The sequence below is a fragment of the Prunus avium genome, chromosome 6 (assembly GCF_965620075.1).
Source record: "Prunus avium chromosome 6, drPruAviu1.hap1.1, whole genome shotgun sequence".
In the NCBI taxonomy this organism is placed as follows: Eukaryota; Viridiplantae; Streptophyta; class Magnoliopsida; order Rosales; family Rosaceae; genus Prunus; species Prunus avium.
In genome coordinates this window covers 24,924,253-25,058,741 of record NC_142289.1, presented here as the reverse complement: position 1 = coordinate 25,058,741, position 134,489 = coordinate 24,924,253, and the positions used below count along the sequence as shown (strand labels likewise).

Here is a 134,489-nt window from a genome sequence, read left to right as displayed (position 1 = left end):
CGGTTGCCGTTCGGCGCGAGATGTGAGTGAAAACTCATCGATGTGCACCTACCGTTCGGCACGAGAGGTGAGTGAGAACGCATGAATATGCGGCTGCCGTTCGGCGCGAGATGTGAGTGAAAACTCATCGATGTGCACCTACCGTTCGGCACGAGAGGTGAGTGAGAACTCATCAATGTGCGCCTGCCGTTCGGCACGAGAGGTGAGTGAGAACTCATCAATGTGCGCCTGCCGTTCGTTAGTGGAGTTGTGCTCGAAGGTGGCTAGATCTGCCACGTTCGGGAAGTTGAAGCGTCTCTGAGGATTGGAAGCGTTGCAACTGACGTTTGGTCTCCCCCATGCATGCGTGACACATGTCGGCATGGCTGTAAAGAGCCGCGTCGTTTCGTATCCCGATGCTAAATCGGCTTTATAAATGTGAGGAGGAGACGAGAGTTCAAATACTTGAAAATTTTGAGAGCAAAGAGAGCTTGTGAGAGGCGATTTCCGGCAACCGTGCGAAGGCTGAGCAGGCGATTTCCGGCGAGGTTGAACAAGGCGGAGGCGATTTCCGGCTAACTTGAGCCACCGTGTAAACAAGGTATGTTGCCGTGTTTTCACATTCCCTTATATCAAAGTGTTGAATTTCAAGAATTTTTGTTTGAACAATGTATGAACGAGCATGAACGCGTATGAACACGCATGAACATAGTGTTTTTAGGAGGTAGAATAGGATTTGGATTCTAGCATAGCCCTTAGTGTACGTTCGTGTGTTGTTTGTAGATGTCAGATACCGAATCCGAGCGTACGCGTAGTCCGAGGGCATTCGAGGATGAGTCGTCCTCGGGGAGCTCTGCCGAAGAGAGTGGGAGTTCTGATTCTGCGAGCTCTTCGAGCTGTGAGATAATGGAGGGGGCAGGAGAGCGTGCCGAGGCTGGGGGCACTTCAACGAGAGTGCCTGGGGGTGGTGAGCCTTCGACTTCGGGTCGTGAGGCCGATGGGGGTGGCGTCTCTGTTGCCGTTCCAGGGGAAGGGGTGCTGAGGGTCGTCAGGGGTAGGCAGCGGATCCCGATGGCGAAGTCCACGGAACCTGTGTTTGGAGTAGATGACTTAGAGCCGAACACACTGACCGAATCCGAGTTGGCAAAGATTCGGTCGGAGTACAATATTCCGGAATCGGTAGGGATGCGAATTCCGGAGCCCTTAGAGTCGCTTAGTGACAATGACAAGGGGGTGGTCTTCTTCACGAACGTGTTTAAGCATGGCCTTCGGCTGCCGTTAAGGCAATCGGTGCAGAAGATCCTGGCGGCGATCGGGTATGCACCAGGGCAGTATAACCCAAATTTTTGGATTACGCTGCTCGGGACGATCACGGCGTTCAGCTTGGCCGGTGAGGGGGAGCCAACCTACGAACAGTTCGCCCAGCTGTACAGTGTGACGAGGGCGAAGAGTGCCGATCATGGAGGGTGGGTTCAGTCCAACTGTCTCTCGGCAGGGCAGCGCGGGCACTTTGTGGTGGGGGTGCCGAGCTCTCAAAAGACGTGGCGTAAGCGTCGAGTGATTGTCTCCGGTGATTGGGAATCGGCACCCGGAGTTATCGTGGAGAGGAGGATCCCTACATCCTTCCAGACAGTCGGTAGGGTAGAACCTGCCGTTCGGCAGGGTTAATAGTTGGGTTTCAGTGTCCGGTTTTTTTTTTTTTTTTTTTTTTTTTTTTTTTTTTTTGGTACTGACTGTTTGTATTTTGGTTTCAGTGTCCTTGAAACGGCCGGCCGCACCGATCAGAGAGATTGAAGCAATCGAGAGGGTGAGAGCGAAGATTGCCGAAGAAGATCGGTTTTTTAAGGAGCTGCTCTACTTTCGGAATCTACTCAAGGCAGGCCTGATCGGGAGGGACGAACACGATCGGAGGGTGAAGGAGGAAGAAGAAGAAGAAAAAAGGCAGAGTAAGAGATGCCGTTCGGCAGGGTCGGTTTTTTTTTCGATTTTTCTATGCTGCCGTTTCCTTTCTGACTTCGTGTTTTTTTGTTTTGCAGTGGCAGGAGGGAGGCCTATGAGCGAGGCGACGAGGAGGCGTCTAGAGGGGCAAGGGACGCCGAAGGCGAAGAAGGTTCAGTCCCCTGGGCCGAAGAAGAAGAGGACGGCAGGGCCAGTGGGAGGGACGTCGGCTGATGAGCAGACGGTGGCTGATCGCCGAAGGGAGAAAAGGGCGGCGGAGGCAGAGGTCGTTCGGGAGGCCCACCTCCAAATGACGGGCAAACGGCAGATCGAGGGTCCCATCGATGTGACGCCATTGCCGAAACGGCCAAGGGGCCCGAACGATGGGACATCGGTGCTGATCCCTGATGATGAAGTGGAGGGCGAGGAGGGACCGGTTAACATCGCGTGTCCTCGGAAGGCGGTGCCGTTCATCAACTGTATGATTGACGGTGCCCAGATGGAGCTGGCTGAGCTGGAGCAACTGTCAACGAAGACGTTGCGTGAACAAACCGGTCGGGCCTTCCGTCTCCAGGCAGCGGTAAGTGTAGGATTTGTAGCTTCTCAAGGATACTTTGATTCGGCATGTATTAATGTGTCCGTTGGTGTGGCAGGTGATCGGTTCATAATTGTATATCATTTTGTACCCTTCTAGCTTATGATTTGGTTATGTTTTTGAGTTAAACTTGTGCTTTTAATCCTTTTTGTGTTTATCTTTCAGTTCATTGAGCTTTAGGTAATAATGATGGCTTTAGAGAGCATAATTCATGCAATTCAAGCATGTTAAGGCCTAATTTGGATGAATGGATGAAGAGCTTAAAGACAAACTCATTTTAGCTACAGCCCCCTGCCAGTCCAGTTCCGTAGGTCATATTGCAAGCTTTGTTTCAACAACCTACATAGCTCGAATGAGGCCACATTCTTCTTGAAAGTTGTTTCAATGGGTGTGTACTATAACATATCCAAAATTCAGCCCCATTGGATAAATATGGAGGCTGTTACCTAGCAAACACATAACCATGCTCAGGATGGATCTTATCAGCGCGGAAAATGAGTTAGCAATTTGTTTTGGCCTTAACTTCCTCCTCCGACCTTGGATTGGCCCAAATGATATATGGCTGGAAAGAAGACATTCTGAACTTCAAGTTTGAGTGCTTAAAGTCTTAATTTGCTTAAGGGAAGCCCAAGTTGTAAGCCCTTGAAGTTGCTGGTCATGCTGACCTCAGCATGTGCTGGTTGGATGCTTGGTCATGGTGAGCTAGGTATGAGCTATCATTTCTGGTTGGAAGCTTGGTCATGGTGACATGAAGATGAGCTAGGGCTGCTGGTGGGATCTATTGGTGAAGTGCATCAACCATTTCAGATTTTATAATGGAAGTGTTGTATGCATTAGTGAAGTGCATCAACCATTTCAGATTTTATAAAACAAAGTGTTGTATGCATTAGCCATACTTAATTCAGATTTTCAGCTTCCTTAGGCCTATATATAGTGAGGTTTCCCAAGCTTGTAAACACACCCCAAGGGGGGGAGCTCTCAAACACTTCTCTAGAGCTCCCTTCCCTTCTCTCCCTCAAATTCTCTTAATTTTGCTTTCTAGTTCTCAATTCTAGCTTTCCTTTTGCTTCTTAGTTGTAGTTTATTTTTCTTTGTAATGTAAATTCTTTTCTTAAGTTTTCAAGTTGAATTAGTTTCCAAGTTTCAATTATGGTTTTTGTTCTTATTCATTATGCTTATAAGTTAATATGCTAGTTTGAATGATTGATCACCATTTAGGCTTGCATGTTAGCTATCTTGGTTTGAATTAAGAGTAGACACCATGCTTTAATTCGAATTGAACTATGAATAGGAAGAGTATGTATGGACATTCGACAACAGGGATTAGATACATGCTTGGTTGTTTAAATTGTTCTTCTATGCTTAATGGGTTCCTAATGCTTAATTTTAGGTTAGACAACAAATGATCAAATTAGGGAATTAGGAACACAAGGTTATGACCAAACACCATGGCTTAATCATACTTTAGCTAGAATCAATCCGTTAATCTAATTGAACTTGGGAACTTATTTGCTTGAGTTATTTCTTCCTTGTTTTATTTATTTCCCTTCTTTTTCATTTCTGTTTTGTGTAGGGAAAATGAATTGAATCATTCAATCACCAATCCTCGTGGGATCGACCTCGCACTTACATACGCTATACTACCGAACGGCTCGTGCACTTGCGAGTATCACAAGTTGAGGATGCAGCTGAATCCATTTTGGTGCAGCTGTATCTACACAACAAGTTTTTGGCGCCGTTGCCGGGGATCGGTAACATTGTTTGATTCTATTTGGCTTTCCTACTTTAATTTTTTTTTCTTAACTGGACAATTTCAAGTTTTAAAGTTAATGGCGTTAATGGACAAGTTGTGTTTGTAGTCCAACAGAAAAGGACAATTGCCCAACAAGCAAGAGAACTGGGTTTAAGTCCCAGCTTACACAACCCATTGGTGCTTGTTGCTTTGAAGCATGGAATTGGATGTGTGTTGATTTTCCTTTTCATTTTAGTTTTTATTTCCTCATCCTTTTAATTCTATTTCAAGTTTTCTGTGTTTGTTTTAGCAATTTATTATAGCTCAATAATAAATGGAGAGAGATGGCAACCTCAATCATAAGAATGGGAAGTGTGGAGCAGTGGGAGAAGTCGCGACCTCCAAGTGCATCCATGCTCGACCTAATCGCTTCAAGGGGGAGCATTTCAATCCTTTCTTTTCTTTGAATTCTGTTTATTTTCGTAATAGTTTTTGCCTTTTGGTCCGCGTTGAGTTCTTTGTTTTTCTATGCTGAATCCATTTTGGTGCAGCTGTATCTACACAACAGCAGGCTAATATGGACATGTGGCTCTGCGCGAAGCGAGCTGTGAATGCTGCCGAACGGTACCAAAAGAGATTTGAAGAGGGCCGTTCGAAGATCGCTGATGCCGGAAAGATGCTGCAGGAGGCGGACCAGCGTGCCGAGGAGAATGCGGCCAAAATTGCTGAGCTGACGTCGAAGCTGGTGGCGACCGAGCTGGACGTGGTGGCTGCCCATGAGGCGAAGGCAGCGGTAGAGGTGGCGATGGATGCGGCCGAGCGGTCGCATGCCAGGGAGCTGGTAGAGGAGAAGGCGAAGGCCGTTGCTGACTACCGATCGTCGGAGGAGTTTACGCGTTTGGTGGATAGAGAGGTCATGGAGCAATGTGACGACTTTCTCTATCGAGTCAAACGGTACAATGCTGACAAGAAGCTGAACCTGAACTTCCTCCGGGATCCACCACCGCTGCCGGAAGGGGTGACCGAAGAGATGGTGGAGGCCTACAAGGGTGAGGATGCCGAGGCCGAGGAAACCGACGACACCGAATCCAGTAATGAGGAGGAAGGGAACCTCCCTGTGCCAAACGCAAGTAGTGCGCCGAATGCCGGAGCCTCGACCAATGCCGAGGATGCAAATGCCGGTCCTGGATGTGAAGGTGCAGCCGCTGATACCGAACCCCAAGCCCCTTAGACTTCTCAGTTGCTTGTAATTATTTTGAACATGCCGAAAGGCGGCGTGTAAAGACAAATGGCCCTTCTGTGGCCTTTTATTTATCAATGTTAAGTTTGCTTCGGGTTAATGTGCTATGTCCCTTAATTCTGTATGTGTGCATGTCGTATGTAGAATGTTTCCGATATAATATTGGTGGATGGTAATGCCGTATGTATAGAATAAGGAGTCCGATAATAAACCGATTACAAAAGTGGACGACCGAAGGTGACGACCAAAGGTACGACCTTTGTGTACAAAGGTGGTGACCGAAGGGGCGTTCACTTGTAGTAATATTTGAGATGTTCTACATTCCAAGGGTGGCCGAGGGTTTGACCATCGGTACCGCGCAAACGGTAAGTTCCTAGGCGGCAGATGGTGACAACTTCGTAGGGACCTTCCCAAGATGGACCTAGGGTGCCCTCTTGGTGGCGAGGGAGATTTTGCGTAAAACCCAGTCTCCCACTTTGAACGATCGGCGTCTGACACGCGAGTCGTAGTAGCGAGAGGTGCGCTGTTTGTAGGCAGCGTTCCGAAGCTGAGCCTGGGAACGGTGTTCCTCAATGAGGTCCAGGTTGAGAGTGAGCTGGGCTTCGTTCTGCTCTGGCTCGTAAGATGCCGTTCGGTACGAGGGTGCGTTGATCTCGACTGGAACAACGGTTTCGGAACCGAAGGCAAGGGAAAATGGCGTCTCGCCAGTCGACCGTCGGTAGGAGGTATTGATGGCCCATAGTGCTTCCGGAAGCAGATCGGGCCATGCTCCTTTAGCTGTCCCAAGCTTTTTCTTCAGCGTCTTCTTGATGATCTTGTTGATGGCTTCAACTTGGCCGTTCGACTGTGGATGTGCTGGGGAGGCGAAGAACAGGTTGATGCCAAATCGGTGGCATAGGTGCCGGAACTGAGAGGAGTCGAATTGTTTTCCGTTGTCGGTGATTATTGCGTTCGGGAGGCCGAATCGACAAATGATATTCTTCCATACGAAATGTTCAACCCTGGCTGCAGTGATTGTTGCCAAAGCTTCGGCTTCGGTCCACTTGGTAAAGTAGTCGACGGCGACGATGGCGAATTTGACCAGTCCCTTGCCCTGGGGCATAGGGCCGATGAGGTCTAAACCCCATTGGGCAAAGGGCCATGGGCTAACAATCGGAGAGAGTGGTTCGGCAGGCAGCTTTGGAACGGAGCCGAAACGCTGGCATTGATCGCACTTCTGGACCAGGGTGGTGGCATCGGCATGGAGTGTCGGCCAGTAGTACCCTTGCCGAATGGTCTTGAAAGCCAACGATCGGGCGCCTGAATGGTCCCCACAGGCTCCCTCGTGAATCTCTCGTAGGACGTAGTTTCCTTGCTGCGGGGTCATGCACCGAAGCAATGGTAAGGAGTGACCACACCGATAGAGAATCTGATTCAGAAGGAGGTATCGTGCCGATCGGCGGCGGATAGTCGTTGCTTCAGATTTGTTGTCAGGCAACGTGCCGTTGGCGAGGTAGGCGTGGATAGGATCCATCCAACTTGGATCCTGCCGAACGGCATGTACTTCGAGGTCGGTGGTACTGCGCCGAGTGAGGACCTCGATCGGCACATGGCGCCCTATGTTGTCGTCGATCGCCGATGCAAGGCGTGATAGAGCATCGGCGTGGCTGTTCTCGGATCTGGGGATCTGTTGAACTTGGTACGCAGTGAAGTGGTGTAGCAATCGGCGAGCGTGTGTCAAGTAGGCAACCATCGAAGTGTCCTTGGCTTCAAATTCAGTCAGTATCTGGTTCACGACAAGTTGTGAGTCGCTACAGATCCTGAGTTGCTGAGCGCCCATTTCTTTAGCGAGCCGAAGGCCTGCCAACATAGCTTCATATTCGGCTTCGTTGTTGGAAGTCCGGAATTGGAATCGGATGGCATATTCGATGGTTGTCTGGTCAGGGGCCTTGAGTACCAAGCCGGCTCCGCTGCCCTGTCGGTTGGACGAACCGTCCACGTAGAGAGTCCAAAGTGGAATCGACGGATTAAAGATTCCTTCGGTCGGGTGGGCGACTGGTACCGTCGAAGATGAATCGGAGGCGGCGTCCTTCGGAACTGGCCCCTCGGACGCGGCCTTCTCGGCAGGACGAGGGTGGTAGCGGATGTCGAATTCGCCGAGCTCGATGGCCCATTTGACTAGCCGACCGGATGTCTCCGGTCTCTGGAGTATCTGGCGCAGAGGCTGATTGGTGAGGACGGTAACACTGTGAGCCTGAAAGTATGGCCGAAGCTTGCGTGCTGAAAGGACGAGAGCGTAGGCGAGTTTTTCGAGCTCGGGGTACCGAATCTCAGCGTCTTGCAAGGCATGGCTAATGTAGAAAATGGGGAGTTCGATGCCGTTCGGCTTGCGAATGAGCACAGAGCTAAGTGCCGTTGCCGAAACCGAGAGGTAGAGGATGAGTTCTTCGCCGGGGAGAGGAGTGGATAATAGGGGTGCTCTGCTCATGTAGGCCTTAAGATCTTGGAAGGCGCGATCGCATTCGGCAGTCCAGACAATCTGCCGTTTGCTTCCTTTGAGGGCTTTGAAGAATGGAGCGCACCGATCGGTAGCCTTGGAGATGAACCGGGCTAGAGCGGCGACACGCCCAGTCAGACTCTGAATATCCTTCTGTGTCTTCGGGACCTGCATGTCGAGTAATGCCTTGATTTTTTCAGGGTTGGCCTCGATTCCTCGTTGGCTGATCATGAAGCTGAGAAATTTGCCCGAGGAAACGCCGAAGGCACACTTGCTCGGGTTGAGGCGCATGTTGTACTTTTTTAAGACGCCGAACATGAGCGAAAGGTTGTGGAGATGAGAATCGGCCATTCTGCTCTTGACCAGCATATCGTCCACATAGACTTCCATCGAGGTGCCAATGAGGTCGGAAAAAATTTTGTTGACCAATCGCTGGTATGTTGCCCCAGCGTTCTTCAGGCCGAACGGCATGAATTTGTAGCAGTAAAGTCCCTTGTCGGTGATGAATGCCGTGTGTTCGCGATCGGTAGGGCTCATGAATATTTGGTTGTAGCCTGAGTATGCATCCATGAAGCTGAGAAGTTCATGGCCTGCCGTGGCATCCACCATCTGATCGATCCGTGGCAGAGGAAAGCTGTCCTTTGGGCAAGCCTTGTTTAAATCGGTATAGTCTTGACACATTCTCCAGGCGCCGTTTGATTTTTTGACTAAAACCGAATTTGCCAGCCAAATTGGGTAGGTTACTTCCTGGATGAAGCCGATGGTCTTCAGTTTGTCTACTTCGAGCCTCATTGCCTCATACCGTTTGGCATCGTAGGCCCGCCGTTTCTGCCTGATGGGTTTGAAAGTGGAGCAGATGCTGAGCTTGTGGCTGATGACGCTTGGGGCGATGCCGGGCATATCGTCGTATGACCAGGCGAAGACTTCTGCATTGGTTTGCAGGAAGGTGATAAAATCGGCCCTCAGTGCCGGACTCAAGGTTGTACCGGTTCGAACTTGTCTGTCCGGTTGTGCTTCGGAGAGGGTGACTGATTCTAAATCTTCGGCGGGTTGCGCTTGTGGGGTTACAGCCTCATCTCGGGGGTCATCTGGTTTGTCCGTCCCCCTGCCGTTCGGTACGCCCAAGCTGGTGGCGACCGAGTATGTTTCGCGAAGCGCAGCCCTTGCCGATTCCTTGGTTGCCGAAACGTAACACGTCCGTGCATTCAATTGGTCCCCTCGCACTTGGCCGACGCCAGCGTGTGTGGGGAACTTGAGGAGGAGCATGTGTGGTGACAGCATGGCCTTCATTTTTGTGAGCGCCGTCCTGCCGATGATAGCGTTGTATGCCGTTGGGCAGTCGACCACTAGAAAATGAGTGTAGAGGACCGTTCGTCTGGGGATGGCACCGACGGCGAATGGGAGCTGGACACTGCCGATTGGTTCAACCACGTCGCCAGAGAAGCTCAGGAGAGGGGTGATATCCTTGTTCAGATGCCGAGGGTCCACGCCGAGGGCGTTGAAAGCGTCGGCGAATAGCACGTTGACCGAACTGCCGGTGTCGATGAGGATTCGGCTTACGTCGAAATCCGATATATCAGCCCGTATGATCATGGGATCGGAGTGGGGGAAGATGATGCCTCGCTCTTCTTCTTCAGAAAAGGTGATAGGTTCCCAACCGTTTCGTTGAATTTTGTCATTGCGTCCTCCCGCCACGCTGAGGATCTGTGGATGCCGTATGGCACGAATGTAGTTTTTTACGGATCGGTTGCTGGCTTCGGCAATGGGCGCTCCTCCACTGATCATATTGATCTGCCGATTCAATGATTTATCCGTTGCTGGCTTGGTGTTTAAATACTGATCCAGCTTTCCGTCATTGATGAGGCGTTCAACAATTTTGCGCAGCGCGATGCATGATTCCGTATCATGGCCGTTGTATTGGTGGTACTGACAGAAGACACCGGTGTCTTTTTCGCTATGGCGGGGGAGTTTCCGATTGTTCGGCTTCGGTATCATATCCCCTTCGGTCAGGAGAACATGCTCATAGGTGGTGTTGAGCAAAGTGAAGATTTCGTCTGGCCGATTCCCCTTGTGGTTGCCCTTCTTGTTGTTGTCCTGCCGATCCCGGAAGTTGTCCTTCCGCTTATTTCGCTGAGTGGAAAAAGCAGGGACAGGGGGTGCCGTTCGGTAGGGGGCCTGGTTTGCCGATCGGTCGACCGGGAATCGGTCGTAGTTTTGCGTTGGAGGCTGATCGGTCAACGCCGTTTTGTTTATTGGGGTCGAAGCCGATCCCTTGGCGTTGAAGTGCTCAGCCTTGGCGTGGATAGCCGCCTGTTTCATTAATTCGGAGTAGGTGGTCCAGTTGCTGCTGTGGACCAAATAACGAAACTGAGACGACCGAAGGCCGCTTTTGAAGGCACCGAAGGCCGCCCTGTCGTCAGTTTCCGGACATCTGGAGTACTCATGGCTGAACCTAGCCGCATATTCCCTCAACGGCTCATCGTCTTGCTGCCGAACGGTATGTAGATCATCGGCGGAATATAGGCGATCGGTTTGAATCATAAAATGGTTGAGGAAGGTTTGCTTCAACTGATTAAAATTGTCAACCGTGTCTGGCTCCATCCGATAGAACCAATTCAAAGCGGCTCCGGTCAGGGTGGAGGGGAATAGCAAACATTGGCCTTCGTCCGTCAGTCCTTTGCAACCCAGAGCTGATTGGAAGGTATGAATATGGGTAACGGGATCTTCCACCCCCGAATAGAACGATATGCGGAGTGCTTGGACCTCCTTCTCGTGTCTGAATGTCCGGATTCGATTGGTGAACGGCCCTGGCTGTACCGTTCCCCATGTTGGTGTGCGAGCCTGGTCTTGCTCCTTCTCAATGCGATTCATCTTCTGTAGGAGGAGACGAATAGTCGGATCGGTAGATGGAAGATCGTCACCAAAGGGCTCGACCGCTCGGTTGCCTGTGCGTTGGTCAGTATTGTGACCTCGCCTTCCTTGATCTGCCGTTCGGCTGGGGCTTCTCTCGTAATTTCCTTTTCGCCGAGCGTTGTCCTGGTTTGATCGGTGGCTGTGGCGTTGTGCAGGGGGCCCCGCTGATGAGATTGTGGTTCCTGGAGATGTTGGAACATAATCTGATTCGTCCGTCTCTTCCAGGCCGATCGCGCCGTACCTCTGGCGTAAGGGGGATTTTGGTCCAAGTACCTCCAGGCGCGGATCGTCTAGCTTCGCCCGGACCTGGATGGGCGATGACTGCCGTTCCCTGCGCCGATCGTTGATCCTCTCGCGGCAATCAGAATAAACGCGATATTCGGGATGGCGCTCCTTTGGAGTGGGCACGAACAGTCTTCGGGAGACAATCGGTCCGTTCGCGGCCTGCTGCTTCCCTCTATCCTGGAAAGTGGGCTTTCGTACGCTTTTAAACGATTTCTCCTGCCGAAGCTGTGTGGTTGGTTCCCGATCGTTCTGCAACTGGGCGGAGAGTGTTTGTTGTTGATGCAGCTGCCTCTGGGTGTCATCCAGTTTGGAGGCGAGAACATTGTTGTGCTCCTGCATTCTTGCCATATCCTGCTGTAGGGTCTCCATGCGAGCCTCCAGGGTGGTCGGTCGAGCAGGTGTCTGAAGCAAGGGAGTTGGACTTGGCTCGCCACCGAGGCCGAGGATGGGGCCATCGGTAGGGAGGGCCGAAGATGGATTCATTTTTTGGTCTCAGAGTTCTTTGTTTTGAGATATGGGTTGATCGATAAGCGATTCCCACAGACGGCGCCAATCTGTTGGCGCTAAATCTGAACAGATAGAGATGAGTGCAACTTACAAGTGGGATGGACGATCGAGAGATCGATTGGATGCCGATTCTTCCTGTCCTTGGATGCCGATCCTGAATAGAAAGAAGTCGAGACTCGTAAGGTCTATGGAACCGGTGTGGAACCAGCCTAAGACCCTCCGATGCTTAAGTAAGATTGTTGTTTTAAGAGCTCTTGCTGTTGACCATATAGAAGTATAAAAGTCAAGCTGAAAAGTCTTACCCCTGTATTGTAGTGGAAGGGGCATATTTATAGAGGGCATTTAGTATGCTCTTAGTGCTCATTTTCGATGTGGGACTCGTGGGAGGGCCCTATGAGGTTGACACGAGTCCTTAGATATTTCAGGCGGGTGCTTCGAGGTTGATTCTGCAGAATCGGTAGGGGATACCGATTGTAGGCTGTGTTGGGCTTGTAATGATCTTTTGCTGCTTTGAGACAATATCATCAGTAGCCTATGCCGATTGTCCGAGGCCTTGGGTGCTTGGGCGAGTTTATGAGATCCACGTGTCGTTGTACGAGTGGAGGGTCAGGTATGGTACAAACAAAGAATACAAACAAAATAATGGTGGGTAACCACAATAGAGATCGGGACTGTACTTTAGACAATCTCGATCTCTTGGACTACAGACGTCCAAGAGATTTGTGGTCACTCACTGTTAGATGTAAATTCAATGGTTCACTCACTCTTGCACTCCTTTTAAGAAACTTTTTTGAACCGTTGACCACAATCTCTTGGACCAAGGGTCTAAGAGATTTGTGGTCACTCACCATTAGATGTAAATTCAATGGTTCACTCACTCTTGCACTCCTTTTAAGAAACTTTTTTGAACCGTTGGATTAATATCCAACGGTGGATGACCACAATCTCTTGGACCCTATGGTCCAAGAGATCGAGATTGTTACTTTAGAATATTTGTGAGAAATAGGTACTTTTTATTAGGCCTGCAATAATGGCCCAAACCCACCCCTATTTTTTTTTGGGAAATAGCCCTATATGTCACCAATTTTATAATCTTAACTAAAAATACCACCCCTCCCCAATTTTTGTACAACTATCACCTATAAATATAAAATTATTGTCCACTTATTGCTGAATTTTCACAAGTTCAGAAAGTTTGTTCTCTCTTAGGTCACTCAGCTCTCTCTCTCTCTCCCTGGCACAGCTCTCTTTCTCTTTGGTTTCTGTCTAACGCAGCTCTCTGTGTCTCTCTTGGCTCTCTCTCTCTCTAGCGCAACTCTCTGTCTCTCTCTTTGCTCTCTTTCTCATAGCGCAGCTCTTTCTCTCTCTAGCTTCATTATGTCTTTTTCTCCCTCTATTCGGTCTCTTGCTCTCTGTTTGGAATCGCGAACCCCTCCCTTTAGGTATGTCTTCTGAATAGCTGCTTGCAACCTTGAAGCTTTAGTGGATCGCCGACCTCGAAAAGGTAGTGTTGATGGTTATTTTCTTAAAATCAGTGGGATTATGTGAAATGGGTTATATTTTGATTGTTTGGGTATGTGTTAAATTCGTTTTGGCTTTAATTGCTTTGGGTTAGGTTTTGTTGAATATTCATGCTCAGTCATCTGGGTTTGTACCAATTGCACTTAGATTGGTCTGGATATGTGAATCTTGAAACTTGGGATTTTCCATTTGATGTTGAAATTGGCACTTAGGTGATGAGGGGTAAATTAAATGACACAAACACAACCACAATGGGCTTCACACACTTTAGACCTTGACCAATACTAGTCATGAACAACCACAATCAAAAGAACACACGGAGCATGCCACAAAGTACCTGTAACCCTAGAAGATTACTAGTGACAACCTAGGCACTCAGAAGGACCCGTCAATCTAGGCATCCCCTGTGCTAGCAACAACTATGGTGAAAGTGTGTGAAATCATCATTATCAAGTAAACAGCAAACAACAGATAAAGATGACTAGTCAACCACCAAGAACACAAACCCAGAAAAATTTACAGATATGCAAAACAGATTTTGTTCACCCAGAAAGCCACCATTGGGAAAAACTGGAGGTCATCAACCGACCAGGCAATCCACTAAGTAGAAAAAGATTCTTACAAAGGAATACAACCAAGCTCAAGCAAAACCTAGATCTATTTAGGAAGATGAGCTATACCTCCTTTGTGCAATCTTCTTCTCCAACTTAGCAAAGCTTGAAGCTCAGTTCTTCATGGCAATGGCAGCTCCTTCTCCAGCTCGTTCATCCCATGGCACTAGCTTGCAAGCTCCAACTCAAATAGAAACCAAATTTGGATTCAAAGGAGAATGACCAATTTCTTCAATAAACCATAGTCTTGAAGAAATCAATCTTGAATCTTACCTAGATATATATATGAGAGAGTGTTTGATCTAGCAAGATGAGGTTTTCATATTTCAAATGCAGTTTTCGAAAAATCAATTTGGAAAACTCAAAGATGAAAAATATGAAGGTTTGCTCTTGAGGAAGAAGAGATAGTTTCCAAGGAAACTTTCCAAAACTTGCCTACAAAAGTGACGGCTCCCAAAAGAGTAATTGGTTTCTTTTTACACCAAAATTCCTAGGTTAGAATCGTACAATGACAGCTGGGAATTTTGCAGAATAAGACAAAAACATATGGGTAGGATCCAGCTGGAACAGTGAGCTGGAATTCCTACTGAGGCAGAGGTTGACTAGTCATAATCTTCAGAAGTTGGAAAATGCAATGTAATGCAATGCAAATTTACCTTTGTCAATTTGCTTGAACCTCCATAGGATAGTTGATAGTTAAGAACACCTAGAGAAGCTATTCTTAATCTAAACTTGAGCTTGATAAAAACAATAAAAATCCTATTGCAAAATTGTCAAGGGAAGCCAAAAGAAATACTCAAAATTCATACATTAACAGATGTAGTAGATCTGTATAGTGTGATTGTTGATGTGTTACTGGTGTACTGCTGTTGTGTTCCTCTTATTTTACTGTCGTATTGCTGTTATGTTGATGTTATATTGCTATTATATTGCTTTTATATTGTGGTTATATTGCAATTGTATTGTATGGTTATTGTGGTTATATTGTGTTAATGAAATGTTGTTTTGTCATGGTCAGAAATGGAGACAATTGTTATTCTCGTGTGCTACAATGGAAAATGGGTCACCTCGAAGAAGATGTGCAAATACGAAGGGGGTGAGTCAAAAGGCTTAATAGTTCCACAGACCATCAAAGGAAAAATTGAAATTGCCCATACCACTGCAATTATGGTATTCAAGGAATCAGAAGAAATGGCCAAGTTGAAGCAACAACAAGTGGAAAGGCGATTTGAACTATTTCGTAAGTTTGCAAAAATAGTGGGTCTGGCAGGAAACTGGGCCAACATCACTGTGGCCGGGGTCATGAATTTCATGGGTCGTGGTCGCCGCACTTGAAAAGTATGCAAACTTCGAATTTGTCAACAGCAGGGAAATGGAACTATGAGGTGGCCTCTTTTTGTATTATGTAACCATGGGGTGGCCTGTTGTTGTATTATGTAAGTTTGGAAATAGGATTTTATGGAATGATCATGCCTCTTTTTGTATTTGTGCGTATACAGTTTATCGGTGTCCAGTTGAGTGGCGATATAGCAGCAATAAATATTCAATAAACATGCGTATAATGGCAATATTATGTCAATAAGAGTACAATAGAGAGATGATAGAGTTACAATATGATCCTATTACAGTACGTACTGCATCAGAATGTTTTTAAAATTATTTGCTCCTCAAAAATTCAAGAAAAAAAAAAGTAATTACAACCTGGAAAAAGGATGAAGTATACATCCCTTAAAAGACAGATGGCCTACATTACAGACCTTCAAAATGAACTATATATATATAATGCATGCCTTGTAGCACCATCACATCCCCCCCTAAATTACAGAAACATGACACCCTAAAACCTCATGCTCCTTCCTCTTTCAACCCCTAAATTATCCATTGGATGCCCAATACTAGATGACTGCTTGGGGGTGGGATACCCTGCAACTCCATAACAGAATTGGTAGGGGAGAGTGGTTCCGAGAAGACGCAGCTTTGTCTCCAACTTACGGTACGAGCTCAGCTCCCACCCTCACATGGCGGACTAGGGGGCTCCTCCGTCTACATATTCACAGAATTTAGCTTCTCATTTCGTCGATTGCAACAACTAGGCAACCTTTATCATGCATCATACCCCAACTTAATAAGGTTGGAGCCATTGGAAGACATATATGTTCGTGGTGTTCATGTTGCTCAAGAACTCATCCATGTCCTTGGAGACATAGAAGCATTTATTGCCATTGATCACACCCGCCTACCTGTGAAACACCAGCAGATTTCAAACGGCGGTCTGAAATGTTCTTCAACATATCTGGGACATTGAAGGGTTTAGCAAATAAGTTTGGGTTGGCGGTGGTTGTCACCAACCAAGTGGTGGATTTTATTGGGCCACATGATGGAGTGAATGGGGTGAGGTTGGGAAACTTGGAGTCCCTAGACACATCAGGCAGATGGGTGAGTCCAGCTTTGGGACTGGCTTGGGCACATTGCATAAATTCAAGAGTGTTCTTGGCAAGACATGAGCAATCTATTGGGGTTAACATTCATAATGCTCCTTCAACAACTATATGTAGTCAAACACATAGGACATTTCACCTTGTATTTGCCCTACATCTGGCCTATGCATCGGCCGAATTTGTAATCAGAAAAGAAGGTTTAGTCGGAGTATCACGGTAACTGTGTAATAAAGGAATTCTAAGAACTTTAATGTTTTTTTATCCATTTGGAATTACATTCCAGGCCCTTTAATTTCGCACTCAATTATAATAGCAATCTGGAAGCAATACCAGTACAATAAAAGTACAATATAATAGCAATCTGGAAGCAATACAGCATGCTGTAGCAATGCAACCCAAATTATGCAAATTTAAAAGAATTCCCATTCAACATAACACGAAACCCACCACAAATAAAAGTAAAGTTTACATGACCTACCAAAGCAACACAAATCATATTGTCTAAGATACATTGCGCAATGGAATATTGTTTTTACAGGTGCTTTTATTGTGGCCTGCAGAACCACACCTTGAGCACTTTCTTCTAATGGTGCCCTCTCTGTGCGAGGGAATTCTTATCTTCTTTCGTCTGCCTGGCATGACCCTTGCCATGGGAGGCAGCACAACTTGACTTCGAACATCTTCAGGAATATCCCACATTCCGTGAGGCTGTACCGGGTAGATGCTATCCGAATAAGCAGCCATCCAAGTTTTCCGAGTGTAATACCGAGAAGCCTTTGAGTATACATTTACTTTCAAGAAGCGGCAAACTGCAACTACATGCTTGCAAGGTAGCTGTTCAAGCTGAAACTTTCTACAACTACAACTGTTGTTCGTCAAATCTACGAGCGCGTCCATATAACCGTCCAAAACATTATACTGTGCATTATTTACTTTAACCACATTCATCCTTGCAGCATCCTCCAACCTGTTCCTCAACTTCTTCTCTCCAAAATTGGGGCACAATGTTGTTGTGCAATTCAAAGCCAAGTCACGACGTTCGGTGAACCATTTCACAAGGAGATTAATAATTTCCCCTATCAAATGAACCACTGGCATCATCCTTGCAAACCTAAGGACTGAGTTGATTGACTCCGCAATATTTGTTGTCATTACATTGTAGCGGCGTCCATCCATGTAAGCTCCAGACCACTTATGTAACCCTGCCTCTTCAAGATATTGAGCAACATGTTCCTTTCGCTTGATCTTGCGAAAATGACAATCAAATTCAGCAATGGAATAAGATTTCGCAGCCTTCTCAAAGTGCATAAGTATGTGATCATGCTTTTTCAACTTGCAAGTGCGTTTCATGTTCCCCTTCATATGATAAAAGCATATGCCATGTTGCGCAGTTGGAAAAACTTTGTTCCACACATTCTCTGTGCTAACATTGCGATCAGAAATAATAACAAGATTGGGACACTCACCAATGGCTTCATGAAGTTTAGTGAAAAACCAATGCCATGATGCATCCGTCTCCAAATCCCCGATCCCAAAAGCAAGAGGATATATATTTCGATTACCATCGAATGCATTTGCTACAAACATAACACCCTTGTACTTGGATTTTAAATGAGTGGCATCCAAGGCTATCACTGGGCGCATGGAAGAACGAAACCCTCTAATACATGCGCCAACCGCTATAAAGAAATACACAAAGTGATTGTTCTCATCAGTTTGGATGTGTGTTTTTGTGCCGGGATTCATACGCTCCAATTCATAGCAATAAGCTGGAAGAATATAATATGCCTCCTCCGCTGATCCTCTAATGTGACAATAGAGCTAACTCCCTTGCTTTCCAAGCTTTCGAATAATGGATGCTGAAACCAAACTTGTGTTTCACATCTCTCATAATGTCACTTGCTGTGTATATTGTCCGAGAATCCTTAAACTTCCTTTTAAATGAAGTGGCTACAAGTGCTGCAGTTGCTTGACGATGGTTGTCACTTACAAACCTCAAATCACATCCATGGACAGTTGTACACCTCACAATCATGAAGCTGTATTCTCCAACTCTCGATGCTCGGACTCGCCATGGGCATGGACGTTGACAACAAACCACAAGCAACCTCTTAGTGCAAGACAATTGCACCTTAAATTCAAAGTGGCCTCTTAATGCCATCAACTGTAACTCCATCAACAATGCTTTCTTAGTAGAGAAAATTTGCCCAACTATAATTTTCGGATTTTTTTCACTTCGCGAAAACCCCCTATCCAAATATGCTTCTCCATCATTTACACCGGCTTCATTGTACCGGTTTTGTTCACCTATTTGATTCCAATAATGTTCACAAATGGGTTCAGATTCTCTTCCTAAACGCATTATTGGCAGTTGGGCAGATGTGTTCAAGCAGCCCAAAATAGGAGGGGCAGAGTACACTAACACTTCATTTCTTTCAGTACCATTATCACCACCATGCATCTGATCCACCTCGCTAAAATCAATCATATCCATAAAATATGTCCCTACTTCACCTCCAACATCAGTGCCATTTGTATTATTCCAAGTTACTTCACTGCTTTCAACAATGGCAACTGAAGAACGACCCATCTTACTACTATCTGTCGTGATATGCATACTATCAACTACATCATTTGTCAGTCCTTTATCTTCTATACTCACGAGTAAGGGAGCTAGTTTTGAAGGTGTTACCTCAGAATTGTACTTCATAAAAAATTTGACATCATCATCGTCCTCAATCTTTATGTGCTTCGACTCATTCGAGGCCACCAAAACTGAGAATTTTAAGCTAACCTTGTCTTCCCTGCTGTTTGTATTACCAATCTGATGCACACGGTCCAACAGTTCAGCAAATTTGATGGTCCGTGGAACTATTAAGCCTTTTGACTCACCCCCTTCGTATTTGCACATCTTCTTCGAGGTGACCCATTTTCCATTGTAGCACACGAGAATAACAATTGTCTCTATTTCTGACCATGACAAAATAACATTTCATTAACACAATATAACCACAATAACCATACAATACAATAGCAATATAACCACAATATAAAAGCAATATAATAGCAATATAACATCAACATAACAGCAATACGACAGTAAAATAAGAGGAACACAACAGCAGTACACCAGTAACACATCAGCAATCACACTATACAGATCTACTACATCAAATGGAAAATCCCAAGTTTCAAGATTCACATATCCAGACCAATCTAACCCAAAGCAATTAAAGCCAAAACGAATTTAACACAAACCCAAACAATCAAAATATAACCCATTTCACATAATCCCACTGATTTTAAGAAAATAACCATCAACACTACCTTTTCGAGGTCGGCGATCCACTAAAGCTTCAAGGTTGCAAGCAGCTATTCAGAAGACATACCTAAAGGGAGGGGTTCGCGATTCCAAACAGAGAGCAAGAGACCGAATAGAGGGAGAAAAAGACATAATGAAGCTAGAGAGAGAAAGAGATGCGCTATGAGAAAGAGAGCAAAGAGAGAGAGAGAGAGTTGCGCTAGAGAGAGAGAGAGCCAAGAGAGACACAAAGAGCTGCGTTAGACAGAAACCAAAGAGAAAGAGAGTTGTGCCAGAGAGAGAGAGAGAGAGAGCTGAGTGACCTAAGAGAGAACAAACTTTTCGAACTTGTGAAAATTCAGCAATAAGTGGACAATAATTTTATATTTATAGGTGATAGTTGTACAAAAATTGGGGAGGGTGGTATTTTTAGTTAAGATTATAAAATTGATGGCATATAGGGCTATTTCCCTTTTTTTTTTCATGGGCTAGCCCGACCCAATATTATGGGCGAGTTTAGCCCAATATATTCTATAAAGGCAAGGCATGTCCCTTAAATTTTAAGCCCATAGACAGCCCGTCTCAGCCCAATAATTAAGTTAATAAATAATATATTTAAAAAAATAATGGGGCTTAACTAAAAGAGTAATTAATATTAGCTTATTTTATTGATATATTATTTATTAACTTAATTATATGACCTGATGGGGCTGTCTTTGGGCTTAAAATTTAAGGCCCAGGCTCAACCCTTTGCACAACGGGTTAGGCTAAGTAGAAAAAACAGGGCCGCGCTTGGGCCATTTTTACAAGCTTGCTTTTTATGTAGACTAAGAGATAAGAAAATTGTAAAACAAAAAAGGAATGAGACGAGCATGTCATTGGTGGGGTTAGAGCATTTGGAATGGGTTCCCTAAACCACCTTTTTAGACAAAATTTAGTGAGGAATTGGAAAAATACAAGTCCAACCATGCTCCCTATCTATCTCCTAAAATAGGGAGACCTGTAGGAGCTCCTAAATCCGAGAAGAGAAAAAAAAACTCCTAGTGGCTTTCTATGTAGTGATGCTTTATTTAATATTATCTTCATAATTTATTTAATGTTAACTTATTTGTTGTTATTTTTTTTGCCTTCACTTGATTGAGAAGGCCATTGATGAGGCAATTGAGTGGCTTGATAGGAACCAGTTGGCTAAAGTGGAGGAATTTGAGAACAAGCAAAAGGAACTGTAGGGCTTGTGCAACCCAATTATTGCTAAAATATAACAAGGAGCTAAGGTGCTAGCGGGGATGTGTCGTTAGGCAGTGCAGGTGGTGCTTAGATGCGCATGGCGGATTTGGCAATGCTAGCTCTGGTGGAGCAGGAGCTGGGCCTAAGATTGAAGTGGTTGACTAAGCTTGAGTTTCTTTTTGGATCTTCTGCTTTTGAACTCTTCACTTGTTTTATTGTTTTCTCTTGAGTGAAATGCTGGAATAATAGATAAACGTAGGAACTATCCGAGGGTGTGATGTATTTAAAGGTTGAATTAAAAGATAATTGAACCATTTATAACTCCCTAAACTAAGGAGTATGGCTAGAGTTGAAATTTTATAGAGAGCTCCTAAAATAGATTTCTAGTATTTTTATCTAAATTTTAACCCAAAAAATAAGGAGCATAGATGATCTTAGATTATAATAATAATACCATATCTTCACACAAGTCAAAGTGTGTATAAATATAACAAGAATGGATGAATATGACAAGATAAACTGCAGCTTAGTTGGAAAAGGCTCTGGCAGCTTCAAAGTCCCGTTTGGTTCATGGGAAAGGAGGGTTGGGAATGGGAAATCAATTGCTTTCCCATGTTTGATAAGTCCATGCATGGGAAATCGTTGTCTTGCACATGGGAAAGTAGGGGGAAAGTGAAGCCCTCCTCCCCTCTTGGGTTTTGTTTTCCTTCTCATGGGAAAGTTTGGGAAAATGAGCTAACATTAAATACACATTTTTCATGACCATATTGTCCCCATTAACAATTTAGAATTACAATATAGCATTAAATGCATTCTTTTTTTATTTGATTTCATAAGGGTATAATTGGAAAATTAATCAAACTTTGTGTTACATGATATTTCTTGATTACTTTCCCACAATTACCAAACATGGGAAATAAATCTCTATTTCCCATCCCTTGGGAAATTACATGGGAAGTGATTTTCCCTCAAATCTGTTTCGTGAACCAAACGGGGCCCAAAGGGGGACAAGGGTATCAGGTAGTGAAATTTCCACAAAAATATAGAGGATATGTTCGAAAAAATGATGATACATAGATGGGACATTGGCAAATATTGCCAACACAAAAAAAAAAAAAAACTTATTGCCGAAAATATCAAAATTTGATACTATGATGGTGAATGAGCTCTCTAGTTTGTTATATGTGACCATATGGGTCACCATTTGGCCCGCGAGCCCATGGGCCGTTAGGGGCCCGACCAACCCATCGAGGAAAACCTCAACCCAACAAGTTGTTTAGTGGGCTAGGCCTAGGCTAGGGTGTTTAAAGCCTAGGGCTGCACACGGGTCGGGTCGGATCGGTTATGGGCCCAAATCGTACACCGAACCGGGCCATGTCGGCAGGCCCAAATGGCAAACCGCACACCTGTTTCTTAAGCCCATTTTTGAGTTAAATCGAAACCCGAATTAGGCGGGCCGGTTTGGTTCGGTTTGGATGTCTGCCGAGGCCCAACAAAAAGCAACAATTAAAGCTTCTTTTTTTTTAAGTTTTCCAGGCCCATTCTCCTTTTTTGTTAAGATTTCGAGGCCCATTCTCCTTTTTGGGTCAGATTTCCAGGCCCATTCTTCTTTTTTAGTCAGATTTCCAGGCCAATTCAAATTTTAGGGTTCCTTAAGTTTTTCCAGGTTGTTTAATTTTGCATATTTAAAGGACTTGGGAAAGCTAAGGATTGTGGGCTTTGTTGAATAGAGGAACATGCACTCATATTTGTTGGAGTGCCTGCAATTTCCATTGGAGATGGCTTGCATCCCTGTATCCAAAATAAAATAGACATTTAAAACAAAAAATTAAACAAGTAAAATATGAATGAAAAAAATGGATTAACATAAAGCTAAATAATAATAAAAAGTCTGCTTGGAAAATTAGGGTCTTTTGTTCAAATAACAATTGGATTTCAACAAATTAGTATTTGAAGCAGGGTAAAGTGATGACCTGCTGGATACAGATCTCACCCACAATTAAAAAAACAAAATTGCATGACCAAATCACAACCTTTTCATCCTTAACTATCAACAAATCATAACCTTTTTTTTTTAAGTAACAAAATCTAGTGAGAGACGAAAAGAGAAAAAACCGTTTCAATATAGTCCAGATCCTAGCTCATAGCAATACCAAAATAGAGAAACAGATATGCAACATGCATGTGCTATTATTCAATTACAGAGAAAACAAAAATAAAAGGGGGTTTTTGCATTTGTGGAACAGATTAATTTGGGAAAAAATATAAAAATCTTTCAAACAATTAAAATTTTCTACAATGATAATCCAAGATCAAAATCCAACAGGGATATAGCAAGAAGGCAAGGATTTACAGATTCAACATGATGTGCATGCAGATCTATGAACACGAAAAGCAAAGCCCAATCTAAAAAAGAGCTGATTCAGCTGAATCTGAATAACAAGGACACCAGAAATTACAATAATTTATGTCCCAAAATCAATTCTATAATCCTACATATTACCATAAATTACAACAACACCAAAAATAAATCAAACAAAAACAGAGTCAGATAAGAGAAATTACCTAGAGCAAGCCAATCGTTTCCTATGCTCCCAAAATCAATTATGTCCACCAAAAATCACAAGAGTCAGATTAGATAAATATAATTAACAAAATATTGTCAAATCCCTAAATTTTTAGGGTTTACACATATACCTCAAACTGAGAGAGAGAGCGAGAGAGACTCAGAGAGAGCGGGTGAGAGAGAGAGAGTGACAGAGAGATCGGGTGAGAAAAATCTGTAAAGAGAAAGAGAGAGAGCGGGTGAGACAGAGAGAGAGAGTGAGTGACTGAGAAAGAGCGGCTGAGACAGAGAGAGTGACTGAGAGAGATTGAGTGATGAATCTGGATGAGTTTCACGGGCAGAGGTGAGAGTGATTGTGAGAGGCAGAGGTGAGACTCGAGAGGGAGTCTGAGAGAAGAGAAGGGAGGAGGCGGAATGAAAAAATCGAACGAAGTTAAAACTTAGGGTTTCGCTCGATCTGGTGTAGCAAGAGCAGCGAAACCGGCTAAAACTCCACCAATCATAACTTGACACGTGTAATACTTATTATTTTAATAATATAATTTAAATATGCGGTTCGGTCCGGTTTTTGGCGGTTTTTGGACAATTAAAACCGGTCCAACCCGATTCAGGGGCGGTTCGGGCGGTTTTTTTTACTGGTTCTTCAATTTTACAGCTTAAAAACCGAACCAAACCACCTTAAATGGTCTGGTTCGGGCGGTTCGGTCGGGTTTTCGGTAATAATGTGCAGCCCTATTAAAGCCCAACCAGTTTCATAGGCCTGACTCGTTTGAGCCCACAAAGGCATAGCCCCACCCACCCATAAAAATCCCTACCGGGCCATGCATATGTTAAATATATGTCCTAAAAGCCAATATAAAATGGATAATTCTAAGGAAATAATATATAATAGTAAAGGGGCAAGAACATTGCTTTAGATACATAACGTACACAAAGTAACTCCATGGATTAAGATATAAATGGAAAGTGGTCTAAAGAAGTTAGATGCACGAGACCTTTCCATACATATAAATATTGTATCCTAAAATGTTCCTGGTCATAAGATCACCAATTGGACAATGGTGACCCGCAAAGACTAGTACACATTATGTCTACTCAATTGGGAGGATGACTAGTCTCAAGTCATTCGTGTAGAGACACTGAGACAAATGTGTAGGTGCTCTATAGAAGATGGAGTCCACTGAACGCGATCAACTCTAGAATTCTTGTATGGAAGTCTTGCTCACAAGTGTCAAACAAATAATTCTAAGTTGTGATAATGCAAATTAATCCTTAGACCTGAGACATCACAGTTGTCTTGAGTATATGTTGTTTCTATTTGAGAGCACTATACGGTCATATCAAAATGATGTGACTTAAAGGTGTTCCTCAGGATTCTCAGCGTGTACGCAGAGACAGGTGAATGTACAACAAGGAATCTCTGCTCTTACTAAGAAGAGATAATACTCTAAATATATGATTCATGAATCTTTTGCCAAAGTATTGGATGGAAATTGAAACAAGAACGTTTGCAATTTCATCAAATTTCATCATATAATCAAGAGATGTCATATTAGGGATTTTGACACAAGTTTACCATATCCCGAGAATATGACATAAAGTATTGAATTGCATTGTAAACACAAACTGACTAGGTTCTCTAAATGAATTATTTTTAGCTTGGGTAGCCATGCCATACTGATCGGTGCATAATTACATATCATTTTGTATCCTTCTAACTTATGATTTGGTTATGTTTTTGAGTTAAACTTGTGCTTTTCATAAGTTTTGTGTTTGTTTCAATGTAATAATCTTGAGACTCATTAAATGCATTTTGGAGACAAGTTAGTTCATCGGTGTCTGCAGATCAGTCAACTTCACGAATTGGAATGTACTTGCTCAAGAAGAACCAAATGCTGAGCCCTATATCATTGGAAAGATGCAGAAGTCTAGTTTCTGGATCATTTTACGGTTCATGATTCCAAGTCTCCTAGAGGAAGTTATGCAAGTTTTGGCAGCTTAAGGTCAAATTCGGCAGCATCTGCGTTACTGGGCCAAAAATGACATTTGAAGGTCTTTCCGATTTTTCTTGAGTTGGGCTGCATATGCTTGGAAATATAATTCAAAGGGTTTAAAGATCCAGATTTTTCCAGATTTTGTAGGAGGGAAGATCAAGCCCAAAAATAAAGGAAAGTAAAGATATGAAGTCAATTCCAGTCTATTTTCGGCAGTCAAATTGAAAGGCCCAAAACATACACTTGTACTACTCAGATGGGAATATATTCTTCATAAAAGTTGTTCCAATGGGTGTCTATTATGAAATATCCAAATTTGAGCCCCATTGGATACATATTGAAATCTCAGGCCTTCCTACACCAAGCCCGATTCAGAAGAATCGTTCCACATGGGTTGGCAGCAAAAGGCAGCCACAATTGAACACCTTTGAAATCCTATGTGAAGAAAGCTTGAGGTGCAGCAAAAAAAGTATGGAATGGAATTGATTCTAACCACACTAACATAGATAAGATGAAGTGAGAGTTATGGGTTGTATTAAAAGAGGAATGGTGGTGTTGGAATTCATCATGATGTTCCTCCCTCTTAGCCTTATAAATAGAGAAGTCTTCAAGCTTCAAAAAACACTCCCAAAGGGGGGAGCTCTCAAACACTTCTCTAGAGCTCCCCTCCCTTCTCTCTCTCAAATTCTCTTAGTTTCTCTTTCTAATTTTCAATTGTTGTAATGAAATCTTTGTGCTGAAATTCTCCTTAAGTTTTTCTTAGTTCCACTTTACTTTTCATTGTTATGTAAATTCTTTTCTTTAGTTTCAAGTTTGATTAGTTTCCAAGTTTCAATTATGGTTTTTGTTCTTATTCATTATGCTTACAAGTTAATATGCTAGTTTGAATGATTGATCACCATTTAGGCTTGCATGTTAGCTATCTTGGTTTGAATTAAGAGTAGACACCATGCTTTAATTCGAATTGAACTATGAATAGGAAGAGGGTGTATGGACATTCGACAACAGGGATTAGATACATACTTGGTTGTTTAAAATGTTCTTCTATGCTTAATGGATTCCTAATGCTTAGTTTAGGTTAGACAACAAATGATCAAATTAGGGAATTAGGAATACAAGGTTAGGACCAGACACCATGGCTTAATCATACTTTAGCTAGAATCAATCCGTTAATATAGTTGAACTTGGGAACTTATCTGCTTGAGTTATTTTCTTTTCTTTCTTTCTTGTTTTATTTTCTTTCTTGTTTTTCTGTTTTGTGTAGGAAAACTGAATTGGATTATTCAATCACCAATCCCTGTGGAATCGACCTCGCACTTACATATGCTATACTACCAAACGGCTCGTGCACTTGCAAGTATCACAAGTTGAGGATGCAGCTGAATCCATTTTGGTACAGCTGAATCGACGCAACAAGTTTTTGGGAATTGACTCATGGTGTGCATTTTGAAGGGCCCAACGGATTGGGCTTGGCTTCATCAATTGATACATTTGAGTAGTCCATCTTGCAGTTCAGAATCTCTTCTTTCTAACCACATATTAATTGGGCCAATACAAGTTGGGAGGAGGAAGTTAAGGCCGAAATAAATTACTAGCTCAGTCTGCTCGTTTTTGCACCATTTTGCATCTTTTCCTATCTAAAGCCACCATTGCTACCTAAGGCCCAATGAACTAAAAGATAAACACAAAAATGATTACAAGCACAAGTTTAACTCAAAAACATAACCAAATCATAAGCTAGAAGGGTACAAAATGATATACAATTATGAAAGGCTTCCACAAGTTTTTGTAATTATTTTATTTTTGTATTTTGTTATTTATATTTACTTTAGTACCTTTCATTTCTTGTTATGACATTGCTTGTTCCTAATTTTTAAACATTGAGGACAATGTTCATTTCTAGGTTTGGGGGTATTGGAGTTTAGCAAGTAAATTTGGTTTTTCTTAAAAAAAAATTTAATTAATTAATTTCTTGCTTGTTTTTATTTTTATTATTATTTTTTATTTTGAGTCTTGTTTTGTTTTGAGTCACTTTCCGAACACTTATGATGAGATTGTGATAAATGTTTGCATGACTTAAATGAAAATTGAATTTTATTTATTTTTATTTATTTTTTATTTTTTGTAAATTTTTATTGTAAAAAAAAAAAAACTTAAAAATTAAAATTAAAATGAATAAATAAATTTGGCATTGTTCTAGCATGATATGTTTGAAACCACCTTTGCACTTGCCATTTGTTTCATAATTTTCCAATTAAAGGATTTGCATGAACCAAAGAATTGTATCAAGCATAAATTAGACTTATATAACCATACAATGTGAGCTTTTGAGCCTTGTGCTTCATTTCATGAGTGTTATACACATACTCTTATTTTCTTGTCATCAAAGTTGTTGTTTGATCTCATTATTCATTGATTTGGTTGAACACTTAAAAGTCATTCATTCTTATGCAATTTGATTTCATGACATTTAAGAAGTGATATTAAGGCCCTCTTTGGATCGTTTGTGCCTTTCAAGCTAACCGTATGCATGCTTAAGCATGATTCTCCATTGTAACCACTTTGAGCCTACATGTAAACCTTTTCTTTCATTTACCAATTTTATTTCCTTGCCTTAGCCCGAAAAACAAATATTTACCTTTCTAAGGAACTCATGAGCATTAATTTGGATGTGTTTTTCATGCTAAGTTTGGGAAGGGATATTACATTTCAAACCAAAAAACAAAAAAACAAAAAAAAACAAAAAAAGAAGAAGAAGAAGAGAACTTCACTCAATTGGTGAAAGAAAAGAGAAAAGTTGTGATTATGTGGTGGTTGAATGAAATTTCATTTTTGGGTTTCTTTATTAGCCTCAAAATAAATTGGTGTTTGTTCAATTAAAGGAAAGGAGTATGAATCAATATAAATGCAGGTATACAGAGTTTTGATCATGTAAAAGAAAAAATCTAATCGTGATGATAAGAAGTCATGTAAACAATTTTTTTATGCTCTTACATTGTGAGTTCCTTGGACTTTGTATTATTCACACCTTTCATTTCTCAGTCACCTTACACCCTTGGCCCCATTACAACCTATAATAAAGACCTAAATTGATCTTAAATGTCATATGGTTGAATTGCATGCATTTTCTTACTTTTAAGTGTTTGGCATCCTTCTTGAGATCATATTAATGCAAGTTCTTCATCTTCCTATTTTGAGTTAAGTCCTTTATGATTTAACTCTAATCTCATGTTTATAACTGAGTGTTGCATTGTAGCCCTCTTCTGAGTGATTCATTTGTGAGAGGACAACTTTGGTGAGATTTGAAGTTGCATTTGTGCTTGGTATGATTTTTGAAATTGTGTGAAAACTAAGATTGGGGAATTTGTTGCATTTGGCTATCACACTACTACACTTTGAGCATGTTGTGTTTTGAACTTTGCCGCCTTGTAAATAATGTCTAAAATTGAGCTTTTAATTTTTGAGTCATGTGCATGAGTCATTTCTTTTCAAAAAATGTTCGGAAAGATTGTTTTGAGTTTTATTTTTCTTTTTTGTTTTTTGTTTTTGTTTTTGTAATTATTTTTGTTTTTGTGTTTCTTTTATTTTGCTTAAAGACTAATAAATCTAATAAGTTTTCTAACCACTTTGTTTTGTAGAGTTAGTAAAATGTTTGTGGGTATCGTTTCTGTTAAACCCTCAGGAGACACAACTCCTCCTACTAGGGATGCCTAGAGGTTTAAAGGCTTGTTGCATATGCTCAATGCAATCGAGTTACCTGCGGAAGTGGTTTAGTTAACTTCTTGTTTTATTTTTAACTTTGTTTTGTGTTGTTTTGCTCGAGGACTAGCAAAATCTAGGTTTGGGGGTATTTGATCGGTTCATAATTGTATATCATTTTGTACCCTTCTAGCTTATGATTTGGTTATGTTTTTGAGTTAAACTTGTGCTTGTAATCATTTTTGTGTTTATCTTTCAGTTCATTGAGCTTTATGTAACAATGATGGCATTGGATAGGAAATGATGCAATCCATGCATGTTAAGGCCTGATTTGGGGGAATGGAAGAAGAGCTTAAAGACAAACTAATTTTGGCTACAAACCCTTGCCAGCCCAGTTTCGTAGGTCAACTTCTTGGCCTTGGATCAGCAAGCTTTGGGGCTCGGATGAGGTGAAGATCTTCATGAAAGTTGTTCCAATGGGTGTGTACTATAACTTATCCACATTTCAGCCCAATTGAACATATCTAGAGTCCTTAGCCCGTCCAACACTGAACCCTGCTCAGGAGGATTTGCAGCTGCCAGCTTTTAGCCATGTGCCTCACCCCAACTATAACTGACTTTGTACCAAACATAATGAGTGAAGTAGGGAGGCATTCCAGCTATGAAAGTCTAAAGGAGCAAGTTGGTATATGCTGGAGCTATTAAAGAGAAGCATGTGCATGCATGTGAAGCAAAAAGAAAGAAATGAAATGAAATGAAGTCAATTCCAGTCTCTGTTCGGCAGCCAACTTGTAAGGCCCAAAACGCACACTTCTACTTCTCCGATGGGAATACTTTCTTCATAGAAGTTGTTCCAATGGGTGTCTAGTATAACATATCTAAATTTGAGCCCCATTGGATACGTTTTGAAACCTCTGGCCTTCCTACACCAAGCATGGTTCAGAAAACTCGTTTTTGTTCAGCACCCAAAAGAAGACCACATGGGTTGGAAGAAGACCACATGGGTTGGCAGCAAAAGGCAGCCACAACTGATCACCTTTGAACCCATGTGAAGAAAGCTTGAGGTGCAGTAGCAAAAGATGAAGGATGGTGTGGGAATTCATCATGATGTTCCTCCCTCTTGGCCCTATAAATAGAGAAGTCTTCAAGCTTCAAAACACACCCCAAGGGGAGGAGCTCTCAAACACTTCTCTAGAGCTCCCTTCCCTTCTCTCCCTCACATTCTCTTAGCTTCCTTTCAAGTTGTCAATTGTTGTAACAAAATGATTTTACTAAATTTTCCTTCAAGTTTTCAAGTTCTACTTTAATTTTATTTGTAATGTACATTCTTTCTTAAGTATTCAAGTTTAATTAGTTTACAAGTTTCAATTATGGTTTTTGTTCTTATTCATTATGCTTATAAGTTAATATGCTAGTTTGAATGATTGATCACCATTTAGGCTTGCATGTTAGCTATCTTGGTTTGAATTAAGAGTAGACACCATGCTTTAATTCGAATTGAACTATGGATAGGAAGAGTATGTATGGACATTCGACAACAAGGATTAGATACATACTTGGTTGTTTAAAATGTTCTTCTATGCTTAATGGGTTCCTAATGCTTAATTTTAGGTTAGACAACAAATGATCAAATTAGGGAATTAGGAACACAATGTTAGGACCAAATACCATGGCTTAATCATACTTTAGCTAGAATCAATCCGTTAATCTAATTGAACTTGGGAACTTATCTACTTGAGTTATTTTCTTTTCTTTCTTTCTTGTTTTATTTATTTTCTTTCTTATTTTTCTGTTTTGTGTAGGAAAACTGAATTGGATTATTCAATCACCAATCCCTGTGGAATCGACCTCGCACTTACATATGCTATACTACCGAACGGCTCGTGCACTTGCGAGTATAACAAGTTGAGGATGCAGCTGAATCGACGCAACAAGTTTTTGGCGCCGTTGCCGGGGATCGGTAACATTGTTTGATTCTATTTGGCTTTCCTACTTTATTTTATTTTTTTTCTTAACTGGACAATTTCTTGTTTTAAAGTTAATGACGTTAATGGACAAGTTGTGTTTGTAGTCCAACAGAAAAGGACAATTGCCCAACAAGCAAGAGAACTGGGTTTAAGTCCCAGCTTACACAACCCATTGGTGCTTGTTGCTTTGAAGCATGGAATTGGATGTGTGTTGATTTTCCTTTTCATTTTAGTTTTTATTTCCTAATCCTTTTAATTCCATTTCAAGTTTGTGTGTTTGGTTTAACAATTTATGACAGCTTAATAAAAATGGAGAGAGATGGCAACCTCAATCATAAGAATGGGAAGTGTGGAGCAGTGGGAGAAGTCGACCTCCAAGTGCATCCATGCTCGACCTAATCGCTTCAAGGGAGAGCATTTCAATCCTTTCTCTTCTTTGAATTTTGTTTATTTTTGTAATTGTATTTGCCTTTTGGTTTGCGCTGAGTTCTTTGTTTTTCTGTGCTGAATCCAACCATATAAAGAACGTGAAATTTGGACATACGGTTGGAAAGTTATAGATTAAAAACGGAACAGAGGTCGAAGCTGAAAAACACAAACAGCACTTTCGATCACCCTTTTATCACCATTTGGACAGATTCGTTTCTCTGTTTTTCAGCTTCGACCTCTATTCGGTTTTTAGCCTATAACTTTCCAACCGTAAGTCCAAATTTCACGTTCTTTATATGGTTGGATTCAGCACAGAAAAACAAAGACCTCAATGCGGACCAAAATTCAAAAACAATTACGGAAATAAACAGAATTCAAAGAAGAGAAAAGATTGAAATGCTCCCCCTTGAAGCGATTAGGTCGAGCATGGATGCACTTGGAGGTCGACTTCTCCCACTGCTCCACACTTCCCATTCTTATGATTGAGGTTACCATCTCTCTCCATTTTTATTAAGCTGTCATAAATTGTTAAAACAAACACACAAACTTGAAATGGAATTAAAAGGATTAGGAAATAAAAACTAAAATGAAAAGGAAAATCAACACACATCCAATTCCATGCTTCAAAGCAACAAGCACTAATGGGTTGTGTAAGCTGGGACTTAAACCCAGTTCTCTTGCTTGTTGGGCAATTGTCCTTTTCTGTTGGACTACAAACACAACTTGTCCATTAACGTCATTAACTTTAAAACAAGAAATTGTCCAGTTATGAAAAAAATAAAATAAAGTAGGAAAGCCAAATAGAATCAAACAATGTTACCGATCCCCGGCGACGGCGCCAAAAACTTGTTGCGTCGATTCAGCTGCATCCTCAACTTGTGATACTCGCAACTGCACGAGCCGTTCGGTTGTATAGCATATGTAAGCGCGAGGTCGATTCCACAGGGATTGGTGATTGAATAATCCAATTCAGTTTTCCTACACAAAACAGAAAAATAAGAAAGAAAATAAATAAAACAAGAAAGAAAGAAAAGAAAATAACTCAAGTAGATAAGTTCCCAAGTTCAATTAGATTAACGGATTGATTCTAGCTAAAGTATGATTAAGCCATGGTATTTGGTCCTAACCTTGTGTTCCTAATTCCCTAATTTGATCATTTGTTGTCTAACCTAAAATTAAGCATTAGGAACCCATTAAGCATAGAAGAACATTTTAAACAACCAAGTATGTATCTAATCCATGTTGTCAAATGTCCATACATACTCTTCCTATCCATAGTTCAATTCGAATTAAAGCATGGTGTCTACTCTTAATTCAAACCAAGATAGCTAACATGCAAGCCTAAATGGTGATCAATCATTCAAACTAGCATATTAACTTATAAGCATAATGAATAAGAACAAAAACCATAATTGAAACTTGGAAACTAATTAAACTTGAATACTTAAGAAAGCATGTACATTACAAATAAAATTAAAGTAGAACTTGAAAACTTGAAGGAAAATTTAGTAAAATCATTTTGTTACAACAATTGACAACTTGAAAGGAAACTAAGAGAATATGAGGGAGAGAAGGGAAGGGAGCTCAAGAGAAGTGTTTGAGAGCTCCCCCCCCCCTTGGGGTGTGTTTTGAAGCTTGAAGACTTCTCTATTTATAGGGCCAAGAGGGAGGAACATCATGATGAATTCCCACACCATCCTTCATCTTTTGCTGCTGCACCTCAAGCTTTCTTCACATGGGTTCAAAGGTGATCAGTTGTGGCTGCCTTTTGCTCCCAACCCATGTGGTCTTCTTCCAACCCATGTGGTCTTCTTTTGGGTGCTGAACAAAAACGAGTTTTCTGAACCAGGCTTGGTGTAGGAAGGCCGGAGATTTCAAAACGTATCCAATGGGGCTCAAATTTGGATATGTTATACTAGACACCCATTGGAGAAACTTCTATGAAGAAAGTATTCCCATCGGAGCAGTAGAAGTGTGCGTTTTGGGCCTTGAAAATTGGCTGCCGAACAGAGACTGGAATTGACTTCATTTCATTTCATTTCTTTCTTTTTGCTTCACATGCATGCACATGCTTCTCTTTAATAGCTCCAGCATGTACCAACTTTCTCCTTTAGACTTTCATAGCTGGAATGCATCCCTACTTCACTCATTATGTTTGGTACAAAGTCAGTTATAGCTGGGGTGAGGCACATGGCTAAAAGCTGGCAGCTGCAAATCCTCCTAAGCAGGGTTCAGTATTTGACGGGCTAAGGACTCTAGATATGTTCAATTGGGCTGAAATTTGGATATGTTATAGTACACACCCATTGGAACTACTTTCATGAAGATCTTCACCTCACCCGAGCCCCAAAGCATGCTGATCCAAGGCCAAGAAATTGACCTACGAAACTGGGCTGACAAGGGTTTGTAGCCAAAATTAGTTTGTCTTTAAGTTCTTCTTCCATTCACCCAAATCAGGCCTTAACATGCATGGATTGCATCATTTCCTATCCAAAGCCATCATTGTTACCTAAAGCTCAATGAACTGAAAGATAAACACAAATATGATTACAAGCACAAGTTTAACTCAAAAACATAACCAAATCATAAGCTAGAAGGGTACAAAATGATATACAATTATGAACCGATCAAATACCCCCAAACCTAGATTTTGCTAGTCCTCGAGCAAAACAATACAAAACAAAGTTAAAAACAAAACAAGAAGTTAACTAAACCACTTCCGCAGGTAACTCGATTGCATTGAGCATATGCAACAAGCCTTTAAACCTCTAGGCATCCCTAGTAGGAGGAGTTGTGTCTCCTGAGGGTTTAACAGAAACGATACCCACAAACATTTTACTAACTCTACAAAACAAAGTGGTTAGAAAACTTATTAGATTTGTTAGTCTTTAATCAAAATAAAAGAAACACAAAATCAAAAATAATTACAAAAACAAAAACAAAAAATTAAAAAGTAAAAATAAAACTCAAAACAATCTTTCCGAATATTTTCTGAAAAGAAATGACTCATACACATGACTCAAAAGTTAAAAGCTCAATTTTAGACATTATTTACAAGGCGGCAAAGTTCAAAACACAACATGCTCAAAGTGTAGTAGTGCGATAGCCAAATGCAACAAATTCCCCAATCTTAGTTTTCACACAATTTCAAAAATCATACCAAGCACAAATGCAACTTCAAATCTCACCAAAGTTGTCCTCTCACAAATGAATCACTCAGAAGAGGGCTACAATGCATCACTCAGTTATAAACATGAGATTAGAGTTAAATCATAAAGGACTTAACTCAAAATAGGAAGATGAAGAACTTGCATTAATATGATCTCAAGAAGGATGCCAAACACTTAAAAGTAAGAAAATGCATGCAATTCAACCATATGACATTTAAGATCAATTTAGGTCTTTAACATAGGTTGTAATGGGGCCAATGGTGTAAGGTGAGTAAGAAATGAAAGGTATGGATAATACAAAGTCCAAGGAACTCACAATGTAAGAGCATAAAATAATTGTTTACAAGACTTCGAATCATGATGATTAGATTTTTCTTTTTTCTTTTACATGATAAAAACTCCTTATACCTTCATTTACATTGATTCATACTCCTTTCCTTTAATTGAACAAACACCAATGAAACCCAAAAACGAAATTTCATTCAACTACCATTTAATCATAACTTTTTCTTTTTTTCTTTTTTTTCACCAATTGAGTGAAGTTTTTTTTTTTTTTTGGGTAATATCCCTTCCCAAACTTAGCATGAAAAACACATCCGAATTAGAGCTCATGAGTTCCTTAGAAAGGTACATATTTGTTCTTCGGGCTAAGGCTAGGAATTGCAATTGGTAAAATGAAAGAAAAGGTTTACATGTAGGCTCAAAATGGTTAACAATGGAAAATCATGCTTAAGACACAAACGATCCAAAGAGGGCCTAATATCATTTCTTAAATGTCATGAAATCAAATTGCAAAAGAATGAATGACTTTTAAGTATTCAACCAAATCAATGAATAATGAGATCAAACAACAACTTTGATGACAAGAAAATAAGAGTATGTGTATAACACTCATGAAATGAAGCACAAGGCTCAAAAGCTCCCATTATATGGTTATATAAGTCTAATTTATGCTTGATACAATTCTTTGGGTCATGCAAATCCTTTAATTGGAAAATTATGAAACAAATGGCAAGTGCAAAGGTGGTTTCAAACATTTCATGCTAGAACAATGCCAAATTTATTTATTCATTTTAATTTAAATTTTTAAGTTTTTAAGTTTTTTTTTTTTTTTTACAATAGAAATTTACAAAAAATAAATAAATAAATAAAATTCAATTTTCATTTAAGTCATGCAAACATTTATCACAATCTCATCATAAGTGTTCGGAAAGTGATACAAAACAAAACAAGAATAAAAACAAGGAAGAAATTAATTAATTAATTAATTAATTAATTTTATTTTTAAAAAAAATTTAAGAAAAACCAAATTTACTTGCTAAACTCCAATACCCCCAAACCTAGAAATGAACATTGTCCTCAATGCTTAAAAATTAGGAACAAACAATGTCATAACAAGAAATGAAAGGTACTAAAGTAAATATAAATAACCAACAGGAGTTGGTCCAAGTGGAAGGGGCTTGGATCCTTTAAACAAGAGGTCCTGGGTTCGATCCTAGGCGCTTGCGAATAGAGCAGACTTTGTTGGGAGAGGTCCCCGATTTGCGCCCGACAGTACCTCGAGGGTTAGTCTCCGCAATCGCGCGGGGGATACCTTGGTTTTCACCCAAAAAAAAAAGTAAATATAAATAACAAAATACAAAAATAAAATAATTACAAAATAAAATTTTCAAAACAAACAAACAAATAAAAAGAAATGAAAACACTCAAAATAGTAAGCCCTAAACAGACAGTCTTACGCAAACCAAAACCCAAAATTTTTGAAGCCCAAAGCAAAAGAAAGTTAACCCACTTTTAAACCTAAACAATGGTGAAAATCCGACCCACAATGAAATCCGAAGCCCGCACGTTTTATTTTTTTATTTTTTTTATTTTTTATTTTTTTTTAAGAAGACACGTGAATTGGGAGCGCAAATGCGGGATTTTTGAAAAGAGAGAATGTGGTCCCTAATGTCTCGGGTCCTATGAGTCACGGGCAACAAAGTGAGGGACGTGTCACATGCAGAGGCTCCTCACACATTCCCAAGCCAGAATTATTGGCCTCTTGGGTGAAGCGGGAAGACTTTTTCACTTTGGAGGTGGTGAAAGGTGAAAATGCAATTAAGTGGGGGTTGGGGAATGGGTGTGGCGACAAATAGAGATAAGCCGTAAGGGCCGCGCAGAACTCAGAAGCACAGTGGCTAGGGTTAAGCAGAAACTAAGTCTATAAAAGAGAGAGAGAGAGGGGGGAAAACACACAACTCAGAAACACACAAAAGAGAAAAGAAAGAAGAAAAGAAAGTGAGAAATCAAATGGCCTCTTCCTACCCATTTTCGTTGGATCTCAACCTAGCTCCATCGACTCAGACACGAGGCCAAGCAGCGGCACCAGTATGGATGCCCTACTTTGCCTCCGCACGAGGGCCTGTGACAGGAACTGACTCAATACTCCTGGACAACGATGTTGCCATTAGAGTGGCTAGAAATTTAGTGACTCCTAAAGATATACGTGTGCTGGGGACAAGGGATGACAACCGAGTCGTGAGCGATGCCCTGGCACTAAGCGTGCAAAGTACGGCAATAGTCACAAGTTTGGGTCATCGCCTACTTGCGAAGTCTCATGAGGTAGAGGTGCTGAAAGGTCAGTTGGCGGCGGAGCGAAGTATGGTTGAAGAGTGTCAGAGTGCTATAAAAAGCTTGAAAAGGGAGAGGGCAAGGATAGTGGAGGTGAATCGACACCAGCTAGAAGTATTGCGGGACGAGAATAAAAACCTATCAAAAATGGTAGATTTGTACTCTCGCGACATGCGAAAGCAGCTGGAGGACCTAGACCGACCGGGTAAATGCAAGCAAGCAGATCGCGAGAGTAATTACGCTCAAGCTAAGATTGCGATCTTTGGGAGCTCAAGTGATGAGCCCCAAGAGGCTGTGCGTGAAGCCCCGGAAGAGGACAGCCATAGGGCCAAACTAAAGGCTCCTATGGTCGAGACACCGAGCACTGTGAAAAGTGATTTCTACTGCACTATTGGTGTTTTTATTTTATTTTATTTTTGGTTGTTTTTGTTTTTCTTATTATGTTTCGGAAATAAAAGAGTAAGGTTGCAGAAAGAAAAAGAAAAAGAAAACACACTTCCCAACTAAAATAAAACAAAGACGACAAACAGAAAAGAAAACACATTTCCCTAACTAAAATAAGACAAAGATGATAGCCGAAAGGGAAAGGCAAAAACACAAAGCACTAGAAAATGAAAGTAACGGGCAAAAACATAAAACACCAGAAAACACGGAAGTAAAAATAAAAAATAAAAATAAAAAAATAAAAAAAGTAAAGTGAAAGTAAAGGTGCTCCCCCTTGAAGTGATTAGGTCGAGCATGCCCGGGAAATCCAAAATGGTGTTGGCTCCCTCATCAACATATCTCTATTTAAACCACGCCTCTACAAGCGGATGATACCCTGCATTTCTTCCTGCAAACTCAAGGAAAACCATCAAAAACATCCAGAAACAAAACAATGGCATTCTCACCTATGCTCATTGATGACCTCAACCTCAAGTTATCACTTGCACCACCGAATGCCCAGATAAGGGCTCCTCCAACTCCTGTCTTCCCAAACTCCACATATCATCACGGCACGGCCTCAAACTTTGCTGAGGCAATACCGAACTTTTCTGAGGCAATGCCGAATAGAGCAGTGCTGCTGGGAGGCAGGATTGACAGTAAACTCACATCGGCAAATCATCTGCATGTGGCACGTAGGTCTGACAAGATGGCGGTGGATGAGTCTCACTTAACTGTGCTCCATGCGGTCTCGGCTACCAATTTGGGCATGCGATTACTGGCGAGGATGCGGGAGTGCACAGCGCTGAGCGAGGAGGTGGCTGCCTTGAAAGCTCTGGTGGCGGACTTGCAGAAGCGGCTCTACTGTTCCAATCAGCATGTGGAAGCACTACAGAGAAAGAATGAGGACCATGTAGAGCTGCTACAGATTCTACAAGTGCGAGAAAATAGAGGCAAGCCATGAAGATGAAGAAGATGAAGAAGATGATGATGATGATGTTGTTTTTTTATTTTTATTTTTTTTATTTAATAACTTTTTTTTCTTTGTTTGTAATGCAGAGTTTGAAGTGAAATAAAAATGTGTTTTTAACACTCAGAAATAAACTAACTAACCATACCACGTAAATAAGTAAATAAACTAACTTAACAAAACAAAAACAAAGACTATACAGAAAAGAAAACAAAGAAAATATAAATAAATAAATAAAAACAAAAACTTAATTTTAAAAAAACCACACAAATATACAAGCAACTCACGGATGACCAGTTAAGGGCCTCAGAAAACACAGTCAGGGGATCCGGGAAGGTTGGAGGGGTCACAATGGTCCCGCTTAAAACCCAAACTTCTTAGACACCAAAGGTGTCGCCTAAAGAACTCCTAGACACTGTATTGACGGAGGTGCTCACTGGAGTTACCATAAGTCAGCTCATATGAAAAATCTTTTTTTTTTTTTTTATTTTTTTTTTTTTTTTAAGATAAGAAACAAAAACAAATTAAGATAAAATGAAACAACAAACCATAAATGAAAATGAACTAAGTACTCTAAACAAACTTAAACAAACGACATAAATTGTTGTACTAAAAGAAACAAACCAAGAAACCAAAGAAAAACACAAACAGCACTTTCTATCACCCTTTTTCAGCTTCGACCTCTGTTCAGTTTTTAGCCTATAACTTTCCAACCGTAAGTCCACATTTCACGTTCTTTATATGGTTGGATTCAGCACAGAAAAACAAAGAACTCAACGCGGGCCAAAAGGCAAACACAATTACGAAAATAAACAGAATTCAAATAAGAGAAAGGATTGAAATGCTCCCCCTTGAAGCGATTAGGTCGAGCATGGATGCACTTGGAGGTTGACTTCAGCCATCCTCCACACTTCCATCATTCCATCAACACATCCAGAAATCATCCTCATACACTCCCATCAACCCCAGACACTCTAGCAATCAACCCAATACTCTAAACTGCCCCAAATCACCAAAACAGCTCCAGAAAACCTCCCTTCTCTCCCTCAAATTCTCTTAGTTTCTCTTTCTAGTTTTCAATTGTTGTAATGAAATCTTTGTAGTGCTGAAATTCTCCTTAAGTTTTTCTTAGTTCCACTTTACTTTTTTCTTTGTAATGTAAATTCTTTTCTTCAAGTTTGATTAGTTTCCAAGTTTCAATTATGGTTTTTGTTCTTATTCATTATGCTTATAAGTTAATATGCTAGTTTGAATGATTGATCACCATTTAGGCTTGCATGTTAGCTATCTTGGTTTGAATTAAGAGTAGACACCATGCTTTAATTCGAATTGAACTATGAATAGGAAGAGTGTGTATGGACATTCGATAACAGGGATTAGATACATACTTGGTTGTTTAAAATGTTCTTCTATGCTTAATGGATTCCTAATGCTTAGTTTAGGTTAGACAACAGATGATCAAATTAGGGAATTAGGAATACAAGGTTAGGACCAGACACCTTGGCTTAATCATACTTTAGCTAGAATCAATCCGTTAATATAGTTGAACTTGGGAACTTATCTGCTTGAGTTATTTTCTTTTCTTTCTTTCTTGTTTTATTTATTTTCTTTCTTGTTTTTCTGTTTTGTGTAGGAAAACTGAATTGGATTATTCAATCACCAATCCTTGTGGAATCGACCTCGCACTTACATATGCTATACTACCGAACGGCTCGTGCACTTGCGAGTATCACAAGTTGAGGATACAGCTGAATCCATTTTGGTGCAGCTGAATCGACGCAACAAGTTTTTGGCGCCGTTGAAGGGAGGGGAGCTCTATGTGTCACTCATGGCTTGTGGAAGCCCTGTAAGGACTAATTATAATTAGTCTTCGCCAATAGGGAGAATTGTATGGAGGGATACAATTCACACTTGATTCAGTGTGAATCATTCATACCCACTGTCTCGCTAATTAGAACCTATAAGATCGCACACTGAAAAGGAATCAATCGGGAAATTATGAAGAGAATGAATGATTTTGTGACTTGGTCAAAGTCAATGTGAAAGTCAAAGATCAAAGTCAAAAGTCAAAGGTCAAATGCCAAACAGTTGACCCGACACTTGACATGGTCAACTACGGATGACCAGGACCAACACTTGTTAGACAAGTGAGTGATTAAATTAGTTAAGTCACTAGAGTAATTAAATTGATTAGATTAATTTAATTATTCAATTAAAGTTATGAAACTTTAATTAAAGGTCCCATATGACTTGGAAATTCAAAAGAAATTTGACCATATGGACTTAGGCATATATGTGACACATTATAGGATTAATGTGTTGGACCAAGATAGCAAAAGATGACACACAAAAAGGGGGTGTGGTTACACTAGGGCTTGGGGGCATTTTTGATCCTATAAGTGTGTAGCTATGGAATCCTATCATCCTAGGGTTTTTCAAGTTTGTGAAATTGGAAGAGAGAAAACATCAAGCTCTCTCTCCCTAACCCCTTGAATCTATCACATCAAGTGAAGGTGCTAGCACCACTCTTCACTTGTTGTCTACTCACTCTCTCATCCCATTCAATCCTTAGTGAAGAGCTTTGGGGAGGTGCATATCTTTGTACCTATTTGGAGAGCTACAAGATGGAGAATCAACATCAAAGAGAGAGCCAACAACAAAGGGACCACTCCCTCTACTTGAACACCATTCTTGGTTTCAAGATTCGCTCCAAGGATATGAACATCTTATATTTCTCTCAAATAGGATTTAGAGAGTCTTTGGTGCACACTTTCATAGACTTATAAAGATTGGGACCAAATGAGACATGCATGAATCCCTAGTTTATTTAATGCTTCTACTCTTACTTTGATTTCATATTAGATATGGCATGCTAGATAATTTATACTCTCAAAGTTTTGTTGTAGAGTTTTTAGAAATCTCTACACAACACCATTCCCACAATATTCCCTTTAGCATAAAATCCTGGCACGTAGGCCAACATATTATATATATAATTTATTACAGCCCAATACTTGTATATAGGATTTTGTGCGGGGGTTATTTGAGGGGGCTACCTTGTTGGCCATTACCCGTTTTTAAAACATAAATCCATCAATGAAAGATGTGTTTCCCAAAGTGAACGCATTTCAAGGTGCGTCAGAATAAAAACAATCAAACAATTACTAGCCACAAGATTTCCCGCACAAAAAGAATTACAAAAGTGGCCGAACTTGAGAATATGAGTATCCTCATGAAGATTTCTTTTTCATTTGAACTTGCTTCAATTCTTCCATGTGCCTGCATATCTTCAACAGTGACAAACTTTCTTGCTCCTTAAACCTTTAACTTATTTCTAGGCATTGTAATTCTATTACGAACTTATGGGCTGACCTTGCCCCTAAAAATTGGCTTGTAAGGGAAGGGTGTCCATGAGCTCTTAAACCACTCTATGATATGTTATTTTTCCAATGTGGGATCTTGAGTCCTTACGTTCCGCCACACTTGCGTACCCAACATCCTCGCTGGCCCACTCTATCGACACTGGTATGGTGGTAGCCCTTTCCTTATGAGGTGGCTTCACTCAATTACTAGTATTCAATGACTCGATACCATCTTAATCCAGCCTATAGGTCGCCCCTTCCACTTGTTGGCCCACTCAATCGACACCGGCCCTGTGGTAGCCCTTTCTTTTCTTTGAGGCGACTTCACTTAATTATTAAATTATAATTATAGTCTTACTTAATTGACCTGGTCAAACTATTTGACTTTGGTCAATTGCTCCGATCAATATGTTGACTTTTGACCGTTGACTTTGACATTTGATTATCAACCATTAACTTATGTCTCATCATTTCATTTCTCCTCATTTGTACCTCTAATCATATTCTTTGGGTGTGCTAATCTGTAGGTTCCCTTTAGAAAGGTAGTGGGTTGACTCAACTCCTCAGAGATGATATACGAATTAAATTCCACAATTTAATTCTTCCTATTAATAAAGGTTAATTGAAACCTTTTAGGACATCCACAAACCATGGTTGTCGCCTAGCAGCAAGTCACGGTTATCCGAGCTAAATGAGACGTTGTGAAAGAACCTATTCAAATTGGAATGACCGTGCAATTGAATCCTTCTCTTATGTCAATACTCCTTATTCACATTATTAGATCACGAAATCCGATTGTCAATATCCTAATGTGAATCACTCCTTTTATATGATTATCCTAGTAATATTTGAAGACTTCTTATTTCAAGTCTTATCTACTACTCTGCACAGAGGTTTGACCAATCATATCTTGGAGTATTCTCTCTCTTTTACTGAGAATAGAGATTCTTTGTTGTACATTCTTTTGCTTCCATGACTCTATTGAGAATCCTGATGAGCACCTTTAAGTTATGCCTAATTTAGCATGACCGTATAGTGCCTTCAAAGATTAACAACATAGCCACAAAACATCTATGATGCCTTAGGTCTAAGGATTAGTTTGCACCATTGCAATTTATGAGTTCTAGCTTGGCATGTGAGTAAAGACTTCCATGTTGTAACTCATGTGTTGGATCGCGTTCAGTATATTTGTTCTTCTACAAGCACCTGCACACATATCGATGTGTCTCCACACTTAATGACTTGAGACCTTGTCATTCCCTACATATAGAGACAATACTGTGTGTATTGGTCTTTGCGGAATATTGACGCCCAATCAATATTCCTATGACCAGGAACATATTCAGGATTTAGAGATGATGAGAAGTCTCCATGTATGCAATCTCATTATATAGCTCTCATATCCACTCGTGTATTCCTTGGACTATGGTTGTTCTACATATTGAAAGATAATATAGGATGATTTAATGTATAAAGCAACCTTTCTTGCCCATTGATAACATAATATGTCTTTTATCAAAGATGTCCTTAACTCTAACTATTACATAATTAGTTGGCTTTAAGGGCATATTTCTAACAGATATGTGTTGGGTACATGGGATTGTTGGAAAGAGATTATGGAATGGGATTTGGGTTGTGGTTTATGTTAGTGTGGAGTGCTTTTAGCACTACCCTATGTACCTCCCCAGCACTTGGATACTTGGATTGGATACTTAGTAATATTGGATACTTGGATATGTCAGAACCTGGGCACCCTTGACGAGGTGTTTCATAGACCCTTAGCGGTGTAGTCTGCGCTCGTAGGACTTGTCACAGGCACACAAGTATTGAGGATTCTGCTGTGCATGCTGGTGAGCCATTCCCCCGGTTGGACGACTCGTTCCCTAGCCACATCGTCAATTGAGGATTCTTCCATGTGGTCTAGTCAAACAATCCCCCAATTGGATTGTTTCCCCGATACAAGTTTGGTAGTGGTTATATATATATATATATATATATATATATATATATATACATATACTTTTATTCTTATTTATTTGTAAGGATCCTTCCTCGCTCGCTGTGCCAACAGGCACGCGTTTTGGGTGAGAGTGGTTTTGGAAAAAGGAAGAAGTTTTGAGCAGGTTTGGGGTATCAATATACCATTACGAGATATGGGTTTCACCTTAGTTTTAATTTGACTATATATTTATATATCGGTTTTGAATGCATGTTTGGCTTCGTTTTCCAAACGGTGGGGTTAGTATGTTGTTTTCAAGTATGATAAAATTTTATTTTTGTCCACTCACAAGTTTTCTATTTTGCGCCCCCCAGGCAGTAGCTTGATCTGAGCCAAGCGGCCAAGCCGAGACTTGAACTTCCGAGCCCTGCACTTCTGTAGGGCAACCTTTATTTGTTTTTATTTCCGTCGAACATTTGTTTTCGGTTGTAAATTGAACTTTCTTAGAGCTGCTCTATTATCCCCCATGTTAGGGTTAGATGTAAGGCCGGAGGCGTACTCTATAAACTGTGTGTTTTTGTATTATGTGTGTTGTCGGTTGGGAATCATTATTGTGTTCTTGACAGGTTGAAAATTTGGAAAAATTCTATTTTTCAGGGGAGACTCTGTTGAAATTTCAGCAAAAAGTCTCGACCCTCTTTTCCTTTGCTTTGGAGAAGATGATGTTGTTAGTAAGTGGGCCTGGCATTAGATGGATGTAGAAAAAAAAAAACCACAGGGTTCATCACGAATTCCGAGGAATTCGGGGCGGGTCCTGTCATGGCTTCCATGCCACCTCTCATGTGGCCTATTCGCCACCCTCTGGTGTGGCTTCTCTACCACCCTCTAGTGTGGCTTTTGTTTTCCTTTTCTGTCGTTTATTTTGGTGTGTTTTTTATCCTTTGTTTTTCTTGATGTTGGTCCAGATATCCTCAATCTCTTCTCTCCCACTCCTTTACAGCCATTTCACCTATCTCCTCTTCTCCTCTCATCCACCCACCCCCCCCCCCCCCCCCCCCCCCCCCCCCCCCCCTCCCTCAACCCATTTCTCTTCCCCTCCCACGAACTATTTAACCCTAAACCCCTTCCTTTTTCCTAGTATCTGCTTGGTTGTCTCCTGATTTGTTGTTGTTGTTCATCTCCTACAACCCATCCTCAAATATGAGCTTTTGCTCTAGAGGAGTTGGCTTTGTAGTTAATGGTCAATTTAGACCAATCCATGGATCACTTGAGCTTGATGCACGGTGGTGGCTTGCTTTCTTGAATCCACGCTCTTCAGATCTCCTTTGTCGGTTCTCATGGACCTTCCTCTACTGGCGGTGACGACAAATCGGGTGGCAACAGTAGCTGCTTAGTTCTTGGGTGTGATTTTAGGGTTTTTTATTGTGTTGTAGGGTTTTTTATTGTGTTTGGCCTAAATTATGCATATTATGATTGAGCTTTTATTTTGTCTTGTTGTGCTTTTGTTTTATTGTTGTGTTTGTTGTATTGGGCTTGTTTGTAACTTGCTAAGCTAATGAAATCTCCATTCCTTCGAAAACAAAAAACAAAATCAAACTACAAAGTCAAAGCGCCACAAATTTGGCAAACTACATGTAACAAAATTAACATTTTGCCAAAAAGAGACAAAAAAATCACACACGTGCCTGCCGTCTTTCTCAATAGGCAAATTTCAACGCGTGAGCTATTATCATCTGCAAAACGAGGACTTTCTGTTGCATATACATAGCACAGGAAATTGGAACCAACTTCTTCCGTACGGAAAAGAGAGGGAGTGAGAGTGCAAACCACTCGTTCTGAATCCTCTCTGTCTCTGTTTCTGGCTCTGAGCTTTGCTTTGGAAGAATGGATGTGTTACAGAGCCACCGAGCAGAAATGCTAACCATAGCAGTGGCTGTGGTGGCTATTGGTGTTGGTACGGCCTACTACTTCTACGTCACCAAGAAACCAAAAGGTCTTTCAATCATCTTCCTTTTTTTTCTTTTCTTTTTGTCAACATTCTTCATTACCTTCATATTCATAGCGCATGGATTTCTTTTTTAGCGATTTAAATGTATTCCTTTTTTTCCTTTCTTTTTTTTTTTTTCCATTTTTTAGTTTCCCTGATAGAATCTTAGAAGCTGATGCATTTTGTGGTACATTAGAAGAATGAACTTGAAATCTAGTTGTTGATTGATGGGTTCAAGCAGATTGTCACTTTGTATGTGCTCCAAGGGATAATGACGTGGTTGAAATATCTTGTTTATTGCTATGATTAAATTTGATTTGTCTTGGGTTTCTTATTTGTTCTGCAAACCCCTAATTCCTACTAGGTGTATGAACCTTTTTTTTTCCTTTCAAATTCAGCCCTATAACATCAAAACATGAGGCTAACTTTAATTAAGAATAAGCTTATTCTTAAATCTAGTCCTTTTACTTAGGTTGGTAGGGGGCCTATGCTTTGACAATTTATTGGAGTGCCACTAGGTTTATTATTTTAGAAACTTAGACCTAGGTTCTAGATTGCAATTTTGGTTCAGATAAGTGTGCTTTTATGTTGTTATGGTGTTAGGAACAGGATAAATAGAAGTTTTAGATTTGAAACTAGAAAGGGTGAGTGGCAGTTGATAAAAGTGTGATTAGGTTGATTATTTACTAACGAATATCATATCGAGCAGGGTGCCTTTACTAAAGCTATTTGATTACCATCATCATATTGGTCAGACTATGTCTGTCTGCACAGTTTAGATAATCAAATGGTTTCTGATTTTACTGATTTTTTGAAGGTTGATCCTTGATGAACCTATTTACGATTGTTGAACTCCCAGATATATGCATATATATACACTATATCTGTGTGTGCACTACATGCAACCAGTATCTGTTGCATCCATATTGAAAAGCCACATAGGGCAAGTGTGGACCTTCAAACGTACAGGGGCCAAAGGATTACATGAAAAATTTAACTAAAACCGAATGGAAGGAAATATATTTGATATCGTGAAGACATTCAATGGAACAATTTGCAGACAACTGATATTTATATCATAATTTTTTTTTTTAACAGGAATAACCTGCACTTTACAAAAACAGTGTTGTATGAAGCATATGAGCCATGATTTGTATTTTATATAAGATTACAGATGATTTCCATCATGCATGGCAATTTACAATTTTTACCATCTATGGCATTCACCATTCTGTACTTTAAATGTCATATCTCCAAGACAACATGAAGTCCAACTTTCAAGCAATTTATCTAGTTGATTAACATTTGTTTTCTCTATATGCTCCATATTAGAGTTTCTGTTGATATGTGTTTGCAGAATGTTCCTAACACACCATGTGTCTTCTTAGGTTGCTTGGATCCTGAGAAATTCAAGGACTTTAAACTTGTTAAACGCACTCAGCTCAGCCATAATGTGGCTAAATTTAAATTTGCTCTTCCAACACCAACATCAGTGTTGGGACTTCCTATTGGACAGCATATTAGTTGCAGGTTTGATTGGTTGGTTTTCTGTAGTATAATCCAGTTCCATGCTTTTCCTTTTCTTTTAACAGGTCATGTTTAGTTTTAACATGTTTGATACTTCTATAATCTTGTATGCTTGACTTATGATCTATCACGGTAGTTTCTCGACTCATTGTTTTTTCATACAGAGGAAAAGATAGCCTTAATGAAGACGTTGTCAAACCATATACCCCAACAACTTTGGATTCAGATGTTGGATACTTTGAATTAGTCATAAAGGTATTTATTTTTCTCATTGTTGTTTCGTAAACAGTTAATGTTTGTATGCCATTAGACATATAACTGGTGGTACATTTTCTCACAAATCACTTATCCTTCTTGGCCTATTTTACATTGATTTGATAATTTTTAAACTTTTTTTATCTTGTGCGTAGATGTATCCACAAGGAAGGATGTCTCAACATTTTCAAGTGATGCGTGAAGGTGACTATCTGGCGGTAAAAGGACCTAAGGTAAATTTTTGCCTCTTATCAAGTCTACATATCAACTAAAAGAACCAAGAAGTACAAAGTTGAAGTACAGAAAGAGATCGATTCCATTTAGCATTAAAACCCATTGGTCAAACAGATTTTCCAGTCCTCCATATCATCGGGGATAATCTGGATGCAGTTTTAGGCCCAAGCTTTAAGGATGTAAAACTTGGACCAATCAGTCTATCTTCTACAGAATTTTGAATCATTCACCACCTTAACTAGCACCTCCCTACAGGCTACATGTGAGTCCCAAGACTTAAGCTAGGAACTTCAAATCCCTTCCAAATAAACTAACAGGTCTATGAAAACTAACATTGGAAGTTTCCACTTTCTTAGGAATTACTGCAATTATTGAACCATTCAAAGTCAATATGCTTTTAAAATCTCTAGGATGCAGAGAAAGCAGGAAATGTGTTTATAATTTTATCCCTGATGAGTTTGCAATACACCATATTAATCTTTTAGTCCGGGTGGAGCACCTTCATTCAGTCCCCTCAGGGACTACTTCCTTTTCAGAAGATCTCTGAGATGATGATCTATCCACATTAATATAAGAAACCTGAATCCTAGAAGTCTGATTTACCAATATTAAAAATTACACTCTTTATTCCTTAGTAAGCTAATTTAGTTAAAATTATGCCTCCAGGGACGATTCAAGTATCAGCCTAACCAAGTTAGAGCTTTTGGGATGCTAGCTGGAGGCACTGGCATCACTCCGATGTTCCAGGTATGTAATTTAGTGGAGCTTTAACTTTACACAAGGCCCTTTTCTTCTTTCTGTGCCACATATCATTTGAGTGGTATAACTTCTCTTCTTTGTCTTTCTGGTTTGACAGGTTGCCAGAGCCATATTGGAAAATCCTAGTGACAGAACAAATGTACATCTTATATATGCCAATGTCACATATGAGGACATTCTATTGAAAGTAAAACTCACTCTCTCTCTCTCTCTCTCTCTCTCTCTCACAATACACATGCATATTGAAAGTTTATATCATTTAGTATCTTTATCTATTTGTCCAGTTAATATGTTCTGAAAAATTCAAAATAATATGAGTAGAGAGGCCTAATAAAAAAAATTAGTTCAGGCCTGTTCGGTAGTTCTCCCACTCGGAAATGAGTGTGATTTGCAGTTAGTTTAACTTTAGAATGTTTTGCAGAGTCCTCTATTCATCTCTAAGTATTCATATCATTAAAAAGAAAAAAGTATTATCATACACATTGAAACGTCAATGAGTCTGATAAGGCCTTTTCAGACACTTACTAAGCAAAAAAAAAAAAAGTTTAATAGGAAAAAAAACCCTTATTGTGACATCATTCCAGACACAAGATATATAGTATTTGTTACTTTTCTAACTTTCCAGTATTGCATCGAAAAAAAAAAATTGCACTTGAGCTTACCTCTTATTTTCATCCATGAAAAGTTGGGCTTAGGGGAGGATGAGGGCAGTGCAGAACTTATAATAACAGTGTAATACCAAGCCAAAGTAGTTATTAACTAATAAAATGCTTAAAAGGTTACACTGTTATTCTGGTATGAGGCTGTAGGTGCTCATCATTGACACGTATATTGTAAGGTGTCTTTTTACCAATGCTTTCAAGAGATGGGATCATTTCTTGTTAGCACATGTAGAAATAATATCTTTCAAAAAGAAAAAATGGAAAATGTGAAGAAAACATAGGAAATGATATTTTAGGAGATCTTTATTTAATCAATTATCTTTTGTACTTTACCACAAAAGAAAAAAAAAATTGAATAAGCTTAAGTATGTAGTAGCTTTTTGTGATTTAGCCAGTGGGCACTGCAAGCACTGTTATTCAGTTAATGTTTACTTGTTACTGACATCAGACTGGATATAGCTAGTTTTTATTTATTTACAAAGATGTAATGTATTTTTGTACATTTACACTTTGCTTAGTTTTCATGAGAAACATGGTATCGTTCCTATGTAAATAATGAGGATGTGTATTACGAGACTTTATTACCCAATTAAAAAAATCACAATCATTTTTAGGGAGGTTCTTCTATTATGGATAAATTGTTAGGAAAAATTCGAAGAATGAGGTCTATAAAAAATGTAAATGGAAGTAGATGAAAAAAAAAATGATATGGGATTAGATGATGATGATATTTTTCTTCTGCACAACATTTATTATTTAATTTAGTTTGTGTCATGCATGTAGTAAGGTAATTGCCTGTCCTAGAATCTATAAAATTGGGAGATTTTGACTCTTGTATTAAATTTGTATAAACTGTGTCTTTGCAGGAAGAGTTGGATAATCTTTCCAGTAACTTTCCCAATCGTTTCAACATTTATTATGTTTTGAATCAGGTATCTATAATTTCTTTTGAAGCCACTCTTATATCTGTAACGTTCCAAGTTGATAAGTTGCATTTCCTCTCTGTTCACCGCATTACTCTTTCAGTTCTTTTTCTATTTTTTTCCAATTACCTAGAGAACTAGGTTTAACATAACCAGTCTAAGATCAGTTCAATTTTCTTGGATTATGAACTCTTTTTGGGAGTTATAAAATGGACATAGATGCTGTTTGAGTAGAGCAAAAGGGAAGTAGTTTGTGTTGCGGTCAATTCATACCAGTATCTTACATCTATGGATAACAATATATGTTTTCAATGCTAATCTGAATTGTACTGTACCCTAATGTGGTACACATAATACGATGGGAGCTAAATATTGTCAAACTAGCATCAAGGCTCAGGTAATTCTGCAAAGTTTTTTTTACAAAGGCTTTAGGTATACCGAAAAGTTGTTAGCATCAAAATGTGATAGACCACCTCAGATGGTTTTACTTATTGGTGTCAATTGACATTAACCCAATTATCATTCCGCCGTAGTTTGACATTGTGGGAGCTTTCTACAAATTTCTATGTTGTCATTATATGTGGATCATCCTGAAATAGTATAGAGATCATGGTTCATGGGGGCTCATAGTAGTCTCATACTTTGAAGATGATAAAAACCACAACAATTCTGAATAAAATTCTTTCATGAAATGGCTTTCTTCTTTTCAGATTTATATTGTAGAAGTTGAAAAAAAGTTCTTTTCGTTTCAGAATAAGTTGAATAAGTTACAACTCTTTGTTTTGAGCTACTAGCCTTGCTATTGTCTACGAGTACCTGATTAGTGTTTATTGAATTCATTTGATTGTACTTGAGTTTGATCTAGGGATAAAGATCAAACCCGCTCAAAAATAGGTAGTCTAGAGTTGGATCCCTCACATCAGTCTGACAGTTTGAAAGACAGCTCAGAAATTTTAGTCTGTATAAGTGTCATTTTAGATTCTGTTGAACATGATATACGCCATTTAAAACTCAATGTCTTAAGGGTTACTACATCTATATATATATATATATATATATATATATATATATGGAAAGCACTATTGAGGCATACAATCAACCGCTCAAAACTGGGGCCACAGATGTTTTGCAGCTTAGGGCAATGTTCAGCTAGGCCAATCCTAACGAGAAATTTGATCCCAACAGATTTTAAATGAAATCATTCTCATTCATTTTCTGGCAATCAATTTGACAATTTCAACTTTTGGAGTGTAACCCTCATTATATCTTATGCATCATGTTTTCTTGAAGTCCTATAGTTGACTGGGTACATGTAATTGATATTTAAAGTGCAAGAAGAAAACATTGTTATATTGAAATGGATTTCTGTCGTTTATGGCCGAATGTTTCCAGTTGCTCCGTGATAGTAAAACACTAAAACGTTCTGGTTTGGTGCTATATGCACCAACCTTCAATTTTTTTTTCTGTCTTCTGTCCTTGAAAAATTGACTTGCATAATTCCATGAAACATGTTTTGCTTCTATTTTTTTGTTCATTTCTAATAATTAATCTTAAATACCATCATCAGCCTCCTGAAATTTGGCAAGGTGGTGTTGGGTTCATATCAAAGGAAATTATTCAAACTTACTGCCCTGCACCAGCACCTGATATTAAGGTAACTACTTCTATTTGGTAACCTCTCTCTGTCTGTCTCTCGGTCTCTCTGTCTCTCACATAATTCCAAACCTTGATGTTTCCAGATTTTAAGATGTGGGCCACCGCCCATGAACAAAGCTATGGCTGCTAACCTCGAGAGTCTGGGATACAGTCCGGAAATGCAGTTCCAGTTTTAGGTCTTTGCTGGAGCTCTCCAATGGGGTTTCCTATCCCTAGCATAAATAAAGGATTTTTATTTAGGATTACATGACATTTGAAAATGAGAGTGTAGCTTGAAGAGGTTCCTGCATTGTCCTTAATAGTTAAACATGGTTTAAAAAAAAGTGCAGAACAAGCTTCTGACTTCTCTGCTATAAGCTCTCTAGTTTTTAAGGTAAAGAATATTTTAGTAGACTTATTGCGGTGCCACTGAAAATGAGCAACATGATGCATAGGGTTTTTTGCAGTGCCCGTAGTTCCCTTATTTCTTTTCGACCGTATCAAGAAGGTAGTTGAGAGTTTTTTCTTCAATTGAACTTTTATTATTTTAAATTCTGGAACTGAAGTGTTGTATGTTTACTTGAGTAAAAATAATGCTAGCAGCCTTTATAGCATATAAATTGTTCTAGCATTTATGTCGATGCAAGTTTTTAATATCATGTAGCAATCCAATCCAGCTTATGGAGCAGTCTAACTCTCTGGACACAACAGAATCAAAATGTTTCTGATGGAGGATGAGCTTGATCTGGGGCCTGGCCTCTTTTCTCCGTATGTTGATGAAATAAGGCTGCTTCTCAGCAAACCCTATTCAATCATTGGTGATTCAATATAAGGCAGGACTCACTTAGCTCACCCCTACAAAATTCTTCAAGCTTAACCTGAAACTCCAGTGAGAAGCTTTGAAAAATGGAGAAAACTCACTCTCACCTTATGCAATGCAAATTTTGAATAGTTTGAATGGGATGAGACTATTTCTGACATTTTGAATCTTTCAGAAACTGAGCAGACTAACTTGAAAGAATCCTAACAAGCGTTCAATCAGGCATTTTCATTTTCATTTTCACAAATTCATTCTTCCTCCAACCAAGGTTCCGGGCAATGCTTTTGGTCAACGACAATTCACCCCTCCAACTAACTGGCTCTTAGTCTGGTGTACATCGAGCTCTCCTTTCTCTACCCCGTTGATATGAAAGGCCTCAGCAATTGGAAAATGAAATTTGATGTTGAAGAAGATATCAATCCAGAAATGGTAGATGTTTGATTTTTCTCGAAGTGCTCGCCAGTCCAAATTTGTGGACTCTTCGAAAGATTGAGTGGGATAAACAGGGGCCATTTGGGAGAATTTTAAGGTGCGAAAAAAGCTTTTATTTAAAAGCGTTAAGCACATTTTAGTCCATTGCAGAAAGCACTTCCAACGGAACTTGTAATAAATGATTCAACATGCTTCTAACAAGAGCACTTCCAGAACGGCTAACAAGCAGAAGCACTTCCTACAGAAGCACGCCTAGACAGGCTATGCTACCGCATATCCTAAAAACGCCGCGAATACAAATTTCATCATGCATTGAGAGAACAGGGGGTAGAGGAGGGAAAATGGACCTAGAGGTCCCAAAATTAGTTTTAGTTCAATGCCAGAACAAAAACACCAGTGAAATATATCACAACTCTTGCTCTTTAAACTTAACCACAGGTACGTTGCAGCTACCCGCAAGTTACTACTTTGCACATCCAACTAACATAAGACACTATCATTCTCAGAATCCACAAACAGTTCTCAGCCATTTGAGAAGCGAATCATTCAGGTATGCAAGTTGATACAGCCATATTCATCAGTCCATTCAAATGGAAGTACAAATTGTAAGCACACCATAAACCAGAATGACAAAACTGTATGCTTTAACCACCTTTGAGAAAACTCACAACTATCGCCTTCGCATCCCGCGCCCACGACCACGAAGACCACCTCCACGCCCTCTACCTCCCATGGCACTCGCAGCAGCTTCTCCCTGCGCACTCTCGGACTGCATTATCAACATTAATAGTTAGAGCATTAAACAGCTGAAATTGAAGATAATTATAAAACTTAAAACATGTAGTCAAATACAAATTTATTTTATTTTATTTTGTTTGATTTTGTTTTGTTTATTTATACATATGAAACATCTGACAAGCCAAGGAGGACCATACAGAGAATTGTTTTCAAGTATCACATCAAAACAGACAATCTCTGAAGGGTTACGATATTACAGAAATGCAAGACCATACTGAGTCCACCAGTTTGGTCTTTCTCCTAGGAAAAAAATAGTCCAATAAATGAGATTTTGCTTCTCGATTGACAAAATTTGTTGGACAAGCAATCAACTCTATTTCTAGAAAAGGAAAACTGTTTTCTCCTTTGAAACCCAATGCAGATGACATAAGAGGGAAAGATGATGATTAGTAACGGACAAACAAACTACTTCAAAGAAAATTTCAAAGTGAGCTAAGGCATATTTAATCACCTAGAAACAGAAAACAGATTTCACATTACCTTAGGATTTTTTACTGTCTCATCGACACTTAAAACAAGGCAAGCAGCCTCTGTAGCAGCATTTATAGCATTGATCTACAGGGGAAAAAACAATGTTATATAAATTGCCACATGATGTTAAAAACTAAAAAATTACCAAGTCGTGTGTGACTCTATGCTGTTAAAAAGATAACAGGAATACCTTCACAACTGCTGGCTCCCAGACAAAGTTAGCAAATGAATCAGCAATTCCACCTGTGTTGATGTCCACTCCATAAAGTGCACCCTCACCTGTTAAAAACTTTGACTATTTTAGCAAACAAATAATAAAATAAACAGATAAACAAGGTCAAATAAAATGAGAGCTCAACCAGATGGAAGCGCATGTTTCTGTCTAAGTTTGTTTAACACATCAGTCGCATCAAATCCCGCATTGTCACAGAGTTGTCGTGGGATAACCTGCAACATAAGCAGAACTCTGCTAATTAAAACACAGCATGCTCTTCATTCAAAGTATAAGTATCACACTCCCATTCGTAGTAGAAAGGAAGTGTGTATTCTTTACATTCTAAAGAAAAGCCTCAGACTTTATAGTTCCAGTATACAAATATTAATGTATCATGCTCATGGTCCAACACTATTAACGGTGGTTATCTCTCACAGAAAGACACTCCATAACAAATGAAATTAGAATCTAGAGTTCCATGAGAACTCAATGGACACATTCCCCATCCTATAATGTCAAAACCAGATAATTTACACATCAATTATATCCCACACAAGCAGCATGTGTATCTTTCTTTAATAAGAAACACAATATTTATTCAGAGATTTAGAGAAAACAACAGAAGAAACACAAAAACGAAAAAGAGAACCTAAACCAACAGACAGAATCCTTAACAATGCCACTAATCCAGTCTGCTGCCACTCTCAATATAAATCCCTATAACCCCATCACTGAAAATAAAAATAAAAACCTTCATAACATAAACAGAATAGGCTAAATCCTATCTTACTAAACTACATGACAATAGCAGTACCAACATTTGGTGCTTGAGGGAATAGTTACCCCAGCTACTTTGAAGTACTTAAACTGTTCTACTCCTTGCAAAGCCCAACCAAATGAAATATTAAAAACCCAGAGCTCTATTGCTTATGAACAGCTCATTAACATTGTGTCTGAGTTAAAATCCAGGCGAGCAGCTTAAAAAAGTGACTAAACCTAAAAAATGCTAAACTAACAAGTCTAAACATAAAGTTTTTAAAACAACTAATTTCTAGCTGCAAATCCTGCGAAGCCCAAAACAACCTTGTTGCTCATGTGAAACTTTCATTGAAGTTCCAACGACCACAATTGAGAATTGACTGAAATACTTGGATCAAGGCAAATGCTACATTATTCCACATATAGAAACCAACTTTCTCCAAAGATATTTACAATATCACTTGCACAAATTTGCCTCATGATACTACATTACTGCTCATATACAACCGAAGATGATTCCTGATAATAGATATATCAACTAGATTATATGTTTAATTTTAAATTTTCAAACTAAATATTGATTTGGAAATTGTGCATGCGTGAGTCCATCTCCATTTTCCATTTCAATGTGTTTAGAAAACAGAAGCAGATATCATACATATTAGACAAATTTTTTGGGGGTCCCTTAAATTCTACATCAAGTGCAGTTTTGGCACTGGTTTAAACCACTATTGCATAACAGGAAAGCCCAACAGAGCATACCTCAAGAGCTTTTGCATACGAGTTAATGAAAAGCTGAGACTTTCCAGTAATTTTGCGTGCTTTCTGCCACAAGTACCGGCTGATCTCCATCTGCCACCATAATCAACAAAACAATCACCAACACATACAATATTTCTCAGATAAACTTTGAGATCTCACTATTGCTAAGAAACACATACATCTATAGCACCACCACCAGCAACTACAGTCGAATTCTTTAGCGCTCTTCTAACAATCATGATAGCATCATGTAAACTCCGCTCAGCTTCCTCAATGAACTAAGTAAGAATCCAAAAGAATATCCCAGGTCAGCATCAACAAAACAAAACTTCAAAAAAGAAGAAAGAAACAAAGAGAACTTTTGAACACATGCCAAAATGAGTAACCCTCAACAAATGCAATACCTGATCAGCTCCACCACGAAGAACAATTGTAGCTGTCCTACCCGACGGACATCCACTAAATATATTAAACCTCTCATTTCCAACTTGCTTTTCCTCGAAACACTCGCATGTTCCAAGGACCTAGAAATACACAGAACTAAAAAGTTTCAGTTGACAAAGAGCAAAAGAAATGTTTCTCAACTATAGAAGGGCACTAACATAAGAACTCTTGGACAAAAATGCCCACAATTCTACTCTAAAATATGGTCTGACAGAGCATGAGGTAGGAACCTCATCAATAACATTGTTGATGGATGTCTGCACAGTGCCACCAGTGGCAGCAGCTACCCGTTGGAGATCTTCTTCAGTTACACGCCCAGCACAGAATATATCTCTATCTGCAAAATACTGTTCACCCAAAAAAGGAGTGTAAATTAAACTCCACATCTTTAACATGGTCATAGAGATACTCTTCACTTGAAATCACAAAAGAATTAACCATATTTTCAACTGAATTACCACAATGATATAAATCTATTCACATGCATATCTACAAACCTTGAAACTTCATAATGCCATGCAATTTCACTGTTGTCAAAACCAAACAACCAAATTTCATGCATACTAAAACAACTCATAGAGCTAAGTATGGATTTAAAATTTCCAGCAGTTACATGAATATTGTGTTCTTGTGAAATGGTGAAATTGCAGAATCAGGGATAAAACATACTACCACCCTAAATTGAGGGGAAGTTTGTGTTTTTGACTGATCAAACAAAACTCTCTGAAATCTATATGCACTTTATAAGATATGTTCTATGCATTATTGAAATCATGTATACAGGCTTTGTGTACTAGGGTAATGTCTCCTTGGTACTCTAGAATAAAATTTTACCTAACACAGATCAAAAACAATCAAGGTGATAACAAGTTTTGCGCTCATTTAGAAAGGGGAAAATGCCCACCTGTGTTGCTAGATCACCTATAGCCAGCCGTGAAAGAACTACCTTGGCCCCACTCTGCACACACTTATCCAACTTGTCATAAATAATATTCCATTCTGCATCAACAATGGACTGATACTGGGATGGATCTGACAATCTGCAGTGGAAAGAATGTCAAGTTGCATAAACTAAGTGTAAAAGGATCAAAGTATTATATATCAAAAGGAACAACAGAATCCTACCTTATCTCAGCATTTTCTTTCTCAGATTTCAGTTCCAATTCAATGTTTAGTAGAAGTATTTTGGGATTAAGAAACTTCTTTGGTTGCTGTTCAAAACCAGCATATGAAAATGTCTTCTTGAAGGCAACACCATTTACTAAAAAGGAGTCACGCATGTTGCCACCAGAAACCTGTAGAAGCAAACCAATTTTCTTATTATACATCATTCAATCCAAGCTATCATTTCCTGCCAAAACTAGTCGTTCACTCAAAAGAAAATAAACATAATAATAAAAAGCCAAACATAAAACTTCAAAATGTCACCACGAGAAGGTGGTGTATCACTACTAAGCTTCCTAATAATCAAGCCATATCAATACCCACAACAATTCTTATTCCAACAAAAGCAAGACCGTAGTCCCAGAGTCTGAAGCAAAAGGGAGAAGAACAAAGAAAACAAAGGAGAGAGAGAGTCTGAAGCAAGATAATGTAGATTTTGTTGAGATAGAAAAGGTGATGTAATGAATGTAAAACAAGCACAACATCCTGATATGTTTACATGTCTCAAAATTTTACTTAAAACATAAAAGTTCTGATTTTGGGGGGTTAGGGGGTGGAATTTAATACAGGTGCTAGATGTTTGGAGCTCTTTTATTGAACTTAATGCTTATTTCTAGAAGTTTATAAATGAATCCAACAAGTCAAATCTTTGAGCTGTCTTACTGATTTTTGTGATATCCTGGTATAATTCTTCATTTTCCACAAATATCCTACAACCTCTTCATCCAATCTCTACCCCACGCTCTCATCTCTCTCTTCCTTATGTCACCAGCTCCAACCCCCCCTCCTTCCCTCTCTCTCCCTTAACTCTATCTCGTCCTCTCATTTCCAACCCTTTCTCTCCCTCCCTCTCATGCTATACCTCATCACTAGCCCTCTCTCACAACACCAGCCCTTACCACACCGTTCTCCTTTGGCATTGTTTCCATTATTGTCTCCTTCAAAGTTAACTTCCTAGTTAACAGCTAACAGCTCTTCCCCGTCACCAGAAACCATTAGCCAAACCACCAAAGAACCAAACCTGCAAAAGATTTCTAACAGAAGCCTAAAAAACCAAATCAAATCTAAAAGACCCATCAGCTGGAACACCCCCAAGAACCAAAATTGGTCAAATTCTCAAACACCTTGTAGCCAATTGGTTTTGGGTTGAATACTCCAACTTTAGCATGATATTATCAGCATGTCTGGCCCAGTTGGCCACATGTTTCATGTCACCCGATATAACTAGCCCACATTTTTTCTCTCAATCCAGCCACATGTAAAGGGACATCTTAGGAACATAAAACATCATAAAGAACAATTTAAGAAGCAAACGGGACACTAAAAGAAGCCATATTATTCTTTATGAACTTCACTAAAGCAGTCCTTTAGCACAGAAGTTCTAGGCTCAAAGCAGTTTTTTTTAACTCCTACCATGAATCAAAAGAACCACATAAGCTGCACTGTGGCTAACAAAAAAAGAGACCAATTTTTAAGTTTCAGGTTGAAGGAGCCCTCAAAGCACACATACTGAAGGGCAGGGGAACAAATATAACAGCTTATCCTAGTGGCTCATAAAATATATCTTATTCTGATCATATCAATGAAAGCAGTCTATTGAAATGTAGTACGAAGTCTAAGAGCCACCAGAACATTCTTATTAACATAATTGACAGATTACATAGAAATCTTCATATAGGCAAAGAACTCCAGTCAAACTGAAGTCTTCATATGTAAAAGAACTCCATTCAAATTGAGGTCTTCATATAATTCATCAGGAACTTACCTTCTTTATTCCAATCATGTTGAGACGATCTTCATCACCAATTGCGATGACAGCATCCACGACCATGGATGCAAAAAACTCCTTTTCTCCACCAATAAGTTTTGAAGAAAGTGTAGTAGCGGCACATTTAGCTAGCAGTGTTTTCTTCTCTTCAAGGCTCTTCCCCTCTATGCTTACAGCAAGTTCTTTGATTTTCTCAATTGCCTATAATCAGTTTATAATATTCAAGATGCATAAAGATCAGAACAAGCATCTGAATCATACTTAGAAATTGAAAACTTAATTCTGATCACGTACCAAATAGCTAGCGTTTCGATAACTTCTTATCAAATTTTGTGGGTGCACCCCATCCTCTATGAAAGGCTTGGCCTCCTTCAAAAACTCCCCTGCAAGCAGAACAACTGTTGTTGTTCCATCACCAACCTGCTCCAGAAGCAACAATGGTTAAAAACCTTCTGAAGCATCCCACTTTTAAACACTACATATGCCCAAAACAAATTGTTCAAGTGGGATTTCATCTGCATAACTACCAAATCTCCATTCCTACTGATTTCATAGAAGAATCTTCTCTTTAAGTAAAATAGAAACCTTCTAACATCCAAAACCCTGAAACGACCAAAACCCATACCTCAGAGTCCTGCGACTTGGCGATGTCGACAAGGATCTTGGCGGCGGGGTGAACTACATCAAGCAACTTCATGATGGTGGCGCCATCGTTGGAAATAGTAACGCTGCCCTTGTCGTCGTGGATGAGCTTGTCCATGCCCCTAGGCCCCAGCGTGGTCCTCACCACATCGGCCACCGCTGTGCAAGCGTTTATATTGCTCACCAGCTGCGCCTTCCCTTGCGACGTGTCCGTTCCCTCCTTTAACAGTATGATCTGTGGTTGCTGTTTTCGTTTTCAATTTTTTCGGTTCAGGCATTTTCACAAACAGTTAGCAAACCCAACACAGAAAAAGAGGAAGAGTCACAGATAGTGGCTCATACGCACAGAAAATGAACAGAGAAACTACAAATGAGAGAGAGAGAGAGAGAGAGAGAGAGAGAGAGAGTACCAGCATGGATGACATTGTTGCCGATGTAGATGTTCACGCGGACAAGAGAGGGAGAGGAAGAGAGACAGACAGAGAGAGCGAGTGAGAGTATAGGGAGTGTTCAAAAGAGAGAGAGAGAGAGAGAGAGAGCGCTAGGGTTTTATGTTCAAAGTGAGTTCTGGCTCTTTCTAGTTTTTGCTATTCAGAAATTTACCTGGATCCTCTCCTTGTTCCTAATTGTCTTTTAATTCTGACCATCAATTAAGATCTACCGGTTGAAAATATCCCACATCAGCATAACAGTGCTTGAGTATGTATGGGTGCATATTATACCACACGGCCATTTCCAAATGTCGCACAATAACTTATCCTAAATATGGTTGGGAATACAATCAAAATTTTAATGACTCTAGGAGTGATTCTAGATAGGCCGATAATCACTTGGGTTTTCGACCGAAATGGTCTTCCAACTATTGCTCCACCAACTAAATTTTTTTTTTCAATAGTCTTCGAACTTTTCATTTGATGTCAAAACGGTCCTACTGTCAAAGTCTATCAATCATTCCGTTAGCTTGCGGGGCAAAAATGAAAACCTATGAATGGGGGTGTTTTTCTCCCTATCCCCGTCTTTTTATCTCTCTCCGTCATCCTCTCTTTCTCTCTCTCCCCCCATCTCTGTAACCAACTCATATATGAATTTGGGGTTGTTTTTGTTGGATATGGCTTATATTTGAATCTGATTGGCTTGATTTTCGGGGCTCCTATGGGCTTGAAGTTGTTACTTTGTGTGAGAGATTGAGGGGGATGGGAAAGGGGGGCTTATTTGAGGATGGGGTCGTGATGAGATGAGGGGTGGGGGCTGTGTTATTACTTTTTTTAATTGGGTAAATTACTCAAATGGTCCTCAAACTTATACCCGATGTACATTTTGGTCCCTTAATTAAATTATTCGTTCAAATGGTCCATCAACTCTATATTAATCGCTCCATTGATCCTACTGTTAAATTATGTTAATGTTGCCGTCAAATGTAAGAGTAAAACTGTCCATAACTGTCCTATGTTCCCCAAATAGGTGCTAAAGTGGTGATACAGTGGTGATAAAGGGGTGATACATAGGTCAAAAGTCTTATTTACCCCCACAATTGTAGCATGTGCTGCTCACATGACTAAATTTAACAGAAAATGTAACAATATGACCAAAGCAACAATTAATAAAAAGTTGGTGGACCATTTGAACGAATAATTTAGTTTAGGGACCAAAATGTAAATCGGGTACAAATTTGAGGACCATTTGAGTAATTTGCCCATTTTAAATTTCTAGTTTTTTTAAACCTTTGTTTTAAGTTTATAATATTTTTAGGGTTAATTACTGTAGACGTCCGTGAACTATGGCCCCAGTTGCAATTGGGTCTGCGAACTAATTTTTGTGGCAAAGACATACTTTAATTAGACAATTAGTTGCAATTGGGTCCTACCGTCCAATTCTGTCAATTTATCCGTTAAAATGAGGGGTAAAAGCATCCTTTCGAGTTAAATAAATAATATACAGTTTGTAAAATTAAAAAGAAAAACTAAAAAAATCGAAAAATAATAATAATAATAAAATAAATAAATAAACTTAAAAATAAAAAATCCAAATCCAAATTCCTCTCTCTCAGCTCTTCCTCTCTGTCTCTCCCTCTCTCCTCTGCAACCCATTCCCCCTCCTCCTTAGTCCACCCCCTCAAAACCCAAATCCAAACCCAACCTGCAACCCACCCCCCATCGTCCAACCCGCAGAACCCAAAACCCACCCGCAACCCCATCCGCTCAAGCTCTCCTCCTCCGCTGCCGCCGTAACAGCGGCAGCACCCTTGGCTCCAAAATGAACGCCGTGGCCAAATCCAACGTCGTCAGCTTCTGCACCTGCTTCGCTATCTACGCCAGGTGCTGCGACTCCAGCTTCACCACCGAGCTCATGATGGCCATACATCTACGAGTCCCCTATACCTCTTGTGAAGTCACCACCACCACCGGTTTACATTTATGCATCTCCCCCACCTCCAATTCACTATTAAGCATAGACCGATCATGTAAGTGAAAAGCTTCATTGTCTCTTGCTATCATTTACATTTGCAATTATCATCAAACCATTTTAGTTTTGGGTTATTAATTTCCAATTGCAATTGCAGGTTTTAATTTAAACAGTGGAATAAAGGAAGGCTCCCAAAGTGGAAAATTGAGGCATCAAGCTTCCAATCCAAGTCCATTCAATAAGGGTATGGTAGAAACTTCAATGATCCTGTTGTGATTTTATTTCTCCGATTTTGCTCTAATTCTTTTTAGATGTTCATATCTCGAAAGCTTTTGAAAAATTCTCCTTTTGTTTGTTGTTTGTTGAACTGATGAATTTGTGAACTGGGTTTTGTTGGTGTTTGTGATTAGATATTTTCGTATAACCTGCATGTGGGTTTTAGGTGTTTCATTTTTCTAAACTTGTGAAGATGGAGGTGGGGTTGTTAGGGTTAATGATGGATGAAGAAGGTGGAGTTGGGGTCAATGATGGATGAAGAACCCAAAAGGACGCTTTTACCCCTCATTTTGACGGATAAATTGACAGAGTTGGACGGTAGGACTCAATTGCAACTCATTGTCTAATTAAAGTATGTCTTTGCCACAAAAATTAGTTCGCGGACCCAATTGTAACTGGGGCCATAGTTCACGGACGTCTACAGTAATTAACCCATATTTTTAAATTGTACTTTTATATTTTTTAGGCAAAAAGTCCAATTTACCCCTAAAATTTGAGCATGTGTCATCCACATGATTCAATTTAACGGAAAATTGGATGGGAGGACCATTTTGATACCAAGTGAAGAGTAGGAGGATGATTTTGAAATGAAAATTTTAGTTGGTGGACCAAAATATTACTAGAGCAATAGTTGGGGGACCATTTCAATCAAAAACCTAATCACTTTGGGCTCATTTGAGTGATTTTAGCATAATCACTTTATGTTAGTAGTGCTTTTACACAAGATCAATTTATTGTTTGGCTACCAACATAGAAGTGCTTTTATACTGTAAAAAAGTGATTTTGATGTTATTCGTAGCGTTTGGCTTCCTAAAGTTTTTCATAATCAAACATTTTAAAATTGATAACCAATCACATAATATTAAATCTTGGGCATTCTTAACCGAAAATTGAAAATATATAGCTTCAAATAATACCAAATGTTTCGTTAAAATAACAAATATCAAGTAGACATAAGAAGATTTACAATTCTCTCCCGTTCGTCATCCATCTCTCGTGCACAAGTTACATTTTCTTCTACAATAGTCTCTTCCGTACTAGTCCCTTCTTTATCTTTTGGGGGAAGTAGCTCTTCATCATCATCATATGGTTGGAACTTTACACCCGTCATTGAATGAATTTTTATGAACTTATAGAGAGCCATTGAAGCAACAACGACTTGCAATTTTTTTTTCCAAAGGAAAATTATGAATTTGATGTACCATTCTCCATTGGTTTTTCCAAACACCAAATGTTCTTTCAATTGTGCATCTTAGAGATGAATGTCTATGACTGAAGATTTCTTTCTTCCTCTTGGTTGGTTTCTGTTGTGAAATTATTGCAAGCACACAATCCACATAAGTAATATAGAGATAAGTGAAGTGTCGTTCCCATGAATATTGTAATTTCCTTTTAGAAGAGTCTGGTGCGGCACAAAATATAGCAAACAAAGCTTTTCAAATTGTCATGTAGGTCAACAAACTTTAATTTGAAGAGTTTGGTTTGCTACTACTGTTGGAGATGCTCTAAGGTTAGTTTTTACTCTTTTTTTTATTCCATTGATGAAATTATAACTCTTGCCACGTCCTCGCTAGAGTGATGTCGTATCTTCATAAATAAATAAAAAGAATTAACATGACAATATTCATTAATTGACATGACATGATTGCAAAGATGCCACATAAGGTGGTCAATCATGTGGGTTGCCTAAAAAAAAATGTGGTCAATCTTGTGTGCCTAAATAGGTGGTTTGGGTACATGTGCCTCTGATTTTCTATGGATCTTGGTTAATCTAATTCGATAATAATCTAATCTGACTTAGTATGAAGTATAATTTAGTTTTTCTATGCCTTATATGTGTAAATGTGTAATTTTAGTTTTATAGCACTAGGAATACACTTAAAACTAATATTTATGATACTATATATATAATTTATATAAAAAGTAGATAAATATAATAAAAGAACAAGGCTACTAATGAAATTTTGATTGTACATCTCAAAATAAAATCTGATGTGTAATTGATATAGATTGATAAGTCAATATGATAGTCCGAATACGATCCAAATCTAATAATCGAATTATAAATGAATTTGGATTTGAATTAAGGTATATCTGATCCAAATCTAATAATCGAATTATAAATGAATTTGGATTTGAATTAAGGTATATCTGATCCGTTTACATGTCTAGGTATGACTAAAAACCACAAAAGAAAAAAGAAAATCGGTACTCATTCGAACAAACAAAGAAAATTAAAGATGGCAATAATAAATCAAGAATGGCCAATAGGCCATTTCAATAATTTTTGGCCTCCTATTAATTAAAGCAGCATCAAATATCCATGTAAATTAATAGGTGCAGAATCTGCTAAATCCAGAAAAAAATCAAGGGAGTAGAGGTAAACTCCAAATCACATAAAATGAATGAGAATTAACATTGACAGCCCTAGACTGCCCGAACCCAACTTTTCTTGCCATAAACTACACTCCATATATATATATATATATATATATATATAGAGAGAGAGAGAGAGAGAGAGAGAGAGAGAGAGAGAGAGAGAGAGAGAGAGAGAGAGTTGTGATGATGGAGGGTTTAAGTTTGAGAAGGGTATTGACGGTGGGCATGACAGTGGCCATGGTGATAATGTTGAGAGCTGAGATGGGTAATGCCAGTGAGAAAATGCATTATGTTGGAGGAAGCAAGACAAGTTGGGGGCCATCAAACGTTAACCTCACAGAGTGGTCTTCTCACGAAACATTTTACGTTGGTGATTGGCTCTGTAAGTTAATTTTATTCTCTCTTTCTCTTCATCTTCATCATCATCATCATCATCATCATTTATCCTTTTTCTTTGATTACTGCTTGTTAATTTGTTTGTTTGTTTGTTTCATAAGAAAATAAATTATTCATAAAACCCACAAGCAAAAATTATTCTCACTGTTAGTCATATCCCTTAATTCTCTCTTACTTTTTCTTAGGTTGTACCTTTTTTTTTCATTTTTATATGGGCTCCTCTCCAATTGCACCTGTTAATATTATTTTTCAAAGGCATTTCTCATATCTTTCCCAAATAATTATATCTCAATTTATATAACTCTTGGCCAACAGGGTCCAGCCCGATGGAATAGTCTTAATTTGCAAACTAGTGGTTTCAAGTTCGAAACCCCCTCTTCATTGTAATTTAGACTGTCGCTGGTGTTAAAAAATAATGTATCCTCTTGTGTTGGTTAATTTCCTGAACATAAACCCCATAATTAATCATCAAATTATTCAAATTTTTGAGACAGTACATGGAACCCAAACCAGTAAAAATTAAATACCTTCAAAATTTGTAACGTTCAATCAAGAAAAATATTTGGCTTTGTATATCTCTCCCCCTTAATTAGGGCTGGTCCTAAGTAGAGCTGGCAAACGGGTCGTTTTAACGGGTTCCGGGTCGTTAACGGGTTAACCCGTTTTCTTAACGGGTTGACACGAACACGACCCGTTAAGTTAACGGGTGACAAATACTAGACCCAAACACGACCCGTTACAATTCGCGAATATCCGACACGACCCGTTAACCCGTTAAGAATAAACCAGAAAAAAAAAAAAAAAAAAAAAAAAAAAACTATCACAGCTTCTCTACCAACACGCCTTCTCTGTCTTTTTTCCCCCAAACCCCAACCCTAACTTTTCTTCCCTCTTTCCCTCTTCATTTCAGTCCTCTCACCCCAAAACAGTATATATCTCTCTCTCACAGATATCTTAAAAACTCAACAACTAAATAAATTGAGGAAGAAAGAAAATTCAAAATTAACTGAGAGAACCAAAACCAACAACTCTAGAATCAATCACCCTCTGTGGACCGACCTAGATACCTCCTCCTTGATCCCTGGTGGCTGGGTTGGCGAAGTCATCCCTGGTGGCTGGGTTGGCGGAGTCTATTGAGTGGAGAGAAGAAGAGCAGAAGAGAATCTTGACAAAAAGATAGCAGAAGAGAAAAAGAGAAGAACATAGCAGAAGAGAAGAACGAGAGGAAGAAGAAAAGGAAAAGGGGAAAGAAGAAAAAGACAAAAAGGTAAGAAGAAAAAGACACGGAAAGAAGAAAGAAAAGGGGAAGAAGAAAAGAAAAGAAAAATATTTTGCAAAATTACAAAATTAACCTTCTTAACGGGTGGTAACGGGTTAACCCGTTTTCGACCCGAAACGACCCGTTAGCTTAACGGGTGGCTAACGGGTTCACCCGTTTTCAACCCGACCCAATAAGCTCAACCCAAATACTGATAATTTCGTGCGAATTCGTGTCGTGTTAACGGGTCGTGTGCAATATTGCCGGGTCTAGTCCTAAGCTTTCGGCACCCTCAGTGAACTCTCAAAACAGAACTACATATTCACACAAATCACCCCAGAAATATACACTCATACGCAAATCTATGTCCAAAAAAACATAAAACACTCCACTGAATAAATCTATATATATATATATAAAGCAATGGTAAAACATTCAAAATATTAGAGAATGCTCTTGGTTAATGCAAACATTAAGAATTAAAATTATTAATTAAATGAGAATAATATGGTAAATTCACATTTTTCATATTAAAAAAATTAAAATTAAAAGAAAAACCATATAATGGATACTATTTTTCTGGAACACAACTACCCATTATCTTTTTTAATTCTAAAATAAAAATACATTCAAGGGTTACTGTAGGTATATCGTTTAGTTTTGATGTGGTCCAAATATTTTTTTTTTTTTTGTAAGTTTTCAAAACTTTCATATGGGTCAAAATTCAGAAAATTTTGGTGTCATGAGCCCTTGTACACCCAAAATCTCTCAAAAAAGCCATGGCCTTGGGCCGGCCCTGCAGCCTCTGCCTTTCATGCGTTTTATTGTATACAACTGGAAATGTCAAATGTTCCTCCTACCTTAATCGGATTATGTATGTTCTTCAAATCAATCAAAACCACAGCTGATATTAGTGCGTATTTAATTTTAAGTATTCATTACCTATGAAATTAATTGAAGGTGGTAAATGTTATTAGATTTTGGATATGACAAGTACCAGTATAATGTGCTGGAGGTGAACGAGACAAGTTATGAAAAATGCATCGACAAAGATTTCATAAAAAATATAACAGGTGGTGCGGGAAGAGATGTGTTTAATCTCACACAAACAAAAACCTACTACTTCCTAAGCGGTGGGGGCTATTGCTTTCAAGGGTTGAAGGTTGCCGTCAACGTCCTCCGACCAATGCCGCCTGCCCCGGCACCGACGTCTACTTCTTCTTCTTCTACTTCTACTACTGCTACTTTTTCTTCGTCGCTACTCCTCCTCCTGTTGCTGCTTTTAATTGTAATTTAGTACTAGTGCTTTGCTATTCATTTGGAACATTTGAACATTTGGAAGGACGTTTTGTTTTAAGTTTTAGGCAGCGAATTTGTTTGATTAAATAGCACTTGCAGACTTTGTTGCATTAATATGATTCTCCTTTTTGTTTCATTTAATAAAATTTTTGGAATTTTCACATATAAGCTCTTGATAACTTTACATTTGAGAGAAAAACCCTTCAAAAAAAAAAAATTAAATAAAACTTTCGAAAAAGCATTATGCTGTACTTTTAAATGGAAAAATAATAACACACCAAAAACCAATTAAGAAATTACAAATAGCTAGTTGAGGGCTTTAAATTAAGAAACACAGGGATATTTCTAGTTTACTAAACAAAATTAGGGCTAAATTATTTTTAGAAGGTTGCCAATTATGTCAATATACTAATGTTTGTTTCCATATTTTTTTAAATTTGCAAAACATGTTAAGACTGGTTGTTACACATTTTCTTGGGGATTTCTTTTGGCAGAATATTACACATTAAATATAGTTACACTGTAAAATGTGTGTACACAGTTATTAATATTGAATTTGTTGCTTCTGTAGACATATTTGGTCATTGGGTGAAAACAGGATTTGAACTGTATGAGATCTAATCTTCTACTGTTCTTTACTAGTTTAGAAATCCAAAAGGAACTCGAAATCATCCAGGAATTAAGACATTTAAATTTCGCTAAAATAGTTTCATTATAGGACTTGAAGTATAAGGGAAGAACGTAATATAGTTATAGTATTTTTATGAAATCGATTAATTAGTAGATTTTTTTTTTATACCACGTATATGCCTTTAATAATTCAGAAAAAAAGGATAAAAGTAAAAGAGTTCAATGAAGTAAGAAATCTTACAATTAATTACACCTCGAAAGCCCTTGATAAGGAACTATCATATGAAATAGAATCATATGATTTTCGAGCTGTTTATTTTTTTTTTAAATTGACAAGGTCTAGAGAGTTTCCGTGGGTAAAAGGAAGATACCAACTCTAGAGATAGAAAGGATGATAGAAGTATTCACAATGATTTGGATTGCAACATGCAAAGCATGACCTGGTAGTTATGCTGAAGAAAAGACAAACTTCATCCAATATGATCCAACATGATATCTTTATTTCTTGAGCACACATCAAGGATTTTCTTGTGGAGTTGTAAAATCGATAATTATAACATAAAATTGCATAAAGGGTTATATCTTTTTACACACCTTTAGGATGTGCAAGCCCAAAGAATCATGCTCAACAGGTACAACGACAACAACATAACATACCCCTTTTCTCATTTTTCTGGTACCTTTTTGCATGAGACATGCATGCTCTGCTACCTTTTAAGCATGGAGGGTTTGATTTTTAGCAAGGCCATAAATTAATCCAGAGAGAGAGAGAGAGAGAGAGAGAATGGAGGGTTTGAAAAGTAGAGTTAGGTGGTTGATGATTTTGATGGTGATGATTAGAATGCTGCATGTTGATTGCAGGCAGCCTGTGCTTCATAAAGTTGGAGGGGGAAGGTTCACTTGGGCTCCCAATATTAACTTCACAGAGTGGTCTAGTCACGAGAACTTCTATGTGGGTGATTGGCTTTGTAAGTTTCTCTCTCATATCACAAACATCAGATTGATTTTTACCTCCAATATAATAATTTGCTAACCTTCACAAGCAATTTTCTATGTCCAATTAATCCAGATTTTGGGTTTGATAAGTATACCTACAATGTTCTTGAGGTGAACAAGACTAGCTATGATAATTGCATTGACAAAGATTTCATATATAATGTTACAAGAGGCGGGCGGGACGTGTATAACTTGACGGAGGCGAATACATATTTCTTTCTCAGCAGCCGAGGTTACTGCTTTGAGGGAATGAAGGTGGCTGTTCAAGTTCGGGAAGTCCCACCAGAACCACTTCTGCTTAACCATGGTTTTCGATCATACGTCTACATTCATGCTATTCTACTAGCAACACTTGCCACTGCTTGTGCATGCATACTTCCCTTCTAGTTAAATGACATTACCAGCATGCATGAGTTGAGGTAGTGGGAACAAATATACTAGAGCCTAGCTAGCCTCTGATATTGTAGATTTAATGGTTCTCAAAACTCTAGTTATTTAGCTCTATGCAAAGCCACTGCACTACTTTGCATCTAAAGAGAACACGAGTAAGGAATGATATTCAAAATAAGGCAAAGCTATCTAAGATGTACCCCAAACCACACAAAGAAGCTGCTACTTTCAATCTTCGCATCAATAACCTACTTTCTCATGCCCCGATTGGCTAGCACAGAGCTTAAAGCATAAATTTCAACTGGTATCGCAACTAAGCTCATACACCTCAAATTGCACAACCCTAAACACTTCAGCAGAGCACAAGCCTGGAGCTAAAAGAACAAACCAAACCCTCAAGACCAACCACAAAATACAAATGCCACAAAATACACAAATGCCAACAGAAATTATGTCATAATCCCATAAGTTTGGCTACACACAGTCAACATGAAGGTCAACCAGCAATTAAAGCCTGACAAACGCAGGGTACTAGTACACTAATACAAGCTTACTACCGTCGGTTCAAACCTCCTATGGTGGGAGGGTACACAAAAAACTATATACAAAGTGTTCTGAGTAGTCTTAATATGCTCAAGGCTCAGAGATCTCAGCAGAAAAACATGGAACTGGACACATTCTCCTTCAGCCTGGGCAGTTGAGGGACAGGAACTGCTCCAGCAGAGGTCACACCGCCATGGCTCGAGGATGTCTCAGATGCATCTTCAAATTTCATGAACTGTCCCATCTGAGTGGCGGCCAAGTGAGCATAGCAAACAGGAGCAACTGAAAAGAAAAATATTAAATCAAGGGATTAAAATTTACTTAAAATTCAACAAGATCAAAGGATCTCATTTGCAGCTTGGCATGTTACGATGCCCATTACAATAACAGCATAAATATCAAGCAGAGGATTGCAGTAGGATCAGAACAAAGTACTCCAACTTACCTACAGAAATGGCAGTGGTACTTCTTTGGTATCTGCAATCATGACAATTATGATTCAGAAGAATCCTAATTATTAATTAAGGCTAAAAGTAAGCAATATATCCCATTCACTTACACATATGAAAGAGAATGCACTAGCTCCTGCAGATCATCTGCTGAGAAACCTACTTCGTCTAAAAGAACATGATAATGTGTAGGCCTCGTGGTCCCCTTAAAAAAACAGGTTAAGAGCAAACCAAGTTAATATAACTTGTCATACTATTCCAGACAGCAGATAAGCAGCAAAAATAAGTTCTGAACCATTACATCTGAGATTTAACACTCCTACAATCATAGGTTAATTAAAACACTCACTTTTTGAGTGCTTTTATCATAGCTGTAGAACAAGATGGAAAGGTCCAGGCTTAAGTACTCAAATTTAGCTACTTTACAGCATCTATATGGTTCAAGATATATATATATATATATATGTATTGATACTCACAATCATTCCAGCTTGGGCACAGAGATAAAAGTCATTGTTTCTTGGATGACAAACTTTGTTGTCTATAATGGTTCCTGCAGAAACAATAAATAGTATAGGTATGTTGAATGATGTAAATTATTTAATTTGTATGCTTGTGCCTGCCTACCAGGAGGAACATTGTCAGGGGAAGGAGGCTGAAAGAATTTGGTATGGTGGTTCTTCTGAGCAATAATCACCACAAATTTTGGGTTCCAGTTCTCATCGAGAAACTTGCATGCCTGACCAGAAAACAAAAATTGACATCATTTCCAAGTGGAGGACAAATTTGAAGGGCACAATGGTCAGTTCACAAAACCTCAATGATTTGATCCAGTTCAATGTTCAAAACTTGGTTGAATTGAGACTCGCTGACTCCATCCCTAAATCCAATATATAACTAGTCAACAACATGAAGGTATCAGAAGCATAAGTAAAAAACTTCTAAGATGAATCAAGCAGAAAAACTCACAGAATGTGATTAATCAACATGAACTAAAATGTTTATAGCTTATTTATAAAAATTGTTCCAAAGAAACAGATGCCCATAAAAAATTATAAAATATAATTAATCAATACCTACCTGTGGTGTTACAAAGAGTGCCCAATTTTCAATTGATAATTAAAGTATATAACGGAGTACCATACGTTGAACAAAGTTTATAAAAGTAAAAGGCATTTAACTAAGAAAGGGATTCATGAAAAGATTTTAGTTGGAATACCAGGACTGCAGCTTAAAAAGTGCCTGGTTCAGACCAATCTAGTAGCTATGTATTCCATCATTCCAATCCTTACGTATTTGGCATGTCATTTTGGTTCACTTACTATTGAAGCCTCAATACTCTTTAGTGTTTACTACTGTACTAAAAAATAAATAATTAGAATGTGACTTCTAACTCATTGTGTCAGAAAACAAATGCAACATTTTGAATATTTGGCATAGGAAAATTCAAAAGACTGAATGAAACTACTCATATTTAAAAATTACCAATTTAACTCATAACAAATACAATGTTTCCCAGCATTTTGAAAATTTAACTCAGGAGATTCAAAAGACTGAATGAAATTACTGATATTGAAATAACCGTTTTCTACTGGTATGAAAGAGCATGAACAATTAGAAATTCACCCATACTATCATGTTTCTCTTTAAATCTTTCCAATCTGTGCACGCTTTTTTAGTGTACATGCAACTCACACACACACAATATAATACTTAAGCTACGAAACTAAATTGCTGTAAAAATAAATTACAAACAAGATACTTCGACTGTTCCATTTATTTCAAGTTCATAGTTTCAAGCAGCATTTCAGAAAATACAACCACAATTCATTTGATTTTAGGTTCTGTAATGTAAACATACCTGAATATGATGATCTGGTCTGGTTTCTGCTTGCCTGAACTTGTATAGAAGTCCAGAAGCAGCTCTCTGAAATTAGGGAGAAAATTACCATTTGTGTGGTTTGTAAAGTATTTATGAAAACAAAAAGTGAAACAATAATAAAACAAATTGAACATTGGAAAGAAAATGACTTTCTGCTAATCTTCTATCCTACCTCATAATGCCATCATCTTCTGATTCAGAAAGTCGCTTGTATAGGGAGTCTATCATCTCCACCTTGGGGGACTGTGTACGAACAGATGCCCTGTAGCGAGAAATCAGTGGCCATTGCCTGGAGCTGACCACCTTTAATTCCACCATTGAACACACCATATTATAACAGATATCATTGTTTTTCCCATCAAAAGTACCGACATGTGCAGAGTCCAACCGAATTCAGTATAATATCAAAATGAAAGTATAAATTTATTGACATTTAATCCAGAAGATAAAACTTAAACAGCAGTTTACCGCAGCAATTGATGGCACATCAGACTGCCCAGGAGAGCCATGTGACACATCCATCCCAAGAATGATTGTGGGTGCCTTGGAAACCACCGGGATAGAAGGAGAATATTCAACCGCCAACAGTGAATTTAACCCACCAAGCTGCAAGGAATTACAAGGGCAGGTCAACAAGCATGAGAATACAACAAAGAACAAATCCACTCATCCTAATTAGTAATTGCTAGAAAGAGAAAGAACATGGCCATTACTATAACTCACCTTAGCATTGATCTTTAACAGAACATTTGTAAGGTATTGATCATTGACCCTTGTAGGAGCAATGCATTGTGTAACGATTCCATACTCAGCAAGATTCTTCCTCTTCCATGGACCTGGGTGAATCAATAGAAATCATTAACAGGAGGTATTATAATATTTAACATATCAATAATAATATAGGTAAAACAACTCAACCATATAGAGCGCTATTTTTTCTCTCCGGAAGCAAACAAAGAAGGAACTGTGGTTGTCCAGGAAGTTTGGACTGTATATCCTCAAACATTCTCTCAACTCTAACCATAGGTGGGGCACGTCTAGACTGTGGATTCTCTTCAAATACATCAAAAGGAGGCTCTATGCTCTGCCAAAAGGGGAAGAATAGAAAAGAAAAAACAAAATACAAGTTATTAAATAAATAAAGTACTGAGTTACTTGAATACTATGTGTAATGGCAAAACTTACAATTCCCTTCATCTCTCCACATTTGATCAGATCACGGACTAGGCCTTTTAAATCACAGCGTGCGGAGAAGTTGACAACAGCCCACTTTTCTATCTTAGTTGGCTTCACAAGTTTCTGCAGTTCGACAATATATATTAGACCATTGAATCAAACTACTGATCCAATAAAAAAGAAGGGATAGAGGAAGGGGGAACCATCACCTTGTTGTTGAAATTCCACCGCCCATTTCGTGGGAAGAAATCATCCCCATTGCCCACTTTCAACTTTTAAGGAAACCAAAGAAATGAATTAGTAGAAGTACAACAGAAGAGGCAATGCCAAAAGGATAAACTAAACCAATTCACATTAGCAACCATATAGGCTCATAAAGGAAAACATGGCACGTACTCTCGGCGCTGGTAGAACACGGCCTTCCACTTGAGTAAAGCCACTACTAATTGAAACACCACATGAGCGTAGCATCGGTTCAGCATCATAATTGTTGATTTTCAAAGCCTGCAATAGTACTCATCAAACTTGGAGTCAGGGATCCGTATAAAATGAGTAAAAGGTTAAGGGAAGACACCTACATTAGACAAAACACTCATTCTCTCTTGCGGCTTTTGCCTTGATTTCTCCACCAGTGAAGCTCTTTGAAGTGTGGAAAGAGCTTTTGTATAGCGTTGCAAGGACACCAAAGAACAAAGCTGTATGGAAAAATAAAATCAATAAAAACATAAAAGTCAAGGATAAGATTAAACATCATATCTATAGCACCAACTAGAAAGAAAAATAAACTCATCATGTCACCTCCAGGGGGATATAAGTAGGACGCTTTGGCTTCCCAACATTAATACATGGTAGATCAGCAGAATAACGCAACTGTATATTGCGATGATTAGCAAAATAGTCATAAACAGTCACTTCAATTTCTCCATCCTCTCCATCCTTGGCATGTTTGTTTCTCAATGTAAAACTGTATCATACCAGGATAACAAGTGTAGAGTGTTAAGAACATGAACACAAGAAAAAGAGCAGCACCAGTGCAAATTAAAGGGTAGATAAAGCACAAAGACGTAAAAAAGAAAAACGTGGTAACATCAAAAGAATAATATACGTTTGCTCCCGGCATGGCTTCTCACTCAAACCAGTTATCTTGTATTCTAGATTGGATGGACTCGTTTTGACCCTCAAATTCTTGAGTGTCCGTTTAGCCTGGTCAAAGAAACAAGATCAAATTATCAATGAGTAAATAAAAAATATTAACACTGCAGAATGAATAATCAAGGGGTTTGTTACCTTCATCCAGTCAAGTGAAAAAGGATCTCTAACATTTTGGTTGGCAATTAAAAAATCCACCACTGGCCCAGGCTGTATAATCATCGTAGTAGATACATCTGAACATATACGCAATGGAATAGGTGAAAAAAATGGTAAGTTTTGAAAAACATAACAGAACATTAAGTAAGATAGTTACCAATATTCAAAGACAAGCCACCCTGGGTGGTTCTAAAACTTGAATGGAATCCTCTGCAGCCAAGAACACCACCTCCAACATCCGCAAAATTTTTTGGATCATTATGGAAGAAAGATTGGCGAACCAGGAGGCACCCTCTGTTATAATCCAAGATTTCATTAGATATGATCCCATCCAGCCAAAGAATAACATAAACACAAAACTAAGTGCAGGAACAGATGGGAGAAAACAAGGAGAACTTCACTCACTGCTTAGATGCATGCTGTCTTAATATGATGTCCAGTACTCTCAGAGCTTCTTGGGAATTCTCTGATTCTTGACCACGCAGAGCATCTCCAATTGCTTTCATGGGAATCTTTGCAGCATAGCTAATCTCTACATTGAATGTTTTAGACCGATTTGGGCGCCTTAATCTCTTCCGGTCACTCTCATTTGGACTCCCATGACCATCAGGGCTAGTGTTTCCATTATTTCTAAACACAAAAAAGTCCAACCAAATTTAGGGCAAGAAGGTTGAAAGGAGAAGCAACCAACACCAAGGGAAGAAATCCTTTACAATCCTTCCTCATATACCTGTTCGATGGCATATCCTCGAGCACAACAGCAAATTCAAGTTTGTTTCGTGGAAGGGAACCAACAGTGAAGAGGCTCTTCTCCCCATCATAAGCAAAGTCCTTTCCACCTAACTCAGAGTGATAAGTCTCATGCACCCTATCGATTATTCTTCTTCCAGCACCCTTGCCATCAAGAGGACGGCCATCTTCATAAGAAACAGAAACCTATGTACACAAAAATGAGAACAAGTGTAAAACTGATGACTTCAGAACATTAGGAAAAAGATTGGAAAATACAGAAAGTTTATGGGACATACACTGTAGTGGAAGAAGTAACCATCAATATTAGTAACATTCACTTTGAAGTGATTAGTGACCAGAGGTATCTTTGTCCCCTTGGTTCCAAGGCCACGCCTAGCAATTGGAACCCGCACATTTTTCTTCTTAACAGGTTCAGGAATGTTATCTGCTTCAGGACGCAATGGAACAACATCTGGTGGAATAACAGGGGGTGGGGGTGGCAATGCATGCTCTGCCCCATTCACCCCATCTGCCCCATTCACCCCATTTGCCCCATTCACCCCATTCACCCCATTTGCTCCATTTCCATCCGGCTCAAACAAATCCATACCCTTAAATACAAAATAAGTATGCAAATGAGACGCAACAAAATTAAGCATTTTCATGAAGAAGAAAAAAAAGAGTACACGCTTAAGAAACTTGATTCCTAATGCCAAGGGATAATGTTGAAGCAGGAATGGAACTTCCAAATACAGCACCAGCGGTACTAATAACACACTTTGACTACAACAGGGATATATTAAACTTCCTATAAGGTGGCAAACAATAACTAGAAAACCGATCAAGAAGTAAAACCCGAAAAGGCAGTGAAACAACGATGTAACTGCTTGAAAAATTAGAGAAAGAACAATTGCACAGTATGACACTGAATACTAACACCCATAACACATTTATATCTCACCACAAGTTCACTAAATACTGAAAATCTGGGAAACAAAAGGCCTTAGGAAGAAACTTTAACATAGCATCAGAACCCAGAAACTATCTCTACACAATTTAGGCAAGGAAGTTCTTAATCATGCTGATCCAACACAAAAAACTTAAGCAAAAAGTTCAAAAGAACTGCGTAGAACAAAGCACTTAACTGAGCTATTTATAGAAAATAAATGTCTAAGGAAGTTCATACAGAATCACATAGCACTCCAAATACCATATTCAGTAGGTGAGGCCAAAATTGAACGATAACAGAATCTCAACATCATGTAGTGTTCAAATAAAACAAGGCAAAATAATCAAGAGAAGCACTATCTAGAATGCCATGTGGGAAGTCAGAGCTTCTAAGCACCCTTTTTTGTTTCCAGAACTGCAGACTGTATGACAGTAATAAATATGCCTAACAAGGCAAATTTGAGACAAAACTGACTATTTTACACTCGCTAACACCCTAATACAACACAAGCATCACCTTAAGCCTCGATGGAGTATTTAAACCCAAATTGATGTTAACGGATGGTACATAAGACCCTTTCACAACAGAGCACAGTGACCAGAAATCTAACTCAGAATGAGAAAAATTATACACACACTTAAGGTTTTGACAGCTGAAAAACACATGCACATGCAGACAAGTACACAGACCCGTGAAGAGGCTTTGACAAGAATTTTAACGGTGCAGCCCCTTTCACAACATAAAGATACCATAGTGGCAACAGAGCATAGTGACCAGAAATCTAACTCGGAATGAGCAAAATTATACAACACTGAAGGTTTTTACAGCTGAAAAACACATGCAGACAAGTACACAGACTTGTAAAGAGGCTTTGACAAGAATTTTAATGGTGCAGATGATAGAAATAGGAACACGATATCAATAATGGTCTCATAGAGTCAAAATATAAATACATGCTACTGTGGATCACAGAAAACGTAACTGACAATAAAACTTTACATCAAAATCAAAGTTAAAAAAATGGGAAACAAACAAAAAGCCAAAAACACACCTACATGTGAGTTTTAAGGAGAAAGCCAACAAAAATTAGATACATAAGGTGTAGTTTAAGGAAACGCAACTCGACCATGGAAGCTGTAAAAATCTCAAGATTTAAAAGAGTCCAAATTTTAAATAAAATATCAGTACATCAAAAAACCACACATGCATACATCAGAGCAACAACTCAAGACAATTAAAACATACACATGTAAAAAACCTTCGCAAGCGAGAAAAATCCCCCAAAACGAAACCCAAATGCAGAGTGGTTAAAAAGAGTCATTTTGAAGCGCAGTAAGACCCGAAAAAGGGACATGCAAATGAAAAAAATGAAAACTTTACCATTAATATTACCTAAGCGCACAAGAAACCCGCTTCTGAGAAACCCAAACGAGAAAATTCTTCAACCCTGCAAGTAAAACAGTATTAATACACAAGGATCGGTCTTAAAAACCGAGAAATGACCCAAAATCAGTCGAAAACAGAAGTGCATTGCTCAAAACAACAACCACACAGAACAAACAAGAGGAGAAAAGAGAAAGCTCGAGACTTTAACATACTGTAAGCATAAAAAAACCAAAAGGTCAAAACTTTTTTTCAAAAACAAGAAAAAAAAAAAACTTGAACTGCAAACATGAGAAATTTGCAGAGATGGAACTGAGAGACACGAAACACCCAAAATCACCATGAAGCAAAAACAAAACTGAACTGCATTGAAGAAAGAAACACTATCAAGAATCAAAAACACACAAACCCACAAATACCAAGAACAAATTTTGGCTTTGAAAAGCACAAAAAAAAAACACCCAACTCTGAAGCAAAATGCTTTTACCTGAGAAGACAGAGAACCCAAGAGAAGAAACCCTAAAACTGAGATTTTGGGACTGAGACTGAAGAGCTGAGAGGTTTTCCACTTTGTCAACTCTCTCTCTCTCTCATTAACTCTCAGTTACTCTCTCTCCTATTTTAACAAACACATACAAACTCCTGCCTATTATATCTTCGTTGAGTCCAAAGTTCTACCATCTCCTCTGTCTGCGGTACCAATCACTACAGTCCCTGCGGTTACACGAACCAGACCGTGTCAAACCTTGTGGGACCCCCTCTGATCGCACGGTCCAGATTCATTTCACTCAGAAGCATTAACTGCTTGCAACTCTCTCTACTCTTTTATCCTTCCAAAGCGCACGCTGAAAGTGCGCTCTGAGTTGTTATGTCATTCCTCGTGTCACCGTAGGCTGTTCCCGTCTGTTTTGACGGTTTTGCCCCTGCCTGAAGTCCTAAATGACAGTTGGGTCCCTTTCGTTGTCAAACTAGAGAGAATGCTGTCGTTTTTGCGTTTTGGTTCGCGTGAAAGGGCCATGGGCAGTATGGTCATTGCAAAGATTTTGTGAAAAGGTGGATTTGTTGCTCTTCCCATGTTATTTGACGGTTTTACCCCTCATTAATTTCTTGAATAATAGTTGTGGCCCTTTCGTTGCCAAACGAGAGAGACAGTTTTTGCGTTTTGTTTTGCGTCAAAGGAACGTGGGCAGTATGGTCTTTCAACAATCCTCGTGCGGGGACCACGTGGGTGAGGTGAGGGTCTCCACACATTAAACCAGCTCGAAATTCAAATCTGTGTCTTATTTTTTTAAGTCAAATCTGTGTCTCTGCGTGGGGGAATGAGAGACTTCTACTGTGACGATTTACTGTTGTTGGCTCTTGAATATTCTTTTCTAAAATAGACATTTAGTTATGGCTCTTCTTCCGTTTTAGTTTTCCAAACATTACATAAATAGATCCTCATTACTACATTTTGGGGTCGTTTGGTACGGTGTATTGTCATGGAGTGGACTAAATTTTGGAATTGTCTTAAATTGACTTGGCCTAAGCTGGATAACATTTGTATTAAGTTTGGTGTCTATTTGAATTTTTTTTTTTTCAAACGTTGGAAGCAATTTATTAAAGCCGAATTGGAATGTTTACATAAGCAGCAAGAGTGTCAAACAACCACTCAGGCCAAAGTTGATCCCATTTAAACTTCCCACCCACACGAGATACATGCGCTGCTACCAAATGAGCAGCTGCATTGCACATGCGATTCACAAAAGTAAAAGATACCTGACCCACATGAGAAGCCAGTAACTTAATATCATGAATAATGCCGTCAATAGTAGTATCCGTCTTCATAGTACCATGTAACATCGCAACAAGATGTTTACAATCTGTCTCCACCATCATTCGAGCAGCTCGAGCCTCCAAACTCGCAGCCACCGCCTCTCTCACTACTTCCGCTTCCGTAGCCAAAGCCGACTGGCAAGGAAAACCCCCCACACCCCCTGACATTTCCATCCAGCCATTACTGTCTCGAGCCACCCATCTGGCTCCACCTCTCATGTGCACTTGCATCCAAGCACCATCACAATTAAATTTCATCCAGCCATCAGCCGGTTCTGTCAAGTCTGGAAGTCACTACAATCCCACTTTGGTGTCTATTTGATTGGACTATAACTAAATTTTTTTAAAATAATTGTTTTTTAAAATAGTTTTTTTTAATATTTAGAAACATGGCATGTGGATTTTTTTTTAAATTTTTTTATAAAACTTTTCTTCACATTTCATTCCTTTCTTATTCCGCAGCTGGCTTCTTTTTCATCTTCTTCTTCTCCATCCTCTCTCCTTCTCCTCTTCTTCTATCTATTATTCAAAAAAAATTCTCTTCTTCCTATTCTATTATGTTTTCTCCTTCTATTTTTTTTCTTGAAAATTTTCTCCTCTCCTCTCTTCTTCCTCTTTTATTTTATTTTGTTTTCTCCTTCTCCTCTTTCTTTTTTTGAAAATTTTCTCTTTTCTCTTCCTCTTCCATTCTCTCTTCTCCTTCTTGGGTGGTTGTAGCTGGTGGTTGTGGTTGTCGTTTGGGTGGTCGGTGGTTGTGGGGACCTTGGGTGGGGTTGGAATTTAACAAGTGTCAAAATCTTATTTATTGTGAGGATGTACTCCTCCTCAATGTCAAGAGTCAAGCCATCCTCATTCCAAAATATACTTGGAAATAAAACTCTATGCATTTACATTTATCTTTACCAATGACTGTTACAGGAACAAACTTGTTTACTAATTTTTTAATACCAGTATATGTGGCACATGACATGGCAACCTATATTATCTTCCATCTCATTTGTTTTAAGGCTTTTTGTCGCCAACATGTGATGCAAGTTTAAAGATATTTCATTACATTTTACGGTAAATCATAATGGCAATTAGTTAATTTACGTTAACTACCTAAACAACAAGGCCATGGTCGGTGAGATGCGAAAAGAGATCTAAAAAAGTTAAGTCCAGAAGTCCTTTCCATATAAGCTCATCCTAAAGAGTTCTTGGTCAAGGAAGAAGTTATTACTGATTTGAAGGCCAATTGATGATGACTAAATTGGGATGCACCGAAGCCCCTATAAATACCAAGCTTTTGGAAGAGAGAAAGGACCCTTGACACAACACACAACTTGTCATTTTACATTCTCTTCAATTCTTGCCCTAAGGGTAGCATAATGTAGTCCATAGCCTAGGTCTTTTTTTTCCTAGTGGCACTCAAAATTCGACAACAGAATGGTTATGCTTCCTCATGAAGCCAACACCAAGCTTTTTAAATCCAAATATATGGGTTTTTCACCCATTCTGATGGATGATGGGATTAAAGAAAAGTTGGTGACCATCATACAGTCCATTGAAGAATACATTGCAGAAGGTATTCGTTCTAACCCTTTGGTTGCAATAAAGAGACACTTGATGATTTGTATATTAATTCATAATTAAAAGCTTGCAACTTCTGTCCTTGCCATCGTCAATTCTGGTGGTCAGAAATCAATCGTTTATCGAACCATGGGTAAACTACTCTACTTGTTAAATTGTTATTTTGATTTAACGAATCATTTTTGAACTTATTCTACACTTTCCAGTTCCTCTATAGGAGACATCTATGTATGATTTTGATGACAATGCTACAATTGAGAAATAATTTTATGATGATGAGGAAGAGATTGTACCAACTAGCATGAGTGTAGAAGTTGAAGATTCAATCCAAATGACTCTCCCTCCACCAGATCAAATTCAGAAAGACCAAACTCGGCTAGTTGCTTCCAAGAAAAGGACTAGAAGTGAGTCTTCATGCCCTATTCTCCATCCACTTTTAAGTAATTTTTTACATGTACTAATATTTGAACTGATTCAGGTTCTGCTGGTACAGAGGCAAATTCAATCGTTGTTCCAGAACCCAAAAAGAAGAAGAAGAAATTGATTAAAGCATCTCGGAGACAATTGAGAATGATGCAGGTTTCTGATAAAGAGGAAGAGCTAACATTCAATACAACCAGACCCGATTCCACTCATGTAATATGCTTTGATGTCTAATGTGAATTAATCTAATTATGAAAACTCCAATTGTGATTCAAGTGAGTTTGTTTGAGTACTCTATTCCTACAAACGCTTCGACTGTTAAAGTGGTCAAGACTGTTGAACCACCTGTTTGGACCTGTTTTTACACAACCAAGTTTAAAATCATATTGGGCCAAATTATGGCTTGGGCTTTAATATTAATCAAATATCCCAGCCAATCTATGGTAATGTGCTTTACCGAAAATCTTAGTTTACCCCATGACTTAACAATTGGGTCAATATGCCCCTGTGCTATTATTTTGGGTCTCAAGTTGCCCTATTTCATCAAATTTCTCAAAAAAAAATTGTTATCTTACTAACGTGGCATAGGCATTTTAGTAATTTTAGCTATTAAAATATTTTAAAATCTAAATTAAATATAAAAAACAGTTATAAATATTTTAAATTTCTTTTTAAAATTCAAACAATTCTCAATTCTATAAATTAGTTAAACACAATTCATCTCAGTTTTATTCAGGTTTTAACTTACAAAATTATGAAAATGTCCACACCACGTCAACGAGTTAACGGTATTACTATTTAAATTGATGGAATGGGCCAATGTGACACACAAAATAACAGGTCAAGGGCATATTAACCCAATTACAAAGTCAAGGGGTAAATTGAGATTTTTAGTAAAGTACAAGGGGCTTATCAATAAATAAGTCTATTATTTATATGATAATTGCCAAAAATAAAAGATATTCCCGGAACTTTGAAGTGAAGGAAATCAATTGAGAAGATTGGTTCTGATTGATCACGATATGATCTTGACTGTAACCTAATAGGAATGTACTTTATCTACGCTAGGGTTACACGCATATAAAAGGAAATGATGCTTCACAGCCAAAACACACAACTTTTCAACAACAAACTCTACACAAAAACCCTAACTCTTTCAGTCGAAGACATGGTTTCATTATTTATTGCTCTGCCAAGCCTTCCTTGGTATCAATTGTCAACTGATTCCATCAGTTGAAGACCATTCTGAGTGCCTCTTGCACTGTTCTATCCATTGTTCTCACATAGTTTTGATCCTCACTTCGTTGATCCTGGATTTTGTCTTGAACCAGAATTGATACTAGGTGGTGTGATCGGTTCATAATTGTATATTATTTCTTACCCTTCTAGCTTATGATTTGGTTATGTTTTTGAGTTAAACTTGTGCTTTTAATCCTTTTTGTGTTTATCTTTCAGTTAATTGAGCTTTAGGTAACAATGATGGCTTTGGAGAACATAATTCATGCAATTCAAGCATGTTAAGGCCTAATTTGGATGAATTGATGAAGAGCTTAAAGACAAATTCATTATGGCTACAGCCCCCTGCCAGTCCAGTTCCGTAGGTCATATTGCAAGCTTTGTTTCAGCAACCTACATAGCTCGGATGAGGCCACATTCTTCATGAAAGTTGCTCCAATTGGTGTGTACTATAACATATCCAAAATTCAGCCCCATTGGATAAATCTGGAGTCCGTTACCTAGCAAACACAGAACCATGCTCAGGATGGATCTTATCAGCGCGGAAAATGAGTTAGCAATTTGTTTCGGCCTTAACTTCTTCCTCCGACCTTGGATTGGCCCAAATAACATATGGCTGGAAAGAAGACATTCTGAACTTCAATTTAGAGTGCTTAAAGTCCTAATTTGATTAAGAGAAGCCCAAGTTGTAAGCCCTTGAAGTTGCTGGTCATGCTGACCTCAGCATGTGCTGGTTGGATGCTTGGTCATGGTGAGCTAGGTATGAGCTATCATTTCTGGTTGGAAGCTTGGTCATGGTGACATGAAGATGAGCTAGGGCTGCTGGTGGGATTTAGTGGTGAAGTGCATCAACCAATTCAAGATTTTCTAATACAAGTGCATCACCCATTTCGGATTTTCTAATACAAGTGCATCAACCATTTCAGATTTTATAATTCAAGTGTTGTATGCATTAGTCTTATTGAATTCTGATTTTCACTTCCCCTAGGCCTATAAATAGGGAAGTTCTCTAAGCTTGTAATAACACCCCAAGGGGGGGAGCTCTCAAACACTTCTCTAGAGCTCCCTTCCCTTCTCTCCCTCAAATTCTCTTAGTTTCATTTTCTAGTTTTCAATTGTAGTAATGAAATATTTGTGCTGAAATTCTCCTTAAGTTTTCCAAGTTCTACTTAATTTTCATTGTTATGTAAATTCTTTTCTTTAGTTTCAAGTTTGATTAGTTTCCAAGTTTCAATTATGATTTTTGTTCTTATTCATTATGCTTATAAGTTAATATGCTAGTTTGAATGATTGATCACCATTTAGGCTTGCATGTTAGCTATCTTGGTTTGAATTAAGAGTAGACACCATACTTTAATTCGAATTGAACTATGAATAGGAAGAGTATGTATGGACATTCGACAACAGGGATTAGATACATGCTTGGTTGTTTAAATTGTTCTTCTATGCTTAATGGGTTCCTAATGCTTAATTTTAGGTTAGACAACAAATGATCAAATTAGGGAATTAGGAACACAAGGTTATGACCACACACCATGGCTTAATCATACATTAGCTAGAATCAATCCGTTAATCTAATTGAACTTGGGAACTTATCTACTTGAGTTAGTTATTTTCTTTCTTCCTTGTTTTATTTATTTCCTTTCTTTTTCATTTCTATTTTGTGTAGGGAAAATGAATTGGATCATTCAATCACCAATCCTCGTGGGATCGACCTCGCACTTACATATGCTATACTACCAAACGGCTCGTGCACTTGCGAGTATCACAAGTTGAGGATGCAGCTGAATCCATTTTGGTACAGCTATATCGACACAACAAGTTTTTGGCGCCGTTGCCGGGGATCGGTAACATTGTTTGATTCTATTTGGCTTTCCTACTTTAATTTTTTTTTTCTTAACTGGACAATTTCAAGTTTTAAAGTTAATGACATTAATGGACAAGTTGTGTTTGTAGTCCAACAGAAAAGGACAATTGCCCAACAAGCAAGAGAACTGGGTTTAAGTCCCAGCTTACACAACTCATTGGTGCTTGTTGCTTTGAAGCATGGAATTGGACATGTGTTGATTTTTCCTTTTCATTTTTAGTTTTTTTTTTTATATTTCGTAATCCTTTAATTCTGTTTCAAGTTTTTTGTGTTCGTTTTAGCAATTTATGATAGCTTAATAAAAATGGAGAGAGATGGCAACCTCAATCATAAGAATGGGGAGTGTGGAGCAGTGGGAGAAGTCGCGACCTCCAAATGCATCATGCTCGACCTAATCGCTTCAAGGGGGAGTATTCCAATCCTTTCTCTTTAGTTGTTTTGTTATTACTTCAGTAATTTTAATTTTCTATTTCTTTTATTAAAAAAAAATTAAAAAAGATTTTTTATATTAGCTGACTCGTGGTAACTCCAGTGAGCGTCTCCGTCAATACAGTGTCTAGGAGTTCTTTAGGCGACACCTTCGGTGTCTAAGAAGTTTGGGTTTTAAGTGGGACCTTTGTGACCCCTCCAACCTTCCCGGATCCCCTGGCTGTGTTTTCTGAGGCCCTTAACTGGTCATCCGTGAGTTGCTTGTATATTCGTGTGTTTTTAAATTAAGTTTTATTTATTTATTTATTTTCTTTGTTTTATTTTCTGTATAGTCTTTGTTTTTGTTTTGTTAAGTTAGTTTATTTATTTATTTACGTGGTATGGTTAGTTAGTTTATTTCTGAGTGTTAAAACACATTTTTATTTCAAACGCTGCATTAAAAACAAAAACAAAACAAAACAAAACAAAACAAAAAAAAAAAAAAACAAAAACAAAAAAAAACTTCTTCTTCTTCTTCTTCTTCTTCATCTTCATCATCATCATGGCTTGCCTCTATTTTCTCTTACTTGCAGAATCTGCAGCAGCTCGACATGGTCCTCATTTTTCCTCTGCAGTGCTTCCACGTGCTGATTGGCACAGTAGAGCCGCTTCTGCAAGTCCGCCACCATAACCTTCAAGGAAGCTATTTCCTCGCTCATTGCGGCACACTCCCGTGTTCTCGCCAGCAATCGCATACCCAAATTGGTAGCCGAGACCGCATGGAGAACAGTTAAATTATTGGACTCCTCCACCGCTGCTTTGTCAGACCTCTGTGCCACATGCAGATGATCTGTCGGTGTGAGCTTGCAGCCAATCATGCCTCCAAGCAGCGCTGCTCTGTTCGGCATTGCCTCAGAAAAGTTCGGTATTACCTCAGCAAAGTTTGAGGCCGTACCGTGATGATATGTGGAGTTTGGGAAGACATGGTTTTGAGGAGCCCTTATCTGCGCATTCGGTGGTGCAAGGGACAGTTCAAGGCTAAGATCATCAAGGTGAGTGCATGAGGATGCCATTGTTTTGTTTTTGGATTTTTTGATGTTTTCTCTAAATTTGCAGGAAGAAATGCGGGGTGCTCTTCTACTTCACCGAGATGAGTTTAAATAGACTTATGCAGATGAGGGAGCCGAAAGCACTTCGGATCTCGAGGGTGCTATCCTGTGCTCTTTTCTCTCGGATCCCTTCATTTCTGGCGCAAATTGCGAGCACGTTTTTTTTTTAAAAGGGAGCATGTCTACACTTTCACTTACTTTTGCCTCCCTGTTTTCTGATGTTTGTGTTTTTGCTTTTTCAGTTTTTATTTTATTTTATTTTATTTTATTTTATTTTCAATTATTTTCTTCTTGTTTGACTGGTTTCTTAATAATGTAGTTGGAAGAAGAGACAAAATTAAAGATGCGTCTTGGACACCTGGTGCAAGAATCCCAACTCTTCTTTTAAATTATTGTTTGAATTGCATGTTTATTTCAGTTTATTTATTTATTTATTTATTTTGTTTTTTATTTAATTAGGTAGTATAATTTAAAACTCATAGGATATTCTTTGAAGGAGCTAAATTTTTGGTAACTCCAGTGAGCAACCGCAGTCTATACAGTGTCTAGGAGTTCTTTAAGGCGACACCTTCGGTGTCTAAGAAGTTAGGGTTTTAAGCGGGACCATTGTGACCCCTCCAACCTTCCCGGAACCCCTGGCTGTGTTTTCTGAGGCCCTTAACTGGTCATCCTTAAGTTTTTCTCTTAAAAGAAGAAGCAGTTATTTGTGTATTTACTTAACTAAAAATAAAAAAAAAAATAATAATAAATCTTGTTTGGGTCTTCGTGTTTTTGTTTGATTGTCGTTCTTTACATTTAGGGTCAATCGTTTCTTTGAGATAGCTAACGTTTTTATTTCCCAATTAAAGAAAAAAAAAACACACATACACTTTAAAATTAAATAATAAATAAAAACTGAAATCATTTCTTCTTGGCGCTCGGTGTCTCGACCATAGGAGCTTTGAGTTTGGCCCTCTGGCTGTCCTCTTCCGGGGCTTCACGCACAGCCTCTTGGGGCTCATCACTTGAGCTCCCAAAGATCGCAATCTTAGCTTGAGCGTAACTACTCTCGCGATCCGCTTGCTTGCGTTTACCCGGTCGGTCTAGGTCCTCCAGTTGCTTTCTCATGTCGCGAGAGTACAACTCTACCATCTTTGATAGATTTTTATTCTCGTCTCGCAATACTTCTAGCTGGTGTCGATTCACCTCCACAATCCTTGACCTCTCCCTTTTCAAGCTTTTTATAGCACTCTGACAGTCTTCAACCAAACTTCGCTCCGCCGCCAACTGAGCTTTAAGCACCTCTACCTCATGGGACTTCGCAAGTAGGCGATGACCCAAACTTGCGACACATGCTGTACTCTGCACGCTCAGTGCCAGGGCATCACTCGTGACCCGGTTGTCATCCCTTGTCCCGAACACACGTATATCTTTGGGAGTCACTAAATTTCTGCAAACTCCAATGGCAACATCGTTGTCCAGGAGTATTGAGTCATTGACAGTCACAGGCCCCCGTGCGGAGGCAAAGTAGGGCATCCATACTGGTGCTACTGCTTGGCCTCGTGTCTGAGTCGGTGGAGCTAGGTTGAGATCTAACGAAAAGGGGTAGGAAGAAGCCATTTGATTTCTCACTTTTTTTTTCTTTTTCTTGCTTCTTTTCTCTTTTGTGTTTCTGAGTTTGTGTGTTTTTTGTTTTTTTATTTTTTTCCCTTCTTTTTCCTTCTTATAGATGTAGTCTTTGACAAACAAACCCTAGCCGTTGCAGCGTCTAAGCGTTTTCTGAATATCCAGCGTTCCTCGAGTCCCACAACCTTCTCACTTTCCAACCGTTTCCAACACATTTGTCACGACTTGCTTGTCTGAACGGACACGTTCAGCAAAGTTGTCGCGCCTTTCCATGAGCCCGTAATTTTCGCTTGTGGATCTGCGGCGCCTCTATGCGTCGACACGTGGCTCCTGCTTTCTGCCCGTGACTATCCATGAAACGACATCATGGACCACATTCCCTCTTTTTAGAAATCCCGCTTTGCGCTCATAATTCACGTTTTATCTTTTTAAGAAAAAAATTAAATTTAAACGTGTGGGCTTCAGATTTCATGTTGGGTCGGGTTTTACCGTTGTTGGGTTAATTTCATTTTGGGTTGGGCTTTCAATTGTTTGGGTTTCAGTTTGTGTAAGACTATCTGTTAGGGCTTACTGTTTTGAGTGTTTTACTGTTTCGTGTTTTTTTATTTTTTTATTTTATTTTATTTTATTTGATTGTTTGTTTTGTAATTTTTATTTTGTAATTGTTTTATTTTATTTTTGTATGTTTTGTGATTTTTATTTGCTTTAATACCCTTCATTTGTTGTTATGACATTGGTTGTGGCTAATTTTTAAACATTGAGGACAATGTTCATTTCTAGGTTTGGGGGTATTGGAGTTTAGCAAGTAAATTTGGTTTTTCTTAAAATTTAAAAAAATAATAATTGAAAAAAAAAATTTTTATTTATTTTTTTGCTTGTTTTTATTTTAAGTATTGTTTTGTTTTGTTTTTGTTTTGAGTCACTTTCCGAACACTTATGATGAGATAGTGATAAATGTTTGCATGACTTAAATAAAAATTGGATTTCATTTTATTTTAGTGTTTTTTTTTCTTTATTAAAAAATAAAAAAAAAATTTGGCATTGTTCTAGCATGATATGTTTGAAACCTTCTTTACACTTGCCATTTGTTTCATAATTTTCCAATTAAAGGATTTGCATGACCCAAAGAATTGTATCAAGCACAAATTAGACTTATATAACCATATAAAGTGAGCTTTTGAGCCTTGTACTTCAATTCATGAGTGTTATATACATACTCTTATTTTCTTGTCATCAAAGTTGTTGTTTGATCTCATTATTTATTGATTTGGTTGAACACTTAAAAGTCATTCATTCTTATGCAATTTGACTTCACGACATTTAAGAAGTGATATTAAGGCCCTCTTTGGATCGTTTGTGCCTTTCAAGCTAACCTTATGCATGCTTAAGCATGATTTTCCATTGTTAACCATTTTGAGCCTACATGTAAACCTTTTCTTTCATTTAACCAATTATATTTCCTCGCCTTAGCCTGAAAAACAAATATTTACCTTTCTAAAGAACTCATGAGCTTTAATTGGGATGTGTTTTTCATACTAAGTTTGGGAATTTCGAAGAAAAAAAAAAATCACACAATTGGTGAAAGAAAAGAGAAAAGTTGTGATTAAGTGGTGGTTGAATGAAATTTCATTTTTGGGCCTTCAAAATAAATTGGTGGTTGTTCAGGAAAGGAGTGAATCAATGTAAATGAAGGGTATAAGGAGTTTTGATCAGGTAAAAGAAAAAAATCTAATCGTGATGATTCGAAGTCTTGTAAACAATTATTTTAGGCTCTTGCATTGCGAGTTCCTTGGACTTTGTATTATCCATATCCTTCATTTCTTACTCACCTTACACCCTTGGCCCCATTACAACCCATGTTAAAGACCTAAATTGATCTTAAATGTCATGTGGTTGAATTGCATTCATTTTTCTACTTTTAAGTGTTTGACATCCTTCTTGAGATCATATTAATGCAAGTTCTTCATATTTCTATTGCGAGTTAAGTCCCTTATGGTTTAACTCTATTCTCATGTTTATAACTGAGTGTGCATTATAGCCCTCTTCTGAGTGATTCATTTGTGAGAGGACAACTTTGGTGAGATTTGAAGTTGAACTTATGCTTTGTATGATTTTTGAAATTGTGTGAAAACTAAGATTGGGGAATTTGTTGCATTTGGCTATCACACTACTACACTTTGAGCATATTGTGTTTAGAACTTTGCCGCTTTGTAAATAATGTCTAAAAATTGAGCTTTTATTGTTAAAACGTTTAAGTCATGTGCATGAGTAATTTCTCTTCAGAAAATGTTCGGAAAAATTGTTTTAAGTTCTTTGTGTTTTTGTGTTTGTTTTTGTTTTTGGTTTTGCTTAAGGACTAACAATCTTTAAGTTTTCTAATTACTTTGTTTTACAGAGTCAGTAAAACGTTTGTGGGTATCGTATCTGTTAAACCCTCAGGAGACACAACTCCTCCTACTAGGGATGCCTAGAGGTTTAAAGGCTTGTTGCATATGCTAAATGCAATCGAGTTACCTACGAAAGTGGTTTAGTTAACTTCTAGTTTTGTTTTTAACTTTGTTTTGTGTTGTTTTGCTCGAGGACTAGCAAAATCTAGGTTTGGGGGTATTTGATCGGTTCATAATTGTATATTATTTCTTACCCTTCTAGCTTATGATTTGGTTATGTTTTTGAGTTAAACTTGTGCTTTTAATCCTTTTTGTGTTTATCTTTCAGTTAATTGAGCTTTAGGTAACAATGATGGCTTTGGAGAACATAATTCATGCAATTCAAGCATGTTAAGGCCTAATTTGGATGAATTGATGAAGAGCTTAAAGACAAATTCATTATGGCTACAGCCCCCTGCCAGTCCAGTTCCGTAGGTCATATTGCAAGCTTTGTTTCAGCAACCTACATAGCTCGGATGAGGCCACATTCTTCATGAAAGTTGCTCCAATTGGTGTGTACTATAACATATCCAAAATTCAGCCCCATTGGATAAATCTGGAGTCCGTTACCTAGCAAACACAGAACCATGCTCAGGATGGATCTTATCAGCGCGGAAAATGAGTTAGCAATTTGTTTCGGCCTTAACTTCTTCCTCCGACCTTGGATTGGCCCAAATAACATATGGCTGGAAAGAAGACATTCTGAACTTCAATTTAGAGTGCTTAAAGTCCTAATTTGATTAAGAGAAGCCCAAGTTGTAAGCCCTTGAAGTTGCTGGTCATGCTGACCTCAGCATGTGCTGGTTGGATGCTTGGTCATGGTGAGCTAGGTATGAGCTATCATTTCTGGTTGGAAGCTTGGTCATGGTGACATGAAGATGAGCTAGGGCTGCTGGTGGGATTTAGTGGTGAAGTGCATCAACCAATTCAAGATTTTCTAATACAAGTGCATCACCCATTTCGGATTTTCTAATACAAGTGCATCAACCATTTCAGATTTTATAATTCAAGTGTTGTATGCATTAGTCTTATTGAATTCTGATTTTCACTTCCCCTAGGCCTATAAATAGGGAAGTTCTCTAAGCTTGTAATAACACCCCAAGGGGGGGAGCTCTCAAACACTTCTCTAGAGCTCCCTTCCCTTCTCTCCCTCAAATTCTCTTAGTTTCATTTTCTAGTTTTCAATTGTAGTAATGAAATATTTGTGCTGAAATTCTCCTTAAGTTTTCCAAGTTCTACTTAATTTTCATTGTTATGTAAATTCTTTTCTTTAGTTTCAAGTTTGATTAGTTTCCAAGTTTCAATTATGATTTTTGTTCTTATTCATTATGCTTATAAGTTAATATGCTAGTTTGAATGATTGATCACCATTTAGGCTTGCATGTTAGCTATCTTGGTTTGAATTAAGAGTAGACACCATACTTTAATTCGAATTGAACTATGAATAGGAAGAGTATGTATGGACATTCGACAACAGGGATTAGATACATGCTTGGTTGTTTAAATTGTTCTTCTATGCTTAATGGGTTCCTAATGCTTAATTTTAGGTTAGACAACAAATAATCAAATTAGGGAATTAGGAACACAAGGTTATGACCACACACCATGGCTTAATCATACATTAGCTAGAATCAATCCGTTAATCTAATTGAACTTGGGAACTTATCTACTTGAGTTAGTTATTTTCTTTCTTCCTTGTTTTATTTATTTCCTTTCTTTTTCATTTCTATTTTGTGTAGGGAAAATGAATTGGATCATTCAATCACCAATCCTCGTGGGATCGACCTCGCACTTACATATGCTATACTACCAAACGGCTCGTGCACTTGCGAGTATCACAAGTTGAGGATGCAGCTGAATCCATTTTGGTACAGCTATATCGACACAACATGGTGGCAACTTGTAGTTCTAGTCAATCTGTTTATTTGATTTCATTTGTTTTCACTATTTTATTTACTTTATTTCCCTTTCCATTTGTATTAGAGAAATTATGAAGTCCTCATTTGTCTTGAGGCATAGAAAAGAAACTTATTGATTTAGTTTACCATTTCAATTCACAATCGTTTGATTAAAGTCATTTACTTCGTGCACAAGTTTTCTTATTTATTTATATTTATTTATATTAATGTATATTAGAATTGGTTAATTGCTAATAGTGGCACACTCATACTACACCAATAGCATAGTCAGATGCATCACACATTAATTCAAAAGGTAATAACCAATCTGGTGCAACAATAATGGGGGCAGAGGTTAGCTCATGTTTAAGAGTTTCAAAAGCTTGTAAGCAATCATCGTCAAGGTTAAAAACAACATCTTTAGCAAACAGATTACACAAGGGGCGAGTTATTTTAGAGAAATCTTTAATAAAACACCTATAAAAACCATCATGCCCTAGGAAACTCCTTACTCCTTTTACTAAAGTAGGTTGAGGTAGATTTACTATGAGATCAATTTTAGCTTTATCTACCTCAATACCCTTACTAGAGACAACATGACCAAGCACAATACCTTGCTTTACTATGAAGTGGCACTTCTCCCAATTTAAGATCAGATTAGTGTCTTGGCATCTTTCAAGCACTAAAGAGAGACGGTGAAGACAATTATCAAATGAATTACCAAAAACTGAAAAATCATCCATGAATACCTCAATAAATTTCTCAACCATATCTGAAAAGATGGCCGTCATGCATGTTTGGAAGGTGGCAGGTGCATTGCACAAGCCAAAAAGGCATCCTCATATATGCAAACACACGATATGGGCACGTGAATGTGGTATTCTCTTGGTCTTCTAGAGTAATTGAAATCTGATTATACCATGAGTAACCATCAAAAAAACAATAATGTGAGTGACCAGATAATCTCTCAAGCATTTTTTTTAAAATGAAAAGTAAGGGAAAGTGATAGTTTCCAGTGAGCGAATTCAACTTCCTATAATCACTGCACATACGCTCAAAAACTTGATGTAGATTTTTCGAACACCTGAAAAAGAGTATCCAAAAATCACAAATTAAATTACTCGCAAATGCACGAATCAACAATTAAACGAACCCATAAGGACTGATAAAAACAACTTAATTAATTAAATCGCACTAAACCCAATTAAACGAACAATTAATTGATTTGAGTGATGAATTAAATAAAACTTAAATTGCAAGAAATAAAAGAAAGAAAAATTAAACACACCGAAAAAAATAGGTTTAAAAGAAAAAATGATGAAGATCTAAGGTTATGAATCCACCAATGATAATCCTATTTCCTTTTCTTAGAGCCAATTACTATCCAAGTATGATGCCAATGTTAAAGGTTATTCTTTATCAAGTATGAAGTAAGCCTGTCAAGGTCATAAATTGTGTACCCTTATATTCAATTCTACCCTGTCAAGGTGTTAAAATTTAACATGCAAGAACCCGTTAAGATAAGAAGAATTCAATCAACCAAGTAGGACTAGTGGATGACGTTTCTCCCTTAGCTATCTACTCTTCTTAATCTTAGTTCCAATAAACCTTTGCCTCCCTCAGGGCACTTTGGATTTAACTTTTTCTCAAACACTTCATTGAATGAAAGACTAATCTTGTATTGATGTGCGATTGATTACATCGCTTTTTTGAATAGAAACTACTTGCAAAACATCGAAAGTAACTTTTCTTCGTTTGAAGTGGAGAGGGCTCAGTCGCCTTCTTGGAACTGAGTTAGTGAGCAGAAGCTTCATGGGTAGTACCTTCGGAGGTGATAAGTATTCCATTGTCTTGGAACATCTTTTCCCTCCATGGTATCAAGTATATAATTTCCTCTGTCGCCAAATTGGTTAATCATGTAGGGGCCTTCCCAACGAGGTTTCATCTTCTTTGATCATTGTCATTGCGCGGTAACAAAGGCCTTTCTAAGCACAAGGTCGTCATATTGGAATTGTATTATCTTGGATTTTTTGTTGTAGTAAGATTCCAATTGCTGTTAACAAGCTGCAACTTCGACAATGGCATTTTCGTGCTCTTCTTCGAGTAGGTCAAGGTTGACCTTCATCTGCTCTAAATTCTAGTCAATGATGCCCACCTCAATGCTCATGGAGGTGACACTGATATGAGGAGGAATGCTCGCCTTTGTTTCGTAAGCCAAATAAAATGGGGTTTCGCTAGTTGATCTCCTTTTGGTAGTGCGATAAGCCCACAGAACTCTTGGCAACTCATCTACCCATTTTCCCTCTAGGCCCTCCAATCTTTTCTTTAGGCTGTCTAGCATTATCTTGTTGGATGTCTTTGCTTGGCCATTGCCTTGCGGATATCTTAGAGTAGACAAGTGTTGATTGATGCCATAATTCGCGAAGAATCCTGTGATCTACTTTCCAATGAACTGTGACCGATTGACCAGCGACTGCGGGCAGCCAAACTGGCAGATGATGTTCTTCCAAACAAATCGCTCCACATCAACTTCTTTAGAGGATAGAGCTTCGACCTCGATTCATTTAGTAAAATAGTCGGTGGTGATGATCATCATGTCTTTCTTGGCAGGTGCTGGCAGCATGAGACTCATTAAGTCTATTGCCCATTGCATGAATGCTCATGGCCTATTCTGCGGATGGTACACTTCAGCAGGTAGGCTAGGAACCAACTTGTACCATTAGCATTAATCACATCTTTTAACATACTCCATAGACTCGTGGCGCATGGTAGGCCAAACGTAACCCATGCTTAAAGCTTTATGACCGAGTAACCAGCCCTAGAGTGGTTGTAGCATCTTAATTTAGGGAGATATTCCCATCTTAAATCAAATATTATCTACCTAATTCTTATTTAATTAGGATGATTATTTGACCTAGGGAATTTCCCTTTTCCACATGTCACCCGCTCATTGGTCGCCGAAATATTTGCTCCCATAGCTAACGTGTCACGAAAAGTAGTACATTAATCAGTAACTTGAACACTTGTAATGCTATTTGCATTGCCCTTAATGTAGAATGATTTGATATCTCATGATCCACAAAAGCTAAACACCCCAATTCTTGATCTAGTAACAAAGGGTGATTATGTTGCTCAAGTCGAATAAAGTTATGCAACACAAAGCATGCATTTACAATCCTAATTCGTGTTTTGATGTTGAAAAATGAAAGGGTACGCAATATGCTCTATTTGTTTTTTAACAACCCGAATGACTTTTCAATTACATTCCCTGCAATTGAATTACACAAGTTAAATAACTCTTTGTAATTTTTAGGACAATTGTTTCCAGTCCATTCATTTAAGTGATATCTAGTTCGTCGGTAAGGTGCTAAAAAATAAGGTCCATTAACGTATCATGCATCCGCAAGATAATGCTTATCTACAATAGAAAAAGTTTTAAAGAAAAGTTTTGGCTATTGTAGTTTTAAAGATAATACTTATCTGCAATATGATTACATTAATTAAAAGATAATAACTTGAAACAAATTATCTCTGGCTAAAGCATCTTGCAAAACACGAGCATCAGAAGAAGAATAATTCTATCTTATAGAGGGTGATTATTCTTGGGTAGGGTTTGTGAAGAATAATTCCCTATTGATGGTAATTAATCTTTTCCTTAAATGTGATGACAGGATAATATTAAGACCATCTCCAACCATTGGGGTGGAAACCCAAATTTTCAGTTTTAAGTCCAAAATTCTTCTCCAACCCATGTATTTTGGGGGATGGAAATTTGAGAAAGGTGAAGTTTATGGTGGAATTCCAGTCCAAGTTTTGCCTGAACTGGTATTTTATGTGGCGCCCGAAGCTTTGTTTACGCCATCTCTAACCATGGGAGGCAAAACCCAAAATTTGGAATTTTTAGCCCAAAACCTTCTCCAATCCATGTATTTGGAGGGGGGGAAATTTGAGTTGATTGAAAAATGGGGCAGAATTTGGCCCCAGATTCCAATCCAGGCATAATTTTTGTGGGGCCCAATTCGCAGCAAACAAGGGCCACGTGGGGCCTCATTTGAAACAAATGATGGGTTGTTGCCCATTACCCCAAGTCGCTGGCTGCATGTCAAAGCCTAGGCAACTTAAAAATTGCACTTCAATGGCTGCATTTCAAATGGGCTTCTTTCAATATTTTTTTTTCTCAAACCTAAAGGCGAGAAATCAATGACTGATATTATATTTTGGCTGGATCAACGGGAAAAAAAATAATCCAAAAGCTAAAATTTAAATCCAAAGGTAAAAATAAGTAAATATATTATTCTAAGTTGGATGCAACCTCAAAACATATCCTAAACTCTATAAATACCCATCAATTTGTTAATAAAATAATTATGTTTGTGAAATTTCAAAAAATTTATGTCAAAATGTTCAAAAAAATAAATCATGGAGTAATATGCAAAAATTAACAATTTAATTTTTAAACAATTTAATAAAGTTGCAGACTCAAATTATGAGTCCGCAAGGTTGGAGAAAAAAACAGTTTGAGTCCTAAAAATACATGAATAGTTGTATTTTGGAGGGTGAAATTTTGGTTTGAGTCCTCTAGGGTTGGAGATGGCCTTAGAAGCCTATGTGAAGAGGAAAAAGAGTTGGGCCCCGCGTGACAACAAAGCTATCTGGCCAGCAGTTTTTTTGTGCAACAGCTGGCAGCTTTAGTGAAGGGAGTCTTTGGAATCCAACAGCTGAATTTCAAAAGCTGTGTTTTTTATTTTATTTTATAATGCAATGGCTATATCCACATCAACGATCAGGATTAATTTTAGGCAATCTGAACGGTAAAATTTCATATCCAACGGTTCAAATTTAAATCAAACGGTCAAAATAATATTTATAATTAATCTAAATCAGATCCAACCCCAAAACTTATTCCAAACTCTATAAATAGCCATTCATTTGGTAAATAATCCACCAAAAATCAATTTTTTTCCTTTCTCCCTTTGTTATATTTTTTCATTCTACTTTCGTTCTTGTTGAGAATGGCCCCAAAACCCCAAAGAGGTCTGAATTGGAAACCACAAGCATGGTCTAAAATATCGATGATATCAGAAATATCGGTAGTCCAAAAACACGAAAATTTCAATGGAAATATCGGGATATTATCGATATCGATAAAAATTGAATAAAAACCACGGAAATTTTAAGAAAAACTTGGAAATTTTTATTGAAACTTTGCAAGATGTTTATTTAGTCAATTATCTATTAGTTTATCACAAAAAATTGGAAGGAAATGCATTGCATGATGGATTTAACTGATTTAAGTTGATTATATAGCGAACTGGCAAACACTGTGAGGGCTCGTTTGGTACACCGTATTAGACTTTGGATAGGAGTAAATAGTCCATGTCATGTGTTTGGTGTCAACTTGTATTATTTAATTACCTAACTATTTTATACGGGTTGAGCTTTTAATACTCTCCTTACCTGACTAACTAATACAACCCACACACTCCGGTTTAGATAATACACGCTTAATTATACGGCTAGAGAAAAAGAACACGCGTTCTACAAGAAAAATCAGACGCTCTTTTCATCTTCTTCTCCCTAGGGTTCTTCTCTGCTATCTTCTCTACAGGTTATTCTCTTCACTCTTCTTCAGGTATTCATCTCTCACTTATCTCTCTCTTTTTCATACTCTCTCCAATATGCTTCTTCTCTCTTCTTTATATATTTCATCTTTTATTAAATTTTTGTGGAAATTAGGTTATGAATTATTTCGTTGTCAAAGATAACAATTGAAAAGAATGATATATTATATATAGAGAGAGAGAATTTGTTTTGTTTTGTTTGTTGTTTAAGAATATATAGCCCTTACAGAAGGTGTGAAGCCGTCAAATGGGTTCTTTCCAGCTTTTGAACTAGCTAAGAGTTCTCTAGCAGTTTTGATATATGACGCCAAACCCCCTGGATAGCTTGAATTAGGATAAAATAAACAATTGAAAAAGGTTAACACTGAAAAGATAAGATAACAATTGAAAAGAATGAAAAGAATTTTTGTGGAAAAAGGTGTATATACACCTTAGCCAGTTCAAAAATTATTTATTCTTAAAGCTTGAACTGGCTAAGGTGTTATCAATTGTAATATATCAAAGATAACAATTGATAACAATTGCTTTATTTTGTGGAAATCCGCCACCTCTTGTAGTTATCTTTGTCAAAGATAACAATTGAAAAGAATGATATAATATATATTATAAATTTTTGAACAGATTGTTGATTCTAGTTAGGTTTATGCAAGCGAGATGTTATTTTGTAGTCTTCTGTCATGTACAGACTTCTACTTATTATTATATTATTTCAATTTTACATCTTGTGTAATTATATTGCTAAACATCTAATTAATGTTACTTTTACTAAAAAAATTTCCTTTTTATTATGCCTAGATATGGATGAAAGAAAGATTGTGGCATACTTTATTACTAGATTGTGGTTCTTGCATATCATGGCTTTGTGCATGATGTGGTTCATGACAAACTACAATTTGGAACAACGGTGCCAACAACGGAATGCCATTAGGAGTCAAAGGTTTTTTAGGATTGCAACTCGGTCAAATTATTTAGATAGCATTATAGGAATTGATGACATACAATGTGTGAACCAAATTAGGATGGATAGGAGAACTTTTCATTATTTATGTCAATTGGTTCGTGATGATGGGAGAGTGAGAACAAATGGTTCAGTAACCATAGAAGAGCAAGTGTGTATGTTTTTACATACACTCGCGCATCATGTGAAGAATCGTACAATGAGTAGTAGATTTAAGCGATCGGGGGAGACTATTAGTAGGTACTTCAATTCAATCTTGGATGGAGTGTTAAGATTACAAGGTAGACTTTTGAAGGTGCCGGAACCCATCCCTGATAATTGCACTAATAATAGATGGAGATGGTTTAAGGTACTGTGAAATTAAATTAAGATTGGTCAATTTTATTATTATATTTATATTTTAAGTTTCTAAGGTACCCTTTTTTTTAAAATTGCGTAGAAATGCTTGGGGGCATTGGATGGGACTTACATTAGGGTTCGTGTCCCTGAACAAGATAAACCAAGATATCGAACACGAATGGGGGAGGTTGCAACCAATGTATTGGGAGTTTGTACTCCTGACATGAAATTTATATTTGTTTTCCTTGGTTGGGAAGGATCTGCATCTGATTCTAGGGTGTTACGAGATGCAATTAGTAGACCAACAGGATTAAGAGTTCCTACAGGTAAAATTAGATTATTGTGTTTCATTATGGTAATATTAAGCTTCATTAAATTTTTTAGAATAATATAATATTTGTTTAATTGTTAGGATGTTATTATCTTGTGGATGGTGGGTACACAAATGGTCAAGGATATCTGGCTCCTTATAGGGGTACAAGATATCATTTATCTGAATGGAGGAATAGAAGGGCACCTAATAATCATGAAGAGTATTTCAATATGAAGCATGCTGCTGCAAGAAATGTGATTGAAAGGTGTTTTGGACTTCTTAAGATGCGTTGGGGTATCTTGCGAAGTCCAACATTTTTCCCAATTGAGACACAATGTAAAATAATTACAGCTTGTTGCCTATTACATAATCTTATTCGTGGCGAGATGGCTATTGATCCATTGGAGAATGAATTGAATGGTACTGAAAATGGGGAAACTAACCAAGATGGTGATGTACTCAGCACTATTGAACCTTCAGATCAATGGACTGCATGGAGGAATAATTTGGCTATGCAAATGTATGATGAGTGGAATAGGAACAGACATTAAGTTGTAGTTGAATTCATATAATTTATTTATATTTTTTTGTAGTAGACTCTTTGGATGTGTTTGTAATAGACTATTTGTTTTGATAAGTAGAAGTTATTTTATTTGATCTTCCAACTTTTTTTTCTTAATTATATATATGCAAATTATATTGTCTATATTGGCTATAGGAATGGAGAATGGACAGTCTAGTCAATCAAAAGGAAGTAGAAGGGTGTGGAAAGCACATGAGGAAGAAGCATTATTGACCATACTTGAGGATGTAGTCAACCGTGGTTTACGATGTGATAATGGTTCCTTTAAATATGGAACAATGACCCAAATTGAAAAATCATTGGCTGAGAAATTTCCCAATACTGATTTAAGGGTAGTCCCACATATTGAGTCCAAGATGAGATTTTGGAAAAAATTGTATGGGATAATATTTGACATGATTAACAAAAGTGGTTTTGCTTAGAATGATTCTTTGAAATGCATTCAGGTTGATAGTGATGAAGCATGGAACACTTATGTGCAGGTTAGTACATCTGTTAAGTAATTTGTAATTCTTATATTTGTTATACTTATAGTTTTATTTATAATTTTTTTCATTTTGATGCAGCATAATAAGGATGCTGATGGTTAGAGGGGGAAACAATGTCTAATATATGATAGGTTGAAGAATATATTTGGGAAGGACCGAGCAACTGGTAGAGGGTCTGCAACTCCCACTGAAATGATGAATGAGCTTGTGCATAACATTGATGTCAATGATAATGATGAGGAAGTTGAAGTTGAACAAGATCATTCTGCCTCTTTGCCAATATCAAATCAACAAAACTCAGCTAGCTCAAGCAGTCGAAACTGCAAACGAAATGCAGATACTGATATTCAAAAGGAAATGGCTAAAGCATTTGGTGAGATGATTTGAGTCAGTTGACCAATTGAAAACTATAACAAATAGTTTGGTGAAAGGATCAGAACCAAGACCTGACATTGCTGCTGAATTGGCAAAGATGGACTTGTCTATTAATGACCAAATTAAGGCACTGCGGCTAATTTTGGAGAAAGCAAGTGATGAGAGAACATTCCTGACATTGGATGGTGCTATGAGAAAAGCATTTGTTCTTCTCTTACTTGGGCAAGGGAGCTGTGATTAACTCTTTGATGTAGTTTAGTTTATGAATAATTTTTCCTTTTGCTCTTATCACCTTAGTATGTGATTACTTTGAATTATACATTATTTGGTACTGTTTTTATGAGATATTACAATTATGATAATGGGTTATATGAAAAAAAATATATTGGCAAAACAATTGAAAAACAAATCTTGTCATATGAATCTTACCCAAAAAAAAAAATTGTGTCATTTGAATTTCAATTTCCACTTAAATTATCAAAGAATTTTTTGAAAAAATAGTCTGATCTGATGTTATCCGGAACAGCATCAAACACAGTATAACTGAGTCAGACTATTTATCCGGAACAACACCAAACGCCTTATAATATTATGGATAAACAGTCAGTACTCTCCGGAACAGATTAATACTATCCGACAGAAATTAGTCAGTACAGTCCGACGTACCAAACGAGCCCTGAGTGTAGAAAATATGTAGTAATTAATGAAATATGACTACAACTAATTAGTTAGGTGAGTGGTTGAATGGTGGGGTAAGTGATGTAAGTTGAAACGTGGTGAGTAGTTCAAAAGTAGAAACTTGAAAAGGAATGGTCAAAAGAATTCAAAACAATTGGTTTCTTGCAAAAAGAATTCAAAACAAAACCATGTATATATATATAAATATTTTAGCATATTTTCACAAACACGTAAGTGATATGGTGGTTAAGGTGTTAAAGGAGTAAAATGGGAGGGGTTCAAATCCCCTTGGTGTTTTTTTTAATATAAAAATTTATCCTAGATAATAAATATTAGCTTGTAAACATTTTAAAGACGTTATAAATATTACACGCCGAAAATATAATCACAAACACATCCGCAACTGAGTTGGATAAGGCACATGGCTGGTTCATAAAGGGAGAGGTTCGAATCCCTCTATGCGCAACAAGGAGACTTTTCAACATTTATCAGGTATTTTTTGGGTTTCATATCGCGATATTATTACGTGAATATCGCCGATAATATCGATATTTAATTCATTGACCACAAGAAGATGAGGCATTGTGCAAAGGGTGGGTTTCTATCTCTGAAGATGGGGTTATTGCCAAGGTACGATCATCGCAAGTTATTGCTTCTCGGTTCAAGATCATGAACGAACAATATTCTCTATGGAAGGCATGTATGACAAAGGTCAATGCAAGGCATGTGGGTGGCTCCAATCTTGAAGATGTGGTGAGTACCCATTTTTTTCAATGCTTAAATTTATAATTCTAATTCTTTTTAATTATTAACTTGATTTTTTATTAACGACCTATGTGAATCTCCCACATGGAACGACCTATGTGAATCTCCCACATAACTTGATTTTTTATTTTATTTCATGGGTAGGATATGAATGCAAAAACATTTTTCTTGAATGATAATAAACCTTCGAATAGGCTTTTCAAGTTGTGTCATGCTTGGCAAATCTTAAAAGATTGCCCAAAATGGAACGACCTATGTGAATCTCCCACACAAACATTCAAAGATTCTTTTCATAGTGGCAATATAGTCAATTTGGAGGAAGATGAGGATGATGTGGTCATACCCACTCCAAGGCCGTTGGGAAGAGATAAACAGAAGGATGAAAAAAAGAAAGGGAAAGGTGTTGAAGGTTATCTAAACCAAAGTGGAAAGTTCTTGTTTGAATTGGTTCAACAAGGAAATGAGGATAAGATGCGAAAGTTAGAGCTCCTATAAAAGCAACATGTCTATCAAATCCAACAAGATAAGGAGGCCAATTAACAGAGGATAATGTCCATGGACCTATCCAAATTTACTCTAAGAAAGAAGAAGTACTGGGGGAATAAGCAAAATGACATTTTTCAGGCCCAGATGAATACAATTTCCCCCTACAATCCAGAAGACAACTTTGGAGACTATTATCCAAGTCCTCCACATAGTGGTTATTAATTTATGTTTATTTGTAATTTTTGTTTATCTTTATTTATAATTATCGTTTATCTTTATTTCTAATTGTTGCTGATCTTTATTTATAATTGTCGTTTACCTTTATTTATAATTGTTTATTTATCTTTATTTATAATTATTGTTTATCTTTATTTATAATTGTTGTTTATTTTTATTTATAATTATCGTTTATCTTTATTTATGATTGTTGTTTATTTTTCTATGATTAGTCTTTTTTAAAAATTCAATGATAAACCAAATAATTCATTAAAATCACACAACCACTTTTATAATTTAAACACACTTTCATAATTTAAACACACTTACATAATTTAAACACACAACATAATTCAAACACACAAAATAATTCAAACACACAATGTAGATCATTGCCCCTCTCCTTTGCATCTCCAAATGTGGTTGATCAAATCATTTCTTAGATTGTGATGCACTTGCGAAGCACGGACTCTATTATGATGAACCATGTAGTCTGAGATAGTTTGTTTGTCTCGGTTTATATTGTACATGATAGTTGGCTCAAGCTCATAAGCAAGTCTTGCTCTTGCTCTTCTAGATGTTCATGGACAATTATCATCATCATCAAATTATGCAACTACATCCTCATACTCATCCTCAACAATCATGTTGTGCAACATTATGCACGTCATCATGATTGAATGAAGTTGTTCTTTTTGCCACATATGTTCAGGGCCCCTAACAATTGGCCATTGAGCCTGAAGTATTCCGAAGGCTTTTTCGACATCCTTCATATAAGCCTCTTGTTTTTGGGCAAATAGTATTTTTTTCTGGAGTATCCGGTTGGGAAATAGTCTTAACCAATGTGGCCCAATGAGGGTGGATACCATCAGCCAAGTAATAACCCAAATTGTATTCATTTCCATTGACAACATAGTAGATATGGGGAGACACTCCATTGACTACATCATTAAACAACGGGGAACGAGCTAGGACATTGATATCGTTGTTCGATCTGGCAACTCCAAAAAAGGCATGTCATATCCAAGTGTCATACGAAGCCATTGCTTCTAGAACGACAGTTGGCTTATGCTTGTAGTCAGTAAACTGGCCTGCCCAAGCAGTGGGGTAGTTCTTCCATTCCTAATGCATGCAGTCAAGACTGCCGAACATGCCTGGGAATCCTCTGCGACTAGCCTTATGCAAGAGCTTGTAAAGGTCGATCGGATTTGGGGAACGAAGGTACCACTGTTCGGTTCATTTTTACACATGATTTTTCATGTTATTCTCCCACTATTTTGAGTTAGTTCTTGACATTTTATAGCTTTTTACTTCTTTTTTGTGTTTTAATAGGTTTTACCTTGGTTTGTATGAAAATGAGCTAAAAGTGCATTATTTGATATAAATTCTGTTTTTGTTCATTTTCGTAGGTCAACTTCGTGGCCTTGGATCAGCATGTTCCGGTCCTTGGATGAGGTGATGATCTTCATAAGACTTGTTCCAATGGATGTTAACTACAACATATCCAAATTTGAGCTCCATTGGGCAAGTGTAGCCTATCCAACTGATCGGACAATTGATGCTGGCTCTGGATGTTTGTTTTGGCCCAGTTTTCACCCCCACTTAATAGCATTTTATTTCTACTTGTTACCACACCTTTTGGTAACAATGGATTGCATTTGAGTGGCATTTCCTGAGTCAATTGGAGCCTTGGATTATACCTTAAAACAAGGCTTCATCATTTGCAAGGGGATAATGGGCAAAAGCTTTAGAGAAAGAATAAGTTTTATATTAAAAGTGAGCTGGAAAGAAGGGGCAGAAGTCAAAAGGGATTGCAATCAGATTTGGGGGAGCTTTGCAACAGGAGAGAGGACCACATCATTCCAGAATTGAGGAGCAGATTGGGAGCAAAAAGCTAAGGAAGGAGAACGAGGTGCAGCAAGGAAGAAGAGAGAAGACTTCCACCATTGAAGACTTCAAGCTTTCATCATTTCCAAATCTGTAAACTCTTTCTAGTTATATTTCGAATTTGTGTTTGAAATGATTATGAGGAACTAAACTCCATAGCTAGGGCTTAGGTTGAAGCCCTAAACATGATTACCTTATTGTTTTGATGCTTGAGTGTATGAATTTCTAGATATTGTTGATGAATTCCAATTCACCAAATTAATCTATCCTTGATGTGTGTTTTTCCTTGGTTGGCCATCTTTGAAAGCATGCTTCTTGAGATTGTTGGGATTATGTGTATCTTCATGTTATCCTAAGCAATAAATGGATGAAGTAAGAATCATCCATGTGATTTGGTTTCTTGAATACCTAATGTAAACACCATGCTATTAGGATTCTTGTGATGTTCATATTCTCTTTGAACTTAATGGGTTCTCCTTGTAATTGAATCGAAGTACGAACCATACCTAGGTTCGGTTATGGGGAGGGCACAAGTATTGTAGCACGAACCATGCACTTTACATATATTAGAGAGAATCAATGCGTCTTGAGCCACGACCCATGGTCTTGATTGCGAATATCTTCATCAACAAGTTTAGAGTTCATCACTTGAGTATCCATGAACATAGGTAGAATTGTTTAGGGTGGATTCCGAAACCCTAGTGTTTGTTACTTGGTACTTTCACATTTTGATAATTCATCTCTGCCATTCTCATTTAAATTCAAAGTCCATTTACTTTCATGCAATAGAATTAGGTCACTTGAACCAAACCAAACCCCCCCCCCCCCCCAATGTGTGTGTGAGTTGTGTGTTTGTTACATTGTGTGTCTTGTTTACTAAATTCTGTTTATTTTCGTAACTGTTTTGGACTTTTGGTCCGCGCTGTGTTCTTGCATTTTCTGTGCTGAATCCAACCGTATAAAGAACGTGAATTTTAGACGTACGGTTGGAAAGTTATAGGCAAAACACTGGACAGAGGTCGAAACTGAAAAACAGAGAAAACGAATCTGCCCAAAAACGACCGGTCGCTTTTACCTGACGACCGGTCGCTTTTCACGTCAAAATTTGAGTTTCGACTCTGCCCAAAAACGACCGGTCGCTTCTGCCTCACGACCGGTCGCTTTAGCACTGTTCATAGGTGATAAAAGGTGATAAAAGGGTGATAAAAAGTGCTGTTTGTGTTTTTCTTTAGTTTTCTTGTGTTGTTTTATTTCTTTTACACTTCTTTACTCATTTCTAGTTTCCCTCTTTCATTTGTGCATTTGTGGTGTGTTAATTAAGTGTTCTCTTTGTACTCAAATTAGAACTTATAGGAAGCCGACAAGTTCTTCGTGGGATCGACCCCGTACTTACATAATCTATACTTCAATAGATTCGTGCACTTGCGGGTATTTTTAATTGGTTGTTTGCACATTAATTTGTGTCCTTTTAGGAATGCAACAACCACCGGCCATACACAACTTCAATAACGGCACAAAACTTTCGCAAACATTCAAGGGCTATAGATTCACCCAATCTACAGTACTCATTGGTGGAGTATGCTAAGCATCCATATGTGAGCATTCGAAAAACGGCCGTTAGTTTCTACTTTGGGGATAGACTTTGTCATCCATAAGTGTCTATCTTCTGGGTAAAGTATGGCTCATCTGCAACAACATCATTCAAGATGTGATAGAAAAGCTCTCTTCTCATGCGAAACCTCCTGCAAAAGTCCACTGGAGGATAAAGTGGTCTTTCACAAAAGTAGTCCTCCATGAGACTCTTATGATGTTTTTATCTGTTCCGATTCTTGTATTCACAACCTACAACAGAATCACCATGTTTGGATTGTTGAGCATACTGCTCCAACAAAAACGTATGGTGTTGAACGACCATTGCAACCTTCTGTTGATGAAGGTCATTATCATCAGAATCATCATTGAAGAAATTTTGTATAGCCTTTCCACATAAATTCATTGTAAGAAGGAGAATGAGATTGAAGAAGACTGTGTGGTCAATTGGGTAGAATAACACTTCTTAAATAGACAAGAGAATGAGATGACCTACATGTTTGAAAATAATAAAATGAAGATGGGAAAAGATAGGGAAAGATAAGGGAATCCAATAAAGTGAGATGAACAAAGATGAACAATGGTTCAGAACATGATTGAAATAAGACAATAAGAGATAGGAAATGGTTCAAAAAATTATTGAATAAAGATAGGGAAAGATAAGGGCATCCAATAAAGTGAGATGGACAAAGATGAGCAATGGTTCAGAATTTGATTGAAACAAGACAATAAGAGATGGGAAAGGGTTCATAAAATAATTGAAGAACACAAGTGGAGGTGGGCAAAAGTTCAGAACATTATTGAATCAAGATAAAGGAATCCAATGAAGTAAAAGTAAAAGTAAAAGTAAAAATGGAAGACAATTATGGCAATGGCTTCAATGAAGGGTTCAAATTATTCCGGGCATACGCAAAAGTAGCAATTCCAGGCGCTATAGATTGGGATGATGTAGATGTTGTGACCACATTGCAACTAACCAAATAAGTCATGTGGTTCCATTGTTTTTAATATAAATCGTGTGCTACTTGGTTTTCCTTTCAAAGTCCATGAAATAAAATGTTGTTGTACTTGTTTTTATTTTTAAGTGAAATTCTATTATGTTTTGGAATTTTAATTTTTTAGGTTAAAATGTTTAGAAAATTAAATCATGAATGTTGAAACAAAAATAATGTCAAGAAAAATTAACGAGAAAAAAAATTTAGGGGTTAATCATTTTTAAACAATTTAATAAAGTTGCGTACTCAAATTATGAGTCTGCAAGGTTGGAGGAATTTTTTTTTTTGAGTCCTGAAAATACATGAATAGTTGTATTTTGGAGGGTGGAAATTTGAGTTTAGCCCCAACATGGTTGGAGATGGCCCAAAGAGATTTGGTGGAAATCGAATCCTTGATTTAGGGAGATATTTCTATCTTAAATAAGGATAATTGGTATTTAATTAGCATAATTATTTGACTTAAGAAATATTCCTTTTTACACATGTCACCTTCTGATTGGTTGCCAAAAATTCATGTTCCCACACAGACGTTACAAATTTCATGTAGTTGACCATGAACATTACTACAACAAACTATTTGTATACACATCAAGCAACAGTCTGCTTTCCTTTTATAAAACCAAAAAATTTGCAAATTTCACAAAGCTTTCAAATATGATGAGGGCATTTATAAAGCAGTTTTATTCCCTCACAAAAGCATATTCATATCCCCCTCAACACACCCTGGATCATTCAAGAATCACTCACCACACCCATTACAACTCCCTCAACACAAATGCGTATTCAAAAACCACTAGACTCACCCCTGGATCATTCTAGCCCAAAAGGGTATTCAAAAACTTGTTTTATTCGAAGAGGAACTGCTCTTCTTGCTAAATCTTTAACTTTTATAGTGTTGTTATATGATCAAACAAGTTTATAAAACTTTATTTTAACACACGCATTCATATGCCCTAGATAACTGGATAGTCTCTAAAAATCAAATATAGACCATAATTACAACATCTAGTGATGAACAAATAAACATAATGAATCCATAATCTAAAGTCATAAATTGCTATAAATAAAAAATTTGAAGAGCAAGAATAAGTCGAGACTATTACTTGGAGCAACACATAGGCTTAGATTGAAAGGCAGAGAGAGCAATAATCTGAAAACCAAAGATGAGATTCCATCAGATAAAAAAGACGATTAAATTGAATATCAAACGCAGATATGGGTATGGCCTCCTATATCTAGTGAAGAGATTCGGCTTCAAGGATGGACCCATAGCAAGGCTTGCCAAGGCCCTAGCCCACTTGTAATATATTATAAAATATATAATATAGTAATACAATTACTGCAATTAGATTAGTGCTGGCCCTTTCAGTTGAAGATGAAAAACCTATGTGAAAGTCATTTTGAAATTTTGGCAACTCCATGCTAAGAATTCTAGCTCCGTCATTGTTTGGCGCGCATCAAATGAAATTCCCGCCGCACTTGAGATTTGCAAAATTCTGCCCATTATGATAGGATTTGAACTTGGGATTTTGGATTAGGAAATCCCTCCTTATTTCCAGCATCTGATTTGCAAAATCCTGAGTTGATTTTGCCAAATGCACGAATTTTCCTTTTGGAATCATGAAATCCCAAGTTTTATTTTTTCATTTTTCCAAACTCACGGTAGTTGAATACACCGAGATTTTTATGAACTTTTTAAAAGTTCATACAAATTTGAATTTAATACACCCAAACTTTTATACACTCTTTAAAAGTTCATAAAATCCAAATTAAATACACCCGAATTTTTAAAGTCTTCTAAAATCTTATAGGCTCGAGATAGTCACCTAATTCCCCATAAAATAAGAATGAGAAGAGAAAACCAAACTCTTAAATGTTCTTTTGGCAAAGTAGTGAGAATTTCATTTCAGTGGTAGTTGGTAAGTGGAACAACTCCATTAGTTCATCCACCACCACTCAGAGTAATAAAAGAAGAAGAAATGAAGAAATCATATCATCCAATCCAATCCAACACAAAAAATAAAAATAAAAAGGTAAGAAAGAAAATGATTTAAGAAAAGACCATGTTTTTACTCTGTGAGTCCCAAAGCCGATCCTTCTCATTTTCCTTCTCTTGACCCTTTGACTCTGCTGTCTCTGTCTCTGTCTCTCTCACAAACAACCAAAACCCGCAAAACGCAAAACAGGAAAAAAGTAATTAAAGATTAAAGGCAAAGCCCCTATTGCAAGTACAAATTTTGTAGAAAGCTGAAGAGATTTTGAATCTTCTCAGGAATCTTCTTCTTAGAGCTAGCTGTATCAGAGTCAACCATGGCCATGGCGGCGGCCTGCTATTTGTTGACCCTAACCCTAACCGTGAGCCTCGTTCCCTTGGTCTATGGAAACTCCGAAGGAGACGCTCTGTACACGCTCAGGCGGAGCTTATCGGATCCCGATAACGTGCTTCAGAGCTGGGATCCCACCCTTGTCAACCCCTGCACTTGGTTTCACATCACCTGCAACCAGGACAATCGCGTTACCCGAGTGTACCATTCTCTCTCTCCCTCTTGCTCTTTGTCTATATATATATATATATATATATATGTATATACATATGTGCTTCTTCATTTAGTTACCTTTGTTCAAATTTGTAGTTATTTTTTTGCTGATGGATATGAAGGTGATCGCTATTTGCTTTTAGATTGGGCCGCTGTGACTGTTTGATCAAATTGGTTTGCTGTTTATATTTTGTGCAAATTTTTTTTTTTTTGGTAAAACAGTAATTTTGGGCTTTCCTTGGAGACTCATGGTAATCATCATATTTGAAACAGTTTGTCAAGAAAAAGAAAAAAAGAAACCAGAATAGAGTTTGGTTGGTCGGTTCACTGACTACTCCTTCCCTTTGTTGGTAGGTTAATTCGGTGATTACTATTTGGACAGAGTTTTTTTATATAAAAAATGCAAAGAAAAGCTTTATTTCCTTTTCATGTGTGTATTATTTTGTGATTAAAGACGGTGTGCTTTTCTGCTTAACTCAAAGCAACTCTATTATATGTTTGTGTAGGAACTAGAATACTGTTTCATTAACATTTCAATACCACAATCATGATGTTTAAAATGGAAGAAGTTGTAGGATCATGCATATATCAAATACATCTTGTTATTTGTCCAAAATGTATCAGTATTATGATCTACAGCTCCAGATTGCATTGCCTCTGCTGAAATGTCAGTGCTGCTTAAGCTGTTGGGACATCATATCATGTATAGTGGAACACAGTTATCTCTATATCACTAAATGTTTGGGTGGAAATTTTTTGCCAGCTTTGCTTTTGACTCACCTGTTTCAATATGCGGGTCGATATGAATACTGAAGCTGAGTTTTTAGCATGTAGTAGAGCCTCAGTTGAGAACATTCTTTGTTGTTGTACAGTCATTCCCATAATTCTTTCTTTGCTTTCAATAAATTTTCGATTTTTTTTTCCTTAGTCTTGTCTTGTGTGAATTTATTGCATTCGTCTTGCTAGCTGCAGTGGTATTTATGCCTATCTGCACTATGTTTGTGTCTTTTCATGAATAACCCGTATTGACAGTGATGTCACAATATTCAATATTGTGGTTCCTACTTCCTACCCTAACTCTGGGTGCAGCATTGGTGATCTTAATTTGTACTTTCTATAGGAGGGCAATTTTTAGTCTTCAGTTTGTAATGTTTTTTTCCCAAGTTATTGTTAATATGTTGCGAGTTTATTATATGATTTTGATATATTGGGCAGGGACCTGGGTAATTCAAACCTCTCTGGACATTTGGTACCTGAACTAGGAAAGCTCGAGCATCTTCAATATCTGTATGTTTCTTAGCCTTTCTCATTTTCTCTGACAATATGCCTGGGGTTGTTCATAAAGCTTACATTTATTTTAGGTTCTTGGATTAAAGTACTGTCTGGCTAACCCTTATACCTCTTTATTATGTAGGGAGCTTTACAAAAATAACATTCAAGGAACTATTCCAGCTGAGCTTGGTAACTTGAAGAGCCTCATTAGCTTGGACTTATATAACAACAACTTATCAGGGACCATTCCTTCTTCATTGGGGAAATTGAAATCACTTGTGTTTTTGTGAGTTGCTTAAATTAAGCACTGAACTTTACCTGTGTTATTGGGATGTTTTGGCTTAATTTAGTTTATTTTCTTGGACGAGAAATTGGGAGGTTGGCTCTCTGACAACTCCAATTTTGCTTGAATATTGATGGATAACTTATTTGGGATCCTAGATCACAGGTGCAACACAGGAAAATGAATCTGGTAGCTTTTGAATTGTCGCATTTTGCAATTTCTTGAGTGTGGCTTAGATTAGGGGACTAATCACTGGCCTTGTATCAATATATGACCTACTGGTCCTCTTTGTGTCTCTGTGTTTCTATCTCTCTCTTTCTTTATACATAGATATATATGTCTATATATGTATACTGAGATTGATACAATGAGTTTTCTTAGCGTAGTAATTTATGCCTTCCTTTCATTGTTGCTTGGATTGGTAGACGTCTCAATGATAACAAGTTAATTGGACCAATCCCGCGGGATCTTGTTGGTATTTCAAGCCTCAAAGTTGTGTGAGTGCTTCTTGTCTCAATCTATTTCTTCAATCCCTTCTTTTTTCTGCAACTGTGGCAGTTTCCTTATTGTATCTTTTCTGTTATAAACGACTGTTAATCATTTAAAATTGCCACTTTTCCAGGGATGTATCCAACAATGATTTATGTGGAACAATTCCTACCAGTGGACCATTTGAGCACATCCCTTTAAACAAGTAGGTCACTTCTATCATTTATCATTTTGCTTCCTTATCTTGTAGTCCTTTGTTAATTCAACGGGAATAATTCTTCCCTGGCTACAACCAAGGCTACTACACGTTCTCTCTTCTTTTATATTTTAAATATCTGTATTTGAGCTCATCCCTTCCTTTTTGACACTTAATTTTAAGAAAAAGAATAAAGGGCTTTGTGCCTGCTCTTTAAAAAGAAAAGAAAAGAGGGCTTGGGTGGTTGCATTGCTGTTCATGTTTGCATTGAGGTCCTCATGCATGATGCTTCCTGTGTTTGGGCTCAACAGTTGTTTATTTTACTTGTGATTTTACTTGGACTTTAAGTCGCCACATATACAATACTTAGCCTTTTGCACATGTTTACTGATCTTGTATACTCTATATGTGAGAATGCATATGGGATGCATATTTTTGCTTGGTCTTGAGCATTTATATTCAGATAGATAAAGTGAATTTCGCATTACGTAAGAAGCAAATTACCATGAGTATATGGACAAATGAGTTGGGGTATGCACTTTGTGCTTCTCATCATTATCAGTCTATTGGAGTAAAATATTGGAATGATTATTAAATAAACAGAAAGTATAGTTTCTTGGATTTGCACAACATATCTGGAAATGAGTGAAACTCCATCCTCCATGCTATAGGATGTTTGTATAGAGAATAAAGTCAACGAATGGGATTACTGCTATGTTATTTTGGTATGCTTAGTGAACATATTGGAATGATTTTTGTCAAACACAAATAGGTCTCTCAGACACTGCACACTGCTAAATTTTCTGGACTGTCTTAAGAAATAAATAAGTTCATTAAACACTGTTCTAGAGTTCCCACAACCCCCACCATGTTTCAACACTTCATGAAATTATGTCTGCGTGTAGTGTAGTGTAGAAGTTTAAAACTATTGAGTGCATTATTTCTCACTATTCGTTGAGAATAGAGATTTATGAACTTAATCTTTGGTATGGTTAAGAGCAAGTTCAGTTTTCAATGCCAAGGAAACTTAGGTTGCCTGGGGTTGGGCTAGGGGTTTTCACTGCAGACGCAGCTAAGATCTTAATAGTCTTCTCGTATAGGTTTATTTCCAGCTGCTAGTTTTATTTTCCTGTGGTTATATGAAATAATCTTTTTTTTTTTTTTTTTTCTTTTTCGGTTCCAATATTGTAGCTTTGAGAATAACCGTCGACTCGAAGGCCCAGAGTTGTTGGGGCTTGCAAGTTATGACACAAACTGCTCATGATGAAGAACGAAGACGGAATCTCAACTCTGCTTTGAATTAGATATGTACGTCCTAAAAGTATATCGTCGCATTTTAATGGGATTGGTTACAAACTCAATCCCCCATATAAGCAAGCATATTTGTAAATTTTATGACACTAAATGGCATCGGCACTTGTAACTGTATCGTTGTCCTCTTGGTAATATGTCGAAGACCTTATTTGCATTGATGTAGTACAAGCGAAAGTTCTAGTTATAGTGAATTAGTTTGACTCGCTTGCTCATAGTAAATCTGTTGTCTTGTGATAATCTTCCCCTTCTTAACTTGAATGCTATGCTGCTTGCGTTGGTGTTCAAGTTGGTGTTAGTTCTCTTGTGACCAAATTGGTGCACTTCTAATGGTAGAATACTATTATTTCGCATTTTGTTAATACCCAGAAATCCACCAATACTATTATGTCTAGTGTGTAGGAATCATATTATCCCATCTTTTAACCTTCCAGAAGTAATGACATGTTCAGGCCGCATTATGCTTCCATATATAATGAGGGTAAATCGTGTAGCATATGGCATGAAAAAAAAAATTTACTAGTATAAATCGTTATATTTTTCCTTTCAATCAAAATTTTGTCACACAATTTCATCAAAAAATAAAAAAAATAAAACCACAAAATACAGAGCGATAAGTTTTATAAATGCAGTACCTATGTGTTGTTTGCGCCTGTTTTGTAATCCCGATTGCCCACTTCAAAAGGTAAAGTTATTAAGCCTTGAAAGCGCGAAATCCCCACTTTACCCCTTATGGGCCGACCCAGTGTGAGTGGGGATTAGTCTGGGTTGTGGTTAAGGCTTAAAGGTGCCAGCCATAGTTGGGGCCCATCCAGGACCACCTCATGGTTCAGACCAAAAAAAAAGCGCGAAATCCCAAGGATAAAAAAGAGAAGACAGAAGTGTGTTATGTGACTTGGTCAGGGTAGTGTGTTCGTCTCATTGCACCTAAGTTTGAATTCCCCTTCTCATATATTAGATTAATTTAGATTTGTGTGTATTTTTTTTATTATTATTTTTTAAAGCTCTTCGCTCATCATACAAATTTACTCTTCGTTATAGTTCAATTTTTTTTATTCCTTATGAGTAATTTAAGATGAGATTCCAACACTTTTTTTTTTCTATTGATTTACTTTAAATAAAATAAAAACTCATGTTAGCATATTAAATTTAGGGAGCTGACTTTCCCACTCTCCTTTTCTCCACTTACACTCCCTTTTGCTTTTAAATATTTTTTAATTAATCTTTTTCTTTTTTGTTCTTTCTCTTTCCTATTCTACCCTTGCTATACATTAAGTTCTTTTTACTTCACTTTTATATTATTTCTTTGGCTTTAATATCAAAATAGTCCATGTATGTTATCACGTTGGCCAATTTAGTCCATAAGTATTCAATTTGGCTAATTTGATCCCTGTGTTTAAGATCATTAATCAATTTGGTCCGTTCCGTTAAAGTTGTCGCTAAATAAACATGATAATCTTTTTTCATTTTATTTTGAAAACCTATGAAGCTTTTTGAAGTTAATAAAAAGTTGAATTAATTTTAAAATACATTAAAAGTTCAATTAAACTAAAATATATCATTAGAAAAAATTAAAAAAAATTGAAAAAATAAAAAGAAATGAAGGGCTTAGTCTAGTAGGGGAGGAGTTACTCAATAGGTGGAGAAGTGGGAAGGACCATTGCGGAGTGGTAAGGCTGCATGGGCTTTTATTTTATCTATATATATAAAGCAAAAGGCGGAGAATGGTGAAACATTCAAAATACCAGAAAATGCCCTTGGTTAATGCAAACATTAAGAATTAAAATTATTAATTAAATGAGGATAATATGGTAAATTCACACTTTTCATATTTAAAAAATTTTAATTAAAAGAAAAATTAGATAATGGATCCTATTTTTATGGAGCACAACTACCCATTATCTTTTTTAATCCTAAAATAAATTTAAATTTTTTAAGAAAAAGCCTCTCGCAGGCGCGGAAGCGCGTGCAGAGAGGCTAGTATATATATATTAGACGTGGGTGAATTGGAGTTGGGGAGGTAAGTGTGGCTGGGAGAGTTGGGGCCTTTGGGTGTCGGTGGGGAAAATGGTTGGGGATAGAGATTGACATGGTTACTAGGTTGTTCCCACTTCTACAATCGCTATGCATCTCGTCCCCTCTCCGACTACGACCTTCTTTTCTTTTTTTTAATGTTTAATTCAGATTTTTATTAACTTCATTAAGCATTATAGGTTTTCTAAATAAATAAATAAAATATTATCATGTTCATTTAACAACATAAAAAATAAAAATAAAAATAATATAAAAGTATAAAGAAAAAGAAAATGGAATGCAAGTTGGAAAATTAAGTATAGGGAAAAAAGAAATAATGTAAAAGTGAAGTAAAAAGAAATTAATGTAGGATAAGGGTAGAATAGGAAAAGAACAAGAAAGAACAAAATTAATTTAAATTTATTAAAAAGCAAAAGAGAGTAGGAAAATCAGCTCCCTAAATTTATACAATAACAAAATTATAATATGTTTATACCTTTCTTATATGTAATATGGGACTAAAAATTGAGGATTTATTGTAGTATTTATTTGGTTCACTTTTTCCACTCCCCTTTTGTCCACTTACACTCCCTTTTGTTTTTAAATAGTTTTTACTAGAACAAAAAAGGGAGTGTTAGTGGACAAAAGAAGAGTGGGAATAAGAAGTCACCAAATGAAAGTTCATATATCTAGATATTGAGAGGGGAAGGAGGTTAACATATGGTTTATGTAAAGTGGTCCTTGACCAAACAGAAAAAACAAAAAAAAACAAAAAAGTTTAAGTGGGTTGGGGCAGGCTTGAAGATGGTTCAAGCCACGGGCTGACCTGGTTCATTAGACTTAATTTTCTAATCCCAACACGGCCTACCAATAATCGTGTTTGGATTGTGTTGTGCCATATTTAAATGGGCTGGGTGCATGTCGTGCATGCCCGACCCAGCCCAGCTCGTGGCAACTTCAAAGTCAAGAGTTCTTTATTCCATTTATCTCTACTTTCAATACTTTAATTCCTCCACCTTTACTTCGTGTAGTCGTACTTTCTGTACGTTTACTTTCAATACTTTAATTTTTATGTCCTTTAATTGAATGAACTTGAGGAAGTTAGGAATGATGCATATGAGAACTCATGAATTTACAAAGAACGTATTAAAATTTTTCATGATAAAAATATTTTGAGGAAACATTTTGAGCCTTCTCAACTTGTTCTATTGTATAATTCTAGACTTCATTTTTTTCTTGGAAAATTAAGAACTAAATGGACAGGGCCTTTCATTGTTAAAAGAGTTTTCCCATATGGGATTGTTGAAGTTAAGGATCCCAAGTGATGCAGATTTTTGAACACCTGAAAAAGAGTATCCAAAAATCGCAAATTAAATGACTCGCAAGCGCACGAATCAACAATAGTATAGAGATATGCAATTACGAGGTCGAACCCACAAGGATTGATAAAAATAACTTAATTGATTAAATCGCACTAAACTCAATTAAACGAACCATTGATTGATTTGAGTCATGAATTAAAGAAAACTTAAATTGCAAGAATTAAAAGAAAGAAAAATAAAGCACTCAACAAAGATAGAGTTTAAAAGAAATCAAGTTATGAAGATCTAAGGTTATGAATCCACCAATGACAATCATATTTCCTTTTCTTATAGCCAATTACTATCCAATTATGATGCCAATGTTAAAGGTTGTTCTTTCTAAAGTATGAAGTAAGCTTGTCAAGGTCATAAATCGTGTATCCCTATATGCAATTCTACCCTGTCAAGGTGTTAAAATTTAACATATAAGAACCCGTACGTTAAGATTAGAAGAATTCTATCAACCAAGTAGGACTAGTGGATGGCGTTTCTCTCATAGCTATCCACTCTTCTTAATTTTAGTTCCAATAGACCTAGTGGATGGCATTTCTCTCCTAGATTTATCCAATTATCTAGATGCAAAGTTCCTAGTGGTGATCAAGCAATAGGATTTCAAACCTAGAATAAAATTCACACAAAAATTAAGAATTTAACACGGCATATAATTGAATAGAAATCAACAAAGTACTTCGCAAATAATCATGTCATGGCTTCATCATAAACCTTAGAAAGAAATTTAGTTATACATAGTTATAAAAATAAGAAAAGACATACAATAAAATAATAAAACCCGGAACATGGTGGCATGCCCAAAGCTATATTTTTCTCTTTTATCTACACCCCGTTCTCTAGAGACCTAGGGCAACCTTATATAGTGCAAAATAACTAAACCCTAATCTCAAAAGGTCTTGAAAAACTCTCCTAAAAAATCAAAACCACAAACAATTAAGAAGACAAACTAGGAAAGAATCCTTCTTTGACTAGGAGACACGTCAGCTAACTTGCACAAATTTTTTAGGGATGTTCCACTTCCTAGAAACATCTAGAAAAATATGAGAGACGTAGCTTTATCACTAAGCTTTCCAGAGATATATTACACTTCATTTAGAAAAATCGAGAAGGTCTTCAAATGTTCAATCTCCCATAGCAGCATAGTTCTGACGGGATTACAACTTAAGTTGTGTTGACTTGCAATTCTGGAACAATTGGCTACATAGAAAATTATGAAAGTTTGACACAATGATCTTCAATGCCTTAGCTTTCTTCTCCAATTTGCCTTGCACTAAAACTCCTTTGGAAAGCAGATTTTCCATAAAAAAAACCTTCTAAAAGTGCAAAAAAGTTGAAAATAAGGAAAGTAAAGTAATAACGCTATTTTTAATTAACTTTCCCTACAAAAACCAAAATAAAAGGTATAAAAATATAAGAAATAAGGCACTTATCACCAAGAATGGAAATATTTTTAAAGTTAATGACCAGCGACTTAAACCTTCGTTGGGGAGATGTGTTCTAGAAGATGAGACAATTTGTTTGAACGATCCTATTTACTAGGATTGATTGGACTTCCCTTAATCCATATGTTGTATATAATTAGTCTAGAAATTTATGTTCACTTTTTTTTATAAAAAAAAATTCTGCATTTCTATTTTTTTTTTCTTTTTTAAGTACACTAACAAGTTAGAGGCTTTCACTTTGGATGTCAATTCTCAGGTCACACTACCCTCCTCTTTTTATTATGCTTATATGTTTAAACATTGAGGACAATGTCAATCTTTGGTTTGGAGTAGAGAAGATGTGTTTATTATATTATTTTCTTATTGTAACATGTTAGTTTTCCTTTTGTTTTTGTATTTTTTGTTTATTTTCGTCATTTATTTTGAAGAAAAAACTGAAAAGTGCGAAGAAAAAAACATAAAAAATAGTTTGTTTTCATGAGGTTAGTGCACTATGTTGTTTGTTTTTCATAGTCTTTGTACTTTTTGTCACTGATAAGAATGCATTGCACTTAGACTTATTTTATATTCATGAATGATTTTAAGATTGAGAACATATGAATGATATGATAATTATCCCACTTTTGAGTCTTTTTCATTTATTTCTAGTTAGTGGATGATTCATGAGTTATACTTTGACAAATTGCACAAGCACACTAACAGTTTTTGTGGGGTATAAAGTTAAAAACCAATTGTGTTTAATCGTTTATCTCTGGTAAAGTTGAACGACCTTGCTTTTGACTCATCTTGGTTAAAAAAAAATGAAACAAAAAGAAAAAAAAAATTCATGAAATAATAGTGTTCTATTCAAGCTTCCATAGTAACCGGGCCTCTTGCCTAATCAACAGTGAGTGTTCGTGTCAAATGGTGAAGTTCTGGGTGTGAATAATTTTGTGTGGCTAGTGTAGTTTCGTAGCCTTTTGAACTCGAGTTAGTAAGCTCTTAGGGGTGTCTCTACACCTAGGGCCTTAAAGCCTTTTTGGTTTGAGAGTCACTGGCCTAATACTTGCTATATGGGTTAATTAGAAAGCTTAATGGAACTAGGCATTGCACAACCCACATTTTGAAAAAATAAAAAAGTATAAATAAATAATAATAAAAAAACCTTGGTTTTTTCTTGCAAGGGAGTTTGACAACTCTTGAGATCAAAAGGTTGGTGTGATTGGAATTCAGCTAATGCCACTCAATTGTGTTAGTTCACTTTACACCAAAGGAAACATGTGAAAAGTTTACTGGGTAATTATAAATGATTTGGACTTCGTGGTGGGATTAACTTGAAATGTTAAATAAGTGTTCTCTTTTTTAGCGTTGTTCATGAATTAAAAACTTGTACTTTGAGCTTTTGTCCTTTTTGTTGGTAATAGGTGTTGAAATAATTTTTCTAAGTTTATTTTGTTTCATGTTTATGAATAATTGTGCTAGTCTCATACTTGATGTTTGTGGGTGTCATCCTTAGAAACCATCATGAGATTATAACTCGTTCTTTAGGGGTAACCTAATGTTTTAAAGGCTTGTTGCATACGCTAAATGCAATCTATCCTGCAAAAGTGGCTTACTATTGTAGTTGTTTTTGCTTAAATTTGAGTTTCTGTCAGTCTGTTGGATTGCTAGGGACTAGCAATAAGCTGGTTGTGGGTTGTGATGAGAGTCTCAAATTATTTCTTTTCCACTACCTCACCATTATTTCTTTTCCACTAACTCTCCATCATCAACATATGTTTAATCCCTCACGTAAACCCTTCATTATCCACCATGAATGTATTAACTTTCCACTCACCTCATTGACTACTATAAATCAACCATCAACTTATTTGTGAAGGACACCACTACGACAAATTTCTTTATCCATTTCATTCAAAATTTAGTTATGTTTTTCTTTGTAATGAGTTGCTAGAACTCTAGCTAAGGCTAAAGGGAATGTCCTTTGAGTAAGTTTGTGAATTGTTTTTTAATCCAATATATGGTATGAATTGCTGAATTCTTTTATTTTTAGTTGTTCAATATTTTCATATCCTTTTATTTTGACTGATGTTAAGTGCTACTATATTTTCATGAGTTCAATTATATTTTTATCATTGTTAAGGACTGACTTAGCATGCTATTAAATTAAAAGATTAGATATTAAGCAATTCCATTTTCTAAACAATCATTAATAAAAGATAACATTGAAAAATTAAATTGGTTTTAATTTCTTTATCTTCCGGTTAAAGTTTCTCAATGATAATTTTAATCGAGTTATAATTTGGATTAAAGAGCATGAAACATATTTTGCTTAAAGAATTGAACATTGATGCCTTAGCATTTCCATTATTGATATTTCATTTTTAAACTCAATCTCTACAACACTCAAATCAAATTACTTTTCCATTTTGCTTGTTACTTTTATTTTGCGACATTTAATTATTTCTTTGTGTGTAGACATTTGCCTACTTGCTCCTTGAGGATACGATACTTGGACTTCCAAGATTATTACTACGTGTAACTACTTGCACTTGGTTAGCGCAACAAGGAAGGGGGCGGGGATGGAAAGTGCGAACGGGTATGGTATTGCCAACTCGGCCTGTTACCATCCCTTAGGGAAGGAAGCCACTGTTCTTCCTCCCTTCTCCCTTTCTCTCTTCTTTCCTTCTCCTCTCTTCCCCCATTTTCAAAAAAGGTTTCCGCAATTTGTCTTCATTTTCTTATGATTTTACTCCACCCATCACATGCGGCTGCGTATCGACGTCGAATCTCCATTTTTGTTTCGGTGTTGGATCTTCACCACCATCCTTTTTGTGGTTTCTTTACGTTTGGAATAAGTCATAGAGACTCTTTGGGATTTATCTATAGTTTTCACATCTTCTTTTGTGAGAGTTTTCCACATCTATTTTGTGAGAGTTTTCCACCTCTCTTTTGTGAGGGTTTTATTTATATTACTATGGCTTGGTTTTTTCAATCTTTATTTCTTTTTTATTTTTCTGAGTTTGCAATCTTAGTTTGGATGCTTATAACAAAGTGTCTTAGATCCTGCGTGATCATTTGTGGAGACACACCAAATTGTCTTAATTTTGATGTTATATCGCAATGTTATTGTAATTGGCCTTGTAGCTAGTTTGTACTGGCCATTTATGACTAATTTGTATTGATACTTTTTTTTACCTAAGTATGAATTCAATACCATAATTTTTCAACCAAAAAAAAAAACGTGGTATCACCACAAATGTGAACTGGGTCAGAGACAAATGGATTTGTGCATGAACCATTGAAACTCGACCTAATGAATGGAAAAGTTAGTCTCATCAACTAAATTCAGTTCATGTAATAATTCCAAATTTATCTATTAATTTATTGTTATGGGAATAAGGAATCAGAACATTTCTCAATAAAACCATATGTGCATCGGGAATCCTTTTTTCCTTTTCATTGTTTTCAAGATTTATTAGATTCTAGTTTTTTTTTTAAATTCTCTTCTTTCAATGTGAACAACTTTTAGCTTTGTTCGGTCAATATGTGCCGGCCCGCTGAAAGAGAAGACTGGCCTGGATCTCATTTCAATGTTGGCACCTGTTTTTTATTTTTATTTTTATTTTTAAAACAAGAAAAAAGATGAAGACAAACAAGTTGGAAATCCATTTTATGCGGAGGACCACAAATATTTTGTTGGTTTCAAGTAATATATCAAAAACGTGGCCAACAAAGTCTAGTTCATTAAAAAGGGCATTGACTTGTATTATAGATCAGTGATTTTAGATTTGAATCTTCATGACACTTTATTAATATGTGTGTGTGAGAAAATCTCATCCTCTTATAAATTATCGTTTGTATTCAAAAAGAAGAAGGAAAAAAACGTGAAATTGAAATTGAGAGTGCTTGTAAGTATGAGTATATATAATTATTGTTTTGTCGAAGTATGAGTATTAACAGTGACAATAAGAAAAAATCAATATAAGGAAAAGTGATAGCTGTGTTCTTGAAAGAAAAAGTATCAAAGAGAGAACTTGAAGTCTAGGAAGTGGGAAAAGTAAAAATGAATTAATAATTAACTTGATCAAGAAAAATGTGTGTAAAATAATATGGATAATGCTTCCCTCCTTGCTCATAAGAAGGAATTCCTCCATACCTACTAATGTGGCTTAGCCACAAACTAAACTTGTTCTTTTTTTTCTTTATTCTCAAGGGTGTTTTTATTTTTCACTTTCATTATACAAAAGAAACACGTGTCTGATTGTGGTTGAGCCACATCAGTAGGCAAGGGGAAATTTCTCCTTATGGGCAAGAAGGAAAGCATTATCCACTATGCCTAAAGCCGATTGGTCAAATGAGTTTACCAGCTGGCCAGGTCTTTGAGGTATCATTTTGACACAAGCTGAACCCACTGTGTTTTACTTTATTGAGCACATCATTTTGAAAGATTGATTGATTCCCAAGTAAAAATCCAAATGGTCACTCTTTTGTTTTCTTCATTTTGGGGCCAGAATCCAAGTAATCATTCACTTCCATCTAATTAGAGGTGTTCTTTGGAAGATTCTTCCAGCCATATATTGCGCGGATGATGATTTTTTCAAAGTGTTAACAATTTTTATTATGAGTACTGTTATTTTTACCCTTTGTTCTATTTCTCAACTTTAGCTTTCTACTCACTATGTAAATTTGAAAAAACACAATTATATCTTTCCACCCATCATTATTCCTAAAATACCTTTTAATTGTTAATTCAAGTAAATTATCTTTACTAATCACTCTCTCTTCCATATTTGAGGAATATCTCTAGACGTCCAGATTGTTTAGCATGAGGACTTCAATGTTTCTTCAGTTTTCTCCTCTTATATGTGTTGCCAAATCAAGCCACTACACTGCTATATAAAAATATCCAGTCGGAGTTGTAGAAGTATACATCTTCAAATAATTTTTTACTATGAAACACAGCTGCAGACATTGGAATCCGCACACTAAACAATCCGGATGTCTGGACTGGAGAAAAATCATATATATATATATATTGCCAACAAACGATAGAATATTCATTCAACAGAAGAGAACATTAACATATGTTGCTAATGTTGGGAATAACCAAGAAGGAGGCAATCGTTCCAAGACACCAGTTTTGTGAAATTTGGACATTTCAGCCACTAGATGGATAGCCATATTATCTTTCCGATGCACATACAAAAACAAGACAAATTGCACTTGTTGAGTCAATTGAAGAATATCAAACACAATACCCTCCACCAATGCATTACAGCAACTAGCTCCCCGCAAAATATCGATTAGCACTTTGGAATCTGATTCTAACTCCAGCCGTTGCCAACCCATTTGGATTTAGGGTCAATAGGTGATGCAGGAGTGACTGAAGAGAGAGAGTAACAAAGTTGAATAATTTTTATGGAACTGAAAAAGAGGGATGGATGCTAGAGATAAGAGGAAGAAAATGGGTGCATAAATTGAAGAGAGAGAGAGAGAGAGTAGAAAATGGGTTGAGGATTAAGTTCTTAGAAGTCATTTTAAAAAGCGATAAAATTGTATTTAAAATTTTGAAGATAAGGTGAATGGGAAAATAGAGCAGAAGTGGAAATAGCAGCACTCTTTATTATTTATTGAAATATGTACGTGTGTATGTGTGATAAATTGATAATGTTGAATTACTTACACTTCATTATGCTCTATAATCAACACACAATCTACAACATGCTAATCTGGTAACTATCTTTAAGTGTTAATTAATATCCATGTTAAAAAGAAAGTTACTATAATGGGCTGCCCGCGTGCTAGGGTTTTGTGTAATTTTATTTTTGTTATTGATTGTTTTTTATTATTTAGAAATTATGGGATTGCATTCATAATTCAACAAAAAAAAGTCATTAGCTACAAATGACCAATACAAACTAGTCACAAAGGGCCATTATAATAACAGAATGATCTAACATCAAAATTTAGACAATCTGATTACGCAGGATCGAAGAAACTCTGGCATTAGCATCCCAACTAAGAGTGCAAACTCAGAACAACCAAAAATAGATAAAGCTTGAAAAAAAATCAAGTCATAACAATACAAATAAAACTCTCACAAATGAGAGGTGAAAAACTCTCACCAAAGGAGAGGTGAAAACTACACAAAAAAACTTAAAGAGTCTTTGCGCCTTATTTCACGCATGAAGAAACTGCAAAAAGGATAGTGGTAGAGATCCGACACCGAAATACAGGTAGAAATTCGATGCCAAGACGCATCTGCCTGTGATGAGTGGAGGAAAATCATTACAAAACGAAGACAAATATGGATGCCATGTAGGATAAAAATCATTACCCTCCTATTTTTCAACTTTTAAAACAAACAGAAAATTTGCATAGGATGCCATGTAGGATAAAAGTCATCCTAAAATTATCAGATATTTGGCATCAAACCTTAGTTATATCAACGGTTTTTCCCCTTCAAATTTCAAGGATTTTAGCCATAATAAATTTTTTTTTTGGTCTAAACCATGAGGTGGTTCTGGATGGGCCCCAACTATGGGTGACACCTTTAAACCTTAACCACAACTCAGACTAATCCCCACTCACACCGGGTCGGCCCGTAAGGGGTAAAGTGTTGGCCAAAGTGGTGACTCCGTACTAGAGCAAGGATCGAACCCCTGACCTCTCTTAAGGAATGAGAGTGCTGAACCACTCACACCAACCACCTTGGTTGCCATAATAAATTTTTTAGGTATACAGTAAGGTATGCTATTTTTATTAGTTTGTAAAATTATTATTCATAATAGATAATAAGTAGATTATCATCCACAAAAATTAGTACGTACAATAAATAGGTATATTATCATCCGCAAATAATAAATATTTAATAGACATTTATTTTTATTAAACCATGAAATTGGTACGCTATTATTAAAAAATAAATAAATAAACGTAACCAAATGTTATAATAGGGATTAGGTGAGTCAAAATATTATGCAATTTGCTTGATTAGGGATTTGAAAAATATAAAATCTGGCCCATTATGTTTGATTAGGTAATTTTCTTAGTTGGATCCTATTCACTAGACATTAGGCAAGAAAAGTTGTTTGGTAACTGATTTCAGTTTTTAGCTTTCAATTTTATGTGGAACTTGGAAATGAATTTTTTTCGTGAGTTAAATTGATTGTTTGGGTTAATTTTGGATCTAGAGGTCTTGAGGTTTGGACTGGGTCCACAGTCGAATGCAACAATCGAGTGGCTGAGTCTAAGTCGGCAGGTCCCAAATACTGAGTTTGGGTAATTGGAGTGCAATGCATGTATAGTGATGAATGAGAACTTGACAAAAAAATGAAAATGAAAACCAAAAATTGAAAACACTTTCAAGTTGCTTTTAAAAAGGGTGGTTTTGAAATTTTCATAAAAAGTAAAATGAAAAGTGAAAATGAAATGATTATGAAATAACTCTTAAATTCAATTTTCTATTAAAAGAATCGTCCAGTGTAATCATCAGGCCATACCACCATACATAAATATGGATTATGGACTAGCAGCCAAGGGGAAAGAACACATGGGCGGTCAGTAGTGTAGAGAAAAAGATAACGCGCAAAGGAATAACATTTAATAAAAGGGAACAAAGCCAAGACATTGAATTTGTTTTTTTGCTGGTGAATACTTTTGAATTAATTTTCATAATACTGATGATACACAATATTGGAGTGCTGCTATTTCTTCCATCTAAGTGTCCTATTTTTTTCCCTATCTTATTGATAAATTCAGATATGGATACTTACTAGGATTCAAATCTACAACATGGTGGCCAAGAATCCATCTTTTGGCTTCAAATCAAATAACCCAGTTCCATGAAATGAATGAGAACCCAAAAAAGTTCAAATTTGGGCAACTCAAATCTCTTAAAATGAGTACAATGAAGTTGGCTAAACCTGTAGAAAGAGAAAGCAACTAAGACATAGAAATAAATAATTTCCAAAAAGGCCAAAACACAGAAAGGAATAATTAGCAAAGAGAATTTGCTTGAATTAATAATTAAAGGGTATTTTAGGAATAACAGTGGGTGGAAAGATAGGTTTATATTTTTTCAAATTTACATGGTGGGTGGGTAAATAAGACACAGGGTGGAAATAACAGCACTCCAATATTATAATGGGCTAGTAGGTAGATACCATATATAATAATTATAAGTTATTTACATTGACACCTTTAAAGTTTTTGGTATTTTCACAAAACTCTTTATATTAATTTTTCCTTTAAAAATTGCTGATGTTATAAAAATCTGATCTTAAAATTAAAATGACTGCTCCTCCGGGATGTATGTGTAATCTAATATTTGAAGTTAATTGTCATTCTCATTTGGGAGAATTTTCTTTATAACATTATGAAATCCTTAGAATGCTAGTGAATGGTTAGGCTTGAATTAGAGACACCTTAAGCCATGTTGGTTTTACTCCTTGTAGCTAGGGGTGTACATCGGTTCGAAACTAATACCATTTAGTTCATCCGCATCCGATCTAATATAAATTGGATTGTGATTTTTTCAATCCGATCCAATCATATTAGATGTTTAAATTCAATCTGATCCGATCTAATTGATATTGGATTGGATTGAATTATCGGTTATGGCTAATTTGTATCGATAATTTGTAGCTAATGACTTTTTTGACTTAAGTATGAATTCAATACCATAATTTTTCAACCGAAAAAAAAACGTGGTATCACCACAAATGTGAACTGGGTCAGAGACAAATGGATTTGTGCATGAAGCATTGAAACTCGACCTAATGAATTTAAAAATTAGTCTCATCAACTAAATTCAGTTCATGTAATAATTCCAAATTTATCTATTAATTTATTGTTATGGGAATAAGGAATCAGAATGGGTAGTTGTGTTCCATAAAAATAGGCCACTATCTGATTTTTCTTTTAATTTTAATTTTTTTAAATATGAAAAAGTGAGAATTTACCATATTATCCTCATTTAATTAATAATTTCAATTCTTAATATTTACATTAACCAAGGATATTTTCTAGTATTTTAAATGTTTCACCATTCTCTGCCTTTTGCTTTATATATATAGATGTACATCGGGGATCCTTTTTTCCTTTTCATTGTTTTCAAGATTTATTAGATTCTAGTTTTTTTTTAAATTCTCTTTTTTCAATGTGAACAACTTTTTGCTTTGTTCGGTCAATATGTGGATGTGACGGCCTGCTGAAAGAGAAGACTGGCCTGGATCCCAGTTCAATGTTGGCACCTGTTTTATTTATTTATTATTATTTTTTTTAATGTTTTTTAAAACAAGAAAAAAGATGAAGACAAACAAGTTGGAAATCTATTTTATGCGTAGCACCACAAATATTTTGTTGGTTTCAAGTAATATAACAAAAACACGGCCAACGAGGTCTAGTTCGTGAAAAATGACTTTGACTTATATTGTAGATTAGTGATCTCATGTTTAAATCCTCATGACACCTTGCTAGTATGAGTGTGTGAGAAACCCTCCTTGCTTTATAGATTATCATTTGTATTCAGAAAGAAGAAAGAAAAAGACCTAAGATTGAAATTGAGAGTGCTTGTGTTTGGGGGTTGTTGAAAATTGGCCCGGGCAACTAGACTCTTGGAATGTCGACTGGGCTTTAAGAATGGAATCGCAGCCGGGCGAAGGTCTTGTAGGGAGGCCCAAATTCAGGGCTTAGTGGTGGCACGCCCCGCATCCAAAAGAAGAAGGACCAAAAACTCATTCAATCGGCCTACCCAGCCGAAAAGAGGGAAACAGCTTGTAAGTATGAGTATATATAATTATTGTTTTGTCAAAGTATGGGTATTAACAGTGACAATAAGAAATAAGCAATATAAGGAAAAGTGATAGCTGTGTTCTTGAAAGAAAAAGTATCAAAAGAGAGAACTAGAAGTCTAGAAAGTGGGAAAGATAAAGCAAAAATGAATTAATAATTAACTTGATCGAGAAAAACGTGTGTGTAAAATGACATGATAATGCTTCCCTCCTTGTCAATAAGGAGGAATTCCTCATTACCTACTAATGTGGCTTAACCACAAACTAACACTTGTAATTTTTTATTTTATTTTAAGAATGTATTTATTTCTCACTTTAATTATACAAAAGAGATTTGTGTCAAATTGTGGCTGAGCCATATTAGTAGGCACGGATAAATTCCTCCTTATGGTCAAGGAGGGAAGCATTATCCACTATACCTAAAGCCGAATGGTCAAAATAGTTTACCAGTTGGCCAGGTCTTTGAGGTATCATTTTGACAAAAACTGAACCCACTAGGTTTTACTTTCCAAATGGTCACTCTCAATTTTCTTCGTTTTGAGGCCAGAATCCAAGTAATCATTCACTTCCATCTAATTAAAGGTCTTCGTTGGAAGATTCTTCTAGCCATATTTGAAGTGCTAAATAACAACTTTTATTATGAGTGCTGCTATTTTTACCATCTGTCATATTTTCTCATTTATTTTATTTTTCTGCTTATCATGTAAATTTGAAAAAACACAATCCTATCTTTTCACCCATCATTATTCCTAAAATACCCTTTAATTGTCAATTCAAGCAAATTATTTTACTAATCACTCTCTCTTCCAGATTCGAGGAATATATATATATATATATATATATATATATATATATATATATATATATATATTTGCCAGCAAACGATAGAACATTCATTCAACAAAAGAGAACTTTAACATATGTTGCTAATGTTGGGAATAACCAAGAAGGAGGCAATCGTTCCAAGACACCAGTTTTGTGAAATTTGGACATGTTCAGCCACTAGATGGTTTCCGATGCACATACAAAAACAAGACAAATTGCACTTGTTGAGTCAATTGAAGAATATCAAACACAATACCCTCCACCAATGCATTACAGCAACTAGCTCCCCGCAAAATATCGATTAACACTTTGGAATCTGATTCTACCTCCAGCCGTTGCCAACCCATTTGGATTTAGGGTCAATAGGTGATGAAGGAGTGACTGAAGAGAGAAAGTAACAAAGTTGAATAATTTTTATGGAACTGAAAAAGAGGGATGGATGCCAGAGATAAGAGGAAGAAAATGGGTGCAGAAATTGAAGAGAGAGAGAGAGTAGAAAATGAGTTGAGGGTTAAGTCCTAGGAGTCATTTTACAAAGGGATAAAATTGTATTTAAAATTTTGAAGATAAGGTAAATGGGAAAATAAGACAGGGGTAGAAATAGCAGCACTCTTTATTATTTATTGAAATATGTACGTGTGATAAATTGATAATGTTGAATTACTTACACTTCATTATGCTCTATAATCAACACACAACGTACAACATGCTAATCTGGTATTATCTTTAAGTGTTAACTAGCCTCTCCGCACGTGCGGAGAGGCTTTCTTTTTTAAAATTTAAAATTTCTTCTAAAATTTAAAAAGATAATGGGTAGTTGTTTTCCATAAAAATAGGATCCATTATCCGAATTTCTTTTAATTTTAATTTTTTTTAAATATGAAAAAGTGTGAATTTACCATATTATCCTCATTTAATTAATAATTTCAATTCTTAATGTTTGCATTAACCAAGGACATTTTCTGGTATTTTGAATATTTCACCATTTTCTGCCTTTTGCTTTATATATATAGATTAATATCCATGTTAAAAAGAAAGTTACTATAATGGGCTGCCCGTGTGCTAGGGTATTGTGTAATTTTATTTTTGTTATCGATTGTTTTTTATTATTTAGAAATTATGGGATTGAATTCATAATTCAACAAGTCACTAGCTACAAATGACCAATACAAACTAGACACAAAGGGCCATTACAATAACGAAATGATATAACATCAAAATTTAGATAATATGTGGTTCCTCCACTAATGATCATGCAGAATCGACATAGACATCTCAACTATTAGTGCAAACTCAGAACAACCAAAAATAGATAAAGCTTGAAAAAAATCACGTCATAACAATGCAAATAAAACTCACACAAAAGAGAGGTGGAAAGCTCTCACAAAGGAGAGATGAAAAACTCTCACAAAAGGAGAGGTGAAAACTATACAAAAAACCTAAAGAGTCTTTGCGCCTTATTCCATGCATGAAGAAACTGCAAAAAGAATGGTGGTAGAGATTCGACACCGAAATGCAAGTAGAGATTTGACGCCGAGACGCATTTGTATGTGATGAGTGGAGGAAAATCATTACAAAACGAAGACAAATATGGGAAATCTTCTGTCTCTAAAAATGAGGAAAAAGACCCCAAAAAGTCTAAAAGTTGTTAATTTTAAGAAGGGTAAGTTGTAAAATAAAATTACCCAATAAATTAATTATAAGAAGGGTCATTAAGAAATAGATCCTTTCAACTCAAGTATTATATACATAAACCCACCTATTTTTCAACTTTTAAATCAAACAGAAAATTTGCATAGGATGCCACATAGGATAAAAGTCATCCTAAAATTATCAAATATTTACAATATTTGGCATCAAACCTTAGTTAGAGCAATTCTAGTGATAGGTTTTGGCCTGGGTAAAAGGGGGTCTTAACCCAGTTTGCAGCTTCCAGCAGGCTTCTATAGCTCAGGCAAGCCCAAAGGCAAAATGAGCCCAAGCTCGTACTTGAGGGCAGTAGACGTCAGTGATGACGTCAGGAATTAATTTTTTTATAAAAAAAATTGAAAAAAAAACCAAATATTTCAAATATTTTTTTTAAATAAATACCTAGCTATATTCTTTCCACACCAAAACTCTATACAAATTCCTTTTCTCATATCTCATGTGAATAGTGGTTGCCCTTGGGTTGCCATGGTAATGGGTAGAAACACAACAAGCCTTTTGCAAGGGCTGGCACTATTCACATGAATAGTAACCACGAAATTGGTACGCTATTATTTAAAAATAAATAAATAAACGTAACCAAATGTTAAAATAGGGATTAGGTGCGTCAAAATATTATGTAATTTGCTTGATTAGGGATCTGAAAAATATAAAATTTGGCCCATTAAGTGTGATTAGGTAATTTTCTTAGTTGGATCCTATTCACCGGACATTAGGCGAGAAAAGTGGTTTGGTAACTGATTTCAGTTTTCAGCTTTCAATTTTATGTGGAACTTGGAAATGAAATTTTTTTGAGGTCAAATTGTGATGTTGAGATCATGGAATGAAAGTGCATATTACAAAGAGTCCGTAGTATTTTTTGGAGTTAGAATGATTGTTTTGGTTAATTTTGGATCTATAGGTCTCGAGGTTTGGACTGGGTTCGCGGTTGAACGCAACAATCGAGTGTTTGAGTCCAAGTTGGTAGGTCCCAAATACAGAGTTTGGGTAACTGGAGTGCAATGCCTGTGTAGTGATGAATGAGAAGTTGACAAAAAAAATGAAAATGAAAACCGGAAATTGAAAACACTTTCAAGTTGCTTTTTAAAAAAAGAGTGTTTTTGAAAATTAGATTTCACTTTTTTTGAAAATGGAAAATGAAATCTATTAGCAAACATGTTTTCAGTTTTCAATTTTCATAAAAAAAATGAAAAGTGGAAAGTGAAAATGAAATGATTATGAAAGAACCTTAATTTCAATTTTCTATTAAAAGAATCGTCCGGTGTAATCATCAGGCCATGCATACATAAATATGGATTATGGAGTAGCAGCCAAGGGAAAAGAACACATGGGCGGTTATTAGTGAAAAGAAAAAGATAACGCGCAAGGGAATAACATTTAAAAAAGGGAACAACGCCAAGGCATTGAATTATTTTTTTGCGGGTGAATACTTTTTAATTAATTTTCATAATACTGATGATACACAATATTAGAGTGCTACTATTTCCATTCACATGTTCTATTTTCTTATTTATCTTAATTTTGAAATTTTAAAGACAAATTCACTCCTTCGTAAAATGACTTCTAAAAACTTAAGAGGAAAAAATGGCAACCAAACTGCCACAAATTTCTGCTTCTCTAGTCCATATAACCAAATTGAAGCATATTATTCATCTATATTCTATATACAGAGAGAACTCACTTTCTAAAATCGAGGAAAAAAAAAAAATATAAGAACCATGATAAAGGTTGGTTTTTGAGGCATTACAGATAAAATGTAATAAATAAGCTTTAAACCAAAGGACCATTTCTCGAACAAACATAATAGAATAATACAGAATGGAATAGAAAAATATTTCATTGATAAATTCAGATATGGATACTTGCCAGGATTCAAATCTACAACATGGTGGCCAAGAATCCATCTTTTGGCTTCAAATCAAACAACCCAGTTCCATGAAATGAATGAGAACCCCATTCAAATTTGGGAAATCTCTTAAAATGAGTACAATGAAGTTGGCTAAACCTGTAGAAAGAGAAAGCAACTAAGACATAGAAATATATAATTTCCAAAAAGGCCAAGACACATAAAGGAATACTTAGCAAAGAGAATTTGCTTGAATTAATAATTAAAGGGTATTTTAGGAATAATAATGGGTGGAAAGATAGGTTTGTATTTTTTTCAAATTTACATGGTAGGTGGGTAAATAGGACACGGGGTGGAAATAGCAGTACTCCAATATTATAATGGGCTAGTAGGTAGGTACCATATATAATAATTATAAGTTATTTACATTGACACGTTTAAAGTTTTTGGTATTTTCACAAAACTCCTTATATTAATTTGTCCTTTTAAAAATTGCTGATGTTATAAAAATCCGATCTTAAAATGAAAATGACTGCTCCTCCGGGATGTATGTGTAATCTAATATTTGAAGTTAATTGTCATTCTCATTTGGGAGCTTTTTTATTTATTTATAACATTATCAAATCCTTAGAATGCTAGTGAATGGTCAGGCTTGAATTAGAGACACCTTAAGCCGTGTTGGTTTTACTCCTTGTAGCTAGGGGTGTACATCGGTTCGAAACCAATACAATTTAGTCCATCTGCATCCTATCTAATATAAATTGGATTGTGATTTTTTCAATCCGATCCAATCATATTAGATATTTAAATTCAATATGATCCGATCCAATTGATATTGGATTGGATTGGATTATCGGTTTTGATAATAAAAAAAATAATAATGAAAAATTAAACATTTATACATAGATTTAATCTAATCAAACATATTAATAGACGTAGATGTAAAATATAAATGAAATACTATAAAAAATTATTTTGATTATATAATATATTAAACATAACTTTAGTAAATGACTTAAAATATTCATAGTGATTTTAACTACAAATACCTACAAGAGCAAAATAAGCATAAAACTAACTAGATTGGATTGGATGGATTTTATTGGATTCTCATAAGCAAATCCGTCATCCGATCCAATCATGTCAATTTTGAAAATTATGGATCCAAT

At 37.3% G+C, this 134,489-nt stretch overlaps 7 protein-coding genes and 2 pseudogenes across 7 annotated transcripts; 5 read left to right on the top strand and 4 right to left on the bottom strand.

Moving 5' to 3' along the window:
* Positions 1 to 16,688: 16,688 nt before the first annotated feature.
* Positions 16,689 to 19,146, bottom strand: LOC148293898 (uncharacterized; annotated as a pseudogene).
* A 26,484-nt stretch (positions 19,147 to 45,630) lies between these two features.
* LOC110770859 (NADH--cytochrome b5 reductase 1) lies at positions 45,631 to 52,508 on the top strand. Its single transcript, XM_088254219.1, has 9 exons — positions 45,631 to 45,888; positions 47,271 to 47,412; positions 47,574 to 47,664; positions 47,820 to 47,897; positions 48,565 to 48,645; positions 48,755 to 48,844; positions 50,186 to 50,251; positions 51,810 to 51,896; positions 51,982 to 52,508. The coding sequence occupies exons 1-9, from the start codon at positions 45,780 to 45,782 to the stop codon at positions 52,072 to 52,074; spliced, it is 837 nt and encodes a 278-aa protein (XP_088110345.1). The 5' UTR covers positions 45,631 to 45,779; the 3' UTR covers positions 52,075 to 52,508.
* Positions 52,509 to 53,457: 949 nt separating this feature from the next.
* LOC110770860 (TCP-1/cpn60 chaperonin family protein) lies at positions 53,458 to 60,743 on the bottom strand. The gene is made up of 14 exons (XM_021975084.2): positions 60,562 to 60,743; positions 60,135 to 60,395; positions 59,804 to 59,929; positions 59,507 to 59,710; positions 57,703 to 57,872; positions 57,482 to 57,617; positions 56,808 to 56,924; positions 56,538 to 56,657; positions 56,313 to 56,411; positions 56,134 to 56,223; positions 54,758 to 54,845; positions 54,589 to 54,677; positions 54,408 to 54,482; positions 53,458 to 53,898 (listed from the first exon to the last, which is right to left on the bottom strand). The coding sequence occupies exons 1-14, from the start codon at positions 60,574 to 60,576 to the stop codon at positions 53,800 to 53,802; spliced, it is 1,689 nt and encodes a 562-aa protein (XP_021830776.1). The 5' UTR covers positions 60,577 to 60,743; the 3' UTR covers positions 53,458 to 53,799.
* A 4,633-nt stretch (positions 60,744 to 65,376) lies between these two features.
* ENODL20 (early nodulin-like protein 20) lies at positions 65,377 to 68,247 on the top strand. The gene is made up of 2 exons (XM_021975078.2): positions 65,377 to 65,591; positions 67,841 to 68,247. Exons 1-2 carry the CDS (start codon positions 65,393 to 65,395, stop codon positions 68,158 to 68,160), a joined length of 519 nt encoding a protein of 172 aa, XP_021830770.2. The 5' UTR covers positions 65,377 to 65,392; the 3' UTR covers positions 68,161 to 68,247.
* Positions 68,248 to 70,607: 2,360 nt separating this feature from the next.
* On the bottom strand, positions 70,608 to 76,879 carry LOC110770856 (protein argonaute 4). Its single transcript, XM_021975081.2, has 22 exons — positions 76,565 to 76,879; positions 76,267 to 76,472; positions 75,942 to 76,166; positions 75,694 to 75,830; positions 75,516 to 75,613; positions 75,334 to 75,431; positions 75,027 to 75,192; positions 74,807 to 74,923; positions 74,625 to 74,732; positions 74,438 to 74,500; positions 74,238 to 74,351; positions 73,971 to 74,136; positions 73,776 to 73,888; positions 73,521 to 73,658; positions 73,225 to 73,355; positions 73,032 to 73,097; positions 71,987 to 72,050; positions 71,798 to 71,909; positions 71,650 to 71,723; positions 71,281 to 71,375; positions 71,167 to 71,198; positions 70,608 to 71,003 (listed from the first exon to the last, which is right to left on the bottom strand). The coding sequence occupies exons 1-22, from the start codon at positions 76,874 to 76,876 to the stop codon at positions 70,828 to 70,830; spliced, it is 2,811 nt and encodes a 936-aa protein (XP_021830773.1). The 5' UTR covers positions 76,877 to 76,879; the 3' UTR covers positions 70,608 to 70,827.
* Positions 76,880 to 97,968: 21,089 nt separating this feature from the next.
* Positions 97,969 to 103,571, top strand: LOC148293896 (uncharacterized). Its single transcript, XM_088254638.1, has 3 exons — positions 97,969 to 98,003; positions 102,875 to 103,064; positions 103,221 to 103,571. The coding sequence occupies exons 1-3, from the start codon at positions 97,969 to 97,971 to the stop codon at positions 103,569 to 103,571; spliced, it is 576 nt and encodes a 191-aa protein (XP_088110764.1).
* LOC148293897 (protein ANTAGONIST OF LIKE HETEROCHROMATIN PROTEIN 1-like) lies at positions 99,375 to 101,645 on the top strand. Its single transcript, XM_088255623.1, has 6 exons — positions 99,375 to 99,884; positions 99,975 to 100,200; positions 100,287 to 100,637; positions 100,906 to 101,102; positions 101,217 to 101,252; positions 101,361 to 101,645. The coding sequence occupies exons 1-6, from the start codon at positions 99,375 to 99,377 to the stop codon at positions 101,643 to 101,645; spliced, it is 1,605 nt and encodes a 534-aa protein (XP_088111749.1).
* Positions 103,572 to 104,386: 815 nt separating the features above from the next.
* On the bottom strand, positions 104,387 to 107,661 carry LOC148293895 (uncharacterized; annotated as a pseudogene).
* A 2,686-nt stretch (positions 107,662 to 110,347) lies between these two features.
* LOC110770855 (Leucine-rich repeat (LRR) family protein) lies at positions 110,348 to 114,578 on the top strand. Its single transcript, XM_088254304.1, has 6 exons — positions 110,348 to 110,775; positions 112,003 to 112,074; positions 112,202 to 112,345; positions 112,768 to 112,839; positions 112,965 to 113,036; positions 114,219 to 114,578. The coding sequence occupies exons 1-6, from the start codon at positions 110,561 to 110,563 to the stop codon at positions 114,289 to 114,291; spliced, it is 648 nt and encodes a 215-aa protein (XP_088110430.1). The 5' UTR covers positions 110,348 to 110,560; the 3' UTR covers positions 114,292 to 114,578.
* Positions 114,579 to 134,489: the final 19,911 nt, after the last annotated feature.

Excerpts from the sequence above, each read along its gene's own strand:
- ENODL20 (XM_021975078.2), top strand. The coding sequence starts at position 65,393 with ATGATGGAGGGTTTAAGTTTGAGAAGGGTATTGACGGTGGGCATGACA. Across the intron at positions 65,592-67,840 it reads TTACGTTGGTGATTGGCTCT|ATTTTGGATATGACAAGTAC; the intron begins GTAAGTTAATTT and ends AAATGTTATTAG.
- LOC110770856 (XM_021975081.2), bottom strand. The coding sequence starts at position 76,876 with ATGGATTTGTTTGAGCCGGATGGAAATGGAGCAAATGGGGTGAATGGG. Across the intron at positions 76,473-76,564 it reads GTTACTTCTTCCACTACAGT|GTTTCTGTTTCTTATGAAGA; the intron begins GTATGTCCCATA and ends TTGTGTACATAG. Across the intron at positions 73,356-73,520 it reads ATGTGCCATCAATTGCTGCG|GTGGTCAGCTCCAGGCAATG; the intron begins GTAAACTGCTGT and ends GTGGAATTAAAG.
- LOC110770859 (XM_088254219.1), top strand. The coding sequence starts at position 45,780 with ATGGATGTGTTACAGAGCCACCGAGCAGAAATGCTAACCATAGCAGTG. Across the intron at positions 47,413-47,573 it reads GGACAGCATATTAGTTGCAG|AGGAAAAGATAGCCTTAATG; the intron begins GTTTGATTGGTT and ends TTTTTCATACAG. Across the intron at positions 47,665-47,819 it reads ACTTTGAATTAGTCATAAAG|ATGTATCCACAAGGAAGGAT; the intron begins GTATTTATTTTT and ends TCTTGTGCGTAG.
- LOC110770855 (XM_088254304.1), top strand. The coding sequence starts at position 110,561 with ATGGCCATGGCGGCGGCCTGCTATTTGTTGACCCTAACCCTAACCGTG. Across the intron at positions 112,075-112,201 it reads CTCGAGCATCTTCAATATCT|GGAGCTTTACAAAAATAACA; the intron begins GTATGTTTCTTA and ends TTTATTATGTAG. Across the intron at positions 112,346-112,767 it reads TTGAAATCACTTGTGTTTTT|ACGTCTCAATGATAACAAGT; the intron begins GTGAGTTGCTTA and ends TTGGATTGGTAG.
- LOC148293896 (XM_088254638.1), top strand. The coding sequence starts at position 97,969 with ATGGCCCCAAAACCCCAAAGAGGTCTGAATTGGAA. Across the intron at positions 98,004-102,874 it reads CAAAGAGGTCTGAATTGGAA|ACCACAAGAAGATGAGGCAT; the intron begins ACCACAAGCATG and ends TTTAATTCATTG. Across the intron at positions 103,065-103,220 it reads GCTCCAATCTTGAAGATGTG|GATATGAATGCAAAAACATT; the intron begins GTGAGTACCCAT and ends TTTCATGGGTAG.
- LOC110770860 (XM_021975084.2), bottom strand. Across the intron at positions 57,873-59,506 it reads ACATGATTGGAATAAAGAAG|GTTTCTGGTGGCAACATGCG; the intron begins GTAAGTTCCTGA and ends TTGCTTCTACAG. Across the intron at positions 57,618-57,702 it reads AAAGAAAATGCTGAGATAAG|ATTGTCAGATCCATCCCAGT; the intron begins GTAGGATTCTGT and ends TTTCCACTGCAG.
- LOC148293897 (XM_088255623.1), top strand. The coding sequence starts at position 99,375 with ATGGATGAAAGAAAGATTGTGGCATACTTTATTACTAGATTGTGGTTC. Across the intron at positions 99,885-99,974 it reads ATAGATGGAGATGGTTTAAG|AAATGCTTGGGGGCATTGGA; the intron begins GTACTGTGAAAT and ends AAAATTGCGTAG. Across the intron at positions 100,638-100,905 it reads TGGGGAAACTAACCAAGATG|GAATGGAGAATGGACAGTCT; the intron begins GTGATGTACTCA and ends TATTGGCTATAG.